Source organism: Miniopterus schreibersii (assembly GCF_964146895.1).
Source record: "Miniopterus schreibersii genome assembly, chromosome: Y".
Classification (NCBI taxonomy): Eukaryota; Metazoa; Chordata; class Mammalia; order Chiroptera; family Miniopteridae; genus Miniopterus; species Miniopterus schreibersii.
Genome location: NC_138120.1, coordinates 1247535 through 1391713, shown reverse-complemented (window position 1 = coordinate 1391713; position 144179 = coordinate 1247535). Strand labels below are relative to the sequence as shown.

Below are 144179 nucleotides of genomic sequence, written 5' to 3'. Positions count from 1 at the left end.
AGCTTCGGGGTGAGGCCCTGAGAAAGGTCAGGAGGCGCTGGTGCTGGGGACGGCCTCCCGACCATATGAACGCGCCTGAAGCTCTTGGACTCTGCACATAAAAAAAGGGTGACGGTGAGAAATGTCACGTTGCGTCTAATTTAGCGTGCGAAAAAATTATAGTTAAAAAACGCACGGATCTCTTGCAATGACCTGTTTGTATTTTTAAATTCTCACCTGAGGGTATTTTTTATATTTTAAAAAACGCACCGATCCCTTGCCATGACCTGCCTGCGTTTTGAAATTCTCGCCGACGACAGACAACGGTCGCGGGGAAGGCCTGGAGAGGGGGCGAGGGGGTCAACGGGAGTGAAAACGGGGCATCTGCAATACTCTCAACAATAAAAATTAGAAATAAAAATAAAACCTGGGGATTTGCACCAGCTCTGTCTTCTGGACCCACAGCCGGGCCTCCTGAACGGATCTGCTCCCCTGATAAAAACGCTAAAAAGCGTGTGTGTTCGCCGACGTCTCGGGGGCTGTTTTTAAACTAAAAGGCTGCGTGATTGAGACCCGTCCCTGTGGCTCTTTTATCTTTAAACCATTTACTTTAGAGGCTCAACCTTCCCGGCTGCGTCAAGGTCGCATCTTAAGCATAAATGTCCCCGCCGGCTTTTAGCCACTTGCTCAGTGCTCACGTTTTTCCCCAGAAAAGCGCCTCGCAGCCAACGGGCGGCCGTGAGGATTGTGGATCTGCACAGCACCTGCTTTTATGCTGGAAAAAATGGAAGCTACTGAAAAGCAATAATGGGAGAAGCCGTCTCCCTTTTTAGAGTTACACAAACAAACGCTTCCATTCCACGGACACGTCATTTTCCTGTGTTCCCCTTGAGAACGTTATTATTTTGTCTGGCTTTATATCCAGATGGTCTGTATTTCATTTTATTTTACTTTTTTTATTTTATTTTATTTTATTTTACTTTATTTTAATTTATTATTATTTTTTTATTTTTTATTTTATTTTTATTTTATTTTATATTTTATTCTATTATTTTATTTTATTTTTATTTTATATTTTATATTTTATTTTATCTTATATTTTATTTATTTTATTTTTCTATTTTATTTATTTTTTATTTTTTATTTTTTATTTTATATTTTATTTCATCTTATATTTTATTTTTATTTTATTTTCATTTTATATTTTATTTTATTATTTTATTTTATTTTTTATTTTATATTTTATTTCATCTTATATTTTATTTTTATTTTATATTTTATTTTATTATTTTATTTTATTTTTATATTTTATTTTATTATTTTATTTTTTATTTTATATTTTATTTCATCTTATATTTTATTTTTATATTTTATTTTATTTTTATATTTTATTTTATTTTATTATTTTATTTTATTTTTTATTTTATTTTATATTTTATCTTATTATTTTATTTTAATTTATTTTATTTTTTATTTTATTTTATTTTAATTTAATTTAATTTAAATTTATTTTATTCTTTTATTTTTACATTCCCTGGCTTCTGAAATCACCCATATTTTCTTGTCTGCTTCTGCGCTTTCTTGGTGGCATTAAAGCTTCATCAATTCCTTTATTTATTTTTTTCCGTAAACCTCTCAGTGTGTTCTTTATTGGGAAGGGAGGGGGAAAAAAAGATTGAGTCTCGCAGCTTTCACACTCCTCCCGAAAAGCCATTTACCACAACCTCGCGCCCCTACTATTGGAAATATTACAGCGTGGATCCTTGGAGTCCTACGGCCACCAATCTACGTTGTTATTTAACGGATTCCGATGGCTTCCCCCGGCCGGGGTGGCTCAGTTGACTGAAAGTCGGCCTAGAAACCAGGAGGTCAGGGTTCGATTCCCGCTCAGGGCACAGGCCTGGGTCGTGGGCCGGATCCCCAGTAGGAACCGTGCAGGAGGCAGCCGACCGAGGTTTCCCGCTCACATCGATGTTCCTCTCTCTCCCTCTCCCCTTCTCTCTCTCTCTGAAATCAATAAAAAAACAAACAAACATAGGAAATGATTCCAGCAACTAAAGAGGCTGCAGAATTCGAAAACGCGTCTTGAAAGCGGCAGGAATTCCCAGGCCCAGACCAGCCACTTTCACCGAAAGGCAATCACCCCGAACAGAGAATTCTAGTCCTGCGGGCTCGGGGTCACCTCGCCTCCCCGGTTTCCTGAACCCCCCCAGGGCACCCGGGTAACTGCCAGAAACACACACACACACCCTGGTCTTCGTTGCCCCGCCTGGAAGACACACATTCAAAAAATTCAAATTAAAAAAAAAAAAAGCACAATTCCGGCCCTGGCCGGTGCGGCTCAGTGGTTAGAGCGCCGGCCTGCGGCCTGAAAGCATCTCAGGTTCGATTCCTGCTCAAGGGCACGTACCTGGGCTGAAGGCCGAATCCCCGGGCCCGGCTGGGGCGAGTGCGAGAGGCGACCCATCGATGCGTCTGTGTCGCATCCATGTCTCTCTCTCTCTCTCCCCCTTCCACTCCCTCTGATAAAGCGATTTTTTTTAAAAAAAAAAGAAAGAATATTCAGGTGTAACTCCTTACAGGGAGCTTTGTCTCCCTACCAGCCATCGGGGCCATCAAACCAGTGATGTGTTTTACAGCTTCGCTGCTTGTCACAGACACGGACCTTTTCCTGTCACCCGCCGTAAAGATCCCCCCGGCTGCGGGTGCGAAAAACGAAATATCTAATAAAAATTAGCGATGAGCTTTTCTGAAATTTATGGGGCCCGAAAATTAAAAAAAGAGAGAGACGGAGACCGAGAGAGAGGAGTTTCTGCTCTGCAATCTATCATTTAAAATCAAAATGAGACAAAGACAAAGAAGTGTGTGCCTGGCTCTCTCCCTGGGACACTTTCTCGTAGAAGAAGAAAAAAAAAACACGAAACGGTCACGGGGGCTGTTCCGTGTTCAAGTCTAAGGACGGGCATTGGCCGCTCTTGGCGTCCTAGCCTCAGATGAAGACGTTGGGAAAGTCCAGCCCGGCCGCCGTGGCTCAGCGGCTGAGCGTCAACCTATGAGCCAGGCGATCGGGGTTCGATTCCCGGTCAGGGCCCAGGCCCGGGTTGCGGGTTCGATCCCCAGTCGGGGGCGTGCAGGAGGCGGCCGATTAACGACTCATGGTTGATATTTCTCTGTCTCTCTCCCTCTCCCTTTCTCTCTCTCTAAAAATCAATAAAAACATATTTTAAAAAAAATTTAAAAAAGACATTGGGAAAACCCAACACGTTCACAGGCTGGGTGCCCGCGGGTTCATCTGCCAACCGTCGCTGGCGACGTTAAAAATCACTGAGACCCAGGCCTCAAGCAGCTCAGCGACTGCGGAAATACAGAAATAAAGGCTCCGGCCAAACGCTGGGGGTGTCATTTCAAAAAGGTACGTGGCACACGGGGGTGTTTTCATAAACAACCGGTCCAGAATGCGTTGTAGAACTGCACCCCTGAAACCTACTTTTATTAACCGAAATCACCCCCCAATAAGTTCGATAAAAATTAAATCCATAAAGGGGCTCCGTTTATGTTATTTATTTATGTTTTCGACCCGGGAAATACCGAGAGACGCCCGTTGGATGGGCCGCTCGGCCCGGTTAAAACCCACAGGCCCCCCCTCCAGGTAAACTCCCCCAAAATAACCATATTTAACGCTTTGCAAGTCATCGGGAGGGGGGGTCTGGAATAGACAGAGACCGGTTGGGACGCATGCCCTGTAAGGTCCGGGGGACCCGGGAAGAGGCCCCACCTGTCTACCCATCAATCACACCTGGAAAAGAGTCAGTTGCCAAGACGGGGCGTGGCCAGTGCAAGCGCGAGAAACCTCAATATTTAAATTTGCAAACGGCAGAAACTCTCTCTGTCACACACACACATGTGCCAGCCTTCTTGGGGCTCCTGCTTCAGGGGCATTTGCTCCCCTGGACTCCACGCATGTGGCCTAATGGACTTTAATCTGGTCTAAATGCTAAATTTCACTCGGCTGCAACGTGCAAAAAAAAAACTCTGGACACTGGCCTTGTTTCCGGCCCTGCTGGACCCTTAGCTGCCCCTTTCCCAGGACTGGCTTAAGGGACATGGGACTCGGGAACCTGGGACACGTAACCTCACGCAACGAAAGCTTTGTGCCACACCCCGACCTCCTGTGCACATCCTAGAAAATCCGTTTTCTGCAGATGCCACGGGGACCTCACTCCCACGCGTGTCTGGGAAACCCGGCCCGTGAATCCCTCCGGCATCCGCAGGGCCCACCGTTGTCCCAGCCCTGGTGTGACCTTGCCCCGTCCCCCGTCCCTCTCCCGTCCTTGCAAATGTCATCTCGCGAATCCAGGCCCCTCGATCAGCCTTTATCAGATCCTCGGGCCCGTGTCCGCGACGCCGGTTAAAGGCATCTGGAAAACGAATCTCTGGTGTGCAAACAGGGCGTCCGGCCTCCGTCCCGAGGGGAAGAAACGTGACAATATTTCCGTCAAATGAAGCTGAAGGGGAGATAGCAGGTCGTTCCGAGCGACAGACCGAGGTTCGGGGCCCTTTGTCCACTGGACGGTCACCTTGGGGAGAAACGTGAAGCCCGATAAAATCGTTTATTTTCATCTACAAAAAGGAAGGCGGCCAGAACTCAAGTCAGTGCTTCCTCCCAGGAGCCTGTATTCCAGCACCTCCCTTGAACAACTGGGGGCGTCAGCCCGGCCGGGGTGGCTCAGGGGTGGAGCATCGACCTACGAACCAGGAGGTCAGGGTTCGATTCCCGGTCGGGGCCCGCGATCCCCAATACGGGGCATGCAGGAGGCAGCCGATCAATGACTCTCTCATCAATATTCCTCTCTTTTTCTCCCTCTCTAAAATCAATATAAATATATTTTAAACACACAGACACAAAAGAAAACCACCCGGCCTCACAGCCTACTAATTGCATTATATTTTTTTTAAAAAAAATATCTCTTTTGAGAAAAGAAATTCCCATGCAATAGGTTTCCATAAACTGCGCAGAAGGTGCCCTGCAGCAGGTGCTACCGACAGGCCGTAGGTTTGCTTTCTTTGAACAGAAATAATTTATTTCATTTCTTTGAGTGAAATAAATCCGGGCGGGAATATCCGGCCTTAGGAACGCAGAAGGAGTATCTTCCCGTGCGTCCCTGGGCTGTAGTCTGTCCGGGGGGGGGGGGTCCGCCTTCCCGCTCCCAGCACCCACGCCCGCGGGGACTGTCCTTATTACCACCCTCATTATGATCTCGGGGAAGTGGAACCACCATCGGACGCCTCATTGCCCATGCAAATTGTTTTTCACGGGGTGTTGTGTGCTCTGACCTTGCCCCGGAGCTGTCCTTTCGAAGGCCTGGTGTCACCGGCAACCGTCACCCGTGGGGCGTGCGATCGAAGGGCTGCCGGTGGCGAATCCTGTAGGTATCACAAACAATATCGCAAGGATCGCCCCCGTGACCCTGGTTCAGATCTGCCGGCTGGGAGGAGCCAGGAGCTCGCAATCCCTGCAGAACAGACAGGCTGCTGGGTGGGAACCCAGGCTCCCGTTCTCTAAACTTTTTTGGACCCAGATTTGATCGAAACTGGGGTGTGAACCCCAATAGTTGAATAGTCTTATATTTATAGGGTGATGCACGCCCACGGGTTCCAGGGGATTATGCCCACTCCAGGACCCACCTCCCACCAAGAGCCGAAAGCTCCCAAGCCCCCAAGATTCGTGAAATAAACGGTATTTTGATCCAGCTTGATTGAAATACAAGTGTTTTTTTTTCAATCTTGGCCCAAGGCGTGAGGATGTTTTTTCCCATTGACTTAGAAAGAGAGACAGCGATTGGTTGACTCGCACACGCGCCCGACCTGTAACCCAGGAGGGCGTCCTTGACGGGGACTCGAACCTGGGACCCTCCGGCGCGCAGGCCGATGGCCGACCACTGAGCAACACCTGACAAGGCCCCAAACGATATGTCATTGGGGGAGTGGAAGGGGCACAATGCGATCATGTCACGTCGCAAAATGATCATCGCGGCAGAGTGAACACTCCTGTGACCTCGCGGAGTTAATTTTATTGTTCTCACGGGCGGTGGGGTGATGTAAACACATTTAAGATCTACTCTCTCGGCCACGGTCAAGTGTCGTTCACTACAGTCTCCATGCGGTTGACTGAACCCCCAGAATTAATTCAGCTTAGAACTGGAAGTCTGTACACTCTGAGCAACATCTGCTCACTTTTCCCCCCTCCGGCCCCCGGCAAACACAATTCCGCTCTCTATTTTTACGATACAATCAACAAATTCCAGAATTATTCATTCAGGTGAATCGTATATACCGATGGGAGCGAGTGCACCGGTTTCAGTCCATCTGTCGTGTTTATAACCACAATTTATTTCTCAGTTTACATAAACAGATGCACAGGAGAAAAGTAGGTTTTAATGAAATATATACGATACATGCATCTTACCGTATATATTTTAAATTTATAACGTATTTCCTATATCTCATAAACATACGAATTGATCAAATATTTATTATGTCTCTGTGTTTTCCTATGTCGGTTTGACAATCACTCTGAACGAATGAGAGTTGCTACCTCTATTTATTTTTTCTTTTCTTAAATGTAATTGATTTTATTTTATTTTTCCCATCACCATTTATCCCCTATGTGACCTCTCCCACCTCCACCCACCACCCGGCCCCCCGCACTCACCACAGTATTGCCCAGGTCCATGGGTTCTCTCTTTCTTTTTTTCATCTTGGCTCAATCCCTCCACTCCCACCCCCCACAATACCCTCCCCACCAGAGCCGTCTGCCTGCTGTCTACCTATGAGTCTATTTTGTTCATCAGTTTATTTTGTTCATTAGATTCCACCTACGAGTGAGATCATGGGGATGCTTGTCTTTCTCTGCCTGGTTGTTTCACTCAGCATAACACCCTCCAGGTCCCTGCCTGCTGTCCCAAAGGGTAAGAGATCCACCTTTTTCACAGCTGCATAGTATTCCACAGCATAGATATACCACCGCTTTTTTATCCGCTCGTCTACGGATGGGCACTCGGGCTGCTTAGGAAATGTGGTTATTGTCAATAATGCTCAAATGAGACACAATAAAGCAGATTAACACTCAAGCTAGTCAAAGTGCTATCTGCACCTTGTGTTCTCAGACAACATCTCTGTCTCTTTCTTAAGGTTAAAAATGGTTTTATTTATGTCGTTTTGTTCCTGGTAACAAGCGCGCGTGAAACCCATAGTGGACGCAGGAAAGATAACTAGAGAGCAAAGGGTTAGGCGGAGAGACGGAGGGAGGGAGGGAAGGAAGGACCAAAGAGAAAAGAAATATCTGTTGTCTATTATTATTATTATTATTATTAGCCATTTTTATAGATTTCCCTTTCATTCTTATCACTGATACTGATCAAGTTTATCGCCACCACTCAAGGACATTTTATTGGCAGATGCTTGAAATATTAGGGCACTATCTGCATGACAGAGTAACAACTTCCTCCGTTTTTAGGGCTCGCCAAATCCCAAACTCTACTGGAACGCAGTGGTGAAATATGAGGCCTCCCTCATTCATCCGGACCTTAAAAAAATTTTTAAAAAATCTCAAGAAGCAAAAAATAAGATTAGCAAAACGTCCTGGAAATTTATGTTTTCCACAATACTTCATCAGCAGCCGAATATCTGTGGCCCCGTCTGGAACATAATTTACAAAGCAACAGGGCGAAGCTGTCAAAATATTAAATTCAAAATATATAGCTCTTCTGGTCGAATTATAGATCTCTAGCTGCCACTCCATTTTTCTCTAATGGATTATGAATTGCAATGCTCTCTGCATAGTAATTTAGTTGAATGCAGGGACATCGTTTCATTGAAAATGGCTAGTTGGGCCCAGCCAGTGTGGTTCAGTTGGTTGAGCGTCGACCTATGAACCAGGAGGTCATAATTCGATTCCAGGTCAGGGCACATGACCGTGTTTCAGGTTCAGTCCCCAGTAGGGGGCGTGCAGGAGGCAGCCGATCCATGACTCTCTCATCACTGATGTTTCTCTCTCTCCCTCTCCCCTCCTGTCTCTCTAAAATCAATAAAAACCTATTTTTAAAAATTAAAAAACAAACGAAATTTGAGAAAACGTGGCTCAAAGAAGATGGAATAAAGGATATTAGAAAAATAGGAAACACTGCTCAGTAGGTCCCATCTGCCAGTAAGGAAGGATCCTTAACTCTCTAAATCAGATTTTAAGCTTCGTGATATCATTCATTGTGTTCAACTAGCTGATCAGCTTGTGGACAACAGGGAGCCCACAGGTGAGGCTCGTGTCCCACGTGGGCCGGCCACACCGTATGTGGTCCTACCGGGAAAGGACACCACTATTGAGTGCACATCCGTGACAAACTTACTCCTTGCCTCTCTTGAAAACACAAAACAATCAAAACACAAAAATGTGTTTTACTGATTTCAGAGAGAGGGAGGGAGAGGGAGAGAGAGAGAGAAACATCAATGATGAGAGTCATGGATCGGCTGCCTCCTGCACGCCCCCTACTGGGGATCCAGCCTGCACCCCGGGCCTGTGCCCTGACCGGGAATCGAACCCGGACCTCCTGGTTCATAGGTCGATGCTCAACCACTGAGCCACGCCAACTGGGCCTCTTTGCCTTTCTTATACTATCTCCACTCCTTCCATAGCTCTGAGAGATATCTTTTATTCTGTCTTCTTTGGCCAAAAAAAATGGATATTCTTTTAAGTTATTATGTTTCTGGCCATTTGTTACACGCCGCACGTCAGTCCATCACCCCATAAGTACTTGGAGATGGCTGCTGCATTGGTTTAGAATTTCCCAACTAGGTAACAGGGGTAAAACTATGGCCCAATGGCCGGGAAAATAGATCTCCATTCACAGCCTAAATCCATGGAACCAATGTCAGTGACTGGCTGTTGGTTCTGAACACTCCCAGTTATTTGCACAAACCAATTTTGCTCCCATTGGTACCCAGGCAAGCAAAAAATTACCTCATCTGCCGGAGATGCATTAGATTATGGTTTTTCTGGGCGTTCAGGCTCATCAGCCCCATGGATATAACGGAACAGACTGGAGAGAACTTCATTAGTAATTATTAAGCATTTCTGGGCGAAGGCCCCTGGTACAAGCCGCGTTCCGTGGACGGAGGCACGCGTGGTTCCAGTGGCAACGCCTTCCATGAATCAAACGGGTCCCAGGAGTCGGTAATGAACAAACCGACGTTGAGCTACAGCCTAACAGGAATATTGGATCCTTAAATGAACTGTACACTCCCGTCTTTAATGGGAGGAAGCAGTAGCCAGGCGTAATAAAAATAATTGAAATGAGGGTTCGCAGCCATTAATCTACTGAGAAATTCCTTAAAGAGTAAGTGAGGCAGAAAAACAGCCAAATGTACGTGACAGCCCCCGATAGATGCCATTTGTGCCTAATGGGCTCAGTGACCATCAATAAAACGGTGAACGGTACCGATAATGGAAAATAAAAGTTTAAGGAAAATTCTTAGAAGGGGAGACTGGAGCATAGAGTGATTTATTTTTTATGTTTTTCTAAAAATATGTTTTTATTTATTTTATTTTATTTTTTATTTTATTTTTTATTTTATTTTATATTTTATTATTTTATTTTATTTTATTTTTTATTTTATTTTATATTTTATTTTATTTTATATTTTATTTTATTTTATTATTTTATTTTATTGAGGAAGGGAGAGGGAGAGAAAGAGAAACATCAATGGTAGAAAAACATCAATGGGCTGCCTCCTGCACGCCCCCTACTGGGGATCGAGCTCACAATCCCGGCATGTGCCCCGATCGGGAATCGAACCAGCGACCTCCTGGTTCATAAGTCAATGCTCAACCACTGAGCAACGCTGGACAGGCAGAATAGAGCGATTTAGGAATAAATAGATTCCTCCCCATAGCTTTGTTGCAGGGAAAAAAGGAATCCTATCTACATAGCACATACAATATTATTTTTTAATATATTTTCATTCATTTTATTTTATTTTTTAAATATATTTTTATTGATTTTTTTAGGGAGAGAGAAAGGGAGAGGGAGAGAGAGAGATAGAAACCTCAATGATGGGAGAGTCATTAATCAGCTGCAGCCCGCAATCCGGGCATGTGCCCTGACCGGGAATCGAACCCCCATCTCCTGGATTCTAGGTTGACGCTCAACCACTGAGCCACGCCCGGCTGGGCTATTTTCATTGATTTTAGAGAGAGAGGAAGGGAGAGGGGGAGAGAGAAACATCAATGATGAGAGAGTCATTGATCGGCTGCCTCCTGCACGCCCCCTACTGGGCACTGAGCCCACAACCCAGGCCTGTGCCCTGACTGGGAATCGAACCGGCGACCTCCTGGTGCACGTGAGGAAGCCCAGCCCACTGAGTCACACCAGCCGGGTCATGAATGTCCCTTAAATGAATGAGTTAGAGTAGGAGCAAAGTTACAAACATTATCCAGGAGCGTTATCTTCAGAGTGATCGTACAGCTTGAGCAATTGTTTCCTTTGTTCCTGTAAGATTTTACAGGCAGTTAACCTGAGTCTTATTATGTGGTTCAATTTGTTCCACTATCCAGTCTCCCTGGGATTCATTAAATATTGCACTTGGTGTAGACGCTCACATAAAAAAAAAGCACGTTGAAGTGTTAATTCAGGGAACCGCCGGCTCAGAACAAACAAACAGACAAGCCGTGGTACATTGAAGGCCTTTTTGTAAAACACGTACCTCATTGCAGACTCACTCTTGGCATTTGTTTTTTGTTCTCGGTGAAACATAAAAGAGTGTTGTACACGCCTAACCCCCTCTGATGTCACATGTCCTTAAGCGTTTGTGGCTCATTTGGCTCCTCTGGTTGCTCGAACGTCTGATACTGAAAACTCTATTAATCACGCAATTAATGGAATCACAACCATGAAATCTGCGCTTCTTTAAAAAAAAGCGTTATTTTCCGTCAAACAAAGGCCACGAGAGTGTCCCCCAAAATACCTGAAGCCATATTTCCTAGCGCAAAAGTTGTAGGGTTTTCAATATTTAATATACACACTGAGTTTAACCCTCGGGTCCTGAAAATAATAGTTCTCTGCTTAGCACATCAGTTGCTGGGGTCTCAACCCACCGGTAGGTATAGACTTGCTTTGTAAATTTTAACAGCTACCAAATGGGAGGGCCCTGGAAACAGAACTGGAATTCTCATTGTCTCTCACCCCCAAAGACATAAGCTTCCCAGTTCACGGTTCTTTTAGGAACTGAAGGTTAACGTTTTCCCACCTTTTTGATGCAGGTAATGAGTTCTTGGTCCCCTCTCAAATTGCCAGCCCATAACCAGGAGCCTTATACGGAGTAGGCGGTGGGAAAACCTAGGTAACCGGCTTTCCGAAAACTTCCCTGATTCCTGCACAAAAAGAATCGTGTGCTTAAGGCTGTATGTGTGTGTGTGTGTCTGATATTTAATTCAACGCATCAATGTGACTGGGCTACCGCGTCCCCAGCTCAAACATTATGTCTCGATGTTTCTGGAGGAGAATGCCAGTTGAATCAGTGGGTTTGGTAAAGCAGATTGCCCTCCCCAGGTGGGTGGGCCTCGCCTCATCAGTTGAGGGCCTGAAAAGAACCAAACTTGGAGAAAGAAGGGATTCACCCTTTTTATGTCCGCCTCACGGTTTGGCCCGGAATATGTCATCTCATCTTTTTTTCTGCCCTCAGGCTGGGATTTATATCTTCCACTCCCCTGATTCTCAGGACTTTGGGCTCATCACCAGCTCTCCTGAGTCTCTAGCTTGCAGAAGATGTATTATGGGGACTTATCCACCTAGATAACAGCATATATCTCGTATTGTATCTCAGGAGAACCTGACTAATAATTTATACCGTGTGGGGCTAAAGTAGGTTTACAGTTGTTCCGATGGAAAATGATACAATAATTAATAATAATAATACACGAATAAACTCTGTGTTTCATGTACTCACAACGGTAAATTTACTTTTGCTCCACCCCTGAGGTTAGCGAAGATGAATGAGGGGAATACAAGGATTCTCTGTGCCCGTTCTGGAACTTTTTTGCAAACTATACTCTGGAATAAACATTTCTAGGATCTCCATGAGTCTATTTTAATTTATCTTTATAGTTGAAAGTATCACAAATGTCTCCTTTTTTCCCCTCATTGACCCCTCCCCCCCACTCCCACTCTCTCCCCAGGCCTTCACCACACTATTGTCTGTGTCCATGGGTTATGCATTTATGAATATAAGTTATTTGGTTAATTTCTTCCCATGCTCCCTTCCGCCTTCCCTCTGAGAGCCTTCCCTCCCTCCATGCTTCCATGTCTCTTGGACCTATTTTGTTCATCCGTTTATTTTGTTCATTAGATTCCACATATAAGTGAGATCGTGGGATGCTTGTCTTTCCCTGGCTGCCTTATTTCACTCAGCACAATACTCTCCAGGTCCCTCCACGCTGTCCCAAAGGGTAAGAGATCTGCCTTTTTCACAGCTGCATAGTATTCCACCGTGTAGATATACCACAGCTTTTTTATCCACTCATCTACTGATGAGCACTTGGGCTGTTTCTAGATCTTAGCTATTGTCAAGTGCGCTGCTATGAACATAGGGATGCGTAAATTCTTTCTAGTGGGTGTTTTGGGATTCTTAGGATATATTCCTAGAGTTGGGACCACTGGATCAAATTACCTGCCATTCCATGAGTCTATTTTATGGGGTGTTTTTCTTTGTGACGGTTGTGTCAACAGCCATGGTGTGCTGAAAGGAACCCACAAGAAACCCACCCTTACCCACCTGATAAGTGATAAGGGGCATCTTTCTTAGAAAGGGCTAGAGGTCAAGGATCACACTAGGTGGCTAAGCGCCAACTCCACACCAGCACATTGGTTTTTTTATGGTTACTTATTCCACGAATCTTCTCATGGTTCCCAGTCGGCTTGGTCTCAACGGAGTTGCTGTAAATCGAGAAAAATGAGGAAAGACAGAAAAAAAGCTCCCTCTGTTGGGAAGATAGAAACCAGGGCCCTGGCCCAATGTCCATCCTTCGCTCTACAGAGAGGTGGGATCCAGACTTGAATGCCAATGCCCGGCCCATTCACGAGACTGGGTTGTACACCCCAAAATATGCGGAGCAAGGTCCCTGGGAATATAGGTCACACCCAGATGATATAGCTTCCCAACAAGGCAAGGCTGCAAATGGGTTTCGAAGTATCCCCCACGACGCCTCGCGGGTTCCCCAGCCATGGGGCTAGTGGTGGGAAACATCCTCACACGCTGTGAAAAGAGCGTGAAGAAAGCAGTGGAGGTTGATAGCTCTTTTACTCTATCAGGACACGCCGACACGCCAACTCCGGGAGGCTGGCGGGAGCCAGGCGTCGGTGCCCGTCTGGGTGTTCTCCGTATCTCCGGCGAGAGGGACCATATGCCGTGGCAGCGATCCCTTCTCCGAGTTGGCAGGCTACCTACCTGCTTGCCATTTGGAATTAAAAGACCTAAATTGCGCTGGGAACTGACTCGGATCCTCCGCGTTCAGCCCAAGGCCGACAAATTCTGGACGTTGGAAGGGGGATCGCATATCCTTTTGTACCGTTGGAACCCAGGGGCTGATTTTCCAGTGGCCTCGAGTAATGAGGGAGCTGATGGAGAAAGACAGATCCCCAACCCTTCCAGGTACCACAAGGTTCCTGAAAACACACTGAAAGAAATACGTCTCAATAAAGGAAATTGGGATGCGGAGGCGCTTAAAACGTTCCTTCTGGGCCATGCGATAGCTCAGCAGTCAACGGCACAGAAGCGGCTGGGAGCATTTCTCAGCCTTTTATACCGGAGAACTTGTGTTTTGAGGTCAGCAGGGCCCGAGGGTGCTACCTCCTTCCCGAAGGTGCTGAAACCTGGGAAAGCTGTGGGGTGGAAAGAGAGAGAGAATGGGAACTTCGTACTGAAACTTGACCGTGCAGATGCCAAGAATAAAATTCTTCCCATACGGTGCTTAGTTTGGGTTCCCCCGGGAGCACATCTGGGGACAAAGATTCTAGGACAAATGGATATTCGACTGGGGAGCCCGGGAGACACCAATCGGCAAGTGTGCTCCTTTCCTACGGCTGTGGTAACAAAGGGCTATGAACTGGGCAGCTTAAGCAACAGAAGTTTATCTTCTTCAGTCCTGGAGACCAGACATCTGAGATCCAGGGGTCCCAGGGCTGTGCTCCCTCTGGAGGCTCCAGGGAGGGTCTTTCCTGCCTCTTCCAGCCCCTGGGGCTCCAGGCGTCCCCGGGCTGGTGGCCGCCTCCCTCCCGTCTCTGCCTCCATCTCCACGTGGCTTCTCTTTTGTGTCCGTGTCTCCTCTCTGTCTCTTATAAAGACACTGTCATTAGACGTAGGGCCACCCTGACCCAGGACGACCTCGTCTCAGACCCTTCACTTAATCACATCTGCCAAGATTCTGTTTCCAGAGAAGACCCTGTTATGAGGTTCTGGGTCGACACATATTTTTAAGGACACAATTCCAGCCACAAGAAAGACTGGCAAACATATTTATTTTCATGGGTCACCATCAAAAACATTCAAAAGGCACAGCTCAAAATGACACCCTTGGGCTCACAATAGTCGGTCCCATCAAGACTGATTATAAATTGGCCTCCAGGATCTACGGTGCCTAGTATACAAGTTTTCCCCTCTGGTTTTTTGAAGACAAATTAGCAAAGTTGTTGGATTTTCTACCTTCACCTCATCTCACCCTCCTCCCAAAGCCATGCTCCCCACAAAAATAGTGGAGAGGAGGTTTTTCCTTCAAGCGTATGTCTTTTCTGTCACTGTGTCTCTACTTCTCACCTTCCAGAGAAGACGATCATGATGATAGTTCACGAAGGACAGATTTTCGATCAGTTGTTCTTTTTTCTGATGTCTTCCATGGAGAGAGAAGCTGAGCAAGGAGTCTCTTGAATTCCCTCTGCCTGTCTTTCACACGGCACTAAGAAGACAAATAACCCAAGAAGGAGAAACCAAATTCGCTGTTGGGCACCCTCCAACCTCCGACAGATGGCTGCTTGATTGAATTTTTTGCATTTCATCTACTCACCCTCGGAGGTGCTTCATCAAGACAACTTGCAAATGGCAAGTCCACAGAAAAATGCCTTGATACACAAATTCTTGAGTAGGTACAGATTCTGCCAGCCATCTCTGAAACCCATGAGCACCGGGACTCTGCTAGGTTGTTACCTTGTGTTCACTTTGTCATCTTACATTGTCTTCAACTTGTTCCATCCTGCTTACAGAGCTTGTTACGTGCAGCACCTGAAATAAACCAGTTTTCTTCACCCCCGTGGACCTGGAGCTGGAATGAGGGGGGAAATGCGTGAGTCGATTCCTCCTTAGTAACTAGTTCACTCGTTTATGAAACACGTCTTCCTAAGCAGTGTTAATTTGATGGCCTCCATGATTCTTTGGCATAGAATGCACAGCTGTCATTTCTTCTTTAATGAACTCAGCAAAATTTTCTTTTATTAATACAGCCAAGAATCTAGGTCTTTTTTTCTTTTTCTTTTTAATGGCACCAATTCTGAATAACTTTCTGAAATAAAAAGCTTGATGAAGAAATTCACAGAAGAATGGCTATTTAGACGTGTAAACGCATTAGGCGGGCAATTCAAGATCAATTTACGGCAATAACAAAATTATAAGCAGTCCAGAATATTAAGTCTGCATAACTATTTTATTTTTTATATGTTTTTATTGATTTTAGAGAGGGAAGGAGAGGGAGGGAGCAAAGTGAAGACGTGTGGTAAGGTCTCAAGGAAGGCTCACCAACTGATATCGGACTGGATGTAGTCCGCATACACAAAAGCAATCTGAAAATGGGAAATAGTAAGAACACTCCTCAAAATGAGAGAAATTGTCGTCAGTGATCAAACTACCTTCCAGAAGGAACCAGCTCCCTTGAAAGCCTGAACCTCGTGTCCCAGGCTGTAGTCTATAGTCACCCACGTGTCTGGCGGATCATATAAAACACCCCACTCACACTTGACAGTAACCCATTAGGTTTGCTATACGACTTCTACTTTGAAAATAATTCATTAAGGCTCAATATATATATATATATATATATATATATATATATATATATATATATATATATATATTTTTTTTTTTACTATTTCAATTTCTTCTTTATTTGGCTGAATTTAATCCACAACTGGTTTCTTCAAGAAGGTCTTAATGGAGTGATAATCCCTGAGTGCTTTTATTTTGAAAAATATTTGTTTTTAATTTTATTTAAAATATTACAAATGTTCCTTTATCTCTCCTATGACCCATTCCACCCCCTCCCACCCAAGGCCCAAACATTTTTAAGTCATGTGCTCATGATCACAGGAGCTGAGACGCAAGCCCAGGCTGTCTGCGTCTGAATCGCAACACATTTTATTGCATGAAATTGCACGAAATGTCATCTTTCCACCTAAACTTTAATGCATGTACTATTTATTATTCATCTGCGACATTTTTGATCCCTCAATAACTCCCGAATCTCTTTTTCGGGTGGTGTGTACCTATGCCTCGGTCTTCAGTAACAGCCGTTATCTCAGGGCTGATAGTATTATTGATTATAAAGTAAAACTAATAATAATTAAAAGGTAAATAATCCATGGGGACTAAATATTTATAAAGATAAGATAAAAATAACGTTTAAGAAACCCCTCAGCGGCACCTATATGACCCATCATTCATATAAAAAGAGATGAGTCTATTTGAGAATATATTTTCATGTTGAAAATTTACCCCGAAAGATACGTGCGTATGTTTTTTTAATGAAAACTTATGTAAACGTCCTAAACCTTCTAGACCGCTTATAATTTTGTGATGGCCGTAAACCGATGGCGAGGAACCTGCCTCGCGCTGTCCTGCGTCTTAATAGCCGCCCTTCAGTGTTTTTTTTTTTGATTAAGCTCTGATTTCACAAAATTATTCAGAACAGGCGTAATTCTTGAAGAAACACACTCCTTGCCCTGGGCCCACATACCCGGCCAGGGAGATCCGAACCCTTAAATATCATAGATGATGAGGCTCACGGCCACCGGGCACCTTTCCCCAAACTTTGGGGGTCACGGTGGCTTCATGTGGTCACACAGGTGGGCACGGTCCAAAAGCTGACCTGCAAATAATTGTTGGCGCCGCCCTGTGCAGATTGTTTTCTTCTTTATGGTTTTGTCCAAGCTGGAAAGACCAGCCGAGCAGGGCTGCTCGGGCTTTTATCTCCCACAGCGCAACAGCGCCCCCTATGGCCCCCAACATTTTTTTTCTTTTCTTCCCTGATTCATCCTTGTGAAATGTTTGGTTGCTTTTCTTGGCACCTTGAAAAGTGCACCCATATTGTGTCTGAGTGTATGTGCTGTTGAGGGGGGGGGGTCGAGCCTCCAAATTCAAGCCTCTGAAGGATTTTATTCCCCCCCCCACTATCAAAGATTTCACTGCTCCCGTCCAAGACATTAAAAAAAATGCATTTGCTCTCCGGCTGTGTCAGCGATGACCTTTCCCATGTCGGAAGAACTTCCCACCACCGACGGGAGCTCTCTTTTTTCCTCCGTTTCATGAATCCAGCCTCGTTTCTTTAGAATGTATTAGAAGAATATTGTATTTTAAGACTGGGCTGCGTTGACTCTTCTCAAAAATTATTTGAGAACTTGTGCTGTTATTTTAGGTCAATTTATTGATTGTTTACAGTACTGGAGATGTCCCCCATTTTCCCGTCTTTATCCTCCCCCTCCATCCGTCCCTGTCTCTGGATCTATTTAAACAGGTGAGATTCGTTAAAACTGGACACAGTTAAATCCGGGGTTCGGCCAGGTGTGGCTTATAATTCTCCTGTTTCAAGATCTTTTGAAAGGTTGATACTTAATATCCGGCACTACCTCATAAGGATACACACATGATGGATACTTAGTATCTAATGAATGAAATAAAGTAACAAAGTGGAGACAGAGTCAAGGATACAGAGCAGAGACTGGCAGCTGTCAGAGGGGTGGGATTTGGGGGGCTGGGTAAGAAGGGTGAAGGGGTTCAGCAAAGAGAAAAAAGACTTGGGGGGGTAAACACACTTTAACAGCTGAGAGCTCAATTTTGAAAATAAAATGCATTTTAATAAACATTATTAAAGAAGGGTGAAGGGGTTTACCATTATTCAAAGTGTATTTTTTTGGGGGGAGCACCCTGTATTGCAATGTCACCCGTCCTTTGAATCAATGCCACTGTCCTGCCCTGTTCAGCCTTCAAAACCCCACGGACAGGGAGGCCGTCTGGTGGGTCGAACGAGACAACCATCTTCATTTTATTCAGGAATGGGACGTGTTTGGGTGGATTTTTTTTTCTCAAATTGTTAATACTTTATTTTATTTATTTACTTATTTTTAAAATATATTTTTATTGATTTCAGAGAGAGGGAGAGAGAAACATCCATGACGAGAGTCACAAATCGGCTGCCCCCTGCACGCCCCCAACTGGGGATCGAACCCCCAACCCGGGCCTGTGCCCTGACCGGGAATCGAACCCCTGTTTCCTGAAACGCTTACTGAATTTTTCGACGTCAGGGGGGGAAATAAATGATGAATGACGCTGGACTTTCTCCCTCAAAGAAAAAAGAATAAATCATTTCGTAGGGAATCCGTGGCCATTTCCAAATTCCTTCTGCGGCGGCTTAAATGATGGCTTTTGGCTTCGTTTCACGCTGGAGACGGGCCTCCTCCGGTGAGTAAATACATCGGCTCCTTGCAGTAAATATTTGGAAAGCGTCTAATTATCGCCTTATTATGAGACAAGCCTGGCGACATAGTCTCAGGGTCAAACCGAAAGACTCTAGGAAGTCAGGAGACAAGGCCTTGCTGAATTTTATGACTTAATAGGCCCCAAACGGGGGAGAAATATCTCTTTCAAACAAAGGAGCCCTGGCCAGTTGGGCTCAGTGGTGGGAGCAACAGGCCTTGGACCCAAGGGTTGTGGGTTCGATTCCCGGTCAAGGGCACGTACCTGGGTTGCAGGTTCGATCCCAGGCCCCAGTTGGGGCGCATGTGGGAGGCCACCCGTCCATGCGTCTGTCTCTCATCCATGTTTCTCTCTCTCTCTGCCTCCTGTTCAGTCCCTAAAAACCAGCGGCAGGCGGAAATTAAAACAAAGAAGGAATTCTTCCTAAGCCGGCGGTGAGCCTACGATCTTCTACTTACACCTTTTGTCTAAATTCCTCTGAATGTTCTTTACATTCAAAGGAGAAAAGTGACCGACCTGAGGCTCTCCCCCCGAGCATAGGCCTTTCGACGGGGTGAAACATTCGAAATGTCATTGGCGGCGACAATAGGCGGCCCGATGGGTTCGCTCACCCGGGGATTTGGGCTTTTACGCAAACACAGCTGTTGAAATGGGTGGAAAGCCGGGTTGTAAAAGGCAGACGTCATCGTTGATCAGAATTCCTGGTTTTGTTCGCATTTGACTATTTGGGTTCCCTGCAGGTTTATTGTTAATTTTGCCTGGTGTTGATTCCTTGGGCTAGTTTGTTTCTAGAGGTACCTAGTCCTGGTGTCCGGGTTATGACTCTGTTATAACTATGGGGTGTCCCCCAAAACGCACACAGGCTTGAACAGCTGGTCACTCACTTAATGTTCACCCCTTTCCAGGTTTAACTGATTTGAAATAACGGGTGATGCCAGACGAAGCTTTGAACAAAGAAAATTCATCCTAAAGGGCCCCTAGGCTGTTGTTTTTATGGGGACACATAAAAGATAAAGTTTACGGGACAAAACCAGCCACCGTCGACGCATTGAGGGCGCAAAATGCCGCAGGAAATGGTCCTTGATGTTGGCGACTGCCCTGCTTTGTGGCATCGGCAGGGCCAGACCAGAAGGGTCGTCTATGAAAACAGGCGTCGACCAAAAAAACAAAAAATGATTCATTTCTGTAGATTCTTTTAAAATGTGAAAATGAACCGTGTGTTCATAAACAGGGACTTTATCATTGTTCAAAGCGCGGGTACATTTTTGGGGGCCACCTTGAGCTTAGGAGAGGGGGCGCATCCACCAGGTGCACCCGCCGGTGGCAGGTGGTGGCCGCCCAGGGAGACCCCAGACGGGGTGAGAGGGGCGAGCAGGGGGCCCGGCACCTTCAGCTTCCCAGTTACAGGCAGAATCGCAGGCCTTTGGCGCCATCTAGTGGACGGGATGTGCTATGAACGGACTTAAATAAAATAAAATAAATATAAAATATAAAACAAAATAAAATGTAAAATAAAATAAAATAATAAAATAAAATAAAAATAACATAATAAAATGAAATAAAATAAATATAAAATATAAAATAAAATATAAAATAATATAAAATAAAATATAAAATAATATAAAATAAAATGTAAAATAAAATAAATAATAAAATGAAATAAAATAAAATAAATATATCTATCACCCATCTATTACTGATCAATGCCTATGAATCTATCTGTATATTTACCTACCTGTGTATATATGCATTTATCAATATCTATCGTCATATGTATGGATCTATCTATAATGTCAGGTGGATTAAGGTAACTGAAACCCATTCTCTTTCCATCCTGGACGCTGGACGTCTGAGATCCAGGTGACCAGAGGCCCCAGGGGAGGGTCCTTCCTGCCTTTCCCAGCTCCTGAAGCTCCAGGCGTCCCCGGGCTGGTGGCCACCTCCCTCCCGTCTCTGCCTCCGTCTCCCTGAGGTTTCTCCTCTGTGTCTGTGTCTCCACTTCTGTCTCTCACAAGGACCCTGTCCTTGGGCATTGGGCCCCCCTGACCCAGGACGACCTCATCTCGGGGCCTTCACGTCGCCCCATCTGCAGAGACCCCGTTTCGGAATTATAGGCTCAAGATAGAATTATAGGCCCTGGCTGGTGTGGCTCAGTGGGTTCGGCATCATTCCATGCACCAAAGGGTAGCTGGTTTGAGTCAGGGCACGTGCCTGGGTTTGGGGCTTGATCTCTAGTAATGTGAGGCAACCAGTTGATAACTTTCTCTCTCTCTCCCTCTTTCTCTAAAATCAATAAAAATCATATTTAAAAAAATAATAGGAGGGTAACGGAAATATTGGGGGGCTCACTTTGTAAAGTACACGATTGTCTAACCACTAATGCCATACACCTGAACTTCCAAGAAAATAATATTGAATGTAAATTGTAATAAAAAAAATAAAATAAAAATGGATACCTAAAATAATAATAATAATAATAGGAATAAAACCTTAGGAACGCATTGCTTATGGGGGAAAACTATAGAGTTAGAGGTAGATATGAAGATCGTGTTAGAGATAGACATCAAGATGCCTTCAAGTATTATTGTATCTGAAATCCTCTCTGAGCCTCCCAATATTCGGAATATGAGAACTTCTTGTTTTTGTGATAAATCACTTTGCAGATAGGACCCTGCCGGCTTCCAGTCGTCTACGAGTGATCAGACACCTATAAAATGGTCAATAACAGCACCCAACATTGCCTCGCGGTTGTAACGACCGAATGAGCTGATGTGCGTGACAGGCCTCTACCGCTCGACTTCTGGTTTCTCAGCCCCGCTCTGCCCCTCATAGTCGCATACACCCCACAAACGCAAAGCATTAGCCGGCCAACTAATTCTAAACTGGCGACGTGGGGCGTTCATGAACGTCTCCCTCAGCTTCACTCATACGCTGAGAACCTGCCCTTGCCACTCAACGTGAGGAGGCTGAATAGATGTGGCATCTGCTCTTGGGAAAGAAAATTAAAAACTCACGGGGCACAAAAAAAAACCCCAAAAACACACAAATCCTCCTGGGTACCATGAGGAGACACCCTGGTCCCCCACTAGGACCTGTCTACTGCATTTCCAACATAAGCAGGGGTTATCCCTTGGAAAGCTGGTTACGGTCGAGCGATAGATCGAAATCACGTAGGGTCAGCATTGCCCATCATGGTGAGGGGCACGAGGAAGCCGGGCCAGGTGCTCCGAGCCAGGGTTTGAATATAAGCATTTACTGGTCTTATTACGTTTAATTATAAAGCCCCATGTGTGTGAGTTGAGACTTTAGAGATAATATCAACAGGGTGCTGTGTATCCTGTCTCCTGATCCCACACATAGGAGGAGAGAAAGTTCGACGACTCAGTTACCTATAGTCCATCTAAACCCTATGCATGTTGACCGACCGCATACAACATGTGTCTAAGGCACCTAGGATGTCTACCTCTAACGCAATCTTTATATCTTTATTTGATATAACCTGGGGGGTCAGATGGCTTAGAGTTTTCTGGAGAACAGGACAGGGAGATACTATTCGTAATACGGAGCAGTGACAAATGAATTCTGCAAAGTTAACCTTGCTTGAATAAAGTCCCATTCCATTTTCCCACCTGGGTGGGCCTTTCTCTCATAAGAAATAAAATTTAAAAAATCCGGCTCCTTGTACGTGGAAGTCCGTTGCTTTTGTGGAAATTATGCCTCCCTGACTGTAGCATGTCTCACCAGTCATGGGGGGGGGACTGGGCGTTGCTGTTGCCACGTGCAAAGCTCAGGCTACATAGAGAACGGCTGACTCAGAGTTTTATTTATTTTCCTGCAGTCGAGTGACTTATTGCTTCATGAAAACCCGTATTGTTTTCTCAGAGAACGAGGAGAATGAATCCAGTGTTTGAGGTGGGTGGTGAAGGCCTCTGGTGAGGAGAAAGAGAATGTGAAGCATCATAAAAGCGAGAGAAGAAAATTAAGCATTGTTCTTCTCCCACGCGGCAGCCAGATGGTGCCTTAGGCACATGCAAAGTGAGCCGTCTGCCCACACAGGGCCCAGAGCTCCAAGGATGCACCTGAGAGGCAGACCATTGCACTGGGCAGAAGGCAGCTTCTATCGTCACCATCATCACCATCACCATCATCACCATCATCACCATCATCACCATCATCATCACCATCACCATCATCACCATCATCAACATCACCACCATCATCATCATCACCATCATCACCATCACCATCATCATCATCATCATCATCACGAACACCATCATCACCATCATCACCATCATCATCACGATCACCATCATCACCGTCATCACCATCATCATCACCATCATCACCATCATCACCATCATCATCACCATCATCACCATCATCACCATCCCATCATCACCATCATCACCATCATCACCATCATCACCATCACCATCATCATCACCATCACCATCATCACCATCATCACCATCACCATCATCACCATCATCACCATCACCATCATCATCACCATCATCACCATCACCATCATCACCATCATCATCACCATCATCATCATCACCATCATCACCATCATCACCATCACCATCATCACCATCATCACCATCACCATCATCATCACCATCATCACCATCACCATCACCATCATCATCACCATCATCACCATCATCACCATCATCATCATCACCATCATCACCATCATCATCACCATCATCACCATCATCATCACCACCATCATCACCACCATCATCACTATCATCATCACCATCATCACCATCATCATCATCACCATCATCACCATCATCATCACCATCATCATCATCATGACCATCAACACCACCTTCATCACCATCATCACCATCATCACCATCACCACCATCCTCATCACTATGATTAATGTCCTGCAGAATTTTGCATGTTATTTACAAACTAACATACATCAGTTCAGGTTAAGATTCTCCAAGAGCACTTTGAAGCAGATGATAGTTTGACAAAAAAATGTTAGCTTTTCACAAAAGAATGACCTTTTTCCTGTCACGGGGAATGTTCCTTCTCATTTCTGCTTGTTTTTATTGACTTGTTTCTTTTTTGTTTTGGTGGCTTTTTTTGGTTTTGCTCCAGGGAGTTGTTTTCGCTTTGTGGGTTTTTTTGTTTTGTTTTTGATGCTTGAGCGTCTTTCTGGCAAAAAGATCAAAGAGCTCTGAAGATGGAAGGTGGCGGCAGCTGAACAACCACATGAATGTTGACATCGATGACACTGAACTATCACAGTTAACGCGGTAAATGTTGTGTTACGTATATCTTGGCAGAATTAAAACACACACACACAGGTGGATTTATCTGTGTCCCTGGTTTGTGGGGACCATGGGGACACATCTTGCCTTTCCACCTCCCGCCCCCCATCACAGGCTGCACCATACACGCCTCTCCCAGAAACACTTCACCTTAGTCGTCTTCTGCAAACCTCATCAGGCGAATATTTTTGTCGCCAGCATCCTTTCTTGATAACCCTGGAGCAATGTCCTGCAGCAAAACCATACACGTGATTTTTTTTTTCCCCTAGTGACTGCGAGAAGCACTTTCGTCTGAAACTCTGCTGAAAGCCTTCGGATGGAAACGGAAACCTTGAGCTCACAGGAGCTTCTACTCGGCAGCTGAAACCAGGGCCTCGGAAGGCTGATGGTGCATGATCCTTGGGCCTGATAATTAACTCCCGGGAGGACTGCGTCTCCCCGGGCGGGGCGGGGACACTCTCTCACTGCCAGCAGGAAGAAACGGGCATGATATTCCGTCAAAACCCCCGGGGCTGGCGAAATTACCTCCGTGAGAAATAAACACAATGCTTTCCCCAATGGCACCCCAATATATCCAGGGCGATCAGAAACCGGTGTCCGTGTGTGGAAGGTTAAAACACGACAAGGCACCTCATGCAATTTTTTTTTTTTAATTCTCACCTGAGGGTATTTTTTCCATTGCTTTCCAGAGAGAGTGGAAGGGAGGGAGGGAGGGAAGGGAAAGAGGGGAGAAAGACAGAAACACAGATGTGACGGAGACACATCTACTGGTTGCCTCCAGCACATGCCACACCTGGGGGCTGGGAGCAAACCTGCAACCCAGGTACGTTCCCTCGACCAGGAATCGAACCCGAGACCCTTCGGTGAGGGGGCTGATGCTTTAACCACTGAGGCCCACCCACCAGAGCCACCTAACGCAATTTCATCGAATGTAGGCAGGTAGATGGTTTGAAACGAATTCTTTTATTTTTTTTCAATAAAAGCAGCAGATTAATGACTCATATATCTGTCTTCACATTTTTAAAAAGTTATCTGGATTGTTGAAAGTATTACAGGCGTCCCCTTTTTTCTACATTGACCCCTGTACCCCACTCCCACCCTCTCCCCAGGCCTACTGTCTGTGTCCATGGGTTATGTTATATGCATAGAAGTTCTTTGGTTCATCTCTTCCCACCCCCCTCTCACCCCCACTTTCCCTCTGAGACCCCTCCGTCTGCCCCATGCTTCCATGTCTCTGGATCTATTTTGTTCATCAGTTTATTTTGTTCATTAAATTCCACATATACGTGAGATCATGGGATACCTGTCGCTCTGTAAAGGGCTTATTTCACTTAGTGCAATACTCTCCGGGTGCCTCCCCGCTGTCCCGAAGCGTAAGTGATCTTTTTCACAGCTGCATAGTATTCCACGGTGTTAATGTCCCGCAGCTTTTTCATCCACTGATTGATGGTTTCTTCCCATTTTTTTTTTAAACATCATCAAGACACTGCCCCTCTCCATCTAAAACTACTTCTCCCCTTCTCTGCCCAGCACAACTTTATCATCTCCCTGTTATGGCCTAGATTTCTCTCCAACTCCTTCTAAGGGCCTGTCTGGATCTCCTTTCCCGCTTTCAACGTTATACTGATGGACGCACACTTCGCACAGACCCAGCACACGCAACCAAACTGGCTGGCTGATGCATTTTTTTTTCCAAATCTGAATTTTTTAGAGCTGGAAGGAATCAGAGGTAATCAAGACCACTTGTCTTGAGCGATGAGTTTAAAAAACATCCGATAGCCCGGCCGGGCGTGGCTTGGCGGTTGAGTGTCAACCTAGGATCCAGGCGATCGGGGTTTGATTCCCGGTCAGGGCACATGCCCGGGTTGCGGGCTCGATCGATGACTCTCTCATCATTGATGTTTCTCTCTCTCTCTCTCCCTCTCCTTTCCTCTCTCTGAAATCAATAAAGATATGTTTAAAAAATAAATAAATAAATAAAATAAAAATAAAAAAATATCTGATAGAAACCACCCAAATCACCGTCAGTGGATGGATGGATACAGGAAATACGGTTCATTTCTATAGTGGAACATTATACAGCCAGGAAAAGGAACCAGGTACCGAACGCTGTAATACGATGAACCTCAAAAATATTATGCAAAGTGAAAAATCATCACAAAAGACTACATATTTGTATAATTAATGTAAAATATCCAGAATAGGCCAATCCGAAGCAGATTGAGGACTGCTAAGAGCTGAGGCAGGGGGGTGGGAGTGACCGCTAATGGGTGTGGGGTCTACTTTTGGGGTGATAAAAAAATTCCTGGTACTAGATAGAGATGGTGGTTGCCCAACATGGTCAATGTGCTAAATATCACCGATTTGTAGCCTTAAAAATGGTGAATTTCATGTTATGTTCATTTTACTTAAAAAAACATCACCGTCAGTCACCCTGAAGTCAGCAGCCGACACAATCCTGGTCCCCGCCCCCTGCCCTCTCCAGCCCCATTGCTCAACGACCCAGCCCGTCCCATGTCTTTCTCCACATCTGTGCCCGACTTGGTCTCGACCGATTTCTCTCTGCACCTTTGGGGGGGCGGCGGGGAAATTTCTGCAAACACCGATCTCTGGGCCACTGTTGGGAGTTTGAAAGATGCACAGATCTCATCACCTCTGCAGCCTCCCCTCGGTGACTTAGAAGCGAATACGGGAGGGTAACGTGGAATTAGCCGAAAATCCGTCGATTGAGATCCGCATGTGTGTATAAAATAGTGACGCTGGTCTGTGTGGGTTCCCCCCTCCGAGAAAGGTGCTGGCAGGTGGGGCACCACTGAGATCCCCGCAGGCGCCGGCAATCAAGGGCGTGAAGAGATCCGACCTCTTGCGATGCCCTCGGAGGCCCTCGGGCGCACCTGAGGGGCACAGAGCTGCCAACGCTTCGCCAGCAGGGCTCCCGGGCCTGTCCCAACACGCCCTCGAGTTTCCCTCGATTTCTTTTTGCAAACGAGCTCGGAGACATCCCCGCGTCTGTACCGGACGGTTGTGAGCTGGGTGCCTCCTCCCTGACCAAGGCTGTGAGTCAAGCAGAAGCTACACTGAGAAGGGGCGTGGTGGGCGTCCCCCAAAATCCATATGCTGAGGTTCCAGCTCACAGTGGGGCTGCATTTAGAGATCAAGTCTCCTGGGAAGTAATAATGGACGACGGGGCCTGGCCGGCGTGGCTCAGCGGTTGAGCATCGACCCGTGAATCTGCAGGTCACGGTCCGATTCCCGGTCGGGGCCCACGCCCGGGCTGCGGGCTCCATCTCCCTTCCTCTGTCTCTAAAAATCAATAATAAAAAACATATTTAAAAATAGAGAAGTTCAGTAGGGTCCTGATGCCATAGGACTGGGGTCGTTATAAGAAGACGTGAGACACAGACACCCACGGAGGGGCGACCACGTGAGGACACGGGTGGGACACGGCCGTCTGCACGCCCAGGACGGAGGCCGCGGGAGGCACCCGCCCTGCCCGCACCTGGGTCCCTGCATCCAGCCTCCAGGACCGGGAGAGACAAACCTTGTTCTGTTCACCCCCCGTCCGCGGCGTTTTACATTGGTGGCTCTTGCTGACGAATACGTTGGGGTTTGCCCCCCGCACCCAGGGACAGGTGCGCCTGGCTCAGAACACGCGTACGGAGTTCAGGGGACCTCGGCTGAGACACCCCGGCCCGAACTGAGGGGAACTTCTGCCCCGTGGGCCTGCCCCGTCTGCTGAAGCTGGAGGCACCTCTGGAAACCGAGGTTGCCTGTCGGGCCCGGGTCAGCCCCACCTGCAAAGACCCGTGTTCTGCGCACAGGACGCTGAGGCTGGCTTCCAGGGCGCGTGGTCGGGCTTATGTTTGGGCCCCAAACCCAAACCCAAACCTCTCTCTTTCTATACCTTGCGACTCCTTTAGGTACCGCGGACACCAAGCCACCCCAGTCGGGCCTAGTGATATGCTCTTTCGTTTCCTTTCGTTAATTAGAGACTCGATTTTTTTTTTCATGTCATTGCCCGAACCTCTGTGTGGATCGTTAATCATGCCAATTATCAAAAAAGAAAAAAAATACCAGGTGAGAAATAATTATGGAAACACCAGGCCCTTTCTTCCGAAATGCACGGATGAGCCGAACGCGGCCTGTCCATACGGCGGAATATTACGCAGCCATGAACAGGAGCGACGCTCTGACTCAGGCTACAGCGTACGAGAGCCTTGAACCCTGGATGCCCGGTGACAGACGCCAGACCCCAAAGACCCCGTAGTTTATGAGAAATGTCCAGAAGGGACGAATGTACAGAGGCAGGGAGTCGAGTAGCGGTGGCCAGGAGGGTCGGGATGTGAGGACGGCTGTTGGTGGGGTGATTAAAACGTCCTGAACGGGCGACGTCTAGGGTTACCCAGCGCCGTGAATGTGCTAAGCGCCAGGGAGCCGTGCGCTTGAAAACGCTTCTCAGGGTCAGTCGCACGTTACCTGCATCTTAACCACGATAAAAGCAGTAACTCGAGGAGGCCTCGGAGCCCGAACCCCCCAAAGTCCGGCTGGGATCCGAGGGGAGGGAAAACATCCCGTCGGGGCCGTGTTTCCAGTGAGGCCTCGTATCCAAATCGACGGCCAACCTTTTGGGGAGCATTTGGCTGTATCTAGGTCAAGAGCTGGAGGCAGGAAAAAAAAAAAAAACAAAACCTGAAAGGAGCCCTGTGCTGGTCCCCGGGGGGAGTTAAGTTTCTCCCAGGTCGTCTCGTCTGCCTGCTGAGCTCCTCTGAGCACCGACACCCCGACTCGGGGCAGCCATCCAGGTGTCCTCACATTACCCCGGGCGGCACCCGGCGCCCGAGCCCACCTGTGCGCACCCAGGTGCCCCCCCCCGGAACGGCGAACCCTCCAACCCGCCCGGGTGCCCGGGGCCTGCAGAGAGGACCTGGGGGAACCACCTGAGTCCAGGGAGCTGAGAAGAGGCCCCGGAGGCCCCCACGTTTATCGCTTCAACCCCAGAGCCTTCCCTAAGCCTGTGCTGGGTCCTGCACACAGGTGCCAACATCGGGGTCGCCCGGCAAAGCCAAGTGCTCAGGTCCTGCTGACCCCAAACGGCCCCTTTTCTCAACGAAAGCAAACCCCCTTGGAAAAAAAAAAAGAAGAAGAAAAAAAAGCCTCGCCAGCACCGATTCCTGCAGGAAAATAACTCATTTTACAAGCTCTGAGGTTACCTGCTCCCCAGGGGGCTGGGGGACCTCGCTCCCACCCCCATCACCCGTTTCCCCATCGCGTCCAAGATCTCACCGTTTCCTCCTTCTGAGTCCCAGGAGGGACCCACCTGTTGCAAAAAAAAAAACCACAAAAACACAAAAAAAACCCCAAAAACAACGAAAAAAAAAAAACAACCGCCACAGCTGGCTCTCTGTCTGGGCCTAGATTCCTGCAGACAGGTTCGTTCTGTTTGGGGCAAGTCTTCCAAAAGCCAGGCTGCTCACAGGGGAGGTCACGGGGCCTCCCCTTTCCCAAAGCCCCCCGCCCCTCGGGGAGCCCCCGCGAGAAGAGACGGGGGATTGTGTTCCCTCCACGGAGCTTTGTAGGGAGACCTCCCCGGGGAGCTCGGGGGGAGCCAGGTCCCTCCCACAGCCCCGCGCTCCCTCTGTTTTCTGCTCTCACCCTCCCGAGAGTCTGGGTCCAGGCGCCAGGGTGACCTCAATTCAGGCTCCGTAGGAAAAACCTCTTGCGAGGCCGCCCGCCGCTGGGTTCGGGCAGGTCAGCTTAGAAACGTGCAGGAGAGGGAGGCACTCAGGGGGCCGGGAGGGCTCGGGCTCGAGTTTATGGTCCACACACCCCATGCACCGGACACAGATTGAAGGAAAAATCAGCCCTGGCTACTTTGGCTCAGTGGTTAGAGCGTCAGACAGTCCACAGAGGGGTCTCGGGTTCGATTCCCGGTCAACGGCATGTACCTGGGTTGCAGGGTGCATGCGGGAGGCCACCCATCGACGGGTCTCTCTCACATCGACGTTTCTCTCTCTGCCTCCCAGTCTCTCTAAAAAACAAAAAAAATCAATGGAAAATATATATATAGCCTCAGGTGGGTATTAACAACCACAGAAATGGAAGGAAAAAAATCAGCCCCCGGGACGCTGGACCGAGGGCGGCCCCTGCTCCCTGCGTGTCTCCGTCACCCAAGCAATGCGGTCACCTTCCCGATGGCCGCCGGCCTCCCACCTGGGGAAGGTGTCCGGCCGGAGGGGAAAAAGTCCTCCCTGGAAACACTCGCGAAGGGGAAACGCGAAACTGCCCTTAACAAAGCAAACGGCCTTTTGCAACTTAAGCAAACGGTTTCAAGGCCTCGGGGGGGGGCGATCGAAGGGGGACAAGGGCCTGCACAGACCCCAGCCGGGGGTCGGGGAGCTGATCCGCAACCCGGGGTACGTGCCGCTGGACCGGGAATCGAACCCGAGGCTGTTCGGTGAGCAGGCCGATGCTCCAACCACTGAGCCACGCGGCTGGACGGAGCCGACTCGACTCTTTCCTGACCCCCAAACTCAACCGGAGAAACGGAGGGGCCTCTATCTCTGGGTTCTCTGCTGACCTCTCTTTTTCTTAATTCTTAATTCTCAGCGGAGGATATGTTTTTATTGATTTGAGAGAGAGACAGAGGAAGGGAATCGAACCCACAACCCTGAGCCACACGGGCCGGGGGGGCTGACTTTTTACAAGGAAGCGAGAAGAGATATTTGAAAAATAAAGATAAATGGTCTTAGTGGGAAATCCAAGTACAACCAATAGGTATATTTTAAAAAATTTTTTTATCTAAAACGTGGCCAGCGTGGCTCAGTTGGTTGGGCGTCGGCCGAGGCACCAGGCGGTCAGGGTTCGATTCCCGCTCAGGGCCCATGCCCGGGTTGCGGGTTCGATTCCCAGTACGTCTCTCTCTCTCTTACTAAAATCCATACAAATAATCATAAAAACCTGTGTCTAAGTCCGTACTTTCCGGCCCCTGCCAACTTCGCCCTGTTTTTCCTCCAAACAGCAGGAAGGCCCAAGTCACTGAAAGGTCCGGGCGCCAATTTCAGAGACGTTGGCCGAGCCGAAGGCCCGTTGGCTCCGTCACTGCGTCTTCCTGGGAGAAATTGAATTTCCCCTCCGTTGGAAAAGCAAGGCCCTGCCCGGAGAAATGCTTCTCCATCCGCCGAGCGGACTCCGGCCACCCTCAGCCACAGGCCGCGACTGCCCAGCGCAGGGCGTCCCCGGAGAGGAACCGGGTGATCGATGAGATTTCCTTCCCCGGGAGCCCTGGGTGAATTTTTATTAAATGTGCTGCACCGTCGGAGCAGAAAAGGGTCGTGGTCGCCCGGCCGGCGTGGCTCAGTGGTTGCACGTTGACCTAGGCTCCAGGAGGTCACAGTTCAATTCCCTCTCCCTTCCTGTCTCTGGAATCAATAAAAATATTTTATTTTTTTTAATTGAAAATGATCTCTTTCCAGATTTTTCTCGAATCAGACCACTTGGCACACGCTGTGCTTTCCCGGCCAAGCTCCTTTCCCGGCTCTTGGAAGGAAACCCAGTGGCTCATTTAACCCCGTTAGGCGCAGGCGAAGCCGCGTGATTGTCATGACGTCATCTGGGACAGATCTTGGGCCAACACGTTCGTTCTCGGCTGTAGGAGCGGAGAAGGCTGTGGACGGCCTTTGAGGGTCATTTTTCCGTATATGTGTGTTTTTCCCTTCGTATTATCTAAATGACGCTCGAAATGCCAGTAGGTTATTTGAGATAATTGATAAAGAATGTATCGAATTCACGTGATGTATAGGAAACTCTTGATTGATCGACTGGGGCATTCTGGGCGTCACTGACGTGCCGTCTGGAACCTGTTACGAGTATAATTCCTAGCGCGGTGCCCACCGCGGGAAATAAGCAACGTTTTATAGTAATGGTTTTATTTTAACACTTTTTATTATTATTTTTTATTATTTTTATTTTTTTTAAATATATCTTTATTGATTTCAGAGAGAGGAAAGGAGAGGGAGGGAGAGAGATAGAAACATCAATGATGAGAGTCATTGATCGAGCCCACAACCCGGGCCTGTGCCCTGACCGGGAATCGAACCCCGATCGCCTGGATCCTAGGTCGAAGCTCAACCGCTGAGCCACGTCCGGTCGGGCTAATTTTTTTTTTTTTTTTTTAAATCTTCACCTGAGGATAATTTTTCCATTGCTTTTCAGAGGGAGTAGAGAGGGAAACACCGAGGTGAGAGGGACCCATCAATCGGTGGCATCCCGTAGGCGCCCCAACCGGGGATCGAACCTGCCACCTTCCGGCCCAGGGGGCTCATCTAAACTCCAAGGGACCCCTGAGTGCTAATCGGGCTCCTCCCGTCCGTCTCCCTCAGGCGGGTCATTTTTAACCTGCTTACTCTCTGGCTGGAGAGAAGAAACGCAAACCATTTACTCTTACGGGTCCCTGGTTTACGGAAGACGCCTGCAAATTGCTTGTCTGTTGAACTCTCCGCCTCGGTTTCCCTGCTCCGTGCGTCTTGGAATTTTTCTCAGCTTCTTACTATAATACAACGGTCTCGCCCGTCACACCTAGGAGCAGGACATCGGCCAGAACAACCGTGGCCATCGCAAAGGGCGCCGAATCTGAACGTTTAATCTCCTAGACGAAGGAATTTGCTCTCTTTTGGTTTTTTGGCTCTCGCCACGCGGGTCTGGTGGCCTGCGCTCCTGTGAGTGCCGTGGCCCGGGGCACACTCCCCTGCGCCCGCGTGGCTCCCAGGGTGATCGGAAGGGACGCCCCTAACTGGGCAGGTCATGGGTGGTCATTCCCAGGCTTATAGCATCTTTAGTGAGGGGTTTTCGGGGAGCTCTGTCCACTGTTCTCGGGCTAGGCAAATGCACCTTCCAAACAGCAGCAGTAATACCCCTGGAAGCGGATATTAACCGTCAAGAGAGCACCTAATCTAGGTAAATCCTAGGTAATCCAATCCCCATCCTGCTTTCTCCCACCTGCAGGACATTGTCCTGAAGTTCCCTCAATTGCAAATGCAAAAAAAAACACCAAAAAAACACCAACAAAATCTGCAAAACTGTGACCCTCGGCAACGTTTGAGATCTTGCCCGTCCGTTTGGCTCAAATAAACTCTTATAAAAGTTGTCCACAGGTTTGCACGGTTTTTACGTTGATCGTGGTTTTTTTCACCCGCGGCGCAAGGGGCTCTGGGGGAACCAGTGACGATGCGTTTGTGGAAACCAGACGCCACCCGTGACCCACACCGTGGGGAAGGCTTGGAAAAAAAGATAATCCCCACCCTCAAACGACTGGCTTGGGTTTTATTTATTTTTTAATATGATTTTTTTTGGAGAGGGAGAGAGAGAGAAACATCAATGATGAGAGTCATTGATCGGCTGCCTCCTGATCGCCCCCTGCTGGGGATCGAACCCACAACGCGGACAATCGAACCGGCGACCTCCTGGTTCACGGGACGATGCTCGTCCAACTGAACCGCACCGGCCGGGCCTGCGTGTTATTTTCCAGCTTCGGCATGTTTTACAGATAACGGTTATTTGGGATTGACTACAATTTGAATGCATTAGAAAGAGTATTATGAAGACTCTTTGAATTCCAGGGAATTTTTTTTATTTGTCTTAAGAAAACCTGATACATTAGCAGGGGCGGGGAACCTTTTTCCTGCCAACGGCCATTTCGATATTTATACCATCGTTCAAGGGCCTCGCAAAATCATCAACTTGGAACTTAGCTAGGGGAAAAGCTCTTAGATTTAATGGCTTTCGAGTCCCGCCTGCGGTTGCCTGGGCAGGGCCAGAGCTATGAGGCCCACGGAGTGAACATTCCCCAGCCCTGCATTAGTGGAAGCAAAAAAAAAAAGTGTTAAAAATACGAGCTGGGTTGATGTTTAAAAGTCATAAGATCTGAGCTACTTCCAGATTTGTGCAAATGAGTCATCCTCACGCCTCTGAATCTGTAGGTTTTCTGTTAATTCTGTCAAACTGTTTTTAGAAGTGAGTGACCGACAAGCCACGTCTGGGTATCTTTCGTTGGCATGTTTATGTTCCAACTGAAATGTAATCTATGAGTCAATCAAAAATAAAAATAAAAATGAAGTGATTAATTTAAAATACTTAAAGGGGCCCGGCCGGCTGGCCATGGCTCAGTGGTTGAAGTTTGACCTAGGATCCAGGGAATTGGGGTTCGATTCCTGGTCAGGGCACATGCCCGGGTTGCAGGCTCAATCAATGACTCTCTCATCATTGATGTTTCTCTCTCTCTCTCCCTCTCTCTGAAATCAATAAAGATATATTTAAAAAAATAAAATATTTAAAGGGTACGCACCAAATTCTGCGTAAAATTTCAGGCCAGCATCTCTTAGAAAAACACAATTTAGATGAAGAGAGAACAGCAACAATAAATGTGGGCTCCTAGGCTTGTTCAATGATCTCATTGTGGTTTTCTTAGGTTCATTTTCTAAAATCATAGAGATTGACTCCGAGGAATTGCAAATGGCACGAACAAATAGGCATTTTTACATGCACAGAGTGAAATTTTCCCGGAGTGATGATTTTAAATCTCTAAGGGCACCTGAGGATTGTGTCTGAAACGCGGCCGAGTTTCCCAAACGAGAGAAGAGGTTCTTGGCTGTTTTCCGTAGAGGCCCAGAGAGTGGATGCGTTGGGCTCGGGGTGGGATGTGCGATGTTCTTGGCCGGGGTTATACTCAGTCTTTGTAGCAGGAAAGAGCCACGCATGTCACGGATACGCAAACGAATGCGTGTGGCCTGGTTCCAATAAAACTAAATTTATAAAAGCAGATGGACTTGGCCCGTGGTTTCATAGTGTGTTGACACCTGAAACAGAGCAACGGGGTTATTTCTAAGAGTTTATTCCTGCCGGGCCAGCGTGGCTCAGTGGTTGAGGGTCGACCTAGGATCCAGGAGGTCCCAGTTCGATTCCCGGTCAGGGCACAAGCCCGGGTTGTGGGTTTGATCCCCAGTCGGGGGCGTGCAGGAGGCGGCCCACCCATGACTCTCCCATCATCACTGATGATCGTGTCTCTCTCGGAAATCAATAAAAACAGATTTAAATAGTTTTTTTTGAGCTTACAGCTGATACGCAATTCCGTGGAATCGCACGTAGATCATCTTGGTTTAACCCTTTCAGCTTTTTAACCCAGCCCCCCAACGCTCCTCCCCCCTAACAGCTCCCCGTCTGGGCTTTGTATCTAGGACTCTGTTTGTATTTTGTTTTCATAACTTTACCGTAAATCCATTTCAGTCCGGCTTATTTTATTTATTTTTAATTTTCACCCGGATATATATTTTTTTCTGTTGCTTCTCAGAGACAGGGAGAGAGAGAAACATCGATGGGTTGCCTCCCACACTAGACCCTGCACCCGAGGTACCTGCCCTTCACGGGGAATCGAACCCGAGACCCTTCCGTCCTTGGGCTGACGCTCTAACGACTGAGCCACACTGGCTACGGTCAGTTCTTTTTCTTTTTTTTAAAAAATCATTTTTAAATTTTTCACTTACAATAGGCACACAATATGATATTAGTTTCAGGTGTGCCCCCCAGTAATTACACTTTATAAAATGTATTAACTGATGATCCCGAAAAATCTTCTACCCACCCGGCACCTTACCCAGGTGTCAGAACATCGTTGACTGTATTCCCCGGCCTGTACTTTACTCCCCCGTGACTATTTTATACCTAATAAGGTGAATTTCTGAATCCTTTCACCGTCTCTCAGCCACCCCCAACCCCTGGCCCTCGGACAGCCGTGCGTCCGTTCTCCGCATCCATGAGCCTGTTTCTGTTTTATTTGGTAACTTGACTATAAATCCATTTCGGTTCCTGCTGAGGAAGTTTCCGGAGACAGCCGGGGGCCCCCAGTTCTGTTTTCCTCTTTGGTTTCTCTGCATTTACTGACCACGGTTTTTTGTGTGTGTGTTTTTTTTTCCAGGAAACCTCTGGGACTACGCCCTGCGCATTATCAGCGATTGAAATGCCAACCCTAAGTGTCTCTTACCCAGCAACTCGAGCAAAACCCCATCCAAGGAAATGCGCCCGAGCTCGGCTCGCTGCTGCTTAAAATACCCGTGAAATCTGAACCCAGACGCGGGGCCGGGCGGCAGCCACACCTCGACGGGGCTTGGACGTGTCCCAGATGCAAGGCCTTCTCCACTCTTCCCGTCTGAGTTTGGATCAGTCCATTTTATTTTTCTGTCTATAATAAAAAGAATTTTGAAGGATGTGTTTGAAAAATTAAAAAATGCATACATATATTATAAAATATAAATTATATAACATATATTAGTAATATATATAATTTTATATATATTATAATTATACATATAATTATAATAAAATATGTATAATTATAATATAATAAAATATGTATAATTATAATATAATAAAATATGTATAATTATAATATAATAAAATATGTATAACTATAATATAATGTGCATAATTATAATAAAATATGTATAATATGTATAATTATAATATAATATGTATAATTATAATATAATATGTATAATTATAATATAATATGTATAATTATAATAGAATATAATATGTGTAATTATAATATAATATAGTATAATATAATATGTGTAATTATAATATAATATAATTATATATATACTAGTGATTATATTACATATATATATATATATATATATATATATATATATATATATAAAACTTTTGGATTCCAGACCGGATTTAGATGTTTACAGTAAGCCGAGAAAGTGCCTAAGTGGACGGCCCATCTGAAGTCCATTAAAGGAATCACCCCTGACAAGCGTCTCCGTGGCTCCGCCGAGCCCGCTCGCTGCAGGTCAGCGCCCGCAGGATGCAGGGTGAGACCACAGCCTGTCTCCGTGGACCGAGCCCGTCGGTCAGGAAGTGGGTTATAGGCTCGTAAGGGGCCCGGGAAATTCCAGGACCCCCGGGAGAGGGGAATCGGAGGCGGACACTTAACAAAGCAGTTTGCAGCCATCTGGTGAATGCTCCTTCCCGAAATCGAGGGCCCTTGAGAGTAAATGGCTCGTATTCAACGGGCCAGGTACAGAAACTGGGGTACAGGAAGCCCCGGGGGCCTAGCAAGGGGGGAAACTGGGAACCCAAGGACCTCACCACCGGGGGAACCTCTCCTCGCCCAGCTCGTGGCTGGTCCTGCGGTTTAGACCCTCTGAGCGTTTCCTTCCTAAAGGCAACATCCCAGCCTCAGTTGTCTTCCAGCCCCAGGCCCAGAAAAGCAGCAAAACTGGACAAGCGGCCCCGTGGCTGCCCCAGGACCAGCGGCCTTGACTGATGACCCCTGTCCCGGCGATGACCACGCAGCAGGGGCCACGGCCCTGAGAAAGCGCAGCTGGAAAGATGAGGGATATCCTACGGAGACCCTCTCCTGACACTTCCCCTAAGGTTTCCGCCTGCAAGAGGGGGCATCGGCCCAAATACCAAGAGGTTGCAGGTTCGATGCCCGGTCGGGGCACATGCCCGGGTGGTGGGCTCGATGCCCAGTCGGGGGCGTGCAGGACACTCAGGACAAAGGACCCAGCGTGAGCTCCGCACCAGGGGAGCGCGCATCGGCGGCCAAGGTGGTGGCATCGGCGGCCGGCCGATACAGCCTTCGGTTTATGGCGCCCAGGCTGCGATAGATGTTGACTCTGCAACCAGACTAACGTCTCCCACAGGGTGAGCCCTCTGAAGGCATTTGATCGGCTGCTTCCCGAGAGACACACCGGAGTCGGACTTCAGGCACCTGTCCTCGAATGGTCAGACTTGCTGGGCAGAGAGAGAGGGCAGAGTTGTGTCCGTCCGTCCCCCCCAGGCCCCATGCTAACGTCGATCGGGTCATTCATGGCACAGGTGGTGAGGGGCAGGGTATGCAAGACGCTGGGACCACCGGGGCCCGGAGCAGCGTGACCCCATCGCCAGGGCACCAGACAGGAAAGGCTGCCGTAGGAGGGGGCGACTCTAGGGCGACGGGAGCCAGAAGCACCATCTGCCGTTGGCGAGACCCTGGAGCTCTGCAGTTGCCCACGTGCCAGCAGCTCCCAGGAAGTCCTGGAACCGGGACACAGGGACCTGAGGCAGCAGCTGGCATCGCCTGGCACCCCGGCCCCCACCCCAGAACCTAGGAGTCACTCAGGTGGGGCAGGTCAGTAAGGAGAGGGTTTCTCCGGGAGGAAATGTGTCTTTTAAAATATATATGTGTGTGTGTGTATATATATATATATATATTCATATATATTTAATTATATCTATCTATCTATCTATCTAATATAGATATTCATATATTCATATATATTCATATATATTTAATTATATATATCTATCTATCTAATATATCTATCTATCAGCTATCATCTATCTATCTATATCTATCTATCATCATCTATCTATATATGTATATCTATCTATATATATGCATAATATATATTCATATATATTTAATTAAATATATATATATACACATTAAATATATATATATCTTTAAGTGGATTTCAGAGAGGAAAGGAGCAGGAGAGAAGACATAGAAACATCAATGATGAGAGAGCCATGGACCGGCTGCCTCCTGCACGCCCCCGACTGGGCATCGAGCCCACAACCCGGGCACGTGCCCCGACCGGGAATCGAACCTGCAACCTCTTGGTATTTGCAAGGATGCTCCAGGCACCTGAGCCACACCGGCCGCGGTGCGAGTGCCTCAGGTCTCAGGCGGGACGCCAACCACGGCCTTGCCTTTTTGTCTCTGCGAAAACAATCCTACCCGGATATGCCAGCTCCACGGGGGCCGCCGTCTGCGTGTAACCGTGAAAAGCGTGTTCTGCTCGCTAACGTCCAGCCACCCTTAGCCTTCTCGGGATTAGACGGAAACCGTCGGGCGTGTCGCAGGCGACCCATCCAGAGGCTGACATTCTCCGGCATTGCGAATGCAGAAGGCGGGTCGGGATGGATCACGAGCTCGCCTCTCGGTTCTGCAAAAAATAAAAATAAAATAAAAAATCCCCGTGGAAATGGAAATCTGGAACTACAAGAATCCTCGTCGGCGCAGAGGGCGTGGGTGCGGGTGGGGGGTGACTGGAAATAAAACGGAATCTCAGCTGTTTTCTGAGAGACGGAAAGAGGAACTGCTGGTTGAAATCAAAACTCCGGGGGGGGGGGGTGGAATATGTTTAATTTCGACGTGATAAAGCTTCTAAGCTCGTGCTCGGTCCCCACACCGCAGCCAGCCTACGACGTGGGAGCGAGGCTTATTTTCTTTCTCCTGTTTCGTAAATGAAGTCAAAATAAATAGAAGCTCTCATAGTTTTTTCCGTGCTCAAGAAGAGAATTGTTTTTCACCCCCGGGGAACACGTTCCCTTCTTTATAAACCGTTAATCTACCAGGGTCTTGGAGAGAAGACAGAAGGGCTCACGGCCGTGGCTCAGAGTTTGAGCGTCGGCCCATGAACCTGGAGGTCGGGGTTCGATTCCCGGTCAGGGCACAGGCCCGGGTTGCGGGTTCGATCCCCAGTGGGAGGCCGATCCGTGACTCTCATCATTGATGTTTCTCTCTCCCTCTCTCTCTGAAATCAATAAAAACATATTAAAAAAAAAACTCCTTTCTTCCAGTTTCCTTCACTGCCCCTTGTACAAATACTCTACGGCGACTGGAATATGGACACCGACAGCTTTAGTTGTCTTTCAACCTCTGTCCCCATAAGCTGTTTGCTAACACATGGACCTACCAGGTAACGAACGTGTTACTGACTTTTGTGATGTATACACTGAGTGCCAGACAGGCACGTGTGAGGCATCTCGAAAGTCGTGGATGGTTAACGGTTACAAAAATAAAATAAAATAATAAAATAAAATAAAAATAAAAATTAAATTAAAATATAAAACAAAATAATAAAATTAAATTAAAATAAAATAAAATATAAAATAAAATAAAATATAAAATAAAATAAAAAATTAAATTAAATTTAAAAATAAAATTAAAAATAATAAAATAAAATATAAAATAAATAATTTAATTTAATTTAAAAATTAAATTAAAAATAATAAAATAAAATAATAAAATGAAATATAAAATGAAATAATAAAATATAAAATAATAAAATAATAAAATAAAATAAAATATAAAATAAAATAAAATAGAACAGAACAAAACAAAACAAAACAAAATAAAATAAAATAAAATAAAATAAAATAATAAAATAAAATAAAATAAAAATTGCTTTCTGTGGGCAAATCCACAGAGACGGAAAGCAGATCTGTGCTTGCAGAGGCCCAGAGAGAGGGTTGGAGGGTGGCTGTGAATGGACATGAAGTCCCCTTTTGGCGAGATGAAAATGGATTGGGCCCGTCCAGGCGTGGCTCAGCGGTTGAGCGTCGACCTAGGATCCAGGCGACTGGGGTTCGATTCCCGGTCAGGGCACAGGCCCGGGTTGCGGGCTCGATCAATGACTCTCTCATCATTGATGTTTCTCTCTCTCTCTCTCCCTCTCCTTTCCTCTCTCTGAAATCAATAAAGATATATTTTTTTAAAAAAAGAATTTTTTTTAAAACAGAAAATGGATTGGAACTAGATAGAGGTGAGAGTTGTACAGCATTGACTGTCCTCAATGCCGTTGAATTGTGCACTTAAAAACGGTTGATTACATATCCTGTAAATTTCACTTTGATTAAAAAATAAATAAATTGTTTTCTTAAATCCTGGCCTTGTCCAGAGCTACCATGAAAAGAATCAGGTATGAAACACAAAGCCATCCACCTTCTGCTTTGGCATATTTACCCCGACTCCGTCCGTGAGTCCTACGTAATTTCACTATGCCCGGGGTGAGTGGCAGCCCCAACGGCAGACCCGCAAACAGCGGGGCTTGTGGCGTAGCCAAGGTTCCCACCTGCCACGTTGGCCAAAGTGTCGACAGCGGGCACAGAGCCCGAAGTCTGGCTGCGTGAACAGGCGGAGTCCCACCCGTCCCAACAAACTTGAAAAAGGGCCACGGCAGACCCTGCATAATTTACGTTTCTGGAAATAGCCTTCAGCTTTTGTTCGGATTAAACACTTAAAACTCAGTTGGTTAAAAAGGTAGATCCGTGGGTTGGCGCCAAGGCTTCGGGTCCCGTCGGCCGTCAGGGCACCTACAAGAATGAACCGATGGCCTTGGCTGGGTGGATCACTTGGTTGGAGGGTCGTCGCCTGCACCAAAAAGTTGTGGGTTTCATTCCTGCTCAGGGCACATATCTAGGCTGTGGTTTCGATCGCTGGTGGGAGTAAAATGCCTGACGTAGCCCTGGCCAGTTTGGCTCAGTCGTTAGAGCATCTGCCCCCAGACCGAAGGGCCCCCGGTCCGATTCGGGCACAAGGATGCACACCTGGGTTGCAGGCTGCATCCAAATGCTTCACGGGTTTGCTCATTCCAGGGGCGCTGACTGGAAAGCTACTAAGGTGCAATCGGTCGTGTCCTTTGTCGGCTTTAATCCCAGCAGCACCCCGTGGAGGAGACGTCGTGACTCTGTCTCGCCCTCGCCCTATGGGTCATAATTCCATATTCACCTCCGTCCATCCGTGGTGGAGACGGTGAGCTCTGGGAGGAACAGAACAGGTTTGTCTACATCACAAGTTGACATAGTCTTTCTATAAAGGGTCAGATGGTGATTATGAGGCCCCCTGGGTTTGGGGGAATGGGTACCTTGGTTTGGAAGAATGGAGACCTAGGTGTCCTCCCCCCGGTCCCCCACTATGTTCATAGCAACACAATTGACAATCGCTAAGATCTGGAAGCAGCCCAGGTGCCCATCCGTAGACGAGCGGATAAAAAAGCTGTGGTACATCTACACCGTGGAATACTATGCAGCTGTGAAAAAGGAGCTCTTACCCTTTGGGACAGTAGGGTGGGACTTGGAGGGGTATTATGCTGAGTGAAATAAGCCAGGCAGAGAAAGACAAACATCACAGGATCTCACTCATAAGTGGAACCTAATGAACAAAATAAACGGATGCACAAAATAGATCCAGAGACACGGAAGCATGGAGCAGACTGAGGGACCTCAGAGGGAAGGTGGGGGGTGGGGGTGGGGAGAGATTAAGCAAAGAATTTATATGCATCTGTGCATGACCCATGGACACAGACAATAGTGTGGGGAAGGCCTGGGGTGGGGGCAGGAGTGGGGTGCAGGGGGGTCAATGGGAAGGAAAAGGGGGGGCATCTGCAATACTTTCAACATTAAAGATAAATTTTTTAAAAAGAGAGAGAACTGGGTGCCCAACAAAGACAGGAGAAGATCGATTGGGGGAGTCATCCGTGACCAGGCCACCAGCACCTAAGAGACGGGATTCTGTCCCCTCCTATTAATTCAGGGCGCGTCTCGCTCCAAAGACAGAGCCCGAGGCAGGCTGTGACAGGCCGGAGCCCCGCGCGGCCCGGGTAGGCGACAGATGGCAGCGATAAGGGGAGGGAGGCTCTCGTGGGAAGGAGGTGACAGAAGCTCCGTCAACAGGATGTGGTGACCAACGGAGCTCCGAGAAGCAGAACCCAAGCAGAGATCGCTTCTGATTAGGGCCCGAGAGCATCCAACAGAAGTGGGTACTGGGTTTTTTGGTTTTTTTTGCAAATTTTGAAAAAGGAAACCTCCAGATGGCGGGGTGGTGGGTAGAAAGGGGTTCACTTTTTTTCTTGCTTGCTTGCTTTTCTTTTTTTTTAATTCTTCGCTCAAGGATATATATATTTTTTTCCATTAATTTTTAGAGAGAATGGAAGTGAGGAAAGGTGAAGGGTCAGGAGAGAGAGAGAGAGAGAGAGAGAAACATCGATGTGAGAGAGACGCATGGATTGGTTGCCTCCGTATGCACCTTGACCTGAGCCCGGGATCGAACCTGCAACCCCGCCTTTGCCTGGTAATCAAACCGTCCCCCCTTCCGCGGGAGGGCGGATGCTCCAACCACTGAGCCACGCCGACCAGGGCTCCCTCACTTTAACGTTGAAACGCCCCCGGGGGTTGTTCAGACAAATATCAAGGACCACCGACGGGCCCCTTCTCAGGGCGTCCGACCCTCAAAACGGCTCTGATTTTTCTCCACCGTCTCCCTGCTTCCTCGTGACGGAGAAAACGTCCGTAAAATTTAAAAAAATAAAAGCACAAATGGCCAGTTATAAAAAACAGTCACAGGGATGTAAAGGACGGCACAGGGAATATAGTCAATAATGATATTGTAATAACTACGTACGGGGCCGGGTGGGTATTAGATTTACGGGACGGGTGTGTGTGGGGGGCGGGAATCACTTTGTAACGTATATAAATGTCCAACCTCTATGCTGGGCACCCGGAATTAATGGAATATCAAATGTCAACGGTAATTAAAAGATCTAGAGCCCACTGGGCAATACATAAAATTAAAATAATATATTGATGCAGAAATGCTGAATTATCATGGTTCATATGGTCACTGTCTCAGTTACGTCTTTATTTAGACTATCGCCTTCTGGAAAACGCTGAGACCCAATATCTGCTCCAGTGGGTGTCATTTCAGGCAGCAAACAAGGCCAATCATCTTTTTAAAAAATTGTTTTTCAAACACCGGAACCACTGGCCTGGCCAGGTTAGACCTCCTGGTTTGGCGTTATTGCTATAATTCATACGCCGATCGTTACTAAACTTTGAGCATCGCATGGCAAGGTGCCTTCGCATACGTTGTTTGACACCTCGAAACGTTTCTGCGAAAGGCGTCAGATTCCTCGAGTTTCCGAGGAACACACAGAATTTAAGGCGTCTTCCAAGCGATGAAAACGAAACCCGGTTCAAGTGTCTTGTTGGAGATTTAAATGCACAGTTGCACCAAAAAAGAAAGTTTTATTTAATAAAGAGTAGGCAGCCTGGCCGGTGTGGCTCAGCGGTTGAGCATCGACCTACGAACCAGGAGGCCGCTGGTTCGATTCCTGCTCAGAGCACATGCCAGGGTTGCGGGTTCGATTCCCAGTCGGGAGCGTGCAGGAGGCAGCCGATCAATGACTCTCTCATTATGGATGTTTCTATCTCTCTCCCTCTCCCTTCCTCTCTCAATAAAGACATAATTTTAAAACAAATTTTAAATCAACAAAAGCGTAATTTTAAAAATACATATTAGTTATAAAATTCAAGACATCTGGCATTCAGAAATAAATAAATTGTGCATAATATTGTACACCTGTAACTAATATAACCAATATAATATTGTATACCAACTATATTTAAATAAATAAAATGTTTCAGACTGAAAACAACTACATTATATATATAATATATATCTATTTATTATATATATATTAGTTTATATATATAAACTAATATATATATTTATATATAATATAAATATATATTTATATATATTTATTTATTATATATATATTAGTTTAGCTACTCTATATATATAGAGAGAGAGTAGCTAAACTAAAAACAAAGAAAAAAAACACCATTTTTTGTTTGTTTTTTACAAACACTGTAATTGCTTTCCGAATTCACAGAAAAAACACACACATTCCTTGCAAAGAATTGAATGTGCTCCCTTCTAGGGCAAACCTCTGATTATATAGCAATTAGGCTTGTAATGGTGCTTTTATTATGCACCGAATGAGCCGGTTGGCATAATTACAGCAATCGGTTAAATCAGTATTAAAACCACAGGGATCCCTTGGCAGGGCCGCGTGACGCAGAACGGAGCTGACGGTCTGGCAAACGGAGAAGCTAAATAAACCCCCTCCCGCACCCCCAAGTCTCTGGATGGTCATTTCAAAGGGGGTCCTTTCAAAATCAACGAACTAACGTAAAATAAATCAAAATAAAGGCCCGTAAAATAAATGAAAAAAAAAAAAACAGAACATAGGAGCGGTAAAAAGGTGGAATGGGGTAAAAACTGGCAGATGGAGGAGAGTTTTGCGTATTTTTAAGGATTTGTTGGTCAGAAATAAGCAAATGGGATCTCGAGAGTATTGCGCTAAGCGAAAGAAGCCCATCGGAGAAGGACAAGTATCCCATAGTCTCACCTACACGTGGAATCTAATGAACAAAATAAACTGATAAATAAAATAGATTCGGAGCAGAGGGAAGGGGGTGGGGGTGGGGGGAGATTAACCGAATAATTTATGTGCATCGGTGCATGTCCCAGGGACACACGCAACAGAGTGGGGAAGGCCGGGGGTGGCGGGGTCAATGGGGGGAAGAGGGGGGACGTCTGCAATACTTTCAACAGCAAAGATACACTTGAAAGAAATAAATCAGCAAATTGTCCGTATTTCACAGATTAACTGAAAAATAATCATTGGCCTGCGTCAGGCCGAAGCCACCTGCTGGGCTTGAGGAGATTCCACCAGCTCCCAGTCGAAATAAAGATAAAATTCAGAAGAGAAGTGGGAAAAGGCATCAGGATTCGTTGTGTTTTTTTTAATTTACGATTTTAAATTTATTTTCTGTTTACTAAACCAAGCAGCTGCCTTTGAGGTTAAAAAACAGCAACGCGATAGGTATTTTCATGTTTCAGGCTGAAGAAAGTATCCGTGAATGGTATTATTCAATGAAGACGGGTGTGGTTGCCAGGATTCTAAGACAGCCCTGTGTGGGGGGGTGTTCTTTGGTGGCCCCCATATTCCTGACCACGTAGAACCTCAAACTAGACCTTATCTGGAGACAGGGTGTCTGCAGATGGGATGAAGTGAAGGCCCTGAAATGCGGTCGCCCTGGGTCAGGGGAGCCCGACGTCCAAGGACAGGGTCCTTATAAAAGAAAGAAGGGGAGACACAGACACAGAGGAGAAGCCTTGGGGAGATCGAGGCGGAGACGGGAGGGAGGCGGCCACCAGCCCGGGGACGCCTGGAGCCCCAGGAGCTGGGAGAGGCAGGAAGGACCCTCCCCAGGGGGTCCCCAGGCTCTCCGGTGCTTTTCCCTTCATATCCGTCCAACCCCAGGTTGCTGCTCTCAGAGAAGGCCCCCCACCTCCCAGGTTCTCAGGCAGCAAACCTTGGGAGTGTCTGTGAGGAACCCCCCCCCTTTCCATTTCTTTCCATCTCTCGGAGTCCTCTCTGGGCTCAGAATCTCCTGCACGATCCCTCCACACCGCCCGCTGCAGAGACTCCAGGTCAGCCTCGCAGCGGCGAACCTGAGAACCGGCCTTTGGAACTAGGCCCCGGGTGATGTCACAGCCCCTGGGTGATGTCGTGGCCCCCGGGGTCATGTCAGCGCGTGGTCCAGGGACCGAGTTTGAGAACCAGGTCAAGGTTCCATTTCCAGTCGGGGCCCATGCCCGGGTTGCGGGCTCGATCCCCAGGATGGGGCATGCAGGAGGCAGCCGATCCACGACTCTCTCCCCATTGATGTTTCTCTCTCGCTCTCCCTCCCTTCCTCTCTCTCAAATCAGTAAATCAAATTATTCAAAACAATAAAATAGCCCGGCCGGGCATGGTTCAGCTGTTGAGCGTCGACCTAGGATCCAGGCGATCAGGGTTCGATTCCCGGTCAGGGCACATGCCCGGGTTGCGGGCTCGATCAATGACTCTCTCATCATTGATGTTTCTCTCTCTCTCTCTCCCTCTCCTTTCCTCTCTCTGAAGTCAATAAAGATATATTTAAAAAATAAATAAATAAAATAAAATAATAATAAAATAAAATAATAAAATAAAATAAAATATAAAATAATAAAATAAAAAATAAAATAAAATAATAAAATAAAATAAAATATAAAATAAAATAAAATAATAAAATAAAATAAAATAAAATAAATAAAATAAAATAAAAACAAGTCAACAAACGACCAGTGCTGGAATTGGAGAAAGGGGGACCCTGGTGCACTGCTGGTGGGAGTGTAGACAGGTGCAGCCACCGTGGACACGGTACGAAGGTTCCTCAAATGGGCTCTTTTAAGGCGAAAACTCACCAGTAAAGGGTTCGAGGTCATCAGCTCTGTGGATCACTTAGGATAGGACCTTGCGTGATTTCTTTAATCTGATTTATCTGTCCCCTGGCGGCATCCTGCCCGGGGTCTTCGTTACTGAGCTGGGGATGTCTTCCGGTCTCCAAACAGACCACAGCTCTGTGACCCGTCTTAGGGTGAAATGTCAGCAATATTATCTATCTCTGGAGCAGAAAAGCAGATCTATGCATTTTGGGCTTAGTAAGCTCCGACCTTCCCTTATCTCAACCGGTATATTACCTGAAACCCGTTTTACAGGTAGGTTTCCGGGTTTCCGGACATGGGTGCATTCTTTCTTAATCTTTAACTAGAAATCAGGACAGCCAGCTGGGGCGGGGGGGGGGGGGGTAAGCGCAGAAGGTCATTGTCCTCTCAACTTTTATGTCTTTCCAATTGCGCTAATAATCAATGATCAATAACAGGAGAAAATATGCAAAGTCTAATTTATTCATAGATTTTCATTAATATTTATGAAATAAAGATATGTTTAAAAAAAAAAAAAGTGTTGGGTCGTTGAATTTTCTACGCCCATCTCACCTGCCTAATGCCGGGTTGTTGACTCTAAAACCAAGATGACAAGTGGATTATATTTTAAGACTTTAAAGCTTAGGAAAGGCATTTGCACGGACTTGGAAAGGCCTATGTTTACCAGGTGGCTGGAAACTGCTTGGCCGTTTCCCTGCCTGCCTCAGTTTCCCTCTCCCACCTGTCCTGGCTCACTGTCTGTCTCATCACGGCCCCATCAACCCACCACCTCCTGGAAACCCCTTCAGGGCGAAACACCCCACCCCTGACCCCAAACCGACTGCAGAGACGGCTTCGTTTACTGAGCACCCCTCTGCCGGTTCGAGTCGCCCCCGGGGGAGCTCATTAAACGCGGCAGCCTGGGCCCCACCGCGCGTCTGTGGGATCCCAACCTCCCCAGGTGTGGCTATTTTTTAACAACCTCCCAGGTGCCGGCTGGAAGCGCTGAAGACGTGGAAACACTGAGCTGCTGAAACCCTCCGGGGTGAGCTCACTCTCCCGCGTTCGCTCGCTCAACAGAGGCCTCCCCGCCTTCCCCCGGGCCCCACCCCGGAGATAATCTGATCTTTTGTTCCCAGCACAGCATAAAAAAAAAAAAGCAGAGCCCAGAGCCGCCGCTTACCAGGCCCCTCACGTTCCTTAGAGGCAGGACACCAACGTAAGCTGGGGATGCGTCCTCCAAAGTCACCCCGAAGGCGGGAAGCGTGAGAATTAAACGTTACACCTCCCCGGCCGGTCAACGACTCTCTCATGGTCGATGTTTCTGCCTCTCTCTTTCCCTGTCTCTTCCTCTCTTTCTAAAATCAATAAAAACAGATTTAAAAGAAAAAAAAATCCCCCAGGAACACCCCGTCTCCAAGACCAGGGGAATTCGTCTTATACCCAAGAAAGGCCAGGGCCCCGAGATGTCAGTCGCCCGTCAGCAGCAAGAGGTAGTTGACCCGCATCCGGTGTCAACCTGTCCCTGTTCCAGTTCTGCAAGGAGCACACCCCCCCCTGTCCGGAGACACCCTAAAAAACAAAAGGCTCTGTTTCTATCCAGACCCGTAGGATCCGGCCTCTCGGGCCGTCGGTAAGATAAACCCAAGAGAAATGAAAACGTGAACCAGCAGCACCGGGCCGTGTCCCTTGCACCCACTGGGGGGGGGGGGGCGGGAAAGGGTGTCCCAGAAAGGAACCCGCTCGGGGTGTCCTGGTCCTGCTTTCCTAGCTGGGTGGGTCGCGGTGGGGAGTCACGCCCCAGGCAGGTAACTTCTTCAGTGAAAGGTTATTTATGGGCCTTTCAGCCGACCCTTCTCCTATCCATTGTCCTCGTGCATCAGAGGTGGACACCCCTTTGAGATAAATGCCAGAATAGGCCTTGAAGACGCTCAAGCGGGCACACGGTCACCCGGGCTGGGTAGTTCCGTCGGTTAGAGCATCATCTTAATACACCAAGGCTGCACCAAGGTTGTGGGTTCGAGTCCCGTTCAGGGGACATAGGAGAAGCCTCCAGTGTAGGTATCAATACATCGGACAATTGATGTTTCTCTCTGTCTCTCCCTCTCTGTCTAAAATCAACGATTGGCTGGGCATTTCCGTCGGTTAGAGCATCATCTTGATACACCAAGGGGCCCGGCTGGGTGTGGGTCAGCGGTTGAGCCTCGACCTGTGATCGAGGCGATCGGGGTTCGATTCCCGGTCAGGGCACAGGCCCGGGTTGCGGGCTCGATCAATGACTCTCATCATGGATCTTTCTATCTCTCTCTCTCCCTCTCCTTTCCTCTCTCTGAAATCAATAAAGATATATTTAAAAAAAAAATACACCAAGGCTGCACCAAGGTTGTGGGTTCGAGTCCCGCTCAAGGGATATAGGAGAAGCATCCAGTGTAGGTATCAATAAATTGAACAATTGATCTTTCTCTCTGTCTCTCACTCTCTGTCTAAAATCAACGATTGGCTGGGTAGTTCCGTCGGTTAGAGCATCATCTTGATACACCAAGGCTGCACCAAGGTTGTGGGTTCGAGTCCCGCTCAGGGCATAGGAGAAGCATCCAGTGCAGGTATCAATAAATTGGACAATTAATGTTTCTCTCTGTCTCCCCCCCTTCTCTCTAAAAATCAATGATTATTATCTTTTTTTATCTTTATTGTTGAAGGTATTACAGCTGCGTCCCCTCATTTGCCTTGCACAGGGCCCCCCTCCACCCCACTCCCGCCCCACCCCAGGTCCTCCCCATGCTTTTGTCCATGTGCCTGGGTTATGCACATAAGCACGTCTGTTCTATCCCTGGCCTGAGGTCCAGGACCACATTGAGATCCCCAAACGCCTCTTACACGGAGCACATGGAAACACCAGCCTTTTCGTTCTTAAGCATGTACCATGGAGATTTCTGCTGAATTTGTGTGCAGTCAAGATATCCAACGTCTATCTTGGGAAATACTTTTGGGTTTGCGACTATATTGGTTTTTGTTTTTTCGTAGTGAGTGTATTTCTCTATGGAAAAAATTAAAAATTAAATTAAATTAAAATAAAATAATAGAATAAAAGAAAAAAAATAATAAAATAAAAGAAAAGAATAAAAGAAAAGAATAAAATAAAATAAAATAATAAAAGAAAAGAAAAGAATAAAATAAAATCAAATAATAAAATAATAAAATAAAATAAAATAAAATAAAATAAAATAAAATAAAATAAAATAAAATAAAATAAAAGATGATACTTAAGAAATGATTGGGCCCTCGCCGATGTGGCTCAGTGGTTAGGGCGTCGGCCCTGGAACTGAAAGCCTCGGGTTCGACTCCCCATCAAGGGCGTGCACCTCCGGTGGTTGCCGGCTCCCACCCCGGGCCCTGACCACGGATCCAACCCACAGCCTTGGTAGACTGGGGAAGACGCTCCCACCCAACCGAGCTACCCGGCCAGGGCTGCACGATTTTTTTTTAACACATTTTCCCGATAAATGATGTGTTTTCTCTTACAGTGTTTGTGTGTCTGTTTTTTTTTTTTAATGCATAAAAACAAAGAATCTCCCCAGAACCCCTAAACCACAAAGCAGGCACGGTGTCCACAGGAGATTTTGTGAAACAGTCCGATGGTGTTTTGGGGACGCCGGAGGCAGGAAGCATGAGGGGTGCGGCTGGGCGTTGGGGAGGCTACGAAACCGGCATCATTCGACGCTCTTGCCTCCTTCAGTAGCCGGCGACGAGGGACAGAAAGCACTTCAGACTCAAAATGCGTCTTTTGCGGCCAGGAGCAAAAAAGCGTCTGGAGCAAAAAAGCATCTGATGGCATTTTTCGGAAAGGGGCTGACCACCTCTAACCGGCACGTCCTGGCCTGGACACGCCTGCATTAAGCGCTGAAGCTCCCTAATTCCTTCCCGTCGAATCAGACATGGACCTTACGTGGTCCCTGGTGGCTCAGTCGCCTGGGGCCGTCCTCACAAACCACCCCATACTGGGGGGCGGCTTAAAAAAATATAAATATATTTTTTTAATACTCACCGAAGGATATTTTTTCCCCGTTGCTTTTCAGACAGAGTGGAAGGGAGAGAGAGCGAGAGAGACACATGGGTGGGTTGCCTCCTGCACACGCCCTGACCGGGGCTGGGGGGGGATGCAGCCTGCAACCCAGATATATGACCTTGGCAGGAATCGAATCCGGGACCCTGCAGTCCATGGGTCCGGTGGTCCAACCGCTGAGCACAACCGGCCAGGTTGGGCCCAGTCTCCAACTCATCCCGGTCCAGCTTTCAATTTGGCGACGTCTAGGTTTTCACCCGCGGACGGGACCTGAGCCGTGGAAACAGGAGGCCGGCCTCGGCGCAGAGAAGTCCACCCTCGGCACGTGAAGCTAGGAAGACAGGAGGCGGAAGGGGGAATCCGGGCCCTTTCCGAGATAACTGCTCAGCTCTTGCATAGATTAGAATTTTTATTTTTATTTTTTTTTTATTTTCACAGGCTGGGGGGTTTGCAGGCCGTGAAAGCACAGCACTGAGCACCACGCCACAGGGAAAAAGATTTCCTCTCACCCCGCAGAGCTATTCTGGATACGTAGGCTCCGCCTGCAAACACTTTGAATAATTATATATTCCAACGGGTTGTTTCAAAACACAAGCGTCGATACGTGTAATTACGTATTCACGTGGGCTCATATGTATTTAGGTGGCATGTATGGAGAGGTTTTTCTTTCTGCACTGTATCTGTGTATGTCTACATTGTACTATATCGTAATATTTACTATAACGTGCATTTTTGTATATATACGCATGGATAGATACATCCATAAAAAAGCGTATATTTTTCTCTATGTGATATAAGCAGAAATACATCTTTTCTTTACGGGTTCTTGGAAAAGCCTCCATGTTCCAGAATTACATATATACATTTTTTATGTGTAAATTAAAATATAAATGATATATTTTATACATAAGTAATATAATGTAAATGATATATTTTGCATGTGAATTATACAATATAAGTGATATCTTTTATATGTAAATTTATGTAACACAAATGATATATTTTATACGTAATTTATATAATATAAATATATTTTATACATAAGTAATACAATATAAATGATTATTTTATATGTAAATTATACAATATAAATGATCTACTTTATATGTAAATTATACAATATAAATGATCTATTTTATATGTAAATTATACAATATAAATGATCTATTTTATACATGAATATTATGCAATATAAAGAATATATTTTGTATATAAATTATATGTAATATAAATTATATAGTCTGTATAAATTATAACTTACACTCTATAAAGTACGTATAATACGTCCTGTATACTATAAATATAGTTATTATCATAACTTATATCTTAAAAGCCCCTATTGCCATTTACTACCCCGTGGTTTTATTTTTTACACGTGCGTTTTGACACATGAAGAATTACTTCGGCCAAAGGCGTAAAAAACGAATACGCTGCTTTAAAAAAAAAAAATCAAGCGAATCACGGAGCCGCTGCCTGGATGACATTTGTGGGGTGAGCCGTGCCCTCCCCACCGAGTTCACGGGGCGAGTGAATCCCGGACTCCAGGCTATCAACCCATTTCTGCGTTTCCACCCCAAAGCCAAACTATGTTTTTTTGTTTGTTTTTATTGATTTGAGAGAGAGAGAGAGTCATCGATCGGCTGCCTCCTGCACATACACACCCCTTACTGGGGATCGAACCGGCAACCCGGGCATGTGCCCAGCCCGGGGATGGAACCAGCGCGTGGATGGCCCTCCACCCACTGAGCCACGCCAGCCGGGGGGCCCAACTACGCTTCAAATCCCGCCTTTATCTTGAGAAAAGCCAGTTCTGGCCTCCTCGGGAGGCCTGCGTCTCAGAACTTCCGAATCCTGCCTCTCCCGCTGGTTCTCCCACTGATCCTAACCTCACGCCGACCCCCGTGAATCACGGGTGGAGGGAGAACCCCAGTAGCAAATGTCCCTCGGCAAGGTCAGGGCCCCTGTTCCCAGCTCCCCGTGTCCTTCAGCCCTTTCCGAGGGCCCCTCCTTGCTGGCCTCGCACAGATAAAAGTTCTGATGATTCACTGCAGCCGCCGGCTTGCCGATAAGACTCAGTGTTTTCTTACTTCTGTCCCGGGGAAGGAAGATAACTCCAGGACCTCAGATAACTCGACGCCCATCCATCATCTTCGGAAATCCGGATTCCGAATCTCTGAACTGGCATCTCGGGCGAAAGCATTTATCTTTCTTCTAAATTCTGCTCCCCCGTTGCAAGCAAACCTGCTCCTACGACGTCGGGGAAGAAAAATGACCATAAGGAGTCTCATAAATGCGCCCTGGCCGGCGTGGCTCGGCGGTTAGGGCCTCAACGCGGGCAAGGAAGGGTCTCGGGTTCGATTCCCGGTCAAGGGCAGGTGCCTGGGTTACAGGCTCGATCCCTGGCCTTGGTCGAAGCGCATGCGGGAGGCAACCCCTCGATGCGTCTCCGTCACATCGATGTTTCTCTCTCTCTCTGTCTCCCCTTCCCTCCTGCCCTTCCGCTTTCTCTAAAAATCAATGGAAAAAATATCCTCGGGTGAAAATAAATTAATTAAATTAAAATTTTAAAAGTCGCATCAACTAGGCACCACCTTTTTTCACATGGTCCCACCGTGTTTTTCAGGGGGGCAGGGGGGGATCATCTATTCCTATAATGAAGGTCAGAATGTGTTGTAAAATCTGCATCCCCGGAGCTGCCTCTATTGCTTAAAATTTGGCCACGGGCGATGCTGTTTTTAGCATTTACGAAGAGTTCGGAGACACCCTCACACATCAGCATAAACGCATATATTTCCCTAATTTTGGAGGTTGAAGACAGGCCTGTTATTTCTCAGTAAGAAAATCTGCCTTGAATCCCGGGTATACGGATCGGCCTGGGGCACCCTACCAGAACGTCGGAGACGGGGCGACTTCAACAACAGGAATTTATTGTCTCCCGGTCCCGGAGGCCTCCGTAGAGTCCTGGGAAGACGTCTTCCAAAGCACAGGAGAGCGCAATACGTATCGGGTGTCCCCCCAAAATGTAGACACACCCTTTGAATAATTCTAAATGTATTGAAATACATTTCGTTTTCAACATGGAGCCATCAGCTGTTAAAGTGTGTGTACATTTTGGGGGGACACCGTGTCTATACATATATTTCTACACTTCTGAACACACACATATATATATATACACACAGAAATATATATAAATAGATACACATCTAGTGTATCCCCCAAGTAGTGTCCAGCTGCCCTCATCAAATGCAACTTTTATTCCACTTGAATTCGGCAACTCGTCCCGCTAAGCTGCATTTAGGGTTCATTCTGGTTGAGGGAGGCGCCCATTCTTGAGGGTCACCGACTTTGGTATCTCCTTGCCCCCCTCCCCAAGACATAAATGCCTAGTAGCCAGCTCAGGAATGGCATTAGGATTTTAAAAAAAATATTTTCTTTCTTGGCTTTCAAGGGCTATTGCTGTGGCCTGAAGCCTTTTTAGTCTCTGCAGATGAAAGGCGCCTTGCACAGGCCAAGTGTTGCGAAACCTGCCCGAGGGGCCTTTATAGGGAGAGGAATGGTTAGGTGGTCAGGCTCCCAGGGGTGGTGGTGGTGGGGGGAGATCAGAGCCCTTCTGCAGCCCAGAATTTCATCCTGAAATGTCCTGTCTGGGCGCAATGAGAAGGGCAAGTCCTGAAGTCACTGGGAAACCCTGGCTTGGGAGCCCTGACCCTCACCAGGCCACCAGCGCCACAAGTCACAAGGGTCCAGTCCACGTGGAGAGGGCGCGCGCTCCAAAGGGAGATGCGCGCTCGCCCCGCATGGATACGCGCACTCGCCCCGCATGGACAGGCCTGGCGACCCCAAGCCCTTGGGTGCAGCCAGGGCTTGTTGGCCCGAGCGCACGGAGGCCTCTTTGACCCCAAGCCCTTGGGCGCAGCCAGGGCTTGTTGGCCGGAGCGCACGGAGGCCTCTTTGTTCTATCCAAGCGCACGGGGCACCAGCGCGCATTTTTCACATTCCAGCTCAAGATTTCGAAACCGAGTGGAGAGCAAGCGTCACGCCCGTGGAAAATGCCACCCACAAAGTGCCCAATGAAGGGGAGGGGGGTGAGGGTGGGGCGAGGCCGGCAGCCAGGGCCAGAAAAAAACCACACCCAGAGACGGGCTCGGGTTTCCTGTCGCCCTCTCCCCTGGTGTTTGCAAAAAAAACCACACACCAAAAAAAACAAAACAAAAAACGCTTCCCTTCCGAAGTTCTCACTGATTCGCGGCCTCGCCTTTCCAAGAAACTGGAGAGGACCCAGGGGTAGGAAACTCGCTCCAAGGGCAGAATCGCTGAGACCCCAGCTAAGAAGGCATCAGGCTGGGTGCGCGGTTGCTGCGTAAAAGTGCGGTCGGCAGACCGGCAGCCGGGACAGCGCGGGGCCTGGTTAGGACCTTCGCTTCCAGGGCGCGCTAGGCCCCTTCTCCAGGCCCGGGCCTTGTGCGTTTTAACCGCATGCCCCCGAGGAAAGAACGGCCTTTAAAAGCACTGGATACCCAGTTACGCACTAGTGCTGCATCTGAATCCGTAAGTATGTCCTGGGACACACACTAGGAGAAAAAAGAAAAAAATAAAATAAAATAAAATAAAATAAAATAAAATAAAATAAAATAAAATAAAATAAAATAATAAAAAATAAAATAAAATAATAAAATAAAATAAAAATAAAATAAAATAAAAAATAATAAAATAAAATAAAATATAAAATAAAATAAAAAACAAAATAAAAAATAAAATAAAATATAAAATAAAATATAAAAAAGTAAAATAAAATAAAAATAAAATAAATTAAAAAATATAAAATAAATATAAAATAAAAAATAAAATAAAAATAAAATAAAATAAAAAATAAAATATAAAATAAAATAAAATAAAATATAAAATAAAATATAAAATAAAATAAAATATAAAAAAATAAAGTAAAATAAAATAAAAATAAAATAAATAAAAAAAAAAATATATATATATATATATTGCTGTGTGTCTGAAATTTACATGCGTCTGGGCTCCTACCCTGTTCCTGGTGTGGGGGGTGGAGAGGGGTGCAGGGGCCCATTAAGTCGCACGCACCACCTTTGCTGTCCTGTCTCTAAAAATCTTTTTTTTTTTTTTAATTTTTTAACTGTTTAAAATAGAGTTCTTCTGGAATAGTTATGGATTCAGAGGAAGCTGCGCACAGGCGTCCGGGCAGGTCCCGCGCGCTCTGCGCCTTTGGCACCGCCGCGGGGGCCCGTGCGCCCCGCGCAGCCCACCGAGCGCCGCGTGCGCCTCTAACTCCAAACTCAGTTTCATTTCTTTTTTTTTTTTTTTTTTTTTAACTTTACTTTGCTTGGAACCACGCCCTCCGCGCCCCAGCCGGTCCCGCCTCCAACTTTCTGGGCCGGGGAGCGGCGAGCCCCGTGGCCAGCCTGCGCGTTCCCCGGGGGAGCTCAGCAGGGACCGCGCCTTGGGGAGCCCCGGGAGGCAGAGGGGGGTGTGGGCGCCTCCCCGAAGCCGGCCACCCCGGGGCCGCCCGAGCCGCCGCCACGCCCCGGCCTCGTGGTTCCAGGGCGGGCACTCGGCGAGGGCGGAGCGCGCGCGCTCCAGCCACAGTCCCCGCCCCGCGGGCCGGGTCCGGACGGGCGGGGAGAGCGCGCGGCCCCGCCCCGGCTCCTTCCGCCCGGTTCCCCATTACCCGGCGCTCGGCTCCGGTGCCCGCGGCGGACGCGGCGGCCTCGGGACGCGAGGGAATGAACAGGGCGCCCGGCGCGCGCGGCCCGGACCCCGCCTCGCCCCCGCCCACCCGGGCCGCGCCCCCCGCCGAGGTTGCGCCCCGACCCCCGCCGCCGCCCCGCCCGCCCCCCGAGGCCGCCGGCTACTCCCACCAGCTGCTGCTGCTGCTCCTGCAGTGAACGCCGCCCCGCGCCCCGCCATTGTCCCCGCCGCTCCGCCAGCTGCGCCGGGACGCGGGGGGCGCGCATGGGTGGGAGCCGCTGATGCCGCCGCCGCCGCGCCGCCCTCCGAGGCTGCGTCCCGGGAAGCCCGGCCCCCGTCGCCCTCCGGCCTGGAGCGCGCCCCCATGGAGGCGCCCGGGTTGGCCAAGGCGGCCACGGCGGACCCAGACCCTCCGGAGAGCCCAGGGGAGACCTCCGACGGGGCGCCCGCGCCCTTGCCGGGCTCCGACGCACCCTCGCCCGAGTCGCCCGCCTACCGCCTGCAGGACTTCGACACGCTGGCCACCGTGGGTGAGTGCGCGGCGCGGGGACCCGGCCCAGGGGCGCCCCGTGCCTCCCGGGACGCCGGCGTCAGACAAAGGGCCCGGTGTTTCCTCGCCCCGCCGCCTCCCGGGCACGGATCTGCCCGGCCCCGCCTGCTCCGGCTCCCGGCGCCGGGCTGCCCCTGCGCGCTGCGTCCCAGCGACGCCCCAAGTTGGAGCGAGCCCCCCTCCCCTCCCTGCGGGCTCCCCGCCTCGCGCCCCCAAGGCCGCCTTCTTTAGACCCTCACCCCACGGAACTACCCCCGTGTCTCGGCCCCTAGACGGCGCAGAAGTTCCTGGAGGTCACGGCACCTTGGGGACCTCGCGCGCCTTCCCAGGCAGGGACGCCCCTGGGGACCCAGGCGGCGACTCTCAGGGCACCTGCAGACCTGAGCGTGGCCAGCCTGCCCTCTGCCCAGCGGCAGGAGGCACCCTCGTGGCGCTGAGCCCGAACTGCAGCTTGGGGGACAGGTGTACCGAGGCGCTGTGGGGTGGGGGGCCCTGGAGGGTGAGACGTTTCCTGGACCCGCGCGTGCTTTTTTTTTTTTTTTTTTGCATCCCGTGCATGCGACACTTGGCCTTATTTTGTCACACTTACTTCCTTTTGTCCCCTACATTTAAAGTTGCACCCCCCGCCCCCCGACGGGACAGCTGGAAATGGAAGATTTCCGTTCCCCGGGCGCGCGGCTCCCCAAACGCGCGCGCGCTCGCTCGTGGGGTCGCCCTGAGCGCGTCCCAACTTCCCGACCGCGCCCAGGCTCTGAATTCGAGCTGCGCGCACCCGCCGGCCGGTGGCTGCTTGGCGACTGTCGCTAAGGGGCTGTGCCAAGGCGTCGTTTGCCGGGAAGATGAGCCCGGTGGGGGACACGCTGAGTGGCCCTGGGGCAGGGTGTGTAGGTGCTTTCTTGTCCGGCAACATGTTTTTTTTTGGAAAGGAGGAGAGACGGGGAAACAGGGGGCTCAAGGTCGTGAGGTCACGGCTTAGGGCTCGGTAATGACAAAAGGGACCCACCCGTGGAGAGGGAGACTTCTGTTGTCCTTCAGCGGGCTTCTCGCCCGTGTGTATTGGGTGTGAGGGAGGGGTCGCCAGGAATCCTGATTTGGGAAGGAAGGTGTGGGAGGAATCCTCCCTCTCCTGTTGGATCGCCCTCTCCATCCCTGTCTTCAAATGTATCTATTGACCTGTTTGTATCTATGTATCTGTCTGTCCCACCACCCATCCACCCATCCATTCTTCATCCATTTAACTGTATCTATTTCTGTCCATCCATCCATCCATCTATCCATTTTTCATCCATCCAACTATATCTATTACCCATCCTCCATCCATCCATCCATCCATCCATCCATCCATCCATCCATCCATCCATCCAACTATATCTATTACCCATCCACCACCCATCCATCCATCCGTCCATCCATCTAAATATATGTATTATTTGTCCATCTAGCCATCCATTATCCATCCATTTTTCATCCATCTAACTATATTATCTGTCCATCCATCCATCCATTTATCATCCACCTAAATATATGTATTATTTGTCCGTCCGTCCATCCATCCATCCATTTTTCACCCATCTAAATATATGTATTATTTGTCCATCCATCCATTTTTCATCCATCTAACTATATTATCTGTCCATCCATCCATCCACCCATCCATCCAACTATATCTATTACGCATCCACCATCCATCCACCCATCCATCCATCCATTTATCATCCATCTGAATATATGTATTATCTGTCCATCCATCCATCCATCCATCCATCCATCCATCCATCCACCCATCCATCCATCCAACTATATCTATTAGGCATCCACCATCCATCCATCCACCACCCATACACCTATCTGTCCATCCATTTTTCATCCATCCAACTATATCTATTATCTGTCCATCCATCCATCCATCCATCCATCCATTTTTCATCCATCTGAATATATGTATTATCTGTCCATCCATCCATTTTTCATCCATCTCAATATATGTATTATCTGTCCATCCATCCATCCATTTTTCATCCATCTAACTATATCTATACGTCTATCCATCCATCCATGTAACTATATCATGTGTCCGTCTATCTCCCTCCCTCTCGCCCCATCTTTCCCTCTACGCTGTCTCACTTTCCCTCCCTCCCTCCCTCCCTCCCTCCCTCCCTCCCTCCCTCCCTCCCTCGTCTCTCTCTGTCTCTCTTTCTCTGTGTGTCTCTCTCTCTCTGAAGCTCTGCTGGGCTGATTCAAAACCCGGCCGTGTTTTCCGTGGCACCAGAAAGGGAGAGAAACCCAGGCCAGTGCAGCTACACAGAAGGTGGAAACCAAGCAAACAATGGAAAGTTGTGGGAGGACCCGCCGTCCCTTGGCACACACCTCCCCGCCATTGTATTCCTCTTGGGCACGCGCCTGGGTCTGTTGTGAAAGGTGCCGGGGCTGGGAGCCAGGGCAGCGAGCCCGTGCGGGGCAGGTGGGTGGGCCACAGACCTGACCTCGTCTGGCTCCCCGTGGGCGCTGCCAAGTGGGCACAGGGGCCCAGTGACTCATCTTGTCCTTAGAGTAAGACTGTCGCCGCCTCTGGGGACCAACCGGTCCGGGCTGGGCTGGGAAATGAGCTCTTGCGTCCAGTCGTCTTTGCCGCTCTTAACGAACACGATATATTTTTGTTTTTATTTATAATTTATGTATTGAATTTCAAAGAGAGAGGGGAAGAAACTCGGGTGGTGGGGGGGGGAGGAGAGAGAGAGAGAAACATCGATTTGTTGTTCCACTTATTGGCGCATTCATTGTTGATTCCTGTATGTGCCCTGTCTGGGGGCCGAACTGCAACCTTGGGGTGTCAGGAGGCGCTTGCTCATCTGGGATAACTTCCTGTGGGCCTGAAAGGAGAGCCCAGTGGTCCATGTTTCCGATATTGGACAAGCAGGGGACAAGGTCCCGGACTTGTGTGTGTCTACACCCCCTGGAAGCTTCAGGGAGGTTTTCTGCAGCCTTTTACCTCCGCTCATTTCTTGAATATTGGTAAGAGATGAATCTGGGCATGATTAATTTAAGAGACAAAGCTTAAAAAAAAAAATCACAAGCCTTTCCAGTCCATTACCATCCTGTCTCCGAGCCAACATCTCCCCAATCTTAGCTCATCTCATAAGGTGCAGTCGGCAAAAGGCAGGGGCTAGGTCGGGCTCTCCACCTATGGTTAGAACCCAGGCAGGGCCCAGCATGAATGCTCAGCATACGAAGCTTCCAGCTCAGGAAAATAACTTCATTTTTTATTTTTTATTAAATATGGGTTTTTTTTTTAATTTAATTTTTATTTTTTTAAATATATCTTTATTGATTTCAGAGAGAGGAAGGGAGAGGGAGAGAGAGAGACAGAAACATCAATGATGAAAGAGGCATTGATCGAGCCTGAAACCCGGGCATGTGCCCTGACCGGGAATCGAACCCTGATCGCCTGGATCCCAGGTCGACTCTCAACCGCTGAGCCATGCCCGGCCTGGCTAAATATGTTTTTATTGATTTCAGAGAGAGAGAGAGAGATAGAAACATCAATGATGAGAGAGAGGCATCGATCAGCTGCCTCCTGCATGGCCCGTGCTGGATATCGAGCCCAAAACCCCGGGCATGTACCCTGCCCTGGAATTGAACCATGACCTCCTGGTTCCTAGGTCAATGCTCAACCACTGAGCCACGCCGGCCGGGCTCAAGAACATATCTATCACCCCAGGGTAGACCGGTCCCTGTGAGCAGTCATTCCCCATCTCTCTCCCGAACCCGTGACAACCACTAGCCTGCTTTCTGTCTCCAAGGACATCCCGGTTCTGGGTTCCTCTATATTTCCCAGGCACGTCTCCTATCTCACCTCTCCCATCTCTAAGGGGTTCAGGGGACAATGCCGGGAGAAGGTGAGGAGATTCATAGCCAACAGCTCCCTGCTCAAGAGGAAAGGTGAAAAAAAGGGGGGCCGTGGAAAGAAAATACGAGGCGGGAAAGGCCAGGTGAGGCAAACCAAGAGCAGAAGCGAACAGTCAGTGTGAGGGCGACAGCGATGGGCACTCGGGCGGCAGACACATGCACAGAATGCCTGCTGTCCCTGGTTGAACAGAACCCCCACCCCCCCAAAAAATTCATGCTCCCCCAGAACCTCAGAAGGGTCTCTGCAGATGGGATTCGTGAAGGATCTGAGATGAGGTCGTTCTGGGTCAGGGGGGCCCTACACCCAAGGACACAGAGGCAGAGACGGGAGGGAGGCGGCCACCAGCCCAGGACACCTGGAGCCCCAGGAGCTGGAAAAGGCAGGAGGGACCCTCCCCTGGAGCCTCCGAAGGGAACACAGCCCTGGGACCCCTGGATCTCAGCCGTCTGGTCTCCAGGACTGTGGGCCTGGCTAAAGCTGGAGCACAGGCGCCCACTTCTGAGGAGGCCTCTGCAACTCATTGCATGACAAAGGCCTTCTCCAGGGCCGGATGGAGCAGAGCCAAGACCTCGCGTTTCCCCTGCGTCCACTCCTGCAGTGAGGAGAGGCCTCCACACCGTGTCCAGTTCCTCTCGCCCCGCTTTGTAAACCCAGGGTGAGAACCCGCTTCCCAGGTGGCTGGGTCCAAGACCACCACCTTCCGTCCGTCCCTACCTTGGCCTTATGGTCCACTGAGGCTTCTGTAACAAAAATACCATAAATCGAGTGGCTTATAGACAACACAGATTTATTTCTTACAGTTCTAGAGGCTGGAAGTCTGGCTTTGTGGTGCCAGCATGGTCGGGACGTGGCGAGATCTCTCCTCCGCCTTGCAGATGGCTTTGGTCTCACGTGGCTGTGGCCTCACGGGGTGGAAGGCAGAGAGGGGAACCCAGTTTTTTTGTGTATCTCTTATAAAGGCATCAGTCTTAACATGGGGGTTCCACCCTTATGACCCCATTGAATCCTAATTCCCTTCCAAAGATGCCAATCCATTGCGGGGGGGGGGTAGGGCTTCAACATACCAATTTTGGGGGGTCACACATTCAGGCCACAACACTAGGATTGGTCCTCACGTGCTTTCTTGCCTTTCTTCTCTTGAAGTCCTGCCCTAGCGATAGATTTTGATGACCTTGTCACATCCTGGAATGCCCAGGGGAGGTCACCCCTTGCCCTGTGTTCGGGGACGACCCACCATTGCCCGACGTGGGTGGCCCATGGGGACACCATGATAGGGGAGGGTCTCAGACCTGCTTCCTGGAGGTGTCCCTCCACGGCCGAGGACCACCAGGGCGACCACCTTTGTCACCAGACGCGAAGGGAGGAAGCACCGCGTGTCACGGAGCGAGGTTTCGGTTCCGCCCGCCCCTCCCCGAGCTCACGGGAAGCTTCTAACCACAGTGTCCTTTCTGGAAGAGTTCAGAATTCTCAGTACACTGCTTTCTGTCTCGTTGGGAGCCGCACGCTGGGGATTTCTCTGTTATTTTCCCCAAGTTTTGGGGTTTTGTTTTGTTTTTTTTAAATATGTTTTTATTGATTTCAGAGAGAGGAAGGGAGATGGAGACAGATGGAAATATCAATGATGAGAGTCATGGATCGGCTGCCTCCTGCATGCCCCCGGCTGGGGATCGAGCCCGCAACCCGGGCATGTGCCCCGACCGGGAATCGAACCCCGATCTCCTGGATCCTAGGTCAATGCTCAACCACTTCGCCACCCCCACTAGGCCCCCCAAGTTTTTTTTTTTTTCAGACAACCACATGGTCACCCCCTTCAGTGCCATTTAAGCAATGTTCCCCTTTCCCTTCCTCTTTGGAACGCTCCACGCTGTTTCCTGCTGAAAAAAAAAAAAAAAACGCGACAGGTCAACTTTTTTTTTTTTGAGATTGTCAACAGTGTGTGCAGGCGGGGGGGTGGGGGGCGGAGGACAATCGTGTCCCTTTATTTTTCACAAGGATTCGTGAGCAGGGGGTGGCGGGCGTAGACAACATTGCAGTCGTCGCTTCCCCTCCATCTGTTACTGTGTGCCAGCCGGGATGAGAGACGGCGAACTGGGGGTGCAAAATGCCGCTGAGGCTGTTTGCCAGCTGCCTGTCTTTGGGCAGGTGGCATCTCTTCTCTGCAGCCCTCGTGACCAGCAAGAAAATGTAAGAAATGTAGCTAATGCCCTGGCCAGTGTTGCTCAGCGGTTAGAGCGTCGGCCCGGGGTCCCCGAAGGTTCACGGGTTCGATTCCCCATCAAGGGCACATACCTGGGTTGCAGATCTGATCCGTGGCCCCCGTCGGGGTGCATGCAGGAGGGCAACCGACCGATGTGTCTCTCTCCCATCGCGGCTTCTCTCTCCTTCCCTTCTACTCTCTCTAAAAATCAATTGGGGAAAATACCCTTCGTTTAAGGTGAACAAACAAACAAAAAAACTCAGCTAGTGACCGCGCAGGGCTTCTGTGGGCAGACTGGCTAATACCCCTGCTGTGCTTGGCATTGGCGTGGGCGTCGTAAAGGACAGCCTCCCAAACACCACTGTGCATTCACTTATTCACTCACAGGTAGGGTGGCTGGCGTCGCCCTGTCTGGGTGGCACCTCCCCAGGTAGCACCGAAGGCACCTGGGCCTTCGTTGCTTTTCCACGGCTGAGTCATAGGTCCCGGAACGGATGGACCGCGTTTCGGTCTATCCAGATGGTCCATTCATTTCCTTAGGGAAACAAAGTGGGAAGTCTTTGTGCCCTTAAAGAACAGTCATTTATTATCTCCCAGTCCCGGAGGCCGGGAGTCGTCGGAGATGAAGGTGTGGGCAGGGCTGGTTTCTCCCGAGGCCCCCCTCTCCTTGGCCTGCGGACAGATGTCTACGGCCTGTGTCCTCACATGGTCATCCTTCTGTGTGCGTCTGTGTCTCCATCTCTCTCTCTTTGTTTTTGTTTTTTTTATAAAGACACCAGTCCTATTGGATTAGACTCAACCTAGTGACCTCATTTTACCTAAATCACCTCTTAAAAGACCCGTCTCCAATGACAGTGCCCTTCTGTGCTCCTAGAGATTGGGACCTCAACGTGCACATATATATATATTTTTTTTTTGGTGAGGGGACCCAATTCAGGCCGTTATACCCCTGAATGTTTTGGTTTTTTTGTTTGTTTGTTTGTTTGTTTAAATTTATTGATTTCAGAGAGGAAGGGAGAGAGAGAGAAAAAAAAACATCAATGGTGAGAGTCATTGATCGGCTGCCTCCCGCACGCCCCTGACTGGGGATTGAGCCCACAACCCGGGCATGTGCCCTGACCGGGAATCGAACCCGGATTGCCTGGATCCTAGGTCCACGCTCAACCACTGAGCCACGCCCGGCTGGGCCCCATGAATGTTTTAATGCATCTGACGATGCCTCAGAGTCCCCGTAAGGCCGTGGTTCTGCATCTCGCCAGGTAGATTTCATTCATCAGCTTTGAGGGCAGGAGGTAGGACCCTTTTTTTTTTTTTAACCACAAAGACGGTCGTAGTTTGAAGACATGCCCCCTGCTTGGTTCCCCTCGTCAGCTCTACCTGCCTTTCCCTGCATCGCCACCCACTGTGCTTCTTTATTGCTTATTGCATTTTCTTAATTTTTGTTGAATTTATTGGCGTGAACGTTGGTGAATAAAATTATAGGTTTCAGGGGTACAGTTCCATAATGCATCCTCTATATTGTATTGTGTGCTCACCACCCCAGGTCTCCTTCCGTCACCACCATCACCACCACCAGTACTTTCTGGACATAGCTCAGCCTTGTCTCATTTCCAAGGGTGGGCGGTGGTGTTATTTGCATGGACTCGGGGCTCACTCTGCTCAGTAGCCCTGTCTTGAGTGTGCTGGGAGCATTCATCCCTCCCCTGCACGGGTCACCTCCTTGTTCCGGTCTCTGGGGCGTAGGGCATGGTGACACCCCAGAGGACGCCCACGGCAAGGTCACCTTCCCTTGGTCTCCTCTTGTGATCTCCCTCCTGGTCTTTCGCACTGTTTTTACCTCCTTCTGTAACAAATTTCCCCCAAACTCGACGTCTTAAAACAACAGGCATTTATATACCTCCCAGTTCTGCAGCTTTCGGGCGTGTAAATGGGTCTTAGAGGGTAAACATCAAGGTGTCAGCAAGGCTGGTTCCCTCGGGAGCCTTGTCTTTCTCAGCTTCTAGAAGCTCCCGTGTTCCCTCTTTCATTTTCTAGAAGTGTTGGGTCAAATCCTTGTCATGCTTCCGTCTCTCTGGTTTCTCTATCCGGCCTCTCTCCTCTGCTAATAAGGACTGTTCCACCCCAGCTGGTGTGGCCCGAAGGCCGAGGGGTCCTGGGGTTCGATTCCGGCTGACAGCATGGACCTCAGTGGCAGGTTTGATCCCCGGGCCTGGTCGGCGAGAGCGGGAGGCAACCCATCGATGCGTCTCTATCACGTCCATGTTTCTCTCTGTCTCCCTTCCCCTGCTGTGTCTGCAAAGCAATGGAAAAAATATCCTTGATTAAAATAATAATAATAAAGGATTAGAAGAAGAAGAATAATTTGTGATTTCATTGGTCTCACCAAGATAACCCAGAAGAATCTCCCCATTGAAGGACAACCGATTAGCATCTATGATTAGTACCCAAAAACTCAATATATGCTTTGCCACATAAACTGATATACTCACAGGTTGTGGGGATTCGGGGGGGGGGGGGCAAGGAGAGTGTGCCGCCCCCGGGGGACAGCTCCTTGCAGAACTGGGGTCATCCTTGGCCACCTTCAGTGACTTACTTCCACAAAGGGATCAACCCACAGTAACAGTCAAAAGCTCCTCCAAGGCCCGGCCAGGGTGGCTCAGTAGTTGAGCGTTGACCTGTGAACCCAGGTTCGATTCCCGGTTCAGGGCACGTGATCCCCAGTAAAGGGCCGTGCAGGAGCCAACCTATCAGTGATTCTTTCTCACCATTGATGTTTCTCTCTCCCTCCCTCCCTGTCTGTAAAATCAACAAAAACTTTAAAAAAAAAGACACCTCTTCCACGCATACCTACGGGGAGAAACACTTCATTCCGATTAGGAACAAATGCGACCGTAGGTTTTTGTGTAGGCAGGTGGGTGCCGGTGCTGGGCAAGGGATTAATTGAGTTAATTGAGGCTCTCAGATCTCGGTCTTCTCCCACCTGGCTGGAGCTGCGCACAAGGAATAATTATCACCTCTCTGGGTCCCTCCCTCCCCGCCACCCGCGCTGGGCCAGGAGAACCAGTTCTAAGCCACAGGATTGTCAGGAGATGAGCTGGCAGAGCCTTACCTGGAGGGGGGCAGGGAGTCTGGCCCTCGAGTCCCGGAAGCAAAGCTAGTTTCTACCTGGAGGCCTGAGATAAAGGTGCGGAATGTCGCAAGCAGTGTTGAGCATATGGGTTAATTAACTGATACCACGGGTTCTTTTACATATACATATATATATTTATACATATATATTCACCAAAAAAAAAATGTATACACACTTTTTTCTGATAGTTCAAAGGATGTTCCTTTCTTTTCAGATTTAACCCATTAGAATTCATAATTGTTCAAAGTGTGTATACATTTTTGGGGGGGACACCCTGTGTATATAAACTGGGCAGATTGTTTTTTTCTGAGTTGCAATGTGGAAAAAAAAACATAAATAAAACCAGCTCTATAATGCTTCTAAGAAGCTCCTAATTCCAGCAGTGTTTCCCCTCCTCCATTGCACAGGTGGGATGGCCGATTCCAGGCTGGCTTGGGTGTGTAGGGTAGGATGCTACCTGTTTGTTTTACTATTAGGGCATTCATGGGGAAGTGCAGTTGGTATTTGGATTATGTTTGTTTCCTTTATTTTATTTATTTTATTTTAATTTAATTTAATTTTTTAATATTTTGATTTTATTATTTTATTTAATTTTATTAACTTAATTTTATTATTTTTTATTTTATTTTTATTTATTATTTTATTTTATTTTTATTATTTTATATTTTATTATTTTATTTTTAATTTTATTATTTTATATTATATTTTATTTTATTTTTAATTTTATTATTTTATTTTATATTTTATTTTATTATTTTATTTTATTTTTAATTTTATTATTTTATTTTTTATTTTATATTTTATTTTATTATTTTTTATTTCATTTCATTTCATTTTAATTTATTATGTTATTGTCAATCCTCACTGGAAGGTATTTTCTCCATTGATTTTCAGAGAGAGTGGAAGGGGAGAGAGAGAGAGAGAGAGAAACATCGATGTGAGAGACACACATGGATTGGTTGCCTCTCACACGCTCCCCAGACAGGCGGAGGGATCGAACCTGCAACCCAGGTGCGTGCCCTTGACGGGGAATCAAATCCTCCTGCACCGCTGCAGTGCCTGGGGTGTCAGGACACAAAGCAGAGGGAGACTTTCCAGGTGGGAGGCTGCTCCCACGTCTGTGAGTCAACCTGGTCCTCACCTGGGAGTTTCCCATAGGACACCTCCAGGCGGTTTTCCAGCCTTTCATCTCCTGCCAGGTGCTCCTGTGACCTCTCCAAGACCCCCTGGGGTGTCCCCGCCCCACTGAGCCCGAAAGGACTGTCGAGGCTAAACCTGGGGCCTCCCGGGGCTGCACCCTGTGGTTAATCCCAGGTTTGAAAGAATGACTCACCTTTCAGACCGTCTTTCCTGCTCGCCTCGGTCCCCCGACTTAACCCACTGGGAGATTTATACGGGTTTTTCCAATAGCTACCTGGAAAAGGTGATTGCATCCTGCAGTTCTTAGGAGAACACACCAGTTCCTACAGGCAATTGCAGCCCATGCTACTTTCAAAAATAAAGATACATGTTTTTAAAAAAGCAAAACAGCCCAGCCCGGCGTGGCTCAGCGGTTGAGCATTGATCTATGATCCAGGAGGTCACGGGTTCGATTTCCAGTCAAGGCACAAGCCCGGGTTGGGGGCTCAATCCCCAGTAGGGGGTGTGCAGGAGGCAGCTGATCCATGACTCTCTCCCATCGCTGATGTTTGTCTCTCTCTTCCTCTCTCTGAAATCAATAAAAAAAAAAAATTTTTTTTAAAAAAGGGGAAACATAAAAATTTTAAAAACACAGACACTCTCACTCTGAGTCCTATTTTCAGAAAAATTTGAGAAGATCCTGTTTTTATAACAAAAACAGGATGTTATAATGCGAAACAGAACTTTCAATAGAAGTGCTAAAAATATATATATTTTTTAATTAAAAAAGACAATGCTAAAAAAAAAAAATCCAAATGTTGATTGTATCCATGCTGGCGACTTCCGTTACCATCTTGGAGCTGTTTGGTCTCAAGTGCAGAGCTCGAATCTAGACCTTTCTCTCGGGCACTGGAGAAAGTGTCGTCTGCACCGCAGTGCCTATTGGGGGGTCCGTGTCTCCCTTGGCGTTCAGTAGGTCTTTTGTGGGGTGCTTCCCGTGACTGTCGTAATGAAACACTACAAATCTGGTGGATTACAACTGAAATCCATTCTCTCTCCATCCTGGAGACCAGACATCTGAGATCCAGGGGTCCCAGGGCCAAGCTCCCTCCAGAGGCTCCAGGGGAGGGTCCTTCCTGCCTCTTCCAGCTCCTGGGGCTCCAGGCGTCCCCGGGCTGGTGGCCGCCTCCCTCCCGTCTCTGCCTCCGTCTCCCTGAGGCTCCTCCTCTGTGTCTGGGTCTCCGCTTCTGCCTCTTACAAGGACCCTGCCCTTGGATGTCGGGCCACCTTGACCCAGGACGACCTCATCTCAGGGCCTTCCCTTAGTCACATCTGCAAAGGCCCTGTTTCCAACTAAGGTGCTATTCGCAGGTATCAGGCATTAGAACTTGGACGTACCTTTTGGGGGTCAGGGGGGCGTAATTCCAGCTGCCACATCCCTTGCCCTCAACATCTCCACAGGGTTCGCCGTGGAACTTGTCATCTTCTGCAAACAGAGTAACTCAGGAGACCTCTGCTCACCTGCCAGGTGACCTATCTACCTGGTTGCTGCTCAGACACCTAGTCCCTGCCCTGAGGCCTCTCCACCCGCCCGCCCGATCCAGTCTGACCCCTAACCACCTCTTGGCTGTACCCCTCCCGACAGTCCCAGCTCATCGCCCCTCGGTCTCGGGCATCCGTCTTGTTTGCACCGCACCCTCCGCAGCGCTCTTGCTGCCCTTCCCCCGGGTGCTGCTTCTCCGATAAATATTTACAACAACAACGCCGTACACAACGGACATCCACCCAGGCACTTCCTGGCGCCCTCGGCTCAGAGAACTCACTCCAAGGGCCTTCCGATCCCTTCCTCCTCTTGACGTGTTTGCTCCAACCTCACAAATCTCGGTTCCCTCTGTGGCCCTCGACTGACGCGTCCTTCATTTCCTCCCATGTCGTCTACAAGTGAGCCTTTTGTCCTTCACTCTGGGCCACCCCCCGATGTTGTATCTGAAACTTGATTTCCTCCAAAGTGGGGGTCTCTCCCAACCCTGAGACCGAGGTAGGTCCCATCCTTACTGGCCTCAACCCACCTGTCTTCTAAAGTCATCGAGATGAAAGACGCTCATTGAAAACCCAACTGAGGTCATCAGAGTTATTCTAGCTGTGATCATTAATGGTTTTTCTTTCTTTCTTTTTTATTGAACATATTGGGGTGACATTGCTTCAAATGATACAGGTTTCAGGTGTACAGTTCTAGGATACGTCACCTGTACGTTGCATTGTGTGTCCATCCCCCCAAGTCAAGTCTTCTTCCGTCACCATTTACCCCCCCCATGTTGATGAGTAGCGTTTACTGTCTGTAACTAAAACTAAGAAAATCGGGGACCGGCCTTGTGTGCATCATGGGTATTTCAGACTCATTTATAGCTCCCCACACCTAGTAATACATCACTTGACTTTTTTAGGGAGATACCTAAAAAAAAACATAGTTAATATAATGAAGCAAGGTATGGACTATGATTTTTTTTTTTAAAGACAGTGCTGTTGTACATAGGGTGTCCCCCCAAAAATGTAGATGCACTTTCAATGATTATATAAAGTCAGTGTTTATTAACATAAAGCTCATCTTCAACATGTAAAAGAATCTACAGAAACAAATCATTTTTTCGGTCAAGGCCTGTTTTCAAACGGACGACCCTTCTGGTCCAGGCCTGCTGGAATCGCAAACATCGAGAATCACTTCAAGTGCGGTATTGGTGCGCCCTCAGTGGGTCGACGGTTGCTGGATTTGTACCGTAAACTCTATTTCTTACGAACCCCCATAAAAAAAAGTCTAGGGGCCCTTTAGGATAATTTTTTTTTTGTCTAAAGCTTAGTCTGGCTTCACCCATTATTTCAAATCCGTTAAACCTGAAAAGGAGTGAACATTACATGACTGATCAGCTGTTAAAGCGTGTGTACATGTTTTGGGGACCCCTTGAATTCATGACGGGGACCTCATAAATCGTGTGTTGTCAGAGATGGAGCTTGCTAAATATTTCTCAGTTGGCAGTTGACTTAAAATGAGTTGAGCCCGGCCGGGCATGGCTCAGCGGTTGAGCGTCGACCTAGGATCCAGGCGATCGGGGTTCGATTCTGGGTCAGGGCACATGCCCGGGTTGTGGGCTCGATCAATGACTCTCTCATCATTGATGTTTCTCTCTCTCTCCCTCTCCTTTCCTTTCTCTGAAATCAATAAAGATATATTAAAAAAAAAAAAAAAAGAGTTGAGCATGAGCTGGTCGGTAGAAACTCTAACTCTGTCCACCATGGTAGCCACTAGCCACGTGAAATGCAACACGAAGGCCGTGGCCACAGTTTCCATCCTCAGTGGCCACTGGTGAGCCTGTGGTTCTTGGGTGGGACGGCCCAGGTGTCGCTGTTTGTGTGCTCGCAGGAAGTCCGATTGGACGATGCTCGCTCTCAGGTGGCGGTTCTCAGCTGTGGGCGATTCTGCTCCCACCAGACGCCGGGCCGTGTCTGGGTGGTGGTGGTTGTGGTTGTTAGAATTGCGATATCGGGGCGTGCTACCGGCACCTGGTGGGTGGGGACCAGGGAGGCTGCTCAACACCCTAACAGTGCCCAGGACGCCCCATATCAGAGAGTCACCTGGCACCAGATGTCAACGATAGTGAGGTTGAGAAAACACTGCCTTGGCATGCGAGACTGTCTATCTACATACCTATCAAATGCTTTTATTGATTTCAGAGAGGAAGGGAGAGCGAGAGAGAGAAACATCAATGATGAGAGTCATTGATCGGCTGCCTCCTGCTCGCCCCCTGCTGGGGATCGAGCCCACAGCATGCCCATGTGCCCTGACCGGGATTCGAACCAGTGACCCGGTTCATAGATTGATGCTCAACCACTGAGCCACCCAGGCCGGGCCTTCGTTCTTATTGGTGAAACCGCACCCCAGTGCCATTCAGAGCTGCAGACATCCGCCAACGCGAGCACCAGGAATCCCAGGCATTTCCCTCGCAGAACACGGGGTTGGGGTTCTGCGTGCAGCGAGATTTCCTGTGTTTCTTGTTTGCCTTTGCGACTGTTTGGGGCTCTGACAGGAGACAGGGCAACTTAGTCAACAACCTGCCAAAATAAACGGTCGTGCTTCTAAAATATCTGTTCCGTTCTTACCCTTTAAAACAGGACAGTGGAAATCGGATATTGCTGGAGTCCACGCAGTTTTCAGAGGGTTACGTGCGCGTGTGTGTGTTTTGTTTTTTAAGCTGTCTAGACGAGGGAACTCACAGAACGAACCCCCTTCCCCCTGGTGCTGAGCTGAATTGCATTCCGTTTACTCAGCTGATCTTTGAATAAATAGTCCACGTTTTTAAAAGAATCTTCCTAACATCATCCAAACCACACTTTGTTGGGGTTTTTTTTAGTTACATTTTGGTTATTGACATACAATATTCCTACCATACAACTGAGCCTTTTAACGGGTCCATTTCTGTGGTTTTAAGTTTAATCAGAGAATTACCACGCCTTCTTTTAAAATACCTTTTTATTTTTATTTTTTTACCTATATCTTTATTGGTTTCAGAGAGAGGAAGGGAGAGGGAGAGAGAGAGAGAAACTTCAATGATGGGAGAGTCATGGATCAGCCGCCTCCTGCATGGGGATGGAACCCTGACCTCCTGGTTGACAGGCTGACGCTTAACCACTCAGCCACGCCGGCCGGGCCGTGTATCGACAGTTTAAAAAATCAAGTCGTTAGGGAGAACTTTAGACATTTATTATTTTATACGTTGTAGTTTATAACCTTTCGTGGTCTTACTTTGAGGGCAGACAGGCCCTAAGAAAAGAAATGAGTTTTACGATGATAAACTTACACGTGATGATAGAGTAATTATTCAGCAATAATTATGTAATGTATCAATCTCATTTTTAATTATATATATATATATTTTGTTCACCCCAGTGACCAGACATTATACAACTTAATATCCTAATAAATCCCGCACCCATCCAGCACCCTGCTGAGTTGTTAGAATATTATTGACTGTGCTGTACTTCACATCCCCATGACTATTTTATAACTACTCATCTGTCCACCTCAATTCCCTCCCTTTTCTACCCCTAACCCTGCTAACTTTTATTATTATGCACAGTAAACATCTCCAAAGTTTACAAATAAAAAAAAATTAAGACTATTATATAGTGAAATTTATCTGTTTTTGTCTCCCATCTGCTCTCCATCCCTCAATAAGTCCAGTTAACATCCGCCGCCCCACCTATTGACACAGTTTTTTTTTTCCTTCCCCCGTGATGAGAGCTTTTAAGATCCCCTCTCTCGCCGTGGTCAGTTTTGCTCAGTGGTTGGAGCGTCTGCTGGTGGACTGAAGAGTCTTGGATTCAATTGTGGGTCAAGGGCATGTACCTGGGTTGCAGGCTTGAATTCCCTGCTCCAGTCGGTCGCGTGGGGGAGGGGACCAATCAATGTGTCTCTCTCTCTCTCTGTCCTGCCCTCCCTCCCTTCCACTTTCTCTAACAATCAATGGAAAAAATATCCTTAGGTGAGGATTTGCCCTCTAGGTCCATCCATGTTGCTGCGAATGTCAGGGTCCCCTTCCTTTTTGATGACCGAGTAGTAGTCCAGTGTGCGTCTTACTGGGGACACGCTCTCTGGGCGCCCTGGGCAGTCTCGAGTGGCGGGCCCCATGGTCCAACACAGGTCGCCAACACGGCCTCGTTTCTTGTCCCCCTGCAGGAACTGGGACCTTCGGCCGCGTGCAGCTCGTCAGGCAGAAGACAGGCCAGCAGTTCTTTGCTCTGAAGGTCATGAGCATTCCTGACGTGATTCGTCTAAAGCAAGAGCAGCACGTCCACAACGAGAAGTCGGTCCTGAAGGAAGTCAGCCACCCGTTCCTGGTTAAATTGTGAGTCCCCACCCAGGGTCTATCCCCAGCTCCTGGTTGTGTTCTTAAGAACGAGCCAAAGTGCTCATTAAGGGCTCATGAAAGAACACGTTTGGTTCAGGGAGTGAGCCGTTTCCCAAGGCTGGAGCAGCCAACGGAGAGATAATTTTAGAAGAGCTGAGTCATTGTCCAGGGAGCAGAAGCTTAATCACAAAGTCAAAATGTCTGGGGAGAGAAGCGTACTGTCTGCCCGGAAGTGAAGATCCCTCTTTGCACTTTCTGATTTAATTTTATTTAAAATTAAATAAAATTAGCCCGGCTGGGTGTGGCTCAGCGGTTGAGCATTTACCTAGGATCCAGGTGATCAGGGTTTGATTCCTGGTCAGGGCACATGCCCGGGTTGCAGGCTCGATCAATGACTCTCTCATCGTTGATGTTTCTGTCTCTCCCTCTCCTTTCCTCTCTCTGAAATCAATAAAGATATATTTTAAAAATAAATAAATAAATAAAATTAAAGTAAATAAAATTAAATGGTCTCCACCCACTTGATGCCAGTAACAGACCCTCCACAATGGGGACAATTAAAAATGTCTCTAGGCATTGTCAGAAATTTCCCCAAAGGTGAAATTGTCCTGGATTGGGGACCACTGCCACGGATGGATGGATGGATGGATGGATGGATGGATGGATGGAAAGATGGATGAATGGAGGGATGGATGGATGGATAGATATGGATGGATGGATGATGGATGGATGGGTGGATGGGTGGGTAGATGGATGGATGGGTAGATGGATGAGGGATGGATGATGGATGGGTGGGTAGGTGGGTAGATAGGTGGATGGATGGATGGATGGATGATGGATGGGTGGATGGATGGGTGGATGGGTGGGTAGATGGATGGATGGGTAGATGGATGATGGATGGATGGATGGATGGATGGATGGATGGATGGATAGGTGGATGGATGGAAGGATGGATGGATGGATGGATGGATGGGTAGATGGATAGATAGGTGGATGGATGGATGCATGGATGGATGGATGGATGGGTGGGGGGGTGGATAGATGAATGGATGGATACATGGATACATGGATGGATGGATGGATAGGTAGATGACTGATAGATGATATACATGGATAGATGTATGGTTACAATGGATCCAGGTTGGAAAAGAGGAAGCACATTCCAGGGCCTCAGATTGCTCGGGAAACTGAGGCCAAGAAAATAGGGTGCCCGGGCACTCTCTCCTTATCTACCTTCAGGGGCAGAAGTCTAACTGTTGCTACATCCAGGGAAATAAAGGCAGACTTTTAAGTTAGGCAGCTGACTTCATTGAATGAAAATGCCTTGGGGTAGGCGCCCTCACCGAGCACTTTGCAAACAAACACAATGAATGATGGACTTGAAAGGTAGAAAGTGATTCTTTGAGATAGAAAAGAGCCTCTGAGCTGAAGTCAGCCCTAGGGGCAGAGGGCTGGGGTGAGAAACCTCTGATGCATTCGTTGTCGTTGCAAACGGCTGTGCTTAGAGTCACAGGTTAATATGCATGCGTGAATGCGTTCTATTTTATTTTTTTAAATATGTTTGTATTGATTTTAGAGAGAGAGGAAGGGAGAGGGAGAGAGAGAGAGAGAAATATCAATGATGAGAGAGTCATGGATCAGCTCTTTTACGCCCCCGACTGGGGATCCAGCCTGCAACCCGGGCATGTGCCCTGACCAGGAATCGAACCCTGACCTCCTGGTGCACCAGATGATGCTTAACCACTGAGCCACGCCGGCCAGGCCAGTGTGTTGTCTTTTATTTTTATTTTTATTTTCTTTCCTGGGGGGTTGGGCGGTGGAAGGGGAACAGAAAGGGCAAGGCCCAGGCATGCTCCCAGGAGGGAGAGTGTCCTGTCTTTTATTTTCAATTTTTTTCTTCTTAAAACAGCACCCTTTGACGCAGAAAAGTTTATTGCTTCTGTGAGGGCTGTTATTTCTCTCGACAGACGTACCTGTCTATTTATTTGCCTGCACTCTACTCTCCTGACCATGGCACCTGCTAACTTCTCTGTGGTGTTCTTTGGAGTTTATCTGTAGGGTCCTTGCAAGCTAGCTCCCCAGAAAGCCGTGTTTTCTGTTTCACGTTATTTCACTGGCGTGGCCCATCCTGTGGAGAGGGCAAGACCCTCCAGGAGACGGTGCCCCGAGCCTCTTTCTCTGAGCTTTTAGCCTGACCGGGGTTAACTTCATCCGTCGTTGGCAGCGGGGGAACAGCACCAGGTGTTAGACCCGTGGGCTCGGCAACCTCGGTACTTGAGTTGTGGCTGGGAAAGAATTCAGAGCCAAGCCTCAAACTGCAAGAGGACATTTCTGTATAAAATCACAGAGGTGGGAGAAGTAATTGGTCGAAGACGTGGGCTCAGGGAACTAGTTATAGAGACAACGGAAGGGCCCTGAGGGCTTAGGAGAGAGGAGGTGATGCACCTGGGTGGGCGATGCACCTGGGTCCGGGAGAGGTAAGGAAAGACCCGGGTTTGCTTCGGGGAGCGAGAGGCGGCTGGGTCCTCCGTCCTAAGGGTTTTAAGGGTGGAGATTTTAGGGGAGGTCCCAGAGGAAGGTCTCGGGAGAATATTCAGCAGCTTTCCAGGTGTGTCCTTTCAGGGTCACTGTCTCCACTGATGGATGGGTCGGCCCCAGGGCCGGGTGTCATAACCGGATGCACCTGGTCCTGAGGTCAGCCCTGGGGGTCACTTATTTGGTTTTGCTGCTTTCCTGGGCCTGGAGCTGAAACACAACGGAGGCCTAGATGTTATCTCCAGGGAGGAGAGGTAGGGATGGGGCGGGTGGGGGGTCCAAACCGCATGACCAGCGATGTGCTAGGGGAGGAAAGGCCACCCTGGGGGCGAGGTCCCACCCTACAGTCGTCCTTTGCTAGGCACCTGGCGACCTTCGGTACCTGGCCCATGGTCCTTGCTCTGCTAACTGTCTAACGGCCTGTGTGTCTAACTGCCAACCGCACTACGTGTCCCCAATTTCGCCCTTGGCTCCAAATCCCCCGTCTCTTTTTCCCCGCGTCTCCTCTCCTTGAAAACATTCTTCGCCCGTCAACCCCGGCCTTCCTGTCTCCAAGGTTTCACAGATCCGCCCGGGACTCTGCTCTTCCCCCGCCCTCGATTCCTCACGGCTGCCTTTTCTCCCATTAACGGAGCTCATCAGCGCCGTTGAAAGAAGGAGCCCTCGAGCCCGGCTCTCCCGGGCGGTCTCTCTCCCCGTAATGGCTTAGAAATCTCTCTCACTTTGGACTCCTTAATGCCCACCTTCAGCCGGCAGGTGACGGCAGGCGGTCCATTAGCGCGGCCTGGGCATCTTCAGTCCCGATAACGTCATTCCATTGACCTGGCTGTGCTCCCTGAAGATGGGCCCACTGGGTACGCGTTTCCTAGAGATGTCAGAGCGAATATCATAGACGGAGCCGCTTAAAAAACAGACATTTATCTCACCCAGGCCTGGCGTCTGGGAGTCTGGGATCCAGGCGTGCGCAGGGCTGGTTCCTCCTGCGGCCTCTCTCCGGGGCGTGTAGACGGCCGTCTCCTCCCTGTGTCCGCAGGTGGTCGTCCCTCCGTGGGAGTCTGTGTCCTCAGCTCCTCTTCTTATAAGGACCCCGGTCCTATGGGATCAGGACCCACCCTAGTGACCTCATTTGACCTCGGTCACCTCTTTAAAGACCCATCTCCAGCCCGGCCGGGTGTGGCTCAGCGGTTGAGCGTCGACCTGGGATCCAGGCGATCGGGGTTCGATTCCCGGTCAGGGCACATGCCCGGCTGTGGGCTTGATCGATGACTCTCTCATCATTGATGTTTCTGTCTCTCTCTCTCCCTCTCCTTTCCTCTCTCTCAAATCAATAAAAAAAGATATATTTAAAGAAAAAAAAGACCCATCTCCAAATACAGCCCCATGCTGAGGCCCTTAAATATATGAGTTTTGCAGGACAGCATTTAGCCAGTTTATTATCAAAACATGATATTCACTCTCGTGCATTCTCAAGCCTTTGAACATTTCATCAGGATACCCATATCTATTTTATTTTATTTTATTTATTTTATTTTATTTTATTATTTTATTTTATTTTTCTATTTTATTTTAATTTAATTTTATTTTATATTTTATTTTATTTTATTTTATATTTTATTATTTTATTTTATTATTTTTTAAAAAATATATCTTTATTGATTTCAGAGAGGAAAAGAGAGAGATAGAAACATCAATGGTGAGAGAGTCATTGATCGAGCCCGCAACCCGGGCCTGTGCCCCAACCGGGAATCGAACCCCGATCTCCTGGATCCTAGGTCGATGCTCAACCGCTGAGCCAGGCCCAGCCGGGCATGACACCCATATCCTAATGTGCATCTCCATGCATGCCATCACTTCTACCTGTTCTGTATTTTCAAATGTATCTACACCGATAACATCTGTCTAACCACATCTTAACATCTGGAAATACTTAGATATTAATTAGCACCTGTCCGTCTGTATGAATATCCTAACATCTGTACCTTAATGTCCACCTGTGCCCCATCCTGACACCTCCCCACGCCTGTACCTTGGTATCCACCTGTGCCCCTTCCTCGCATCCATGCCCGTCTGCACCCCGTGTCTCTCGGAGGCCCATCCCTCGCTCACCGTGTCGTCTCCCGCAGGTTCTGGACCTGCCACGACGACCGTTTCCTCTACATGCTGATGGAGTTCGTGCCGGGCGGGGAGCTCTTCAGTTACCTGCGTAACCGGGGCCGCTTCTCCAGCAGCGCGGGGATCTTCTACTCCGCCGAGATCATCTGTGCCATCGAGTACCTGCACTCGAAGGAGATCGTCTACAGGGACCTGAAGCCCGAGAACATACTGCTGGACCGGGACGGCCACGTCAAGCTCACCGACTTCGGGTTCGCGAAGAAGCTGGTAGACAAGTAAGTGACGCGTCCACCCCTGGACCCCACGCCAACCTCTGCTCCTGGCCACCCCCAATCTGTTCTCTGTTTCTGTGAGTTGTTTTTTTTTTTCTTTTAAAGATTCCACATGTAATTGAGATCGTATAGTATTTATCTTTGTCTGTCTGGGCTCATCCATGTTGTCTCAAATGATAAAATTTCTTCTTTTATAAAAATCTATCTTTATTGTTGAAAGTATATATATACATATATATATATACATATATATATTATTGTTGAAAGTATATATATATACATATATGTATGTGTGTATATATATATACACACACATATATATGTTTTTATTGATTTTAGAGGAAGGGAGAGGGAGAGAGAGAAACATCAATGATGAGAGCAAGTCGTAGATCAACTGCCTCCTGCACGCCCCCTACTGGGGATGGAGCCCACAACCCCGGCATGTGCCCTGACCAGGAATCGAACCAGCGACCTCTTGGTGCCCAGGACGATTCTTAACCACTGAGCCACACTGACCAGGGCAAAGTTTCTTTTTTATGGCTGAATAATATCCATTGCCTATGTCTACCATTTTTTTTTTTTTTTTAATTCATTCATTCGTCAGTGGACACTTAGGTGTTTCCATATTTTGGGTATTGTGAGTGACCCTGCAATGAACACGGAGTTGCACATATCTCTTTTATCTTCTTGGTGTTGGTCACCCTTTCTCCATTTCTTAGCTGGAGTTCTATAAAAATTCACTTTCTGCCCAGCCGGTGTGGCTCAGTGGGTCGAGCATCACCCCATGAACCAAAAGGTCAGTAGTTCGATTCCTGGTAGAGGTCATGCAGGAGGCAGCCAATCAATGACTCTCTCTTCTCATCGATGTTTCTCTCTCTCACTCCACCTCCCTTCCTCTCTCTCTAAAATCAACACAAACATTTAAAAAAAAGTAGCTTTTCCCTCATCAGTCATCTGGTGACCTAGAAATACTGTCTTTGATGAGATACATGGTTTATTCTTTCACTATATTAAAAGATTTTCAAAACCATGGCCTGGGGTGACCTCAAGTGGTGCCAATGCATTTTTTAAAATTTATTTCTTTGTTTTCAATTACAGTCGATTTTCATAATTAGTTTCAGGTGTACAGCATAGTAAATAGACAGTCATATACTTTGCAAAGTGGTCCCCCTGATATTTCCAGAACTAACTGCCAAAGTATATATTTAAAAAATATATCACTTTACACTCAGAAAACACAGGATCTTGCCACATTCCCACAAGTGCCAAGTGCTAATACCTTCCAACATCTAGGCTAAACTTCTTTCCATTACCGTGAATCTCCATTAATGGGAGCACCGCAAAGCAGCGGGTAGGAATGAAAGGTGCCCATAGGGTTACTTGTTTCTACTGGATCCGTGGTCCTGCTAAGCTGGTGAGCTTGGGTTGTTATTGCCTTTGTAGGTGTTGCTTTGCTCACCTGTGAAATGGGAAAAATTGTTTCTATCCCATAGACTTGTTGGTAAGACTGGATGGATCTGCTCATTGGAAAGTGTTTCCTTAGAACAGATTCTGGCTCATGGTTACCACTGAGTAGACATTAGGTGCTTCTGACTTTATCACCATCATTTTCATTGTCATTATCACTGTTGTTATTATCATTATCAATATCATCACCTCACTATCACAATCACCATCATCACCACCATCACCATCACCATCATCACCATCATCACCATCATCACCATCACCGCCATCAGCACCTCCATCATCACCTCCATCATTACCATCATCACCATCACCACCATCACCATCATCATCACCATCATCACCATCATCACCATCACCATCATCACCATCATCACCTTCATCACCACAATCACCATCATCATCACCATCACCATCATCACCATCACCGCCATCATCACCTCCATCATCGCCATCATCACCTCCATCATCACTATCATCACCATCACCACCATCACCATCATCACCACCATCACCATCATCACCATTATCATCACCATCACCACCATCACCACCATCACCACCACCATCACCACCATCATCATCATCACCATCATCATCACCATCACCATCACCATCACCATCACCATCATCATCATCACCATCATGACTGTCACCATCATTACCACTGTTATGGACTGAATGTGTCCTGTCCAAAATTTATGTGTCAAATCTTTAACCCCCAGTGTGAGTATATTTGGAGATAATTCTTGTAGGAGGTGATAAAGGTTAAAGGAGGTCATGAGGGTGGGATCTTAATCCCATAGGATTGATAACCTTATAAAAAATTTGTTTCTCAGAGTTCTGGAGGCTTGAACTCCAAGATCAGGGTGTTGGCCAATTCTAGGTAGAATTCTTTTCCTGAATTTTGGGTGACTTCTTCTTCAGAGTGTCCTCAAATGACAGAGCCCCCCCCCCCCAATTCTTTTTTTATAAGGACACCAGTCATTGAATTAGTCCCATCTTAATCCGGTATGACCTCATCTTAACTTGATGACATCTGGAAGACCCTATTGCCAAATAAGATCCCATTCACAAGAATGGGGTTGAGGACTTTTGGGGGAATACAATTCACTCCCATACAAATGGCAAGGAGAGCAACTGGGGGATTAAGAACACATGAGCGTTTGCCATCTCTACTTTATGGAGAGTCCCCTCTTTCCTTGGCTAACACGGTCTCCCCCCTCTGCCCTAGTGTGGAATTGGTAACAGTGAGCAAGCTGAGAACGATGATGGTGATGATGGTGTCACCTTGCTTTCTCTCCAAGAGCCAAATGACCAAAATGAGATAAGGCCAGGGTCATGGATAATTCACAGTGTCCACCAACCAGCGGTCTCCCAGTTTCACCCAGAGCCCTTCGTCGTCACATATTTACTGCAGGCTGAAGCTCTTTACAGCAATTTATGCCTCTCCACACATCCCGGATGATTTGAGGGGTTTTGCACGAATCTCCTACTCTAACCAGGTGTCAGGCTACCTGAGGCAACTTAGAGACTGGAAATGTATACAGCCCCTGCCCCTTACGCTAGGATGGAGCCAAAAAAAGAGACTCACCTTTCCAAATGTAAGTGGAGACCCTGTATCTAGGGCAGGTACAGTTACCTGCGGCCACCTCCATCTGGTCTTTATTTCAGCGAGGAGTTAGGCTTCCAGGTAGATGCAGGTGACCTTGGATGAGCTACCAGGTGTGTAATCTGATGATTTAATAAACATTGTGAAATGATTGCCACAGTCAAGTTCATGAAAACAAACATCACCTCACACAGGTACCATCTTTTCTGTGATTGTGATAACTTAGCCAATTTTAAGTGCATTATTACAATATTTTCTGTGATTGTGATAACTTAGTCAATTTTAAGTGCATTATTACAATATTTTAAGCTATATTTCCTTACTGTATATTAGATGCCCATTGGTAACTCCATGGATAGTCTGACCTTATAATCAGTATGCTAATAAGTGAAATAAGCTAGACTCAGAAAGACAAATACTGTAAGGTCCCATTAGGTGTAGAATCTAAAATAGTAACACCCACCCAGCTGGTGTTGCTCAGTGGTTGAGCATTGACTCATGAACCAAGAAATCTCTGATTCAATTCCTGGTCGGGGCACATGCCGGGGGTTGCAGGCTCCATCCCCAGTAGGGGGCGTGCAGGAGGCAGCCGATCAATGACTCTCTCGTTATTGATGTTTCTATCTCTCCATCTCCCTTCCTCTCTCTCTCTCTAAAAAAAAAAAAAAATCAATAAAAACATTGAGAGCTTAACATTTGGAGATGTGAGCAGAAATGACTCAAACCTATAGATGTTAATTCAACGTCGTAGCTCTTTTTAAGTCCAAAGAAAAAAGAGACATCGGAGGCAGCACTGGGAAGGGGGTGACCCCAGTGGGAAAAAAAAAAATAGCCAACGAAATACATAACCAGAAATCTCCACCATCCATGTGGGGCGCACTTGGCTATTCACCCAGATACCCTCTAGGTGGAGCTGGAAGCTAAATATTTTGCAAATGATGCCTCTGCAGAGAAAATCCTTTCGGAAGCTCTCTGTCCCACTTAAACCCCAAATACCCTGGTTTCCCTTAAATGTGAGTAGCCTCCGACGCACTTAAAATGTTAGCGAACCCACAGAAGCGCTGCAAACCGTCCAAACCTTTGCAAAAGCAGGTGGAGAAGACAGTTCACAGGACTTTTCCCCTCCGAGGAGAGAATTAGCTTATTTACCCACATAGACCTGAAGTGGGCACACGGAGACCGAGTTATCGAGAGCACGCTTCAGTCACTCTTTTTAATGTTATTTTCCAGGAAAACGAGGACTGTGGGCTCTCAGCTACTGGGTAACCCTGGTAAGCAGCAGTGACAAAGGGTAGCAATGCCTACGAGACCACACGGTACATTCTGTTGGCCTTAACGGTGTTTGCAAGAGAGCAAACCAGCTGAGACAATACTACCGGCTTTGTCCAAGGGGGGGCGATAGTGAATCAGTTGTGATCAGCTAGGTTATTGTAACATCCAACGCTCATGTTTCTGTTTTGTTTCTCCCCCTAAGGAATTTGACTTTATTTTAGTGGGTGGGTTTTTTTTGTTTGTTTGGCAATTTTGACATCCGTCATTTATTATTTTTAAAAAATTTTTTACGTGTTTTTATTGATTTTAGAGAGAGAGGAAGGGAGAGGGAGAGAGAGAGAGAAACATAGATCGGCTGCCTCCTGCACGCCCCCTACTGGCCAGGGCAACACAGTCATTTATTAATTTTATTTTTTAACAACAAAAGTCACCCTTGGCAGTCATTTTACCCAATTAATAAAAATAGCCAAATATATTTCTATTTTGTTTCTTTCTGAGCTGGGTGTCCTGTAGAGACACCATAGAGAGTCGAACTTCAGTTCTCAAACGTCTCCAATGCTCAGACAATTCGGATCTCGACCAAGCTGAAAAATTGTCTCGGTTCTCAACCCGACAACACTTTCTGATCGCTGTGTGATCAGTTTACGTGGGAAAGCAAAAAATAATAATTTCTCGGCCCGACAACATTTTCTGACAGCTGTACAATCTCTCAGGAGACAAACAGAGGAGAGAATGTACGAATCTGACTCAGTTTACCGCTAAACCTCACGTTGTTAACGTCTCAGGAAATTGTGCTGTAACTATGTTCATGTCTTTTTTGCATCTGGGACTCTGGAATGCATTAATTCAATTTAAATTATTTCCAACGGGAGAAAATGATTCAGTTTTCCAACAAATCTCTTTTCGATCTGCCTTCTGGATCGAATTAAATTGTTGAAGAGCCCAGGTTCGACTGTCTATGGGTCTCATTTTCTTATCTGTTATGTTAACCTATGTCTTTTGATTGAGGCATTTAATGCATTTACATTTAAAGGGATTATTGAGCCCTGGCCAACATCGGCCCATGTACCGAAGGGTCTCGGGTTCAATTCCTGTCAAGGGCATGAACCTGGGTTGAGGGTTTGCTACCTGCCCCTAATTGTGGTGCCCGCGGGAGGCAACCAGTCGATGTGACTCTCTCACATCCATGTTTATCTCTCTCTCTACCTTTCCCTCCCTCTCTTCTACTCTCTTAAAAAAAGAAAATAAATGGAAGAAATATCCTCAGGTGAGAATTAACAAAAAAATAAAAAGTAATAATAAAATAAAGTGATTATTGATAGGCATGTAACTTAAAATATCGGGGGACCTCTGTAAAGTATATGGTTTTCTTACTACTTCGCTGTGCATCTGAAACTAATACAGAAAAATGTTGAATGGAAGCTGTAATTAAAAATAAAAATATATGTAATATTCAAATATGTATATAAGTCGAGGGAATTATTATTGTTTACTTTCCAGCGACGGTGGACATTTGCTATTATTTTCTATTGGTTTCGGGTGTGGTCAGACAATGACACCATGAACCCTTCTAATAGGGACCCATCCGTTGCCAATCACCGCTGAGTTCTGTGGGTTGTGTTCTCTCCCCCCAGGACGTGGACACTCTGTGGAACCCCTGAGTACCTGGCCCCTGAAGTCATCCAAAGCAAAGGCCACGGGAGAGCCGTGGACTGGTGGGCGTTGGGCATCCTCATATTTGAGATGCTTTCGGGGTGAGTAATGGCTTCTGGGGAAAGTCAACGCGTCCCCCGACTTTCGTCCTCTGCTCTCTTGCCCTGATCCATTAGCCCCTAGGATGGTGCATTCGTTCGGCCTCCAAATTCTTGGGGTGTGGTTCCCACCGAGATTTCCCACTGCGGACGGTCATGAGTACTCAGTAATTTTTCCACCCCCTGTGTCATTACGAAAACCAAGTTCACAAATGACGACAAGAAAAGTCTTCAGTGGGAGGATGTGTGTTCTATTGACGGGCGATACAAACAGTTACTGTCCTGTTTCTACCAGCGCCCCGCCTTCCTCAAAGAAATTTAAAGGTAACGCTGACATTCGAGATTTAAACCAAATCAACACTAGTATTTTCTTTCATTTTTTATTTATTTTTTTATAGATTTCAGTGAGAGGGAGGGAGAGAGAGACATTGATGATGAGAGTCATTGACCGGCTGCCTCCTGCACGCCCCCTACTGGGGATTGAAGAGCCTACAACCCAGGATGTGCCCTGACCGGGATTCGAACCTGTGACCTCCTGACTCATAGGTCGACGCTCAACCACTGAGCCACGCCAGCTGGGCCGCATGACTTCTTTTTAAAGCTCGGCAATGCAGCTGTTGGATAAACATAAATCAATGAAATGCGGTTTGGGACTTTATGGGAGCAAACAGCATTGCCAGGGAGGAGAGAAGGGGTGCTATCCCGAAACCCCAGACTTGGGTGGGAGGAGATTTGGAAGGTCACGTCTCCTCCTGGTCCAGATACCCAAGGGGTCGAGCATTCGTGAAGGTGTCGAGCATTCGTCAAGGTGTCATCAGGATTAAATGAATCAAGTCTGGGGGTGACGCCTAAAGACAGGTCTGATGTTTCTCTGACCAGAAACCTAAAGCGAGCGACCCACGCTTAGGAATCTTGGGCATGGGGGCCTATCCTCCTGCTGTGAGCTAAAGGCTCTTTCTTGTCTCCGATGGTGCTGGGGACAGACAGACAGACGACAGCCGGCCCGGGAGGTGCCCAGGACACTTTCTGGAGGCTGTCAGATGAGCTGTTTCTCTACTGCCCCCCCCAGGCCCCCCTTTCCCTTGTTTTTTTTTGTTTTTTTTTCCTTCAGCATCCGTGAGCCTCAGACATGCTGAGTTTACTCCCTGTCGTAGCAAACGACGGACCCTGTTCCCCACCTGTCTGATGCAGGCAAAGCCCACAGAGTTGTACCCGGAAACCTTCCCTTGAGGTTGGAAAGAAACGTGGAAAAGAGGCCTTTTTCTGCGTGGACGCTGTGGCCAGACAGAGTGTGGTCTCTGATCACCGGTGTTTATCCTTCTGTGTGTACATCAACCGCGCATCTAGTTAGGACGTATCTGTCTGTCCATCTGTCACCGGTGTGTGTAGCATCCGAAATACATCAGGCCCGGGGTCGCCCCGTGAAGATCGCACAGTGGCTGTAAATGTGCACCCTGGGGGCCGGCCCCCTCGGAGGCCAGCAGCAGCTTCCACCCGGACCGTCAGTGGCCACTAGGGAGCAGCATTGCCCCAGGATCCGCGAGTCCTGGGCTCCCATGATATTTAAATGCAGGGTGTGTCCCCCCAAAAAATGTAGACACAGACTTTTGAATCATTAATAAAAGGCAGCGTTTATTAAGACGCGTTTCATTTTCAAAATGGAGCTATGAGCTGTTAAAGTGTGTCTACCTTTTGGGGGGGCACCCTATAGAATGAGGTCCGTGGGTTTTTGTCTTTATTACTTTATTCTTAGGGTCGAATATAAAGTTACAAAACATAATAATATGCCATATTATTAGTAAATATGATATTAGAACACAGTATATTGTTGAACATAATATTGATAGACTATAGTAGAAAATTGTTAAAATAGAATTAAAATATATTAAGATACATTAAAATTACTATATTGGGATTATTATATAAATAATTATTAGACTATTATTAGGATATAATATATTGTGATATTAGAATATGTTAAATATTAGAAAATAAAATATTTCTAATCTAATATAAGAATAGAAGAGGTATATATATAATAATAAATATTATAATATTATAATAATAAATATTAAAATAATAATAAAATAATAATATCACGAATTATGAGCACAAATAAAATTTTAATAGAGCCTGCCCGGTGTGGTTCAGTGGTTGAGCGTCGACCTACGACCCAGGAGGTCAGGGTTCGATTCCCGGTCAGGACACAGGCCCAGGTTGTGAGCTCCCTCCCTAGTCGGGGGCGTGCAGGAGGCAGCCGATCCATGACTTTCTCTCTCCCTCTCCCTTCCGCTCTCCCTAAAATAAATAAAAAATTTAAAAAATATATTTAAAAAAAAAAAAAGTCGCCCCCACCGGACCACGAATGGACGTCTTTGTATATTTTACACACAGGGCGGGATGTGGCACATAGTAGGAGCTCAGAAAAGATGCACAGGACAAATGCAAGCAAGGGACTGGGTTACCCCGCACCCTACAGTCTGGCTGCCACGCTCGGTAACTTGATAGAAGCCGATGTGATGAATTCACTCAACCACTGAGCCACCCCGGCCAGGGCATGGGAGTAACATTTTTTTTTTCTTTAATATCTTGTTTTTATTTCAGAGAGAGGAAAGGAGAGGGAGAGAGAGACATGGATCGGCTGCTCCGTCCTGCAGGCCCCCCACTGGGGATCGAGCCCACAACCCGGGCACGGGCCCTGACCAGGAATCGAACCCTGACCTCCTGGACCCTAAGTCGCCGCTCAACCCCTGAGCCAGGGCATGCAAATGACATTTTTTTAAGCTGCGTGCGAGAGAAGTCTGCATGAGAGAAAACTCAGGCCCGCCTTGGAGAAGCGGCCACCGCCATGGTCACCCCGCGGGTTTCTTTTCTCCAGGCCGGATGCCCGCTAAAAATAAACGTTTCTGTTTCCGACAGGTTCCCTCCGTTTTTTGACGACAACCCATTTGGCATTTATCAGAAAATTCTTGCCGGCAAAATAGATTTCCCCAGGCACTTGGATTTCAATGTAAAGTAAGTCGAACGGTTTCCCTGGCCTTTGGGAATTCGGGGGTAGGGGGGTATTTATTTTTAAAACATCAAAAGAAAAAAAAATCCCTGTCCAGACATCTGCCCAGCAGGAGAGCACAGTGTGTTATTCAGGGTGACGCGTTGGAAGTATTTGGACCCTCACCTTTTCCACGGGCACAGAAAAAGCTTTCATTGATCTGCTTTCAGACTGTTTAACCTGTTAAGGAGCGTTGGCTGTCGTCGATGCCTTTTGGGATTCACGACACTGACAATTAGCCCATAAATACGTTTGTTATATTGGACGGGAGAGACGTTCGGGTACCTAGCACATAGACGGTCCCCCTTTCCCGGCTCATTTTGGGGTTGGCATCCGCGTGAATGAGTTTAGCAGAGTCCGACTTTCCTCTCCTGCTCGAATGATTCTCATATTTTACATTTTTTTATTGTTAATCGTCACCTGGGGATATTTTTTTCCATTGATTTTTAGAGAGCGGGGAAGGGGAGAGAGACAGAGAGTAACAAGGATGGGAGAGAGAAACACATCGATGGGTCGCCTCCTGCACCAGCCCGGACCAGGGCTGGAGATCGAACCTGCAACCCAGGTCCACGCCCTTCCCGGGGAATCGAACCCGAGACCCTCGCGCGGGCCGACGCTCTGAGCGCTGATCCACACCGGCCAGGGCTATTCTCAAAGGCCTTTCTCACGCTCAGATTTTTACTGATGGACAATTTCGCTTCAAGAACTTTTTTGTTGACTCAAAACGAAATGCATCTTTCGGTCTGAAACTCGTTAATTTTATGCCGATGAGCAGGGGGGCGGGGACTACGTTTTTAAAATATATATATAAGAATGCTTTTGGTTTTTCCAGATACCTTCATCAATCTGATCCCCTTTTCGCTATTTCGCACCGTCATTGTTGCCTGAGCATTGGGGGCGGGTGCAATTGCTCCCTCGCTGGTGGGAGTGGGGTCCTTGGGGTATCTTGAGAGAAGGAATTTTTCTAAGACTTGCACGGGAACATGAGCGATTTTTATTTCTGGTCAGTTCTATCCCTCGGTTTCCAAAGTCCCATTTCCTTTCAACCAGTCCTGGAAAAGGTGTAGCTGGGGGCTCCGGCGGAGCCCAAAGCAGGGCCAGTGTCCAGAGCGTCCGATCCGTGGTGGAGCTGGGTCTGATGGAGCATTGGGGTAGTTAAAAGTCCATTAGTCCATGAGCCGTGTCGGCAAATGCAGAGCGTGAGAGCTCAGCCCCTGCAACAGGAGTCCCAGGAGAGCCACAGAAGGGGCTCCTTTGTTTAGGAGCATATGCAGCTCAGATTTCCTGCTTCTGGACTGGACACACCTATTCTGGCCACTCCCAGGTGTGACTGACAGACAGGTAGGTACTTTCCCATGTCACCCAGACCTTACTGGACACACGTCTATTGTCCAGTCCCTTCCGCCAGCAATCTGTGGGGAACAGGCCTACAGAGTGCACGTCTCGTAGTCTTAAATCCTGTTTTCTATACAAAGATGTAATCAGCCTCTATCCCCCCCCGAGCTCAGCCGCGGTGTACAGGAAACCCAGCCTGGCATAAATTATTTAGGAACTGATAGCGGTAAAAAGGAGTGCCAGAAAGTGCTCAGAAAATGCTAGAAATGGAGCCGCTTGTCCAAATGCATCTGTCGTGTGGGTAGATTTTTCGGGCTGTTGACTTGCTCGGCTCTGTATCAAGATATATATGTTTGGTGTTTTGTTTTTTTTTAAATTTTCTGTCTCCTTTTTCCAAACAGAGACCTCATTAAGAAACTTCTCGTGGTGGACAGAACACGGCGCCTTGGAAACATGAAGGTGAGTGTGTGTTTCCCTTATGTATTAAGGGGTTTCCGGGATGAGTCCCTGTCACTCGACACCATGCATTTCAATGTAGAGAGAGAAACAGAGGCACAGAGTAAATGTTGAATCACTGGCCAGATTTCAAGTCTGAGTTTCTGGGTGCCCCAAATCCAACTGGGTCTATACCCCGTCTCTTCTTGTGTGCAAACAAGCAAATGACTGTAAAGTAATTAATTTATCTATCATCTATCTATCTATCTATCATCATCTATCTATATCTATCATCTATATCTATCATCTGTCTATCTAATTTATCATCTATCTATCATCTATCATCTATCTAATCTATCTATCATCTGTCTATCTAATTTATCATCTATCTATCATCTATCATCTATCTATCATCTATCTAATCTATCTATCATCTGTCTATCTATCTATCATCTATCTATCATCTATCTATCTATCTATCTATCTATCATCTATCTATCTATCTATCTATCTATCTATCTGTCATCTATATCTATCTACCTATCATGTATCTATCTGCTAGCTACCTGCCCATCTGTCTGTGTTTCTTCCTATCTATCTATCTATCTATCTATCTATCTATCTATCTATCTATCATCTATCTATCTATCTATCATCTATCTATCATCTATCTATCTATCTATCTATATCTATCTATCTATCTATCTATCTATCTATCTATCTATCTATCTATCTATCTATCATCTATCTATCTATCTATCTATCTATCATCATCTATCTATCTAATCTATCATCTATCTATCTATCTACCTATCATGTATCTATCTATCTGCTAGCTACCTGCCCATCTGTCTATGTTTCTATCTATCATCTATGCAGATATCATAATATCTTAGTATCTGTACTAGAGTTTGAACTACTAGAGAGTAAACTCCAAGTCTTTTTTGCTTTCTCTCAACCTCCCTTGAGGTAACAATCAACAGATTTTTTGCTGTGGAACTTAGGTGTGGATGGAAAAAGTTTTTTTTCCAATAGCAAAAGAAGAGTTGTCAGGATAATAAGATCCGATAAAAGGTGACACGATTCCCATCAGCCTTTCTTTCGTTTTGCAGCTGCGGTCGTTGCGAATTTTCTTTCCTGTGGGTGAGACTAAAATGGAAACGTTAAAAAAAAAAATCACGATACGCATTTTGAAAATGCGGTGTCAGGTTCAGACCCACTGGTTCCTCTGTTACAGAACTCATGAGTTTCTGTCTTACAAATTTCAACACTGAATGGATTAAAAAGGTTGCCAAAAGTGAAAATTTGGGGGGGGAGGGATTTTCAGAAGTGAGAATGACATCGGTGTTGGCCAGCTGGCCGTCAGCACCCCACTTGGAGAGTGAAGCAGACAGACTCTAGCTCAGTTGTTACCCAGGAAGGTCATCTTGGGCGGTTGTTGAGATCTCTGAAGTTGGACACCCCTCAGGTCGTCTTCATGAGACTCCCTGGCTGGACGGTACTGAAGCAAATGTCATCATTTAGGGAACCTCGGTGTCTGTGTCTGGCGAGGGTAATAAATACCAAAGAAAACTGTCAAGACGAAAACGGGTGACAAATCTAGGAATTGTTGTCTGTCTTATTGTATGTTGAGAGGCTGGCCCACGGTTATGCTTTATATGTTTTTATTGATTTTAGAGAGAGGAAGGGAGCAGGAGAGAGAGACAGAAACATCATTGATGAGAGAGAAACATCCATGGGCTGCCTCTTGCACGCGCCCTATTGGGGATCAAGCCCACAATCTGGGCATGTGCCCTGACCGGGAATCAAATTGGTGACCTCCAGGCTCATGGGTTAATGCTCAACCCCAGAGCCGCACTGGCCAGGGCATACGCTATATTCTTTATTCCGGATTAGCACACACGTGAGTGTAATGACTATTTCTACTAGGAAGGAAAATGCTTTAAAAAAAAAACAAAAAAACAAACCTAACTTTATTGAGAGTTTTCCCTAATAAGTCACACTCCAGGGACAATTACTGAAAACCTCGCCAACATTTTTGTTTGTTTCCATGCCTAAAAAAAAAAAACCACGCAGATCCTTCACAATATTTTCTCTCCCATCCCTGTCAAAATTCTGTACCCTGATGACACAATGACACGTGTTTCTTTTAAAGAATGGAGCAGATGACGTCAAACGGCACCGTTGGTTCCGGATGGTAGACTGGGAGGCTGTCCCACAGAGGAAACTGAAGGTACAACATACGTCCACGGGCGACTCTTACCTAACTCGCACCCTCCCCAAAAGTTATAAAATCCTCTGACTCCAAGACTTACTTGTGTATGGTGGATACATAATTAATTTGCACAACTGAACCCATCGTCTCAAACCATTCACAGGCCACGTTGCCTGTTCGGTGGATCTTTTAGCCCTAAAGAGGCACCTAGATGGGGGGAGTTAAGACTCCAGCTTTTGCAATTGGACTTTTGAATGTGTGTATTTCGTTCATCTTCACTCAAGGATATTTTTTCCATTGAATTTTAGAGTAGAAGAGAGGGGGGGAGAGAGAGAGAAACATCGATGAGAGAGACACATTGGTTGCCTCCCACAAGCACTGTGACCAGGGCTAGGGATCGAACCTGCAACCAAGGTACATGCCCTTGATCGGGAGTCGAACCCGTGACCCTTCAGTGCTAACCACTGAGCCACACCGGCCAGGGCTGCAATTGGGCTTTTGGAGACCTGGCTCCATTGCTCAGTGGCTCTGTGACCAGGTTGAGCTCTGATCTGGCTGCTGTTTAATGGGGAGTTACATAGATAAAGCGAGTGTGTAGGACTTGTGGGTATGTTGCAATGATGCTGGTAGACTAGATGCAGAATATTCTTTGGATTGCCTTCCTCCGAATGGAGCAGGTGTTTGACAGAATTCCTCAATACCAGGGATCCCAACTTGGGGCTTAGAGTCACCACAGAGATTTAAAAATGCTGATGCCTGGGCCCTGCCCACACTCTGCGGTCTCCCCAGACCAAACTCTGCGGTCAGTCCCACCCACACTCTGGGCTCAGCCCCGCCCACAAGCTGGAAGTAAGCCCCTCCTACACCCTGGGGTCAACCCTGCCCATAGCCTGGAAGTCAGCCCCCCAACAATCTGGAAGTCAGCCCCACCCATAGCCTGCAAGTCAGCCCCCCAACAATCTGGAAGTCAGCCCCCCACAATCTGGAAGTCAGTCCCCCCAACAAGGTGGAAGTCATCCCCCCCAATAATCTGGAAGTCATCCCCCCCCAATAATCTGGAAGTCAGCCACCCCAACAATCTGGAAGTCAGCCACCCCCAATAATCTGGAAGTCATCCCCCCCTACAGTCTGGAAGTCAGTCCCCCCAACAAGCTGGAAGTCATCCCCCCCAATAATCTGGAAGTCATCCCCCCCCCAATAATTTGGAAGTCAGTCCCCCCAACAATCTGGAAGTCATCCCCCCAACAATCTGGAAGTCAGCCCCCCACAATCTGGAAGTCAGTCCCCCCAACAATCTGGAAGTCATCCCCCCCAATAATCTGGAAGTCAGCCCCCCAACAATCTGGAAGTCAGCCCCCCAACAATCTAGAAGTCAGCCCCCCAACAATCTGGAAGTCAGCCCCCCAACAATCTAGAAGTAACCCCCGCCCACACCCTCTGGGCTCGGTCCCACCCACACCCTGGGCTCGGCCCTGCCCACCCCTGGGTTGGCCCCTCCCACTCCTAGGCTCAGCCCCGCCCACCCTCTGGGCTCAGCCCCGCCCACCCCTGGGTTGGCCCCTCCCACCCCTAGGCTCAGCCCCGCCCACCCCTGGGTTGGCCCCGTCATCCTCTGGGCTCAGCCCCACCCACCCCTGGGTTGGCCCCTCCCACCCCTAGTTCAGCCCCGCCCACCCCTGGGTTGGCCCCGCCCACCCTGGGTTGGCCCCTCCCACCCTCTAGGCTCAGCCCCGCCCACCCTGGATTGGCCCCTCCCGCCCCTAGCTCAGCCCCGCCCACCCTGGGTTGGCCCCTCCCACCCTCTGGGCTCGGCCCCGCCCACCCACATAGAATTGCTGCAAAGAGCCAGAGCGGTGGAGGGAGCTGCGGACACCCAGGGGCCCACCCGTCCTCCTAACGAGGCCTTTGCATCTCGCCCCCCGCAGCCCCCCATCGTGCCCAAGGTGTGCGGCGAAGGCGACACCTCCAACTTCGAAGCTTATCCTGAGAACGACTGGAACGCGGCGCCCGCGGTGTCTCCCAAGGACCTGGAGGCCTTCAAGAATTTCTGAGGCCCACCCCTGGAAGGTACTTCTGTCTATTGAGCAAATCAGCAGATCAAGTGCACAGGTGATGTTACAGAGTCGTGCGCCCGAGAGCCACCCAAGGTTATTCACCAGGGTCGCCCCAATACATTCAATTCAGAAAACACAAAATAAAAATTTACAAAAAAAAAAAACACGCCAGCAAGGTTGATGGGTCCCCAAGGAGACGGAGAAAACCATGCAGCAGAGAAAAATAATCGTCTGCTGAACACCCTGCGCAGAACACACCGTCCTGGGAGGGAGGGACTCGCGTGATACACGGGGAACCTCCAGTCCCTGAGGATGGGACAGTTCTGCAGAAATGCCAAGAGGAAAGCGGGGTAAAAGCTAAATGACAGAGGGAAATAATTAGTAGAGAAATGGTCACGTCTGCTGGACACACAGATATGTTATTTTAAATACGTTTTTATTGATTTTAGAGAGAGAGAGATAGAAACACCAGTGATGAGACAGAGTCTTTGCTGGGCTGCCTGGTGCACGGCCCCTACTGGGACTCGAACCCGTGACCTCCCGGTACCTGGGACGACACCCAACCAACTGAGCCACACCATCCAGGGCTGCTGGGGACACGTTTCTCTTTCAGACACACGACAGCCACGTTGACCACGTGGATTGGTTTCCGTAACAGGGCGTGTGCCCTCAGTGGTCCGAGCCACCTCCAAAGCGAGTGAGGTCCAGTTACGGGTTTTCAAAAAAAAAAAATCACAAAATGTTCCTGAGTTTTTTAATATTGTTTTTCTTTCTGGCCTCCTCGGTTCCTCCCCTTTTGTTTGATTTGCGCACAGCGTTTCATGATGGATGTTTATCCGGTAATTTCAAAGGAGTAAAAGGCTTGGTTTGTTTTGTCGTGAGGAACACTTCATTGATAAGCCAAGCACACAGGTGTTGTTTTTTAATTCTAATAGTGATATTGTGACATTTATTAAGGAAGCTCAGTTGGTTGAGTGTCGGTTGACCCATGAACCATGGTATCACTGGTTCGATTCCTGGTCAGGGCACATGCCCAGGTTCGAGGCTCCATCCCCAGTAGGGGACGTGCAGGACATAGCCGATCGATGACTCTCTTTCATCATTGATGTTTCTCTCTCTGTCCCCCCCCCAAAAAAAATCAATAAAAATATTTTTCAAAAAAAAAGAAATAACCTTTCTCAGTGCGGTGTATGTTCTTGGGGAAATGTGTGTAAATAGCACTTTTGCTAGTGGAATCATTTTTATTTTATTTTATTTTTTAAATATAATTTTTAAAAAATATATCTTTATTGATTTCAGAGAGAGGAAAGGAGCGGGAGAGAGAGAGATAGAAACATCAAGGATGAGAGAGTCATTGATCGAGCCTACAACCCAGGCATGTGCCCTGACCGGGAATCGAACCCCGATCTCCTGGATCCTAGGTCGATGCTCAACCGCTGAGCCACACCCGGCCGGGCTGGAATCATTTTTAATGGCCTCGGGTTCAATGTTGGGGACAGTGTTGGATGACATTGGCTTGATGAGCCATTGGAAAGCAAAACACTTTTTCACGCCTTAGCCTGTTTGGCTCAGTGGTTAGATCATCGGCCCGAGGACTGAAGGGTCCCGGCTTTCGATTCCAGCCCAGGGCACCGAACCTCAGTTGCAGGTTCGATCCCCAGCCCCAGTTGGTGAGCGATGGGGGAGGCAACCAGTCAATGTGTCTCTTTCATTGATTTTTCTCTCCTTCCACACTCTTGGAAAAAGCAATAGAAAAAATATCTGCGGGTGACAATTAAAAAAACAACACGCAAACACATACACTAAAAAGCAGCGCCACCATTTCATGATCCCGTGGCTTTCTATTTATTCCACACATTTGGATTCTGCTCTTTCCTTTGGAAAAGCCCCGACACATGAATATTTTAACCGCTCTCAGGCGTGTTTCAGCCGACAGTAAACTGCACACAAGGCGAAACAAAGGCCTGGCGTGTTTGCCTAAGAGCAATGAGGTGTGTCCGTATCATGCAACAGAATAATTTTTCATGAAGCGAAATCACATGCCGTCGAGAGGCCGCTTCAGCTCAAGGACCGCTCTCCGGAGATTATGGATAGCCGTTGACTTCACTCTTTATCTCTGCTGGAATTACCCGGCCTGCTTTTCAGCGTGTGTGTGTGTGGGGGGAGACGTTAGGGCCGCCGGCCAGGGAGGATTCTAATCATTTTCCGTTTCGGTTTCCTTCGTGATAAGCACATTGAAACAAGGATCCCGTTTTGGGTGAGCAGCTTATCTCCTTTCTTAGCTTGGGTAAGGAGGGGATAACTCAATGGATGCAGGTATCATATAACATTTAAAGCTCACCTTTGCCCATGTGGCTCAGTGGCTCAACGTCCACCTAGGAACCAGGAGGTCAGGGTTCGATTCCCGGTTAGGGCACATGCCCGGGTTGTAGGCTCGATCCCCAGTAAGGGGCGTGCAGGAGGCAGCCGATCCGTGACTCTCATCATTAATGTTTCTCTCTCTCCCTCTCCCTTCCTCGGAAATAAATTTAAAAATAAATAAAGCTCATCTTTAACATACTGTTCCATTTCTTTTAGGAAGCATACCTACGCCCCCCCTCTTTAGAATTCAAGTTTGTAGATCTTTGCAATAAGAATTTCAACCACAGCCTCGGCCGGGTAGCTCAGTTGGTTACAGTCCTTTCCCAATACACAGAGGTTGCAGGTTCCATCTCGGGTCAGGGCACGTGTAAGAATCAACCAAGGAGCCTTCTCTTTTTTAAAAAATAATATATATCTTTATTGATTTCAGGGAGAGGAAAGGAGAGGGAGAGAGAGAGATAGAAACATCAATGATGAGAGAGTCATTGATCGAGCCCGCATCCCGGGCATGTGCCCTGACAGGGAATCGAACCCTGATCGTCTGGATCCTAGGTCGATGCTCAACCGCTGAGCCAGGCCCGGCCGGAGCCTTCCTTTTTACAGCTGCATAGTATTCCATCGTTTATTGGGAAGAGATGAACCAAAGAATTCACATGCATGTCTGCATAACCAGTGGACACAGACAACTGTGTGGAGAAGGCCTGGGGGGTGCTGGCAGGAGCGGGGTGCAGGGGGCCCACCAAAGGAAAATTGGGGGCATCTGTAATACTTTCAACAGTAAAGATATATTTAGCCCTAGTCCGTTTGGTTCAGTGGTTAGTGCATCGGCCGGCAGAATGAAGGGTCCCAGGGTTCAAATTCGGCCAAGGGCACGTAGCTGGGGTGCAGGCTTGATCTTCAGCCCCAGTCGGGGTGCAGATGGAAGGCAACCCATGCACGTGTCTGTCTCACATGGTGTTTCTCTCTCTGTCCTTTCCACTCTCTCTGAAAAGCCATGGGAAAAAATATCCTCTGGTGTGGATTAAAAACAACAACAAAGATATATTAAATAAAAAGATTAGTCAGACCGAAGAAAGAAGAGCCAATGAAGCATAAGTGGAACAACAAATGCATTCCTCCCTCCCCCTCTGTCTCCCCTTTAGCTCCCTCTCTAAAATCAATACTTAAAAAAATAAAATAACATAAAATAAAAATTAAAGATAGTTGGATTTCTTTGGTGTTATTAATATTATTACACAACTTACCCACTTTTTTGGAAACTAACCAGATCCTTTGTCCTGTTTGGTCCCCACTTGCAGCCCTGAGGAGCCGCCTGGGGGATGTGCCCGGGCCTGTGCCACACGAACCCACGTGGCATGTAGATACCCGGGGTCGGAGCGCACTGGACAGTCGTGGACCTGGCGTTACCTAAGCAACTGGAAGAACTGGAAGCCGGCGCACAGTAGGACGTTTTGCAAAGCTGTCCGGTTGTCGAGTTGACCTTGCCCGTTTGCCTGGGTTCCTACTGTGTTCATCCCTTGGTTCTCCTCGTAGACTCAGCTTTATAAGTTTGAACTGAATGTGTTTGGTGATAACCACATTGTGTCTGTGGGTGTGGGTGTGGGTGCGGGTGGGTGTGTGCGAGCGTGTGTGTAAAAGACAATAGGACAGAGACCCACGGCCACGTAGGGGTCCACACGTCGCGCGTGAGCACGTGCGTAAAAGACAATAGGACAGACCCACGGCCACGTAGGCGTCCACACGTCGTGTGTGAGCACGTGCGTAAAAAACAATAGGACAGAGACCCACGGCCTCGTAGGGGTCCACACGTCGTGCGTGCCTGTGCGTGTGCGTAAAAGACAATAGGACAGAGACGCGCAGCCACGTAGGGGTCCACACGTCGTGCGTGAGCACGTGCGTAAAAGACAATAAGACAGCCACGTAGGGGTCCACACGTCGTGCGTGAGCACGTGCGTAAAAACAACAGGACAGAGATGCGTGGCCACGTACGTGTCCATACGTCGTGCGTGCCTGTGCGTGTGCGTAAAAGACAATAGGACAGAGACGCACGGCCACGTCCGTGTCCACACGTTGTGCGTGAAGGACACTAGGACAGAGACGCACGGCCACGTACGTGTCCATACGTCGTGCGTGCCTGTGCGTGAGCGTAAAAGACAGTAGGACAAGAGACCCCGCGGCCACGTCAATGTCTGCACGGTGCAGAGCCTGTGATGTTTCGTTTCCAAATTTCTTTGTCAAGAATCTGTTCTGTTGGGAGCAAAGCCTGAAATGTATGATGTCTGCTTTTTTTTTTTTTTTTCCTTCTTTTTTTTTTTTAAATCTATGCATTTTTAGTCCTTGGTGAAGAAATACCACGTGGCCTTCTATAGCTAACATCCTCCTATGCTGCCTATCAGGTCTTCAAGCCAGAAGGAAAGGGAGAGACACGCGGGCTGGACTTTTAGTACAAGCACAGGTTCAATGAATGGCATGCAGTTAAGAAATTTTCTATCCCCCCCCCCCAAAAAAAATTCCACATTGCATAGGGGGAAGGCTACCTATAAAAATTCCAGTTGAAATCTCTTGTGCAAAAGGTACCTCCCAGAGCTAACAGATGAGTCTGTATTGGTTCTGTTGCAAGATGATCCCCCCTCGGGCAAAGGTTTTCTTTACATTTTCATTTTGGAAAAAGTAAAAAGCAAATGACCGGTAGGATGGATGTCAGTGTTGGATGTCGTCGGAGGAACTGGTTTCTGCTCAGTTGCCTTTCTCCTTGTAGACGGTCAAGCTGGGTCTGTCGGGCACATAGTGGTCTCAGTGGCCGGGCAGGCTCGGGGGCCATCGAGGGGGCCGTGGGATTTCTTCTCCTTGGACCTGGTTATGGAGACACCTTGACGGGAAGGGACCCTGCAAACACTCACCCTTACGGTGGACTTCATGAAAGCCGGAGGTGGAGTTGGCCACCATACCTGTGTGGTTTAGATGTTCATTGTCCCCCAAAACGGGACACAAATGGAATACAGGTCCTTGGAGTCTGTCTTGTCCATAATTCGTTTTCTTTACGCTTCTGCTTTGTCTTCTTGGTGACTCTGATCCTTGCTGTAAAAATCCAAACTGGGCATCCCATGTGCGGTGGACTCTCAGAGGGCCCAGGCACAACCTTCCCCGGGGGGGAGATGTGACATCTGTGCATTTAAGGAGTAGGTTCCAGAGCCTACCCAGACCTCCAGGACTCTTTCTGCCTCCTCCCTTTTCTCTTATGTTCTGTCGAGACAGGTGCAGCTCCTTAGGCAGCTGGAATGGGGGCAGAGTATCCCCAGGGGGTGGGTGAAAATGGGAGAGGAGAAAAGGCGGGTTGGGCGCCGTCTCAGGCTTCTGCAGCTCAGGTGTGTCCTTGAGTCACCTGGTGGGTCTTTGCTGTTGATATTGTCTCCCGTACTGTGCCCAGGAAAGCATCTCTTTCCGTAGCTCTGTCTACCTCTCTCTTCTGCACACACATCTGGCGATGTGGCCGGAGAGGCGCCTTTTGGGAAACTCATGCATCTTCTTTTCAGTAGCAACATGTCAAAGGAAATGCATCCCCCCCCTCACACTTGGGCCGATGCCACTCATGAATCAGAAGGCTACGTACGGGGGTGTGTCTTGGAAAGTGCCACGGACACAGCTTGTGCCTATAAAAGCTTTAAAAGGCAGTAATGTTGAAGATGCTGAACGTTCCCCCTTCTCAGACATGACCTATGGTTCAAACAGATACAAACTCAGGACATGAGCGTGAAGACAAAATTTGGGAAAACAATCTCTTCACAATGCGTAACTCAGTGGAAGGTTGTTGCTAACGGATGCAGTGCGCACGTGGTCCTACGGAACGTGTCTTTAGTCCAGATTTCACAGTGGGCATCCTGTGTGGATTAAGTGGAGGGTCAACACGGCCTAAAACGTGAGCAGTCTCTGAACCGTTTCATCGTCGGATGTTAGATTAGATTGGCCAGGTGATACTGGGCACTGACACAGAAAGAAAAGCATGTCTCCTGTTTTAAGACTATAAGATAAACAATAATAGTAACAGCTATTATTATTGTTATTTTGGAGCCATCTGCTTAAAAAAAAATTTAAAAATAAGTGAAACACTGTTCTTGAATATAATAAAAAAGTGGGCACAGGCACATCCACCCATATGCATATATTTTTAAAAATATGTTTTTATTTATTTCAGAGAGAGGAAAGGAGAGGGAGAGAGAGAGAGAAACATCAATGATGAGAAAGTCATTGATCGGCTGCCTCCTGCACGCCCCCTACTGGGAATCAAGCCCACAACCCGGGCATGTGCCCTGACCTGGAATCAAACCAGTGACCTCCTGGTGCATAGGTCGATGCTCAACCACTGAGCCATGCTGGCTGGGCCATGTGCATATTTTTTAAGTTTAAATCTTACTGTCCAGGATTTAACAAATGAGATAGAAGTGTTGTCAAGGAAGCAAGGAATGCGTTGCCATCTTAATTTTGAACAAATACGCAAAGACAACAAATGTTTGGATGCATTGTCCTTGAAGGACATGGCCATCAGCCATGCAACACAAATTAACAATTAAAGTGAATTCCAGGACTACCGGGTGCTGCTAAAACTCCCCTTTGACATTTATGCCCATTTTAGAAGTTGCATGTGCTATGTGTTAATTGTGGTGGGGCGTAAATTCAATTGTGCGACAATGAAAAATCAGATTTATTCAAAATGAGTTCGTAAACGCATGGGTCACACAGGGCATATAATTAAAAAATAGTTTACTCAGGGGGAATATTCTGAAATCTACATATCTGTGATCATCTATAATCAGTGTGTAAAGTTTTGAAGCAAATTCATGGAAAATGTCACAAAAATCAGGCAAAGCGATAGACGTGTTTTATGCAAGTTAATGAGGTGGCAATATTGGGGATGCCTATAACCCAAGAAGAAGTGCATAGGGGCAGGTGTTGTTTTCTTAGTGGAACTATCACTCGCTTGCTTTCACCTGCATCTATAAAGCTAAGAAAATAAAGTCACAACTGAACACACAGCATAGCATACATTTGTTTTGGCTGATTTCTAATCCCTTCCCCAATAGAAGTCAGAATCCTACTCAATGTAAATGTATCTTTCGCCCGCAATGGGCCTGTATCTTGATCGCTGCTGTCAATGGCACAGGATAGGCAAAAAAAAAAAAAAAAAAAAAATCCCAGCAACAAGATACTATGTGTCCACTTTACACCATCCACGCACAGAGATCAGCCACACAACCCGCCTCTTTATACGTGTCTAGAACGTTTCGTTTCATCCTACACATCTAAACGTAAAAACCCACATGCTGCAAATGTCAGACTCACCCGTCGCCCTAAACAACTGTGTGAATGTGGGATGAATTTCCCATTTAGCTGTTGACCTAAGTTGCCTTTAAGATGTTGGACCGTTATAATCGGGAACGTAGGGCCGATGCCGTTAATTACAAATCCCAGCACACCTCTCTGTATTCCCGTTTCCGACGAATTAGTTCAACTTTAGGGGGTGATGTCCACTTACCTAAAACAAAGAGGAAAATCCCATGAACGGTTGTATGGATAATGTATTTGGATAGCTTGTTTGCTGTGTGTGTGTGTGTGTGTGTGTGTGTTGGTGGAGGTGGAGTGTGTGGGGGTGATTTCACCCATTGGGACATTCTCATATCACATTTGCTTTGCAGACCCTGAGGGCTTGCCTCCAGGGGATCAAATCCTTCATCAAAGGGAAAATGCTCTGAATGGTTTTCTGTAAATTATTGTGTTTTTAAGACGTTCCAGCTTGCTTTCATTTGATCTTTCACGGTGCACACTTCTGTTATTTAAGTAAAAGTCATTACCTATGTGTTTTTCGTGAATGGGATTAGAAACCATTTGACCCACAGGCCGTCTTTTCTTGTCCTCTCCAGCTTTGCTTTTTTCTCCCACTGTGCCGTGGACAACCTGGCTGGGTCCCCATGTGGCTCTAGGGTCACAGGACGGCCGCGGGATGCTTTAGACACGAGACTGAACGCCTTTGCAGGAGGGGCACACCCAGGCTATCAGCCACTGGGATCCCTGCAGGGTTGTCCTAGCTTCTCACGTGTGGGTGGGGAAAAAAACAACCCAACCTGTTTCTAATCCCATCAGTTCCTTGCACAATGAAAATCACTGTGATTTGTATATATGCTCTTGGAAAATTTTACTGCTGTCTAATTTATGGAATAATACTATTGATTCCAGGTTTGTTTAATAAAACTTTGTACCTTTTACGAAGCCTGATTCTGGTCCGCGTTTTCTGTTGCAGGATTAAACTGTAGTTTGCCTGCTTCTATCTAGTCCAGGAGTCCACAATCTTTCTATTTTATTATTTTATTTTATTTTATATTTTATTTTATTTTAATTTAATTTAATTTTTTTATTGATTTTAGAGAGAGAAGATGGGAGAGGGAGAGAGAAAAACATCAATGTGAGAGCAAAACATTGATCGGCTGCCTCCTGCACGACCCCTACTTGAGCTCGAGCCTGCAACTGGGAATCGAACCCACAACCTTTTGGTTCAGAGGTCGACGCTCAACCACTGAGCCACACCGGCCAGGGCTGCAATCTTTTTTTGTTTTATTAATTAAATTTAATTTTTTATTGAGATGTAATTGACATATAACATTCCATCAGTTTCAGGTGCATAACACGATTGGATATGTGTATATATCGCAGAATGATCACCCCCAATAAGTCTAGTTAATGTCCGTTGCCCCACATTAATGAGAATGTTTAAGATCTACTCTCTTAGCAACTTTCTAATACAGAATTCAATGTTATTCTATCTTTTTCTATCTATTCTATCTTTTTCTGGTACAGATGATAGGCCAGATGATTGACCCTGGGTAACTGAAACCACAGAGAGCTAAACACGGATATGGGGGTGTGGGGGAAATACTGTGTATTTGACATTGACTAAGTTTGATGTGTACGCCGTGTTGCTTTGGTACATTTCTGTATTACAGTATAGTGGCCCTTGTAGCGATAGCTATCACCTTGTCATTTTGTGTGTGTGATGGGAATAGTTAAGGTCTCATTTCTTAGGAAATTCGATGATTATAATACAGTATTTTTGTCTCTATGCAGTATACCATGCATTAGATTTCTAGGACATTTTTATCTACTAGTTGCCATTGCAGACCCTTAAACAACATCTCTCGTATTCCCCACCTCCTAGCCGCTGGTAACCACCCTTTTATTTTTTTAAGATTCCACCTGTAATTTAGATCATACAGTACTTGTCTAGCTCTGACTTCTTCCACTTGCACAATGTCCTCAAGTTTCATTCCAGCGGTTGCGAATGGCAGGACCTCCTTTTTCATGGCCGAGTAATATTCCGTTGTATAGACGTACCACAGTTTTCTTTATCCATTCATTTGTCACTGGACACTTAGTTTGTTTTCCTATATTGGCCACTGAACATGGGGGCGTAGTACCCCTTTGACATGCAGATTAAAATCAAAATGAGATAGCGCCTGTTAGAATGGCTATGATCAAGAAGGCGAGAAATACAAGTGTTGGCAAGGATGTGAATGGAGCAAAGGGAGCCCTCATATGCTGTTGGTGGGATTTTTTTTTTAGTTGGTGCAGCCACCGTGGAAAGCGTCCTCCAAAAAAATAAAAATTAAAAAAATTACTACCGTCCGATCCAGCAATACCACTTCTGGGTACACGTCAACTTTTAATACTCAAAAATGCTGTCAAATAGGATATCTGCCCACTTGAAAGGTAGTGACGTTGAGGCCAACAGAGAGACTATGTTTTTTTTACGCAAGGTCTCACAGTTAATAAATCACGGGGGTGAGATTTAAGCTCCGTCTGCTCCGCCTCATGCCAGTGACCATACGAAGTTCCAATAATAAAAACAGGGAGACGTTCATTGAAGAATGGAGGAGCCGGATTGTCTAGGTTCCGATGAAAACATCGGGCAAAACAGCAGATCCCAGGGACCTGCAACGAGCACACTGGTGAGGGAACGTGGGATTCGATGTTTCGCTTTTAAGGCAGAAAAACCACGGTCTGCTTAAACCCCGGTCGGTGGTCAGGCAACCCTGCTGAGAATCATTTATTTTAACAGGCACGTTGCCTTCCAGAAGTACATGTGAGAAACCAGGGAGATACAAACGCCAATACATTTTTTTAAAAATTGTGGTTAAAAAAAAACACACAGACAAAACAAAAACGTACCATGAAATTTACCCTCTGAACGAAATCTCAGCACAAGTCCAGGCCGGATTGTTTTGCTCAGTGGTTAGAGCACCGGCCCACAGACTGAAGGGTCTTGGGTTCGAATGTAAGCAGGGGCTCAATCCCAGCCTCGGTTGGGACGTGGGTGGGAATATCCCTATTTCTCTCTCTGTCTCCCTCCCTCCCGTCTAGTCTCTGAAAAGCAATGGAAAAAGTATCCTTGGGTGACAATTAATTAAAAAATATATATATATCCCAGTGCACAATACAGTATTGTCAACGACGGGCGCAGTGCTGTCCAGCAAATCTCTCGAACTCGCTCGCTTTCCATAATCAAAACTTCATGCCCGCTGAGCTGTGACGCCCCATTTCCCTCCCCTTCTGCCCCTGGGTTTTGGCTCAGGTCGGGAAACGTTAGGGAGCTGCCCACCCGGGTCTTAAGTTTCACGTGAGACGTTTTTACATCCCTGGGACATCACCAAGGGTAAAGGCTCGGGCTTTGGTATCTTGTTATAAACCCCTGGCTTGCGGCCTGCTGCAGACTCAGCGTTTACCATCCCCTCGGGCGCAATGTCTCCGTCAGCCGCTGGCCCAGAAACAGTTTTTCATAATGAATCAGAATTGGTGTGCCGGCTATTTAAAACCAGTGCCTTGGAAAAACGGGGTGGAGGGGGGGGAGGGTTGGAAGATCCAGAAAGAGCAAAGTTTAAAAAGTGATGTCATTCCAGTAAGTGGGGGAACGAACAAAGGTAATGTTTTGGCCGGCAGAGGTCTGGGCTCTTACAATTATTTTCCACTGTGCTGATTTTTTTTTTTTTTAATAATACTTTAGTGTTTTTTTTTTAATTAAAAAAAATATATATTGATTTCAGAGAGAGGAAGGGAGAGAGACAGAGAGAGAGAAACGTCAATGATGAGAGTCATTGATCGGCTGCCTCCTGCTCGCCCCCTACTGGGGATCGAGCCTGCAACCCGGGCCTGTGCCCTGACCGGGAGTCGAACCCTGACCTCCTGGTTCCTAGGTCGACGCTCAACCACTGAGCCACGCCGGCCGGGATCAGATTAGTTTTTAATACTCGTAAGGACCCAGAAGGCGGCGTGCATGGGTCCTGCTTAGCGCTTGAAAATGCTTTTCTAAGAAAACCTGCGGCTGCTCCGAACGTCGGCTTTTCCACATTAGTGGCGATTTAACGAGGGATTAAACACCCCGCGAGGGTGCAGAGGAAACCTCTCGCTGGCTTCCCCATGACGTCTGTGAATTTGAATCCTGAATTTCTTTCTTTCTTTTTAAAATCCTGACTTCAAGATATTTTTTTTCCACTGATTTTTCAGAGAGAGTGGAAGGGAGACAGAGAGATCGATTGGTTGCCTCCCGCACAGGCCCCGACCAGGGCCGGAGATTGTCCTTGCAACCCAGGTACCTGCCCTTGACCTGAATCGAACCCAAGACCCTTCAGTCCACAGGCGGACACTCTAACCACTGACCCAAAGCAGCCAGGGCGTGGATTTATTTATTTTCCTTTCCGTGGTCCCCCATGGCACTCCCGCCAGCCTTCTGGCTGATACGGCATTTTCGCACCACCTTGATTAATTGCCTGCCATCACGGGAGCAATATTTTCTTTTCTCCAGCCTTTTTTCTGAGCCTCTATAAATTTTTTCTTGGACAAGCACAAAAAGAATGGGTCTGGCATATTTCTGTTTGTCTTTAATTTTAATTTATTTTTTTTTCTTTACAACTGTTGGGTCAAAATCGCCATTGACATCGTACGTTGCTGTTGCTTTTTATTACCTGCTCTGGGATATGCCAGTTGGATGGATTTTCCTTCCTAACGGGGGGATGGGATTTGTCTCTCAGCTCTTGGCAGCTGGCGACGCGGCAGGCGGCCCTGATGCAGAACGTTTCCAATTCCCGTCGAGGATCTGGATGGGTGTTGGGAGTTCCCGATACACGCGAGTGCTCTCTTTTATTTTATTTTTAAAATTTTTTAAAATATGTTTTTATTGATTTCAGAGAGAGACGAAGGGGGAGAGAGAGAGAGAGAAACATCAATGGTGAGAGAGAGTCATGGATCAGCGGCCTCCTGCATTCCCCTGATTGGGGATCAGGCATGTGCCCTGACCGGGAATCGAACCCTGGCCTCCAGGTTCATAGGTCAGTGCTGGTGGGGCTCAGTGGTTAGAGTACCAGCCCCCTCAGCAAAGGGTCATAGGTTTCATTCCTGGTCACAGTTCGATTCCCGGTCAGGGCACATGCCGGGGTTATGGTTTCGATCCCCAGTTGGAGGTAGGAGGCAGCTGATCCATGATTTTCTCTCTCATCACTGATGTTTCTCTCTCTCTCTTGCTATCCCTTCCTCTCTCTGAAACCAATAAAAACATATTTAAACATATTTGTATAATACTCCAGATGCAGTGTTTCTATTGTTACTCAGCCACCTCCACATTTATGAAATATCGTTGGCTAAGGGCAGTCTCATAAAGAAACCCTGGCGTTACCTGGTTCTACCTTTACCTGTCGATCTGCCAAGCATCTTACCTCCTTCAGGACAAGTGCTTTTCGTGCCGCTCTTTGTTGCGCCAAGATTCCTGCCCTGTGTACATTTCGGCTCCTTCCGACGGGCAAAACCACATGCGTGGCACAACCAAGGTGAATATTACAGAGGAATTATTCCAAGGAAAGCAACCAGTAGACTTCTAGGTATACAGTGGTGGAAATAACTTTAATATGAAAATTATATCCATAAAATTGGCTTTGTCAACCTTGGCACTATTAACGTTTGGGGCCAGATCATTCTCTGTGCTGTGGGGAGTCCAGTGGCCTGTAGGGTATGGAGTAGCCTCCCTGGTCTCCACTTACCAGGTACCAGGACCACCCCCTCCTCAGTCATAACATCCCGAAATGCCTGCAGACGTCCGTAAACATCCCCTGGGGAGGGGAAAAATTTATCCTCAGTTGGAAACCACTGTCATAGATAGATAGGTGGGTAGGCAGATATATAAATAGATTGATGTTTGGTGAAGCTGGAATGACCACCTCACGCCTGCCATCAGTAAATGGCTCCTTCAGTAAATCAACAAACGACATGTATACTGGCGAGGATTTGGAGACAGGGGGGCCCTGGTGCACGGCTGGTGGGAATGCAGACGGGTGCAGCCACTACGGGAAACAGTGTGGAGATTCCTCAAAAAATTAAAAATGGAGCTGCCATTTGACCTACCCAGTGATCCCACTTCTAGGAAAACATCCTAAGAAACCTGAAACACTCATCAGAAAGAATCTACGCACCCCGATGTTCACAGCAGCACAGTTTACAACAGCTAAGATCTGGAAACAGCCCGAGTGCCCATCTGTAGATGAGTGGATAAAAAAGCTGCGGTACATCTACGCCGTGGAATACTACGCAGCTGTGAAAAAGGGCCTCATACCCTTTGAGACAGCATGGAGGGACCTGAAGAATATTACCCTAAGTGAATGTACTTATTTTTTTAAACTCAATGTGGGTTTTTTGTTGTTGTTGTTTTTGTTGTTACTGTTAATTCTCACTGGAGGGTAATTTTCTCCATTGATTTTTAGACAGAGTGGGAGGGAGGGAGGGAGAGAGAGAAACAGTGATGTGAGAGAGACACACATTTGGTAGCCTCCCACACATGCCCCAACCCGGGGCCCAGGATCGAGTCTGCAACCCAGGTACATGCTCTTGAGCAGGAATCGAACCCGTGAGACTTCGGTTTCCAGGCTGACGCTCTAACCAAAGGACACATTCCAATTTTTAGAAATAGGTTTAAGTCTCCTCTTAGCTCAGAATCATTGCAAAATTACCATCATTCAAAAATTCAGTCCAAATAATTACGGATCCCAAGTACGCTTTGCAAGTTTGCTCTGTAACCAGGTAATTACAGGTCGTCCGGAGGGAGTCCACGTTCACTTTGGCTGGCGAAACGGAAAATAATAAAAATAATAACAATAAATAACGGTGATTATGCTACGATTCCATGATTTCACGTTTTTCAAATAGGGCTCTCAGCTGTCAGTTCTGCTGGTTGTCTTATAAATGCCCCGTCGTGACAGTTCCAGGCTCTATTTTGGGGTTGCCGTGTGGGGCCTGCGGGACCTGACCGACCCAGATGTTTCCGTTTATCTCGGAATATTCTGGAAGTCAGCCTCAGCTTTTCTTTCCGAGGCACACTTCCGCTCCCCTTCCAGCCTTCACTCTCACGTGTTTCAAAGATGTGTTTCCGTTTTCACGCTCTTGGGACCACAGGACACAGCTTTGGGCCCGTCATTGCCGCTGGGTTGGGCCCCACTGTCTTCTGAACCCCGGACCCCGAGTGAGGGAGGCTGAGCCCGCGTCCGACTGCAAAACTACTGAGACGGGAAATCACACTCTAAGTCAGTACGACCTGGGCTGCGTTTTTCATTTTAATAAACGTCCTTAACCAGCACAACAGGTGACTGACCCAGAGGAACGGCCGTGCTCTCCTGCAACGTAGACATTCAGTCTCCAGGATCCAGGCCCGAGCAGGGGTTTTTCAAGGATTTCCCTTCTGTCGTTAATCGTCATCTGCGGATATTTTTTTTCCATTGATTTTAGAGAGAGTGGGAGGGAGGCAGAGAGAGAGAGACACATGGATGTGAGACGGACGAACGGGCTGGTTGCCTCCTGCATGCGTCCCAACCTCGATCGAGCCTGCGACCCAGGTTCCTGCCCTTGACGTGGAATCGACCCTGAGACCCTTCCGTGCACCGGCCGAGGCTCTAACCACTGAGCCAAACCGGCCAGACAAGCCATTTATTTATTAGTTTTTAAAAAAAACAGTCCAGGCTGGCCGGGCATGACTCAGCAGTTGAGCATCGACCTAGGATCCAGGAGATTGGGGTTCGATTCCCGGTCAGGGCACAGGCCTGGGCTGTGGGCTCAATCCATGACTCTCATCATTGATGTTTCTGTCTCTCTCGCTCCCTCTCCCTTCCTCTCTCTGAAATCAATAAAGATATATTAAAAAAACAACAAAAAAACCTTAGCCCTTTTAAAAAGAAATAAGAATAAAATAAAATAAAAATAAAAACAGTCCAATTTACCAAACTATGAACAGAGAGTTAGCACAACTTAAAAAGAGCATTTGCCAGCCTTCGAGAATCCCCTAAGCCGGTCTAAGCACCAAGCTGGACACCGGAAACTAATACAAAATCGCAAGTCGACTGTAATTAAAACAATGAAAATGGAAAAGCGATAAACAGACAGAAACCATGCAACGACGGCATTGACCGTGTCCACTTAACACATATTTCTGGCTGAAATTCTCGGCTTCCCCCACCCCGGACTGGCTTGAACAACAATGGATAAAAAAAAAATATATCAAAGCCCAGTCCTGGCTGGTGTGTCCAGCGGTGAGAGCATCGGCCAGAGCCCAGCAGGGTCCCAGGTTCGATTCCTGGTCAACGGCATGCACCTGGGTTGCAGGTTCGGGCCTGGTCGGGGTGCGTGTGGGAGGCAGAGAATCAATGTGTGTCTCTCCCATCGATGTTTCTCTCTCTCTTTGTCTCCATCATTCCCCCTTCATTTCTCGCTAAAACCAACGAATACACTTTTTTTTAAGTGTTAGGTATTTTTGATTCGAAACGCTCCCAGGCTGCCAGGAGGATGGGATGTAAGTCAATCATTTCGACGTTGCCGGTGGATCCCATCATTACCGATCGTGCCTGTGTCGTGTTGGTTTGTTTTTTGTGTGTGTGTTTTTTTTTCCGGTGCTTTTGGGAACCGTGAGGCAGGAACCGTGTTTCATCTATGAGGGAGTGTAAGTAACGGGGCAGACACACGCCTGCCCACACGCATGCTCTGACATCACAATATAAAGCAGGCCACGGAAGCCGTGTTCATCCTCCATGAATCCCGAATCTGCTCTCTCTCTCTCCTTGGCTCCAAATCCAGGACACTTTCCCTTCTACTCCCGAAACCCATTTTCACCATTTATTTTACTTTTATTTATTTTTTTAAGAGAAACACTGACGTATATAATTCCAGCTCATAGAGATAAAAATGCCAGCTCCTGCCAGATAAAATACAGGACACCCGGGTTGAATTTGGGGTATATGACGGGTAATTTTTACGGAGATGATTATGCTGAGTTGAAATGAGCCCGTCAGAGACAGTCCAGCATCTCATGATCTCATGAAATCTAACGGACACAATAAACCAATAAACAAAATAGGTCCAGAGACGTGGAGGCATGGAGCAGACGGAGGGATCTCAGAGACGGGAAGAGATGAAGCAAAGGATTTATATGCAAATATGCATAACCCATGGACACAAGCACTAGCTCGGGGAAGGCCTGGGGAGCGGGTGGGAGTCGGGTGCAGGGAACCAATGGTGGGGGGAACAAAAGGGACTATCTGTGATACTCTCAACAATAAAGATAAATTTTAAATATTAAAAAAATATTTGATATTATTAATAATAATATTGTTAATATAATAATATTATAATATTAATATTTAAATATTAAAAATATAAAAGAAAAAAATAATGAAAAATAAAAGTATAGCTCTACCCCGTGTCCATTTGGGACGCACTTACGCTGGCGGTTAGTACGAGGACTCCCCGTATGATAAAACTGGGGACGTCCTTCGAGTCGTGGCCATCCCGCATTTTAATCTCCTAAAGCTTTTCCCCAGAAGGACGTCTCCATACGATTGACATAAAGAAAACAAATCTTAACAAAGAGGACAACAAGGGTCTCATTCATTCAGCACAGCGGCCTGGCAGAGAAAGGGAATTGTACTTTAAAATAGGCCGAAACTGGGACACCCTAAGGAAATCAGCCCAGGATGTCCTCGTGGTTCTTTGCTAACAATGCAAAACTCTTCCCTGCTTCGGCTTTTTTTTTTTTTTTTTAAATGTCTTTATTGATTTCAGAGAGAGGAAAGGAGAGAGAGAGTCATGGATCGGCTGCCTCCTGCACTCCCCCGACTGGGGATCGAACCCACAACCCGGACATGCACCCCAACCGGGAACCGAACCAGTGACCTCTAGGTTCATAGGTCCATGCTCAAAATCAGCGTTTATGAACATACGGTTCATTTTCAACATTTAAAAGAACCTACACGAATGAATAATTTTTATTTTATTTTATCAATGCCCGTTTTTCAAACGGACGACTGATCTTGTCCAGGCTCTGCTGATAACACAAAGCGATGGAACCACCAACATCCAGAATCATTTCGGAATCTGTGCGCCCTCAATGCGTCGAAGGTTGCGGGTTTTATACCATAAACTTTATCTTTTACGCGTCCCCCGTAAAAAATAGTCTAGTGGGCGCTTTAGGATAAATTGTCTCTGTTTAAAGCTTAGTCTGGCCTCACCTATTATTTCAAATCCGTTAAACTTGAAAAGGGGTGAACATTAAGAGAATTACCAGCTGATAAAGGGTGTATACATTTTGGGGGACACTCTATATAGAGTGGACTTACATTTAGCTCGGGGATGGCCATTCCCTGAACCCTTTGTCTGCAAATGCACCATCTTACTCTTGAGAAACCCTAAGGGTTTGCAATGTTATTTCAAGTCCCGACCGGATACTCTCTCTGTGCCGCTTTAGGGAAACTCTTATCATATTTCCATTCATTTAGACTCTCTCCCTGCTGTTGCCTTGGATTTGCATATATTCTTTGCAGAAAAATAAACACGAGATCCTCTCCCTACTGTCTTTCGGGCTTTATAATAATACGGAAACGGGCTCCTTCCTGAGCGTCTAATATTGATACAGGTGGGGTTTATTGCTCTGGGCCGAAGGCGGCATTTTGAATTAACGGATTCGATGGCTTTCATTTTTTTCCGTGATATTTTACGCCGGTGGAGCAATGAGCCGGGGAAGCGAACGTCTACGTGTAATATTACCAAGGGTGGCCCCGCGCAAGCCGTGGACAGAGCAGTTTTTGCCTGAAGGGAGCAGCAGCACCCGGCCCAGTAGCTGCAAACGGAAAGTCGGCCTGAAATTGTTTTGCAGACAAAACACTTGCAACCAAAGGGAAATAAGCCCGCCAGAGAAAGACAAGTATCCCCAGGATCTCACTCATATGTGGAAGCTAATGAACAAAATAAACCAATGAGCAAAATAGATCCGGAGACCTGGATGCATGGGACAGACGGACGGATCTCAGAGGGAAGGCGGGTGGGGAGAGATGAACCAAAGAATTTATATGCGTCTGTGCATCGCCCGTGGACACAGACCATAGTGTGGGGAACGTTTGGGGTGCAGACGGGAGCCGGGATGGAGGGGACCAATGGGGAAAAATAGGATGACATCTGTGATACTTTCAACAATATATATATATCTTGTTGTAAAATATATATATTTTTTTATTTATATAAATATATATATATATTTATGTATTTTATTTTTATTTTTTAAAAATATATCTTTATTGATTTCAGAGAGAGGAAAGGAGAGGGAGAGAGAGAGAGAAACATCAATAATGAGAGAGTCATTGATCGGCTGCCTCCTGCACGCCCCAGATTGGGGATGGAGCCCACAACCCGGGCATGTGCCCTGACCGGGAATCGAACCCCGATCGCCTGGATCCTAGGTCGATGCTCAACCGCTGAGCCACGCCCTGCCAGGCTACATATATTTTTAAATGTGTGCATCCACAGGATTTTTAGGACAATTCACTTTTATTAACATCCAAGAGAGGATCCCAAAGCTATGCAGAGCTAAAAGCAAAATGAAGAATGGAGTACGTGCTGGGGAAAAAATAAAATAAAATTTTTAAAAAGGGGGAGGAAATTAAATATAAATATAAAACTATAGCCCTGGCCACTGGGCTCAGGGATCAGAGCGTCAGCCGGAGCACTGAAGGGTCACGGGTTCGATTCCCAGTCAAGGGCGGGTACCCAGGTTGCAGGCTCCATCCTGGGCTCTGGTTGGGGCGCGTGTGGGAGGCAACCCATCGATGTGTCTCTCTCACGTCGACGTTTCTCTCTCTCTCTCTCTAAAAATCAAGGGAGAAAATATCCTCGAGTCAGAATTAACAACAATAAAAACTATTTAAAAAGTAGAGTTACTTATATGCGGAATGTAAAAAAAAAAATAGACAAAACAGAAACAGAATCATAGATACAGAGAACAAATTGGTGGCTGCAGGATGGTAGGGGTTTTGGGGGGGGGGTGACTGGAAAAGGGGAAGGAGCTAAGAAGTAGAAATGGACCCCCCAATAAGTCTGGCACCCACCTGGCCCCGTATATAGTTATTACAGAATTATCGAGTATATTTCCTATGCTGTACGTTACGTCCCCGTGACTGTAAGTTATAGAAGCGTCTGACCACCCCGCTGTACACCTGAAACGAATATAAAAATAATACCGAATGTCAACGCCAACTGAAAAATAAATAAGTAGCCCGGCCGGGCGTGGCTCAGCGGTTGAGCGTTGACCTAGGATCCAGGTGATCGGGGTTCGATTCCCGGTCTGGCCACATGCCTGGGTCGCGGCTCAATCAATGACTCTCATCATTGATGTTTCTCTCTCTCTCGCTCCCTCTCTTTTCCTCTCTGTGAAATCAATAAAGATATTTTTTTTTTTAAAAAAAAGAAAAGTAAGTAAAATTTTATAATAAAAGAAGTACAAATGGCCAGTTATAAAAACAGTCCCGTATATCAACGTTGAACTGCTATGCTGTGCACCTGAATCCAATGTAATGTCCACTGTAAGTGAAAATAAATCTTATAAAAATAAAAAAAGCCCTGGGTAGGGGCTCAGTTGGTTGGAGCACTGTCCCAGACACCAAATGTTTGTGGGTTCAATTCCCCGTCGGGACGCATACCTAGGCTGTGGGTTTGATCCCCACGGGGGGCGCATACAGGAGGCAACAAGTCAGCGTTTCTCTCTCACATCCATGCGTCTCTCTCTAAAAATTAAAAAAAAAATCTGTTGATACGATGGTAATAAAACCAAAACCGGCCAGAAATTCATAGGATGTCCAGAAGGAAGCGTCTCGTTGCATTTTTCCAACGTGAAGTGTGTGCGGCCACTGAGAGAATCTTTCTTTCTGGAGTCAGGACGTCGACACCTCCCATCCAGGGACATCTTCATAGTCATACTTAAGCCTTCTGGGTGGACGGCCACCTGATTCGGGTTTTTTGTTGAGGGTCACACACTGACGAGCCGCGTCAGGCGGCTGGAGAACTGGAGTTGGTTACGTGGCCTCCTTGACGTCTCTTACCACGCAGACATCTGGGGTTCACGGCGCCGACACGCAAACGTGGTTCCAATTAAGAGGGAGGAAATTGGAACCAGTAATAAGACTGTGTGCTCTCCTCTTGGTTACCTTCGCCGGATGCTGTTTCAGGGACCAAAGCAAAGCAGGATTTAGATTCCCGCTAAATAAGATTTAGGGATGTCTCTGATCTCGTGGCCCAGCAGTATCCATTGTAGCTATGAATCTGCCCCAAAATTATTTCCTTTAAATATGCTTTTATTAATTTCAAAGAGAGGAAGGGAGAGGGAGAGAGAGAGAGAAACATCAATAATGAGAGAGTCATTGATCGGCTGCCTCCTGCGCGCTCCCGACTGGGGATCGAGCCCATAATCCGGGCATGTGCCCTGACCTGGAATTGAACCGTGACCTCCTGATCCACTGGTTGACGCTCAGCCACTGAGCCACGCTGGTTGAGCCCCCGCAAAAAAGCTTAAAAAAAAATGTGTAAGGTGATTCATTTAGGATAATTCCCACGGCGTTGGGACGTCAAGGCCAACGTGGGTAAACCATCACCACGTAGAGCTCATACAATGAGGTGGATGCTGACCAGAAATAGATATACAGCAGGCCGGCTGGTTATTGACGTAACACGATTAGGCCTTATAGATATTTTATTGAGTGAAAGATGCTCCGAAACAGAATGAGATTCACAGCGCGACGCTATTTATATAAATGAGAAACACGTAGGCCAACAGGCGTAGTTACGGACACGTGTCAGACAGATGGTGAGGGGCAGGGCCCAGGATTGTCAGGACGGAAAGCGAGGGTGCGGGAGGAAGGCTGGAGACGCGTGAACAAGGCAAGTTTGGGCCGCATTTGATGGAGACGGGTGAGTACCATGGGGGACAGTCAACTCAACCCTTGGTGCAGAGGCCCAACTGAGAACCTCAACAACAAAATATAGGGTGTCCCCCAAAAAAATACACTCACGTTGACAGCTGATCACTCGCTTAACGTTCACCCCTTTTCAGGTTTAACGGATTTGAAATAATGGGTGACGCCAGACTAAGCTGTGAACAGAGAGAATCGATCCTAACGTCTCCACTAGATTTTTTAATTTACGGGGACACGTAAAAGGTACAAAACCAGCAACCGTCGGCGCCTTGAGGGCGCCCAGAGACGGCACGAAATGATCCTTGATGTTTCCGATTCCATTGCTTCGCGTTATCAGCGGGGCCTAGACCACAACGGTCGTCCGTTTGATAACAGGCGTTGACCCAAAAAAAAAGTATTCATTTCTGTAGATTCTTTAAAATGCTGAAAATGAACTGTGTGTGCATAAATGCTGACTTTAGAATCATTCAAAGTGCGTACATTTTTGGGGGGACACCGTGTATACAACTTACTAGAATTTAGTCAGGTAAACACATAGGAATTAGGAAGGAAGATTGAACCCAGTAGAGGTTGTAGGTCACGGACACAGACAATGGCACTGTGATGACCGGAGGGAAGGGGCGTTGGGGAGGTAGAAACAGGTAAAGGCAATATAAATGGTGACCGAAGGAGACCTCACTTGGTAAACAGAAAATACAATATACAGATGGCGTATTATAGAATTATTCCCCCGAAACCTATATAATGTTATTAACTAATGTCTCCCTAATAAGTTCAATTTTTTAAAAGATAACAATGGACTTCGTTCAGGGTGTCTTCACCTTGGCGCCGCGAATATTTGGGGCTGGATCATTCGCTGTTGTGGGAGAGTGTTCTGGGCCCTGTGGGGTGTTAGCGGCATCTCTGGTCTCCACCCACCAGACGCCAGCATCACCGACAGATGTGACAACCAAAAATATCTCCGGGCGTTGACCTCTGAAAACAGGGAGAGAATCCGTCTTATTGAGGATGGATGACGGGAGAGAAAGCGGGATGGTGTGGGAGAGGCAGGTGGCCCACGAGGTAAACGGAGTCAGGGGTGTCTTACGCAACGTGTTGGGTGGTTATTTTATCATTTCAAATCTGGTCCGTCTCTTGCCTTTCCATCGGGCTTACTTCTGTCGTTTGAATTAAGGTTCAGAACTAAGGGGTCATTTACTGGTTGTTTCTTTTAAATTCTGTGGGTTTCTTTCATCTTCAGGCCCGGGTCTTCTATGGGCTCAAAAAAGTTTTCTTCTACTATATCTTTTTTTTTTCTATTTTATTTTTATTATTTTTTTATAAATATATTTTTATTGATTTCAGAGAGAGGAAGGGAGAGGGAGAGAGAAAGGGGGGAAAAAAATCAATGATGAGAGAAAGTCATTGATCAGCTGCCTCCTGCACGCCCCCTACTGGTGGCCCAGCTCCCAACCAGGGACTGTGCCCTGATCGGGAATCACACCAGTGACCCTGGGGTGCCTGGGGTGACACTCAACTAACTGAGCCACACCAGCCTTGCCCGTCATTTCAGTTTTATCTTCCAAATTCTAAATGTATAAATTAAAATTACTGCTTTCTGCCCCTGCAGTTATTTGGGAATCTACGGACTGACTTATCCAATCTCATGCTTTCTAAAATTTTACCTAGATGTCGGTTGATATTTCTTTATAGATATCTTCCTACCGCATTATAAATTACGTAAATTTCTATTCTCAGGTTTATGCCACCACAGGCTACGGTAAGATTCAATAATTATTTCTCTTAACTTAGAAAAAAAGGCCATTTTTGCCCTGGCCGATATGGCTCAGCGGGTCGAGCGTCGTTCCGCGCACCCAAAGGTCTTGGGTTTGATTCCCGCCAGGACACATACTCTCCAGTTGCCGGTTCGATCCCTATTCAGGGTGCATGTGAGAGGCAGCCAATCAATGGCTCACTCATGCCGATGTTTCTCTCTCTTTCCCTCTCCCTCTCTTTCGCTCTAAAAAAAAAAATCAATAAAAACATATTAAAAATATGCCCAGCTGGCATGGCTCAGCGGTTGAGCGTCAACCTAGGATCCAGACGATCGGGGTTCGATTTCCGGTCAGGGCACATGACCGGGTTGTGGGCTTGATCAATGACTCTCTCATCATTGATGTTTCTATCTCTCTCTTTCCTTTCCTCTCTCTGAAATCAATAAAGATATAAATAAAATAAAATAAAATAAAATAATAAAATTAAAATAAAATAAAATAATAAAATAAAATAAAATAAACATATTAAAAATAAAAGGAAATTTTCTTGAAAAGTACATGACAGTCAAAAAAAAAAGAAACTATTCCACTTTAGCCTTGTACTGACCAGAAAGTGAGGCGTGTGTTTGATGGGATCCTTCTGGGTACAGAGTTGCTGATGCCAATGAAAGCAAGGAGGGAAATTCCTCCAACAAAGACAATTTGCTAAAGAAAGATGAAAATGATATTTTTGGATCGAGCAATCTTCTTTCCTGCAGATTGACCTAATGGAAGTGTAATTTCGCGTGTCCGGTTCGGTGACCTCTGTGGGCTGGGACCTTAAAGGAGAGACCGGTTCGTCGCTTGGAGAAAATCAGCTGCAGGGATGGATCGCTAAGAAAAAATGATTACACCCACGAAAATGGGGTGGACGCCTCTAACCGCAAGCAGCTGTCTCTTGCTCACCCCTGGGCGCTGGCCATCAATTTGCAAATCTTAGGTAGGGCTCTTCCAGTAAAAACGCCTTGTGCTGACTTTGTTATAAACGAGACTTGGGAAAGATCAAAGGCCATGTTGGAAACGGGAAGGCCTAGTGTCGGACACGGATTTCAGATAGTCCCCTGGCTTGGCTTGGGGTTGTATTTTATTTCCCTCAAGACAGCTTTACTCACACCATCTGGTGCCCCATCCGCAGCGTGTGACCCCCACAGGAGTCTTCTTCCGACGCTGCAGGAGGCTCCACGTTGCACGGAAAACATGAATATTTATCTGCCGAGAGAAACACGCCGCGTTAGGTCAACATCCCCTACAGTGAGTAAAATCCACCGAAATATTTCCAGAGGGAGTTTGTTTCCGGGGGTCTGACCAACCCATTCTCAGCAACGTTGGATTTAGAAATGGAAGATTCGTGCACGAATTGACAACCTCAGTGTTTTTCTTACTTCTTTCAAAAAAAGTAACATTTGGGGCCCGGCTAGTGCGGCTCAGTGGTTCAGTGTCAACCTAGTAACCAGGAGGTTGCAGGTTCGATTCCCGGTCAGGGCACGTGCCCAGGTTGTGAGCTCGATCCCCAGGAGGGGGCGAGCAGGAGGGGGCCGATCAATGACTCTCATCATTGATATTTCTATCTCTCTCCATCTCCCTGCCTCTCTCTGAAATCAATAAAAGGATTTTTTTTTTTTTTTAAAAAAAGGAGGTAACATTTGGGAAAAACTTTTAAATATTTTATATATTAAAAATATCTGAAACGCTGCTAGAAATTGGGCTTTGGCTCATCGATAGAGTGTCTTTGGAGCTCAACGCCCCATAAAAAATATATATATAAGTTTCAAAAGGGGTCGTTGGCTAGAACAAGGGTTTATATGGGTATAAGGGGATGTGTTTTCGTCTCGCACGACCTCCGGTTTTATAGCCCAGGGTTGATATACGACTTGCTAGGCCCATCACCTGGAACGCTCGAAATGCCAACACGTGACCGTGATTAGAAGGAAGCCCGTGGAAATCAGAGCCGCAGCAAAACCCGACGGGCTCTCAGCTCACGGACAACGGCCCTGCCTGTGCCTCGCAATTCCAGTCATCGGACGTCTCACGCGAGACGAGCAGCCGACTTTTTCAACGGACACCTAAACCCACAGAATTGGGAGGCAGCTCAGCAGACATACGGTCAAAGCCTTGTGCAAGGTTTAGGAGTTACTTTCGCCTGAGCCTGAGTTGTGATACCTCATTTGTAACCCGGGTTGTCCTACGATTATAGAATCAAATACGGATCTTTACAGAACAGGGCGGAAAGGATCTCGGGCTCACTAATGGTTTCTTTAATTCTGCCCAGGAATGTAGGCGTGGCTTCTTAAATGCTTGGAAAATCATGGTGCAATAATGAGGATTTTTTACCAAAAATGTCCAAGGTGGACTTAGCGCGCTGGGACCTCGAGTTTCCTTCGAAAGATGTCTCGTGTGGCCAGGACCATCCCCATAGAGGTGAAACATGACAATAGACCCGGAGAAATATCCGCCCACTGCACGTTCACATCTAGTGTCGAATTGATATTTTAAAACCTGTTCGCTTACATCTGTAATATTTTAAACAAAAATAAAATTTAAAAAAAAATTAATAAATAAATAAATAAATAAATAAATAAATAAAAATAAAACCTGTTAGCTTGAGAAACACTATAAATATGACTTTCCTTACCCGTGCGAGTAGACGCTTATCCCAACACAGGAATGTCGTTTTCTAAATGTCTCTGGATGCTACGAGCACAAAAATCATTGGTTCAGGGTGAATCTGTGGGCCGCGTCCTGATAGTGACAATTATCGAACCTCCAAAAACTGGTTTTATTTTTAAATATGTTATTATTGATTTTAGAGAGAGAGGAAGGGAGAAGGAGAGAGACAAACATTAAGGATGAGAGTCATGGATCGGCTGCCTCCTGCATCCCCCTTCTGGGTATTGAGCCCACAACCCGGGCAGGTGCCCTGATCGGAAATCGACTGTCACCTCCTGGCTCATAGGTCGACGCTCAACCACTGAGCCACACCGGCCAGGCCTACATGGTTGTCTTAATGTTTCAGTCGACATACTTCAATGCCTTTCCGTACGTACCTCTCAGTTTTGGTGACAAAGGCCTCGAAAATGGGTCTCTTCTTATAGGTGTCATTACACTCTTGTCGTTCGCTTATAATTCCAGGAACCAACCGTCCACGACACCGGGAATTAAACGGTTTGCTTTTCCAGGCACCTACCTTATGAATTGCTTTGTTCACAAGATCGATTTACTCAGGCTGTTCATTCTCCAGGCGTTTGTGTGCAAACAAAACCCATCTTTCAACGCCACTGTGAAATGGATGTTCCTCCATAAACATTTCTGGAGCTCTCCCTGGCCCAGGAAATTCTCCCCCTAGTTCCCATGGTATGTGTCCCAGGTATCGCCTCCCAGCTTATAGGCCCTTCCTAACTTTCTTTCTCCATCCGACTGCGAATGACACGTATCCGAAGACGACAGCACAGCCCGGAGAGTTAGGCCAAACAGAAGGCATTGGTGCCACACGGCCCCGTATCTGAGAGCACTTTCTTCCAGACACCTGGTGCCCAGATGCAGCTTCCCCTCCCACATCCACTTTGAAAACTTGCCTCCACTGCAGAAATGAACGTTCGGGCGATTGAAGTTAACGAGGGTCCTATTTATAGGCGACGGCGTCAGCTGAGCTGTGTTGAGGGATGAGCTCATTCATTAAACATACACATGTCCTCCCAATACGGGTCCTCGGACCAGAAATAGAGCATGGGGTGGCCTCCAGGTGCCTCCCCGAGGGTTTCCTGTCTGCCACGTGGCCGGTCTTTCCTTAACAGCTTGGGACTAGCCCCCTGTATTGACGGAATGCAAAATACTCCTTTTGCGTGTGCTGTGGAAAGTCAACAAGTTGGCGGTCGTCTGTTATAGTGAATCTGAATGTGGAGTATGGCCTGGGATGAGCAACCAGGAGAGAGCGGCCCAACCAACACCAGCGCCAATGGCCAGCTTGGGGTCCAATCCTCAGTCGAAATGCCGGGTGGCTGTTGCCACGTGATGGACCATAGACCAGACCACCGGAAAGACAGTCCGTTGAGTTCAGTCTAAATTACTGGTTGAGCGTTGACCTGGGATCCGGGCGATCGGGGTTCGATTCCCGGTCAGGGCACATGCCCGGGTTGTGGGCTGCAGCTGATCCATGACTCTCATCATTGATGTTTCTATCTCTCTCTCTCCCCCTCCTTTCCTCTCTCTGAAATCAATAAAAATATATTTAAAATAAATAAATAAATAAATTACTGAGCCATAGAAAGGTAGGCCAAAAAAACCCCCCAAAAAACAAATGGCGGCCGCCTTTAGCTATGAACCGATATGGCCCCTTACCTAACCAATAATTTATGTCTTGGAGATCTGGATGCTCTCAGGCTTCTGTTTATAATTAATTCCAACACAGAAGAGACGTTGGTTTTCTGGGTCTAGAAATCACGGGAGGGTCCTGGGGAGCTTGAGGGTGGGTGGTAGCTGGTTCTGGCCGCTGTACGTTCTCAGGAGGGCGTAGTCTTCCTACGTGGACAAGGTGTGGGCCTGGGCCAAGCTCAGCTTGGGTTTCCAAAGGGAATTCCCCTATAGCCGGGGAAGTTGGACACGGTGATGGGAATATATGTCTTAGGGTTTTATTTGTTTATTACTTGTCTGGAACGCAGTTCAAGGGCTATGCTGCCTAATCCGGACACGGTTCCTCAATCATCATCCGTTCACTGGCTTCCCAACAAAGCCCCGGAAATGTACATAGTCAAGATTTCTTATTGTATAAAGAATGGAGTCGTGACATTATTAGTTTGCATATAATATTTGACTTTTTTGGGGGGGGGGGGGCATAGTGACTGAACCATCATAGAGATTTAAAAATGTTTCTCTTTGGGCGCCTGGTCATCTTCATTAACCTTCTGGTCTCTAATCCCTCGTCTTCTCAACGGTTAAACGCTTGCGTAATCCTGGGAAGGATCCGTCTATCTGTTTCTGATTTACTTTATATTAACTCACCGAATTTTTTTTGCATGTACAAGGAGTCTCCTGGGAGTATTTAATATACTATTTTGATCTCGCCTTGCTCAAAGCATGAACCCATATTTCCTTTCTCCTAAGGGTAGAAATCTGGAAGAGATTTAAGTCAGGATCAAAACAGCAAACGCATGAGGTTTCGAATGGGTTTCTAATATTGGAAGGAAGAATTTCCACAGCCTCCCTTCCTTTAGAAGGAAATTAGATTTCGGCTCCCGGACTTGTACAAAATGTCCACGCTGGTTTCTTTTCTAAACTTTCTCTAAGATGCAATTCTATACAATGCGTTGATCTTTCCAATCCCACGTCAAGCTCTTTAAAACATTTCAAAAGTCTGTAAAAAGCAGCATCTCGTGCCCTTTGGGGCAGCAGGGAGGGACCTGGAGAGTATTGCGCTAAGCGAAAGAAGCCGGGCAGGGAAAGACAAGTATCCCCATGATCTCACTCGTAGGTGGAATCTAATGAACAAAATAAACGGAGGCACAAAATAGACCCAGAGGCACAGAAGCATGGAGCAGACGGAGGGATCTCAGAGGGAAGGCGGGGGTGGGAAGAGATGAACCAAAGAACTTCTATGCATCCGTGCATGGCCCACGGGCACAGACAAGACTGCAGATGTCCCCCACTCTCATCCCTTTCCCAAGTTTCTCCTTCGAAACTTGGATAATTTTGTTGGAAGATCATAAAATAAGTGAAAACAGACCAGAAACATGTTCATTTTTCGGCGTTGCTCTTGATGCTCCTGTGCGGACACCCCAAAGCTACACAAAACCGTCACAGGATCCTAACATTAGCGCAGTTCCAGGCAGCTGCCTTGGAATCCTTGCAGAAATGCCTCACATTTTTGAGCTTGTTGTTAGGCATACGTCCTCATAAACCCTCTGGCCATCGGTAGTCACAGGGGGGAGATCTTCTACATATTTACGCCCAACTCCATGAGATGAACGCCGTTGGGTGGGCCTCGCTTCCCACATCCTCGCACGCCGCGGTGCAAACTCAGGTTTCGGGGAGTTTTCTGAGATCCGCTTCCTTCCATTTCATACATTTTTGAGAGTCAAATCATTTACTCCCTCGACAGGTGAAAGAAAAATAGGCAGAGAGTGGATGGCTCTGTGTCGCTTAAGCATTCAGGGATGTCTTGAAACCAATTCAAATCTTTATAGTTATGTTTTGGGGAAAAAAACAATTTTTTTTTCCTAGATCAAGTTTTTTATAAGATGAGAACCTTGTGATACCGTTATAATCAACCCGGTTATTAATTAATGAACAGGAAAGGAGCAAAGGGAAGGCTGGATACTATGGGCAGGCCGTCTGTGCCAGAAAGATGGAATTTAACTCTCTCCAGGTCTGTTCCCGGCAGATCCCGTGGGAAGGGGCTGGACAACGAAAGGAGAGACACAGGCCCAGTAAGGTCTGAATGGACACAGGCCCAGTAAGGTCTGAATGGTGTAGAAAACGTGGTTACCTGCCAGTCACACCTGGGAGCAGGTCATCGGCCAGAATAGGTGTGGCCACCGCAAGGGTGGGCGATCGGAGACACGTAAGCTCCTGAACAAAGGGAGCCTCTTTTTCAAACCTCCCGTCTCTTGGAACCCTTGTTGCAGAGGATGTGCTCTCACGCTCTGCACTCGCCCACGTGGCTCAAGGCCACGTGGACCCCACACAATCGAATGATGGACAACAACGAACCCGACGCTCTGTTGGACCCGGCTCCGCCATGGAACGGAGACTCTGGACGTGGGCTCTGGATCCCCAGCTGCACCTTTTCCAGGACTGGACTAAGGGAAACGGGGACTTTGCAAACCGAGGGATATAACTCCATGAAAATAAAGCCTTTACCCACATCTCACGTGCCCGTGGGGGCCCCCAGAAATGCCTATTCCAGCGGCACCCCAAGAATCCCACTTTCACGAGCGTCGGAGAAATTCTACCCAGGCAATTCTCCGATGGCACTTGTAGTTCTCTTAGTGGTAACGAGTGGGTGAGTGAATAAATGATGAACCCCCAGAGTCCAAACTAGAGATGGTACTTTCTACCATCCACGTTAAATCCCGATACTGATAACCGATCAACAGATGGATTACTAGACACACGCGCCCCAGAAAAATGCAGCGTGTGCCTCTTTCTCAATAAAGCTGTTAAATCTCAAAGCTTGATGAAATTCTGATATATAATTCCATGTGCGTGAATCTCAAAACCATGATGAAAGGACCCAGACACGGAGACCACACAGTGTGTGATTTCATTCACATAAAATGCCCACAACAGGCAAGTCCACAGACAAAGAGAGTGGGGTGGTAGTTGTCAGGGGCTGGGGGATGGAGATGTGGCTGCCTTTTTTAAAAAATATGTTTTTATTGATTTTAGAGAGAAAGGAAGGGGGGGAGAGAGAGAGAAACATCAATGATGAGAGAGTCATGGATGGGCCGCCTCCTGCACGCCTCCGACTGGGGATCGAGCCCAAAACTTGGGCATCTATTCTCACCGGAAATAGCTCCAGCGACCTTTTGGTTCCTGGGTCGACATTCAACCACTGAGCAACACTGGCTGGACATGAGGTTACCTTTTGGGGAGATGAGAAAGTCCTAGCACTAGGTAGAGATGTTGATGGTACAACTCTGAATAGATCACTTTAAACTGGTTGTTTTTTATGTGTTTTTCATCTTCATTGAAAAAAATAAATAAATAACTACCTGCTCAATTAGTCTTAAGTCCAGATTTTTCCATCCAGAAGGTCCTTGTGAACCCGGTGAACTTCCCAGAAAATAGGAAAGAGTTGAGAAAGAATGAAAAATCCCAAGAAGATCACCACACTCCGAGTCAGGTTCACTCGTACAGGACAGGACGTAGGAAGTGAGAACTGCAGAACCCGTCCAGGTGGGAGGTCTGAACACTGCCAAGCATTTGGACCCAGATGGGCTCTGTGCACAAAGGGCTGGGGGACAGTGAAGAAATGGGACTTAGAGGAACAAGGTGAGTGTGGAGGGAAACCATGAATTCTAGGATGAGTGAAAAGGGAAAAGGCTTCTTCTAGATGAATCCTAGAATCGCTATATATTAGTCAGGGTTCTCCAGGGCAACAAAACCGACAGGATGTAAATACATAAGTAAATAATATCTATCTGTCTATCAATTATCTATTTATCTATCATCTGTCTATCTATCATCTATCTATCATCAGTCCATTTGTCTGTTCATCTATCCATCCATCTGCCTGTCCATCCATCCATCCATCCATCCATCCATCCATCCATCCACCTAACCATCCATCCGTCCATCCATCCATCCATCCATCCATCCATCCATCCATCCATCCATCCATCCATCCACCCGTCCATCCATCTAACCATCCATCCATCCACCCGTCCATCCATCTAACCATCTATCCATCCATCCATCCATCCATCCATCCATCCATCCATCCATCTAACCATCCATCCATCCATCCATCCATCCATCCATCCATCCATCCATCCATCCATCTAACCATCCATTCATCCATCCACCTGTCCATCCATCCATCCATCCATCCATCCATCATCTAACCATCCATCCATCCACCCACCTGTCCATCCATCCATCCATCCATCCATCCATCCATCCATCCATCCATCCATCCGTCCATCTACCTATCCATCCATCCATCCATCCATCCACCCATCCATCTACCTTTCCATCCATCCATCCATCCATCCATCCATCCATCCATCCATCCACCCATCCATCTACCTTTCCATCCATCCATCCATCCATCCATCCATCCATCCGTCCATCTACCTATCCATCCATCCATCCATCCATCCACCCATCCACCCATCCATCTACCTTTCCATCCATCCATCCATCCATCCATCCATCCATCCATCCATCCATCCATCCATCATCTAACCATCCATCCAGAGATCTATTATAAGGAATTGGTTCACTCAGTTGTGGAGGTTTGTAGGGCCCAAAATTTGATGGGTAGGTAGGCTGGCAGGCTGGAGACTCAAGGAAGACTTGCCCTTCAAGGCCAAAGACTGCCTGCTGCCGAATTCCCTCTTCTTCAGTCGTTGCTTATCCAGGCCTCTAACTGATTTGACAAGACCCACCCACAGTATGGAGGACGATCTATTTTACTGATTTAAATGTTAATCTCATCCGAAATCCACTCTCACAGAATTATCTAGAGTAATGTTTGACCCCATAACTGGGCACCGTGACCCAGGCAAGTTGACCCATAATATTAATCGTCATTTACTAGGATGAGCTGAATTATAAACTGCTAAGAAAATTAAGTTCTAGGTTGACATCATTTGTTATCAACTGGGGAGATTCTGGCCCCCATGGGATCCATGGGATATTTGGCAATGTGTGGAGATGCTTTTTTTTTTTTTTTTTGGTTGTCCCCACAGGGGCGAGGGGACACTACTGGCATGTGATGGGCATAGACCAGAAATGCTTCTCCACATCCTTACAAGGTACCCGACGGCTCCCACCACAGGGAACTGTTTAACCCAGATGTCCAATAGCACTAAGATTGAGAAACCCTAGTGGAGACTGAATGACAAAGGTTAGAAGAGCCAGATAAACGTTTCAGAAGGTTGCTTTGATGACTAGCTGTTTTTACGACGGGTTTCACAAGACCGCAAATATTTTTGAAAATTAAGTAAACTTTTTTCATTTTATGAGCTATTTGCTAATGCATTTTGATATGTTTCCGTGGTATGCAAACACATTTTTCTTTCTGTTATCTATCTATCCATCTGAGGTAGGTTTAAATGTCTATCCACTTATCCATCAATTATTCATCTCACCAGCTATCTAAATTTCTTGCTTATAAAGCGGTTATGCAACTCTTCTGCAGAATTAGTCAACAAGAGCCAAAGTATTAAGTATTCTTCTCATAAAAAACCATACATATGATTAAACAAAACAAAACATAACATAACAAGCATTTTCTGAGCTTATCTCAATTTTAGGTCACTCTGGGAATTTCTGAAGAACAGACCTGGGTGGGCCATCGAGAGACAAAGAGCTTGAAAATTCAAGTCACCTTAAGTTAAGATCAAATTGGCTTAAAAATACATTTTCACAAGAATATAAAAACTATTTAATTCAATATTTTTCTTCTTTATGTTCCCCAAATGACTCTATGCTTTAAGGACCAAAATTGATATCATAAAATAACCTTCTGTAAAATGCACATAGATTATTTCACAAAAAAAAAAAAAAAAAGCACTGAGGATTTTATATATATATATACATAATTTAGTAGCTGGAATTTATTTTACGGTTTTAAATGTTCTATCCTTCGAAGGGAGAATACATTCGGTTTTAGAAAACGATATAGAATACACGCGTCCAATTGGCATTCCTTCATGGCCTATTAAGAAGAAAGCTTTTGTCTGGCCAGTGTGGCTCAGTTGGTTGAGTGTCGTCTTGTGCAGCCAGAGGTCACGGGTTCGATTCCCAGGCAGGACACATGCCCGGGTTTCAATCCTCCGTAGGGACCGTGCGGGAGGCAGCCGGTCCATAACTCTCAGTCATCAATGTTTCTCTCTCTCTCCCTTCCTCTCTCTCTCTAAAAAAATAAAATAAAATAAAAAAATAAAAACACATTAAAAACAAGCAGTTCCACCAGGTGATTTTAAAGTCCCGTCGAGTTACACATTTTAATATTCTCATGACGAAACGCAAGTATCATGTTCTGCGTGGAGCGTCGGGAAATGAGCTGCTCCGAGCGGCTGTGGAAATGTCAGCATCCAGTCAGGCCCGCGGGACGAGTGTCCGGACGCGACTTGGCTGTTTCAATGGGCTGGGTCATGCATGCGACTGAATGTGGTGGGTTTGCAGTTCAGGGGCATCTCCTGGGCGGCCTGAAACCGCCTGGATGGATGGATGGATGGATGGACGGCAGACACATGCAAACAGACAGAGTCCGTCACGCTAAGATGGAATTTCTTGCCCTCGGCTACACTGACATTCGGGGCTGGATGACTGTCTGTGCTGAGCAGCATTCCCGGGTGCCAGGAGCATCTTCAGCCCCCACTTTGCAGCAATCAAAAGCTTTTCCAAGTGTCCCCAGGAAGGGGGTGCAATTGCCCCAGGCCCACCACGGGGGCTCAGAGGAACACGGCGAGGACCGTGCAGAATGTGAGGTGTTTCCTCCTGCCTGTCGACCCCCCTGGAACCAGAAGGGCCTCGACGTAGCGGGAACGGCCGCCCCCCTCTCCACGCCCTGCGTCGTGGCTGCCTCCCAACCCATCGGAAAGTCCCTGGCTCCCGCGCGAGCTCCCATCCTCTCTCCTGGCTCTGCGGGTCCAGCAATTAAGTATTGCCACATATCTCTTCGGTTCTGAAAATTGGCTTGTGCAACCAGGAATTAAAAATTTAAAAGAAGCTTAACCAAGCAAAATAAAGCAAAGAAAACCCTGCTCTTCAGGGGCATGTTGATTCTTATTAAAGTCTCTACAACAGCTCCGGCCGGTTTGGCTCTGTGGTTAGGCCGTCGGCCTGCACGCTGAAGGGTCCTGGGTTCGATTCCTGCCATGGATACCACACCTCGGTTGCAATAGCACAAAAAAAAAAAAAATAGTTTTTTTGTGCTATAGCCGTATAAAAACATCAGATAGTTTTCTGTCGTTGCTGGTGGGTTCTGTCACATCCCGAAGCCGGCGGATCTTGCGAAAGTCTTCAAAGTGACCTGGACGGCCCGGATTTAAACACGACGGGTTCGAACGTCTTAAGGAAACGGGTTGTTGCTCAATGTTTGCAGGAGAGGGAAAAACAATTTACTTTACCGCCATCTGAACTGCAGAGCTCTCGGCCGCCCGCAGGCAGAATGTTTGCCGATAGGGCCGGCTGCGGTTTCCCGCAGGATGACGCAATCGTGTAAATGAACAAGAAACAGTTGCAGACGTATTTGTCTCTTCCCTTTATGTTGGAAACAATCCACCTAATAATACCTAAAATATATATATATATTTTGGAGAGAGGAGTCGGTCCCTGGCATGTATCCTGTTCAAAGAGTCCCCACGAGAGGGCAATTACTATCTTCCGAAGGAGACTTTCCCCTGGGATAGGAGAGGTATTTTTATTTATTTGTTTATTTATTTTAAATTGATTTCAGAGAGAGGAAGGGAGGCGGAGAGATAGAAGCATCAATGCTGAGAGTCACGGATCGGCTGCCTCCTGCACGCCCCTGACGGGGGATGGAGCCTGGAACCCGGACTTGTTGCCCGACCGGGAATCGAACCCGTGACCTCCTGGTTCCTAGGTCGACGCACAACTGCTGAGTCGTGCCGGCCGGGCCAGCAAACCTCTTAATAAACACAAACGGCCTACGAGTTGCTATTCAAAGAAAGATCACCATGCAAAGGGCTTAAACATGAGCCCTAACTAGACACCCCAAAAGGAGTTTCTTCTTGTAGAGCCTGAAATTCAGCTTCCCGTGTCCGTCTGGCGAATTTCAGCGGCATTTCTGAGCGCTGAGGAGGGAGAGTGGGATTTTCAGAGAGGGCCGGCATCCCCCTGTCAGCGGGAAAACGGAATCGGGGTCAGAGCGGAAACGATGTATTTCTCCAAGGTTTACGTTTGATAGACAAACAGCAGCACTGGTGCCGTCACAAGACGCCAACTAGAGCTGGTGCGTCTTTGCCGGCCTGCAGATCTTTTATGAGCAGTGACGTCTCTACTTCCCGCTTCTGGAAGCTTGGCCACGTCCCCCACCTCCCTGCGCTTCTGCTCCCCGACCCGCGCGACGGGGACCCCTGGGTTCCTCTCCGCTTTCCTGATTTTCTGCTTCTGGGGATGTTGACTCAACGGCCGGAGCTTCAGCATCCACGTTGGGCCACGAGGCAGCCGTCAGGATGAGAGAGAAAAGGGGTCTCGGTTCCTGAGCCCCTCGGAGCCACTGTACTGATCGCGATCGTTTCGCCCAGTTGCCTCTAGTTTCCAGGTTTGTTGGTTTTTCATGATGTATGTGTATTTTTAAAATTTATCTTTATTGATTTCAGAGAGAGGAAAGGAGAGGGAAAGAGAGAGAAACATCAATGATGAGGGATCCATTGATCGAGCCCACAACCTGGGCATGTGCTGTGACCAGGAATCGAACCCGGATCACCTGGATCCCAGGTTGACGCTCAACCACTGAGCCACGCCCGGCCGGGCTTTAGTTCTGTATTTTGAGCCCAACTCTCACCTGCAATTAACTCCCTTAAGGGAAACCACCTGGCGCATTTTGCAGGGACGTCCTCCGAACGCCCCACCTCCTCGGCTGTGGTTTGAGTCTGGCACGCACCCCCTGCGTGTGCAGTTCCCGCGCCCTCGACGGTCACGCCGCCAGGGCAGGGCTGCGACGATCTGAGGAAACCACACGTTTCCCCAGTTTCACCCCACGTGGAATTATGTAATTGTCCGTTTATGGTTCCTTTCGGACAAATTGGGAGCAGCTGAGCGTGAGCTGAGTGTGTCGAGGCCCAAAGGCGCTGCGTGTTTTGTGCGCGTCTGGAATGAGCTGGGCAGAGAGAGAGAGAGAAAAAAAAAAAGAGAGAGAGACCCCGTGTTTCTCAGAACAACCGCCACCCCCTTCGGGGGACGCAGAGGGAGCCCGGAAAGTGTGAGAAAATTAGCACTTTTCCAACATATTTGAGGACGTCAACCGGACACCTTTATAAAGTGTCATTTTTCCAGCCCGGTTTCCATGCTGGGGAAAATCATGACGCATCTGGCCTCTTAGGACATTAACTTTTCAGTCGCCGGCCTGCACCTTCGGCGGGAGCATCTCACAACGACCTGGGCAAAACCCGCAGGCCCGTGGCTACGCCCGATGATGAAATCCTTCATATTTACGGTTACGACCGGCTGTGATTCCGTCCCTCTGTGATTTTTTTGTGGCCACACGGTTTGGGTCCAAGCTGCTGTGCAAATGCCGGTTCCTATCGGCTTGGACTGAGCGGAAAACGACGTCTCCTATTTAAAAGGCTATGACCCTCTCCCCCGACTCGGGAACTCGGGCCAAACTGGAAAGGCCGAGGCAATAAAGGAAATTCTGCAGGTTTTGCCCTGGCCGGTGTTGCTCCGTCGTTGGACCATCGGTCCGCACGCAGAAGGGTCGGGGGTTCGAATCCGGGTCAAGGGCACCTACCTGGGTTGCGGGTTCGATTCCAGGCCCCCGTCAGGGCGCACACAGGAGGCAGCCGGTCGCTCTGTCTCTCTCTCATCCGTGTTTCTCTCTCTCTCTCTAAAAAGCAATCTCTCGTGTGAAGATTAACGGCATCCGCAAAAAATTCGGAAGCTGCCTTCGTTACCCACGCAGACAGACACACGGACGCCAGTCTCTATGGTAAACTTCAAAACGACCCTTTTTAGGTGCCTCAACCGAGATTAATTTTTGCAGAGAAAGTAGACAAAAGAGAGAAAAATAGCGATTGTTTGCCTCCCGCACTCGCCCGGACCAGGGCCCCGGATAGAACCTGCAACCCAGGGACATGCCCTGGACTGGGAATCGAACCCGGGACCCTTCGGTCTCTGGGCCGATGCTCTCACCACTGACCGAAAGCGTCCAGGGCCACCACCCTGGGGACCGTTGGCCCACAGAGGTGACCCCTAACCTCTCTTGAGCGGCCCCCACTTTTTACCCTTCACCGCCGGCCCGCCCTCTGCAGACGTCGGACACACGGGGAGATCTGGGTTCGAGTCCCCGTTCTCCCGGCGTCTTGCTTTGCAGCTGGGAAAAGGGGACGTCGCAGTCCTGGTGTGTCGGCTGTGCTGGAAAATCTGTCTCTGTCTCCCGGAGGCCGGTCCCCAGGCAGGTGCTTTACCCCCGACGGCCGCCCCTTCCGAGGAACGTCCATCCCCCCTCGTCGGCTCCGTCAGGGCTCCTTTGGGGCTTAGGGACTCCCGCCCCGCGGAGAAAGCGGGACCCTCGCCAGCCTCGAAAGCCTGCAGGACGTGGAATTTTAATTACAGCCGCAGGGCCGAGAGGACGCTGCTTAATCTCCAGGGCGCCACCCGCGAGAGGTAATCGCCTGGCTGGTCCTTTTGCAAACACCATTTGCCACTCTCTCTGCCTCTCTTTTTTATTATTTTTATTTTTATTTTTACCTTAAAGTATTCTCTGTAGCTCCCTCGCCAGCTATGGAATGAACGCTCGGAACTTGTCGCTTTCTAATTCTGTTTTGTTTTGTTTTGTTTTGTTTGCTGTTGTTAATTCTCGCTTGAGGCTAATTTTTCCCATTGATTTTCAGAAAGAGAAACGTCGACGTGAGAGAGACACATGGAGGGGTCGCTTCGCGTACACGCCCTGAGCGGAGCCGGCGATGGAACCTGCAATCCCAGGCACGTGTCCTCGACCGGGAACTCGAACCCGGGACCCTTCTGTGCCCAGCCACACCGGCCAGGGCAGGGCGAACGATGTTAATTTGCAGGCCAACAACCTGGCGGCTGAGTTCTTTCGTTTACAGATCGGAGGTTTCTTTAAAAAAATTTTTTTAAATCTTTTTTTAAAAAGCTCTTAGTGTGCATAACACCGTGTGTGGTGAAAACGAGCATTCCTGTTAACAAACAAAAATCCGACGCGGCGAATTCACGCCCACCGGCATCGAGTCTTGGTGTTTTAACTAAGAGCCGTGTTTTTTCGTAAAACGGGCCCAACGGCCCCGTGAGAAGCGGGCTTGGTCTCCCAGGACTCGAAAGGGGGCGACGGATTTGGGTGACAGGCGTCCCCTCTATAGAGGAACAGATCAGGGCTTTAAAAACCAAGGGGTCACCTCGGGTACTCCACCGGCAAGACCAGGGTTGCCCTTCAAACCTTCCTCTTGTGGGCGGGAGGAGGTTAACCAGCGGCGGGTGGACACGGGACTCAGGCCCTGGCTCTGGTCAAGGCTTGAGGAACGACCCCGAGGCCGACAGGGAGGCCAGGGTTTGGACGTTCCCTCGGAAGATGCATTTTTGTCCAGGAGCTCGGACAGCGGCCTGGCGCCTCAGGTGGACGCGGCGGGCGACAGGTGGTCCTGCTGACCTTGCAGGGAGGCGAGAGCATCCGTCCACGCCGTCCCCCGTCTTATGGTGACCCGCAGGTGAGACTCTCATTAGCAGCGTTTCAGAGTCTTCAGAGGGTTCCCTTGGGTGTCCGTGGTAGGCCTGAGCCGTAGCGGCGTCCATCTGTCTGTCTCCCTGTCTCTCTTTCTTTCTTTCCAGCGGCGCAGAACTCCCAAAGCCCCAGCCTCCATCAGGAATCGGGCTGATGTCATCGAAACCCCGGGCATATGGTTCTCGTTAATAACGGAAACTCGCTTTCCCATCACCCAAGGCGTTTATGAGAGACCTCGGGGCGTAAGCGAAGCTCTTTACTATTTAAAATAATAATAATAACAGTCATTTGGAAAATTGAACTGGAGATATAAAAAATAAATAAAATAAAATAAAAATATATATATTATATATAATATATTAATATATATATTACAGGGAATATATATATTATATATATAACATATATATATATATATAAATATACATATATTACAGGGGAATTAGTAAAAGGAGATTCCATAATGTTCATAGCAAACGGTCCGTGCTCTGTAACATAAGCTGTTTTGCCCAGACAATAAAAAGAAGCATATAATTGTTAATAAAACCATCTTGACTTCATAGGGAGAGGCTCCATCTGTGTCTTTTTTTTTCTTTTTTTTTTTAAAAGCTAAATGGATAGAGTCTGGAAACTCCAGCTGTGAAAAGTGAAGGAAAAACACACACACACACACAAAAACATGTTTATCCCCTAGAGTGCTTTTGGATTCCTCTGCTGTTATCCACGTTTCCGACTTAGTAAGACTATTTCATTCCCTAGTTTGGGAGGATTGAGTTGCGTTGACGACGTCTCTTTCCCGGGGCCCTTAAACACACGAACACGTTGGGCCTCGCCGGACATGAGCTCAGTCTCCCCTCTTGAGCTCAGTGCTCGAAGGCGACCCAGGCAAAGCCCACATGTGACCCCCCTGGGCTGGCCACAAACTCAACAGTTCATACGCCTGTAAAGGCTCATTCTGTCTTCTATTAAAGAACAGAAAAAAAAAACGGTATTTGTCTTCCTCTGTCTGGCTCATTTCTCTTAGCACAATCCCCTTCAGGTCCCTCCATACTGTCCCAAAGGGGGCAAGGTCCTTTTTCACAGCTGCATAGTATTCCACGGCATGGATGTACCACAGCTTTTCTATCCGCTCGTCTACGGATGGGCACTTGGGCTGGTTCCAGGTCTTATTTGTTGTAAATGGGGCTGCTATGAACATAGGGGTGCGTATGTTCTTTCAAATCAGTGTTTCAGGATTTTTTTTTTTTTTTTTTTTTTTTTTTAGGACGTATTCTCCAGAAGTGGGATCGCCAGGTCCAAAGGCGGCTCCATTTTTTAAATGTTTCAAAGAACCTCCATGTGGAACGTAATGAGTGACAAAGAAAATAGAAACAGAGGCGTGGATACGCAGAATGGACTGACAGACGTCGGAAAAGGGGGGGAAGGGGGCACAAAATGAAAGAAGGGGATCAGCCAAAGGACATATATGCGTAACCCGTAGACGCAGACAGCAGTGTGGTGATGGCCAGAGGGAAACAAGGGGTGGAGGTGGGCAAACGGGCACTAAAAGAGACTTTGCTCGTAGTCACGGGCGCACGACGCAGGGTGCAGATGACATTTCTGTAAACAGTATGGTTTGCAAACCAACATCACCCCAATACATTCAATTAAAAAATAAATAAAATAAAAATAGAATAACGGCCGTGCTGGAGAAAGGATTGGCCAGGGCTGACAGTCACTCAGCAGAATTGGCTGCTGTAAGAAATAACTTTATTTGCTCTTGGAAAGACAACCACACGAGGGGGGAAAGGCTGGCCGGGCTCTGCCTCCAGATGGTCCTGCTAACCTCGGGGGACCCCTCGGAGATATCTAAAAGCTCCGAGAGGAACATTCCTCAACATCAAGGCTCCGTGTCGGTCCTTTCCCCTTCCTGTGGAGAAATGACATTAAACAAATGCTCACAGCCCATGCAGGCTCCCGAGAGCAATGAGACTCGTCATGATTTGGATACAGAGGCCTTCGCCCAGCCGGTGTGGCTCAGCGGTTGAGCGTCCACCTAGGATCCAGGAGGTGGCTGGTTCAAGTCCCAGTCGGGACACACGCCCAGGTTGGGATGCTCGATCCCCAGTCAGGGGTGTGCAGGAGGCAGCTGATCCATGACTCTCTCATCATGGATGTTTCTCTCTCCCTCTCCCTTCCTCTTTCTGGAATCAATAATAACATATTTTTAAAAATAAATAAATAAAATATAAAATTAATAAAACAAATATAAAATAATAAATGAAAAATCAAATAAAATAAAAATAATAAAATAAAATTAAAATTAAATAATAATAAAAAATTAAAATTAAATAATAAAATAAATAAAATTAAATAATAAAATAAATAAAATTAAATAATAAAATTAAAATACTAAAATTAAAATAATAAAATAGCCCGGCCGGGCGTGGCTCAGCGGTTGAGGGTCGACCTAGGATCAAGGAGGTCGCTGGTTGGATTCCCGGTCAGGGCACATGCCCGGATTGTGGGCTCGGTCCCCAGCCAGGCGCGTGCAGGAGGCAGCCGATCAATGACTCTCTCATCATTGATGTTTCTATCTCTTTCCCTCCCTCTCCTTTCCTCTCTCTGAAATCAATAAAGATATATTTTTAAAAAATAAAATAAAATAATGAAATAATAAAATAAATATAAAATAAAATAAATGAAATAAAATTATAAAATAAAATTATAAAATAAATAGAAAATAAAATAATAAATGAAATAAAATAAAAATAATAAAGTAAAATAAAAAATAAAATAATAAAAGAAATAAAATAATAAAATATAAAGTAAAATAATAAAATTAAAATAAAATAATAAAATAAAATAGTAGGACCCTTCAATATTATGACAACTTAATTCTCTAACAGCCTGAATAAATGTCCCCAAAGAAATCAGGCCTCCATCTACTTGGGGACATGACCCTATTTGGAGACAGCGTCCCCCCAAGCTTTCCTCGCCAGGGGTCATTCTTGCCTGAAAATCCACCCGCTCAAGACCTGAGAGGGGCAATGAAGGGCCTCAGCAGGACCTGAGCAGAGAAATCCGTGAAGACGCTGCCTGAGACCTGGAAGGATCCAAAGACGGGCGGGTTCAGGTGACTCACCAGCAGGAGCTGGGAACAAACGCCCCATCTTTATATGTCGGTCACCGTTTTCTTGCCTGTTGAAAGGCCAGACGTTGTCTCCCCTCTGGCGTATCTTTGAGCAAAGCCGCCGCCTACCTCGACGGCCTGCCAAAGACGACCACGAGTGAGGTCAGCCCCGAAAACGCTTTTCCAAACGGGTCTCCACGCTTTTCGAAGGCACAGACTAGAGCTCACGTAGTAAGAGCCTGAGTGTGTTTTCCTCCCTGCGCAAACCAGGAGGCCACGCTGACCTCCTGGAGGAAAACGAGGCACCGAGGGGGAGAGGGGAGAAGCCATTCTCCTAACCGGGTCTTAGGCTGCATTTCCTAAAATGCACATAATGTGGAATTTTGGCAGACGGTCGCCACGGCGAAACGGGTTTATGGGCCGTCACTCCACACGGCTGCTCTTAGGACTTCGGATGGCCTTCCGCCGGAAACGTCTGCTGGTACTTTGCAAGGACGTTGCGTTGCTTAAATCCAGATGTTCTTTGGGAGGCTGGTGGGAAAAAATAAATTTTTTTAAAGTATATTTTTATTGATTTTTAGAGAGGGAGAGAAACATTGATGTGAGAGGAACAGTGAACAGCTGCCTCTTGCACCCCCCCTCCCTTTGCATATGCCCTGGCTGGGCATTGAACCCGTAAACCTTTGGTGCACGAGACAACTGGGCCACACTGGCCAGGGTGCAGCGGAAATATTTTATAGGGAACTTAATCGCTATATAGAGGGAAGATCGCCCCCCACTGTTCTGTGAGCCCCCATGAGAGGGTTGGAATGAGATCACTCTCACGGTCGATCATTAGGGCTTATGCGTCCGGCTTTAGCCAGAGAAAACGTGGGTGTCTCATACCTGGGTCAGATGCCGTTCTTTTGGGTCAAGCCGCCTTCGGAGAGATTTCCTATTTGGGGGAGACGGTTTGCAGGACCCCTCGTCCAACGCGGCATAGCTTTGTTTTGAAGCTCACCTTGGGCCACCCACGGGCTGAGTTCTGTCTCAGTTCTCCAAGGAGCTGCAACCACTGAGCCACTGGGTATTAAACTAAAAATATCCAGCCCTGGCTGGTCGGTTAGGGCCTCAGTCAGAGCCCCGAAAAGTCACGGGTTCGATTCCCCAGTTAAGAGCACCTACCTGCGTTGCACGTTCGATCCCTGGCCCCGGTCAGGGTGCGTGTGGGGTGCAACCGGTCGATGTGTCTCTGTCCCATCAATGTTTCTCTCTCTCTCCTCTCGCCCTTCCTCCTTCCCTTCCACTCTCTCTAAAAAATAAAAATCAATGGAAAAAAATACCTTTAAGGGAAGATTAACAGCAACAAAATAAATAAAAAATATCTATACCCGGCCACGTTCAGACACCGTGTTCCTGTCTCCACTCTGGGGGTATTACCAAAATCATGTTTGGTATTAGTGACTCAGAGATATGACGGGAACCGCTTGGTCTTAGAGGAAGAATTGCTGGGAAATGAGTTATTCGCATCAGGGGCGATGGCTCACTTTCTCCTTGGGCTGTTGGAAAGCTCATGACTAAATTATTTTTTGTTTTAAAGATCATGTCATGGTGGTTGTCAGGGACAGAGTTATGCTCAGAGGTTCTGGGTGAAGTGCATGCGGAACAGCACACTTTTAAATATCCTGCCTTCTGAAGTCTTCCTCATGTTAGATTGAATTTTTATTTTCTTATAGAATCACAAATATGTACAAAAGTAGGGAAAATGCTAGATTGGCTCCCCCGTGTACCCATTATATTGAATAATGACCAACCCATGGGCCCTGTTTCATCTATACCTGTGTCCCCTCCCCTCCTACAACATTCCCAGACTTGTATTTTTTTTTTTAAATGTCAATTTATTGATGTTTTCGAAGCAGAGGAAGGGAGAGAGAGAAATAAACATGCATGAGAGAGAAACATTGATTGGTGCCTCCTGCTCGACCGCTGCTGGGCCTGTGCCCTGAATGGGAATCTAACCGGCGACCTTTTGGTGCCTGGGGTGACGCTTAACCGACCGAGCCACACTGGCCACACCCCAGACGCGTTTTGAAATTAATCCCAAGCATCAGAAAATCGCGCTCAGTTATTAAATTATATCTTATTTTTTGGGGCACATTCTTAAACAACACACACAATACGCAGAAGAAACATGGGGAGAGGGTCTCACACATTTACACAAACTCTTTTTGTTTTGTTTTTTCCACAATTTGCTCCACTTCTGTGACCTCGATTGTGTTTCCGCTCAGTCTCACGACTTGAAAAACCACCCTGAGCCCATCCCCTTGCGGACAGGCGTGTGTTCCAAAGCCTCGACCCCTCTGGGGCCGACGGCCCTTTCACAAAATTGTTTCTTCTGTCTTGGACCTTGATGGCATTTTCTGGAGTGGAAAAATACAATTAAAAAAAGAAGTCTATCTCATGATTGGAATATTAGTAAGATGCTCCAGGGGCTAGAGGAACCCAAAATCTCCCCCTGCCCGTTATACCTGGAACTGTGAGCGATGAATTCATTGACCAAGGAGAAGACATTTCACCTTTGGGGATTCTGGAAGGAGCACCCTGAGTCCTACTGTGAGATGATCCTTTGCAGGTGTGTGACCTTCTTAGACCAGAAACCAAAAGAACATCCTGGATTGACTCACTCCGCTAGCTTTTATTTTATTCCAAACTCCTTTGCTGTTTCTTTTTAAAAAATAAAAATGTTTTTATTGATTTCCAAAAAGGGAGGGAGAGGGAGAGAGAGCGAAAAATATCAATAGTGAGAGAGTCATTGATCGGCTGCCTCCTGCGCGCCCCCGACTGGGGATCAAGCCCGAAATCCGGGCATGTGCCCTGACCAGGAATCGAACCCCAGCCTCCTGGTTCATTGGTTGACGCTCAACCACTGAGCCGCACCAGCCAGGGCACCTCTGCTGTTTATGGGTGATGCCTCTGTGGTTCCAGCCAGCCTCTCCGAATATTCAGGGCCATCCTTTAGCCATGATGATTATCTCCATGTGTGTGCACTTGGCAGGATGAAGACAGGTCGGTCGTATAGAAAGTGATGGACGGTGTTTTCCAGGAGGGCAGATGACTCAGAGCGGTGAAAGCTTTGAAGAGCAGGGCTGCTCAGGGCTCTTGAGGACAAATGGGAATTCTTTACGGCCACACCTACTGCTGGTGACAGCGGGGCTCTGTCAAGGGTGGTGTGGGCGAGACAGAGAAGGTACTTGCACAGGTGGAAAACCCTCACTGACAAAACATAAAGAGATGGTATCTACAAAGAACTTCTATGCACGTATGCATGACCCGTGGACACAGGCAATAGTGTGGTGAAGGCCTGGGGGGGAATGTGGGGAGAAGGGGGTCAATGCAGGAAAAAAGGGGACATCTGTAATATTTAATTTTTTTTTTTAAAAAAGAAGAGATGGTATCTATACAATTGTACAGGTGGATCCTGCTGATAAAGACATCACCCAATGTTAAGGAGAGAGGGCAGTTAATAGATGGTTTCTTTGTTTGGTTTGGTTTGGTTTTTTGTTAATCTTCACCTGAGTATTTTTTTCCATTGATTTTTTAAACAGAGTGGAAGGGAGGGAGAGAGACAAGGAGAGAGAGACATTGATGTGGTGAGAGACACGTGGATTGGTTGCATCCTGCATGTGTCCTGACCAGAGCCGGGGATAAAGCCTGCACCATCTCTATTCCCATCTCTATCGCAATCCCCATCCCCATCTCCATCTCCATCTCTCTCCCTCTCCATCCCTATCATCTCCATCTCCATCATCTCCACCCCCATCTCCATCTCCATCTCTACCCCATCTCCATCTCCATCATCTCCACCCCATCTCCATCTCCATCTCCATCCCTATCATCTCCATCTCCATCATCTCCACCCCATCTCCATCTCCATCTCCATCCCTATCATCTCCATCTCCATCATCTCCACCCCCATCTCCATCTCCATCTCTACCCCATCTCCATCTCCATCTCCATCTCTACCCTCACCTCCATCTCTATTCCCATCATCTCCATCTCCATCTCCATCATCTCCGTCTCCGTCTGCATCTCCATCTCCACCCCCACCTCCATCTCCACCTCCACCCCCATCTCCATGTCCATTATCTCCACCCCATTTCCATCCCCATCTCCACCCCCATCTCCATCTCTATCTCCATCTCCATCTCCATCTCTATCTCCATCTCCATCTCCATCTCTATCTCCATCTCGATCTCCATCTCCACTCCATCTCCATCTCCATCCCCATTTCTGTCCATCCCCATCTCTGTCCATTTTCATCTCCATTTCTCTCCATCTCTATCTCCGTCTCCATCTCCATCTCAGTCTCTTGGTTCTCTTTGCCTGAAGAACCGACAGCCCAAACAATGCAAAACAAACAACAGCACAACACACCACCCAGAACCCACCTGAATCCAGGGAAAAGTTCATTCTCATGGTCTTTGTGCAAGGACCGAGTGATCTCATCAATCTCTGGCCCACTGCAGAACCCAAGGGGTCGGTGTCTAGACACATCTTTGATTTATTTGCATCTGAGCTGAGCCTGTTGCAAATGTGCCTGGGCTTTCCTGGCAGGCCCTTCTTGCAAAACATTCTGCATACCTGTGGTCTGTGAACTGGGAGGTCAAGATAAATAACTTTTATTAAGAAGGCTCAACTTCAGATGCTGAGGGGGATTTTCAGGCTATGATGTCAGGTCTCCAACTGGCAAGAGCACCATGAGGTTCCTGGGGGATAGACCATCCATGTAACCATATATATATATATATATATTTTAGCTCAGCCGGTGTTGCTCAATGGTTGAGCATCGACCCCTGAACCAGGAGGTCAGGGTTTGATTCCCAGTCAGGGCACATGCCCCGGTTTCAGGCTTGATTCCCAGTAGGGGGCGTGCAGGAGGTGGCCAATCAATGACTCTCATCATTGATGTTTCTCTTTCTCTCTCTCTCTCGGAAATTAATAAAAACATATGTTAATATATACTTTTAAAAAAAGTGTATTTCCCTCTCTAGGACAGCTTTGCATTCATATGGCTGAAACTTTTTAAGAGGCACCCTTAGGAGGGAGCCAGGAAGCTGCCTCTTATCTCCAAGCAAGGATTAGCAGACATTTGGTCCTGTCTGGAACACCCATGGAGACTTTGGGCACAGGCCAAAAGGTCCTTCAAGTTTGGCCCTGTCACAAATGTCCACACTTAGGAAACATCCCTGGGTCCAAATGGCCCGTAACACTCATTTATAATTTTGGTTTAAGGAATGAATACATAAAAAATATCATGTGATTGGTCTGATAACTGTACACAGGACCACAATCAGGGAGTGAGTTTTTGAACAGAGCAATGTCACTGTGGATGTTTTCAGACAGGACCAAATGCCCTTCAAGGCAGGGGATGGTTCCTCATGATAAGAGAAGTTCCCAGAGTCATTTTGGAGGAGCCCGGACTATTTTTCTGGGCTGTTCTAAGGCTCCTTCCTCCCACATCCCCAGGCAACCACTGATCTTGTCACCATCTCCATAGTTTTGTCTTTTCCAGAAGGTCATAGAGTCGAAGTCACACAGTATGTACCTTTTCTGATTGAGTTCTTTCGCTTAATAATACGCATTTATGTCTCCTTGCCCGTGTGCTTTTAAAATTAGAGTTCTCATTGGCTTTTAGAGTCCAAGGAAAAGAGAAAGTTGTCTGTGAGCCAATTTGCAGTAATACCTATAAACGTTTCAGGAACCAAGGGGAGATTTTTCTTTCCCCAAACCCACCTCTCCCTAAGCTATCACCAACCCACACCCCCTTCCTTCCTCTCCTTTTCTTTCTTTCTTACTTTTTTTTTTTTAAATGGGCATCATTCCCTTTTATTTATTTTTTCCTGTTTTTTGTTTTGTTTTGTTTTTTAGAGAAAATAGAAGGGATGGGGAAAGGGACAGAGAGAAACATCGATGTGACAGAGACACATCAATTTGTTGCCTCCCACAGGTGCCCCGACTGGGGTTGGGGATCAGACCTGCAACCCAGGTACCTGCCCTTGACTGGGAATCAAACCCTCGGCCAGCGAAGGCTGACACTCTAACCACTGAGTAGCCAGCCAGGGCTATTTTTATTTCTAAACAGTCGTACTCCCCAAACGTGACAACTAGGCCAAAATGAATCCATACAACTACGTCTATAAATTCACAGCCCCAGAACTCTCGCCTCGCTTTTACTGTAATTTCCTCATGTCTCGTCTCTTCATAAATTTTGTAGGAGTGAGGACTCACCCCGTCGGCTGTTTTGGAAACGTTCTATAAATGGCACAAAGTGTCTTGCCAAGACCCATTCTTCGGTGCTCAGCTCACAGAATCCCATCATCTCTTCCAAGATCCCACCGTTGGACTTGGCCCACCGGCAGCCGACACTTTTTTGGGCCTCCACGGTACACTGGGCGAAACCCTCTCCAGTAAAATGCGGCCATGTCTACGGGCAACTGGTCAACCCGGTGAGGGATGGGGGATGCTGGGACCATTGGGAGAGAGAATCCACGTGAACCTTAAGTCACCTGGGTTCCAAGAAAATGTTGACGAGAAGAGAGCTTAACAACGAACTAAGTTCCTCCTGGACGGTTTCCCACCCTCAATAATTCCCCTTCCTTGAAAGAGTCTCCAGTGGGTTGTCCAATGGGTTGTCCATGACCATTGGACTCCAATGGGTTGTCCATGACCATTGGACTCCAATGGGTTGTCCATGACCATTGGACTCCAGTGGGTTGTCCATGACCATTATATGCCATCACCGTCTTTGGCAGTGTTCGTTGATCAACAGATGGAAACCCGACCCAACCTAAGTCCATAAGCTCAATCCTGGAATGAAGAGGCTCCTGGAAAAATTTCGAGATTCATGGCAGAATCCAACAGAGTTGGTGCTTTGAACCCGTACTTGATGCCTTTGCTTTCTTTCGCTCTGTCCATAAAAGCCCAGGCTTCTTGCCTCTCTCTGGAGAAGACCAGAGAGTGGCAGGATCCGCGTGGTAACGTGGGGCGTGCAAACGGGATCGTGGACGCCTGTGGTCACCTGCATGGCATCTTGGGAAAAGTCTCAGGAATTGCGCATCTGAACGGACCACATATAACATGCTCTGTGTTGGAAATGTCTGACCTAAGGGCGCTTGTACGGTCAATTATTTATTAGAATTCATTTTTCTGTAGAAATGAGGTTGAGCCCCCCCCCCTTTCTACTTCATGTACCGAAGGACCTCATACACGACCGCAGGGAACGGCAGGGCGTATTTTTGTCCTAATTTTAGCAACCGAATGAGACACGGCTTGGTTATCTGGGGCACAGGTGAGCTGAACCCCGAAGACAGACAAGTAGATGCAGGGACGTCTGTTATCTCTATTGGATGATAGAAGGACGATTCGATGTGTGGCTCGGGGCAATTCCAGGGAGTGTCGGCAAGAGGAGGTGGACCTGGATGAGACAATTCCACCCGGCTGCTCTCACCCGTCAACACAAATGCTCCTTTTAAATAAAAATAAAAAATTAAATATATTAGGGTGACATTGGTTAACACAATCATCTAGGTTTCAGGTGTGGGTTTGCATGATACAAGATTGGAATATTGCTCTGTGTGCCCAGCGCCCAAAGTCAAACCATCTCCCGTCACCGTGTATTAGGACACCCCCTTTACCCAAGACCGGTCCCCTTCCCTCTGGCAACCACCACCCTGCTGTTTGTGTCCACGACTTTCAGTCTCATATCCACCGTACGAGTGACATCGTACGGTTCTTAGGCTTTTACTGCCTGACTCAGCACCTCCTTGCAGGGATTGAGAACATTCATGTCCAGCTTGTCCCCTGATGACCGTCCACACGTGGAGCTGGA

The 144179-nt window shown here is 47.4% G+C and overlaps 1 protein-coding gene across 1 annotated transcript; it reads left to right on the top strand.

Moving 5' to 3' along the window:
* Positions 1-56706: 56706 nt before the first annotated feature.
* Positions 56707-102278, top strand: LOC308552014 (cAMP-dependent protein kinase catalytic subunit PRKX). Its single transcript, XM_081126969.1, has 9 exons — positions 56707-57273; positions 73375-73543; positions 78205-78468; positions 84451-84570; positions 87487-87582; positions 89353-89410; positions 91542-91619; positions 93527-93668; positions 97315-102278. Exons 1-8 carry the CDS (start codon positions 57108-57110, stop codon positions 93650-93652), a joined length of 1077 nt encoding a protein of 358 aa, XP_080983095.1. The 5' UTR covers positions 56707-57107; the 3' UTR covers positions 93653-93668; positions 97315-102278.
* Positions 102279-144179: the final 41901 nt, after the last annotated feature.

Coding starts and splice junctions, on each gene's coding strand:
- LOC308552014 (XM_081126969.1), top strand. CDS start 57,108: ATGGAGGCGCCCGGGTTGGCCAAGGCGGCCACGGCGGACCCAGACCCT. Junction 84,571..87,486: donor ATATTTGAGATGCTTTCGGG/GTGAGTAATGGC, acceptor TGTTTCCGACAG/GTTCCCTCCGTTTTTTGACG. Junction 89,411..91,541: donor GGCGCCTTGGAAACATGAAG/GTGAGTGTGTGT, acceptor TTTCTTTTAAAG/AATGGAGCAGATGACGTCAA.